Here is a 122,500-nt window from a genome sequence, read left to right as displayed (position 1 = left end):
TCCCAGGTGCTGTGGGCACACCTGCCCCCTGGCTCTGCGAGGCCCCGGGCCGGGCCTGCCTCCTCCTTCCCACCCGGCCCGCGCGTGGGCCGCGTGTGCTCGCCCGTGTGACCGCACGACCCGCAGCCCCAGGCCCGCAGACACCGCCGGCTGGCGTGTGCTATCGCGGGAGATCGAGGCCCGAGGGGACCAGAGCCCAGAGCCGGGCACTGAGGCTGGCTCTGCGGCCCCTCCCGGCTGCTGCCTCCGGCTCTGGGGAAGTTGGTGGGCACCACAGGGCCGGAAGTGGGGGGCTTCTAAGGGTCCCCACCCTGGAGCTGACACCTTTCTGCCCTGGGGACAGGGCCTGGGGTGCAGCTCCAGCGCGTATGTCAGTTTGCACGCCGGTCGCTGGCTGCCAGGGAAGGGGCTCAGGACCACGGCCAGCACCCTGCTCGGCCTCTCAGGCCTGGAACTTTCTCTGAGCCCCACCCTCTGAGGCTCCACTGCCTGTCCGAGAGGCCACCTCCCTGGGCAGGGAGAGGGTGCCGAGGGCGCGCTGGGCTCCCAAGGCCCTCAGGTCAGCTGTCCCCCCAGCCCCCCCGCCCAGGCCCACGACGCCCCTGGCCTCCGACCCTCCCTGGGGCCTGGCTGCCTGCCGGCCTCTCGGCTGCTCCCAGCCCATTGGGGACCTCAGGCCTGGCCACCCTGATGGGCGTAGCTGTGACAACCAAGCTCCCGCCAGTGTGGAGGGGGGACCGGAGCCCCTGCTGGGAGCTCCCCTTCTCCTCCTCCTTTCCTAGGTCAAGGTGGTCGCCCATCGGGGGCTGCAGACCCACACGCCCAGCACACGCACCATGACATGCCGACCGGCCCGGGGCCTTGTGCGCGCCGGGCACGTCTGCTCCCACTGTCCTCGGGGGAACCCCTGCGGGCAGTGCTGCCCGCCCACCAGGCCCAGCCAGGACGCCTCCTCCAAGCAGGCCCCCGAGTACCCCAGGGAGCACAGAGCCTCGCCACCTCGGCCACCCCAAACCGCCTGCACTCTGTGCCTCCGTCCCCGACAGAGCTCAGACCCACAGTGGGGGCCCCATTACCCCATAATTTACCCACGGACACCCCGAGGTCCACGACTGGGAGGCCAGCGGGATGGGGACTGTAGGGGGCACGGTGACCCAGCAAACGTTTCTAGGGCACCGAGCTGGCCCTCGGCCCGCACACGGGTGGCCCAGCAAGTGGCGTGCGCCTGCACATGGCTGGCTCCCGCTCCAACTCCCGCGGCCACCTGCGTCCACCTGTCCTCGCTGGGCCTGGCGGCCACACCCCAGCAGCCCGCCCACCGGCCGCCGCCCCCTCTCCTCCTGGCTCACTCGCCTCTCCGACAGCCCTGCCCCGCAGGTCCACGCAGAGGGCACAGGGGACAGCGGCGGTCAGGGCCTCGGGAGGCCCTGGCCTCGGGGGAGCTGCGCTGGGGACGGCGAGCAGGGCACGCGGTGCCACCCAGGCCTCTACGTGCTGGGCCTCTGCCCTGTGCTCTCAGCTGAGCTGCCACCGCCTCCCGGGTGACTGAGCACCTCGCACTGAGCCTCCAGGTCCCCACAGCCCAGGACCCCCTTGGCTGTTCGGGTGTCAGTTCTGCCCCACGAACTCCCACTCCGTTCCCCAAACGCTTGCACCTCCTGCTCTGGTTTCCTTCCAACAGCAGGTGTGACCGTCCCCGCCTGTCGCTGCTCCAGCACCACCCACCGCTCCCAGCTACCCACTCAGACAAGCCCTGGCCACACGGAGGCTGAGCCCTAAGCCCAGATCCTGGTCACAGGCTGAGCCCTGATCCTGGTCACAGGCTGAGCCCTGATCCTGGTCACACTCTGAGCTCTGAACCTGGTCACACTCTGAACCCTGACCCTGGTCACAGGCTGAGCCCTGATCCTGGTCACACGCTGAGCCCTGACCCTGGTCACACGCTGAGCCCTGACCCTGGTCACACCCTGAGCCCTGACCCTGGTCACACGCTGAGCCCTGACCCTGGTCACACGCTGAGCCCTGACCCTGGTCATACCCTGAGCTCTGACCCTGGTCACAGGCTGAGCCCTGACCCTGGTCACACCCTGAGCCCTGACCCTGGTCACAGGCTGAGCTCTGAACCTGGTTACAGGCTGAGCCCTGACCCTGGTCACAGGCTGAGCCCTGACACTGGTCACACCCTGAGCTCTGACCCTGGTCAGAGGCTGAGCCCTGACCCTGGTCACACTCTGAGCTCTGACCCTGGTCACACTCTGAGCTCTGACCCTGGTCACACTCTGAGCTCTGAACCTGGTCACACTCTGAGCTCTGAACCTGGTCACACTCTGAGCTCTGACCCTGGTCACACTCTGAGCTCTGAACCTGGTCACACTCTGAGCTCTGACCCTGGTCACAGGCTGAGCCCTGACCCTGGTCACACTGCGCTGTGAGCCTGTGGGGACCGGTAACACGGTGTCAGGCACAGAAGCACCACCAGCACCAGCTGTGCTCAGGCTGTTATTACCTCGTTCACCCCCCACCGCGGCTGGAGGAGGTGCACCGGCCCCCTCACCGCTGTGACTCAGCGCAGCTGGCAGCGACCCAGCCGGGACCTGACGCCCGGGCTCCTCCGTCCTGTCTCCGTCCCTCCAGGCCCCGCCAGAGATCTCGGCCCTCGCTGGCTCCCGGGCGCGCACAGCACCCGCTCCCCGTCAGCTCCGGGCCTGGCCTGGGACTGCAGACCCCAGCCCACCACATGCCGGGTGCCTGCAGCCTCTGCCGCTCAGACCCGACTCCCACCCCAACCCGTGCGGAGGCTGCAGGCACCCACCCCTCCGCGCACCCGGCCCAGCTCCCCTCTGCCAGCAGCCCACCTGCTGTGGGCTACCCTGCCCTCACTCCTACTGGGGTCCCTCCAGGACCCCAATCCCACCCCAGCCTCTCTCATCTCCCAGCCACCCAGCTTCCCGCTGCCGGGGTGCAGGTCCAGCTCCTCTGGACCCCAGCCAGCCCCCCATCCTGCCTCCGACCCCACCCCGTCTCCCACTTGCTTCTCGCCTTTCTCATCCTCCTGCTCACCCCTCAGGGCCCCACTTCCAACCGCCTCCTCCTCCCATCTCTCAAACTGCCCCCAAGAGGGTCGGCTGATCTGGGAGCACAGCCCCCCCACCCCCCCAGGGCTGCCCCAGGCCCCTGTGAGCAGGTCAGTCTCCTCCTCAGAGCTCGCACCCCCGGCAGCAGGACTGGGGTCTGGCCCAGCCGCAGGTACTCAGAGGGGTCCGCACAGGGCGGCGGGTGCACGACAGCATCTCCCCTGGCTCCTGGTCCCTCCCCAGCGTCTCTGGGTCACCTCTCACTGAGCGCCCCCCCTGGCTCCTGGTCCCTCCCCGGCACCTTTGGGTCACCTCTCACTGAGCGGGAGCTGGAGCACTAGAGGGAGGCGGCGAGACAGGCCCCCCTGGTCCTTCCGGCATGCTGGCTCCCAGCTCACCCCATGCCCTCGAGGCTCACAGACCCAGGCGGGGCCAGGAGCCCATCTGACAGAGGAGGACACGGGCTGAGCCGGCAGCTCGCGCTCAGTGCCACGGCCAGTGGGTGGCTCTGTGGCTGCTGGGGCTCCTGCGCCCTCGGGGACGGGGTGCCTGGCCCATCGGCTGTCCCCCCTAGTGTACGCCAACATGGGGGTGAGGCTGACACCCCCCCCAGGGGACTCCCGCAGCAGGCCCTGCACCCGCTGGCCCTCTCCTGCACGGTGGGGCCTGGGGAACCCGCAGGCACCAGGCACGGGTTGGCTTTTCCTAGAAAGGCCCCCTGGGCGCCAAGCCCCCTCACCGCACACAACCACCCACGCCCGTGCGCCACCCTCACGGAGCCCGTGCTCCACGCCAGGCCGCCGAGCTCAGCGCCCGCTTGGGAAGGGCCCCGCTTCAGGGGCTCCCACCGGCCGCCACCCTCAGTGGCTAGACCACCTCCCTCTACAGGGGGAAACTGAGGCTGAGAGGAACTGAGGCCCGGCCAGGGTCTCCGTGCGCAAGGGGACAGCCTGTGCTTCAAGATTCGACCAACAGTGTCCTCTAGGCCGGCGCTGGGCTGGAGGAGGGGACACAGGGCCGCATCCCACTGCAGAGGCCCCCTGCCCTGGGCCTTCCTCACCCCGGGGACGGGGCTGGGCCCTGCCCTGCTCGCTCTGGCCCCTTAGGGGACTCAGGAAGCCCGGCCCCATTGGTTGCTCCCCGTGCAGCGCAGCCTGCTGCTGGCATTGATGACCATGTATCCAGAAAGCCACCTCCTCCAGGAAGCCCCCCAGGATGGCTCTTACTGCTGCCTCCACTGCCCTGCCCCCAGAAGAACCAGAAAGACCAGCGGGGACAGCCTCTTAGGAGCGGCCTGGTGGGGCGGGCACCCCTGGATCAGGGCCAAGACCACAGACCTCCATCCATCAGACTCGCCGAGACCCTGGGCGAGGAGCCCTTCCCAGACCTCGGTGTCCCTGCCTGCCCACAGGGGATCGTGGCAGTGACCTCTAAGGTCCCGCCCAGCGCTGACCCCGTGGAGGGCCCTTCCCCTTCCCCACCGTGTCCCACAGGGGAGGGGTGGGTGGACATTCCCAGAGAGGCCAGAGCCGCCTTTCCCATGGAACCGGGGTCCACGCGGGGAGAGCTGCTCCACCCGGCGATGAGGGCCCAGTACCCAGGAAAGCCTCCCCGCCTTCGCACCCCCCCAGTCTGTTCATATCTGCCGCCGGCACCAGGCCTGGGCCAGGGGCTCAGTGAGCGAGGCCCCGAGCTGGGCTGGGCCTTCCTGGGACCATGAGCGCAGCTTGGGCCGCCCAGGGCCCTGCAGCCCGTGGCTGGACTCCGCACCCAGGGCCCCAGCCAGCAAGCTGGCCCCAGCTGCCGTCACCATAGAAACTGGCAGCCCCCACAAGAATCTCAGAACAAGAAAGAGGCCCCTGGGAAGAGGGGCCTTCCCGGGAGGCTGTGGGCCGGGCCAGCGCAGCACCCAGGCTCCAGGACCCCCACCCGCACGGCCGCCTCCACAGACCGGGGTCCCGCGGGGGTGCGCGGGGAAGGGCTCAGCAAAGGCGCAGGCCCCCAGCTCCCCGGCAAGGTGGGAACCCGCCACCTGCTGGTGGGGACCCCAAGGGAAGGGGTCTGCACAGCCCCGCCCGGCCCGGCCCGGCCCGGCCCTCCCCGCGCCCGGACAGCCTGGCATCCAGCCTGGCTCCTTCGGGGACTGACCCCCGCCACCCCCAGGTGCCAGGACCCACGGGGAGGGGGGACTCACCCCGCAGTCACTCCTGGGACCCCAGCCCCGCTGCGCCCGCCGGCAGTGCCCGACTCCACACCCAGCCTGCTCCGCCCCCACGCACCCTCCCCGGGGGCGGCCCGGCCCCCGCAGCCAGGCCCCGGGTGGGCGGGGGGGGGCTGCCGGGCGCCCCGACCCCTCCCCGCCGCCGCCGGCCCCGCCCCCGCGCTCCCGGCCCGCGCCCCGCCCGCCCGGGGTCTCACCGAGTCGGCGCTCAGCTGCGCTAAGATGGCGAAGGTGGAGAGCCGGTCACACAGGCAGCGCGTCCGGAGGGCGTCGAGGGGCACCGTGCGGCAGCCGCGCCAGGACCAGGGCCCGAGCTGCGGGGGGGCGGGGGAGGATCTGGGGGAGACAGGGCAGCGTGAGCGGCGCCGCGCCCCGAGCCCCCCGCCCCCGCCCGGCCCGCCGCGCACCTGCCCCTGTGCCCCCTGCGCCCCCGGCCAGGCGCCCGCCCCGCCGGCCCCGGGAGCCCCGCGCCCCATGGCCGCCGCCGCCGCCTCGGAGCCACGGGAGAGCGACTCTCGGGAGCGCGGGCCGAGCCGACAGCGCCCCGCCCGCCGCGCCGCCCCAGCGCCGGAGCCGAGGGGGCGGCCAGCGAGGCGGGGGCGGGTGCGGGGCGCCCGAGGGCTGGGTGGGCGCCGGGCCCTGGCGTGGGGAGGGGCCACTCCTGCCGCCCCTGCCCGGGCGCTCGCTCTCGTGACCTTGGGACCGTCCCCTCCCCCCTCCCCCCTCCTCCAGCCCCCTCCCCCTCCCCCCCTCCAGGCCTGGGCGCCCCTGGTGCCTCTTGTAGGCGGCCCAGGGCACAGTCTTCCCTCCCAGAGGGGAGTGGACAGCACGCGCCCGGGTCTGGCCAGACCCCCCCCACCCCCCCTGTCGCAGGCCCGGATGGCTGTCTCCACGGACACACTCAGGCTCTTAGGGTCTCAGTGCGCCCTGACCTGCGGGCACACCCTCCCTGTTGAGCCAACCCCCAAGTTCCAGGCCGTTCACACAGGCAGGGGCTTGCGAGTGTCCAGGCCTCGGCTGGGCCTGGCCTGCGGAGGTGCCCACGGAGGCCACCCCAGGGCTCCGTGCCTGCGGCCGTGGCGGGCTCCAGGCTGCCCAGAGAGACATGACTGAAACGCAGCCATCAGGACCCGGCGCGGGGAGGGGCTGGTGCTCAGCCACTGTCTGCCCAGTGCCCCCGGCGGAGCCTGGCCCGCCCCTCGGCCCTGCCCTCCCTGCCGGCACAGTGACACCTGCTACCACCTGGTTGGCAAGCCTCCTGCCTCCGGCTGTCACCTCAGGAACTTGCCTACCCCTCCCTCCCAGCTTCCGTTCCCCCATCTCTAAAGCGGGGAGCAGACAGATCCCCGAAGCTCGGGCCAGCAGGGCTGGCTGTGCGGGGTGCATCTTCACAGATGCTGGGATGTGAGCGCCAGGGGCGGAGGGATAGGGGGGTCAGGCCAGACACCCTCCCCTCTGCTTGCTCCCTACATTCTCCCCCCAGGGGAGGCCCTGCCCCATTTCACAGAGAAAGAAAACTGAGGCCTGAGGGGGCCAGACCCGCCCAAGGTGACAGCAGAGCAGAGCTGCCTCCAGGCCCAGGAGCTGCCAGGGCTCTGTGACCCGGCAGCATCCCCCCCCCCCACCTGTCCGCTCATCTCTGAGGTGCAGGGAGGGGCGCCCCTCTCATGGGCGCTGTTCTTTGGGTCCATAGGGCAGGGTGTGGGGGCTGGAAGCTCTCCGTTCCAGGGGCCTCTGTCACAGAATGCAGAGCGGGCCTGCCCTCCTCCTCTGGCCCCGGCCCCCCTGCCTCAGCCTCCCAGCCCCGGCCACCTGCACCCCTGCTGGCCCCGGAGGCACCCCGTGTGCGGCCACAGCCCGGCAGAGCCTGAGTGGCCAGCTGCCAGCCTGCCACCTGCGGGGCCCAGCACAGAGGGAGCCACGGCAGAGCCTAGGAAGGCCCCAGCAGATCCCATCCCCCTCCCACCCCCTTCCCCCCGTCCCTCCCCCTTCTCCCCTCCCTCCTCTCTCCTTCAGGGAAAGCATAGAGCCAGAAAGGAGACCTGGGCGATGGCAGGACAGAAAGGGCTGTGGGGTCCCGGGGAGCCTCCCAGTGACCCCCAGGACCAGCCGGTCCCCGCACCCTTGGCCGAGGCTGGTCAGAGCCTCACCGGCCTCTCCACCCCCAGGACCACAAGGGCAGAAGCACTGAGCCCTGGCTGACCCCTGACCCCTGAACCCACGCCGCCCTCTCCCTGTCTGACGGGTGGTGACACCCAGGAGGCCCAGGAGACAGCAGAGCACAGCGTTCCGGAGGGAGTCCTCCCGTGCCTGTTCCCGTCTGGGGACCGCACCGCCCTCTCCCGCCGCCCAGCCTACCAGCCGCACTGCCCTGTGACTCTCTTACGGGCAGTCCTCTGTGGCCAGCCAGTCCCGGGTTCAAATCCCGCTCTGCTCCCCGCGCCACCCAGCCCCTGACTCGGCCTCTGCCCTCCTCCAGGTGGGGGAGGAAGCACATCCCCGCCTCTGCTGCCTGAGGGCCGCTGGAGGGTGGGAGGGGACGCACCCCGAGGCCTGGGGTGCGGGGAGCAGGCTGGCGGGGACCAGCAGCCTGGCAGGTTCCCAGCCGGTGTTGGCGGGGCTGCAGGGCGCCAGGCAGACAGCTGCCCGCCACCTCCTGGGGGAACGCCAGTCGATGAGCTTCTCAGCCTCCGGGGCCATGGAGTGAGGGGCGGCGGCCACTCTGCTGAGGGTCCTGCAGCCCCGGCCACGGAGCCCACGGAGCCCACGGAGCCGGTGGGGACGCACCAGGCCTGGCCGGGAGGGAGCAGTGCTGGCCCCTCAGGACGCTGCGGGACGCGGGGCCTGAAGCACGGCTTGCTCGGCTCCCGACACGGGGACGCTGTCCGCACCCCTCCCACCTCGACTGTCCGGCCCCCTGTGCCTCACATCATTACTCTCCAAATAAAGACCCTGAGGCCCAGAGAGGTGGCCCTCCTGCCCAAGGTCACACAGCAGGACCTCGGGAGGGCCAGCTCCCAGCTTCCTCTGACCGCCCACCCCCCCAGGCCCAGCCCACAGGTGTGAGAGGGACCCCCGAGGCCCCCTCCCAGGCCGGACAAGCACTCAGTCAGCGGCCGTTTCCTGGGGGCCACTGCCCTGAGGGCCCCGCTTGCGGCCGAGGCACACCCTGACCAGGGGACTCCCAGTCCTCCAACGAGACCTGCAGGGCCGTCTCCTCCCATAGCCCCGGGAAGTCCTTCCCCATGTCTGACCACACTCCTTCCCGCTGCAGGGACAGCTGAGACAGGCAGAGTCCCTCCACCTGCCCACGGCGACCACTCCCCACGGGGGAGACTGTTGCCACCTCTTGTCTGAGCGTCACAAACTTGGACTATCTGGGTCACGGAGCCAGCCCCCTCCCCCAGCTCAGGCCCGAGGAATCTGGGTCAGCGACACCTGCGCCTCCCTCGCTGGTCCAGACAGAGCTGGGGCAGCGGCACCTCCAGGACCAGAAGGGCAGGGCCCTGCCTCCCCCATCAGACCAGCTGACCTGCTGGGCCTGGCTGGCTCCATCCGCGGCCATAGGCATGGCCAGCTCCTGGCTCCTGCAGCGAGGCCTGTCCCTGACCCTCAGCCTCCTCCTCTGCAGAGTCCCCCACCCCTGCCTGGTCCCCGTGCCCCCTGCCTGGCCCTCCCTCAGTGAGGCTCTGCTCCGGTCTGCAGGTCCTCCCTGGGCGGGCAGGATGGGCCCTGGCACAGTCGAGGGACATCAGGACAGTAACCCAGAGGCCCAACAAGAGCCCCTGCCCTCCCCCCCCCCCCCCCACCCGGAGCCAGGCCTTCCCTGCACTCAGATGCCTCCCGCCAGCCCAGGAAGCAGCTGCTATAATGGGGCGAGGCTGTCAGGGTCCCCTGGGGTTTGATGGGCTAATTCACACTGGAGTGTGAGTGACTCATAGGTGTCCGCCCACACGGTAGAAGCTGGAGTGGGCACAGCATGCCGCAGGGGAGAACAGGGAGTGGGCAGCTGTCTCCACAGGTGCAGGCGGGGGCTGCTGGGAGCCTCCATCGCCTCGGCCCGGCCTGCATGATCTTCAGGGGTCGCCTCCACCGCGGTCCCTACGCCAACGTCTGGGCCTGTGCCCACCAACCCCTCCACTGCGCTCCCTACGCCAACCTCCACGCCTGTGTCCACCAATCCCTCTACTCCTCGGTGAGACCCTGCCCCAGGCCCATGCCCCCCAATCCCTCCACTCCTCGGTGAGACCCATGCCCCCCAATCCCTCCACTCCTCGGTGAGACCCTGCCTCAGGCCCGCACCCCCCAATCCCTCCACTCCTCGGTGAGACCCTGCCCCAGGCCCGCGCCCCTTGCAGTCAGCAGTGTCTGGGCCTGGCTCAGCGTCCCTGCCCCAGGCCTATGCCCCCTGTAGTCAGCAGTGTCTGGGCCTGGCTCAGCGTCCCTGCCCCAGGCCCATGCCCCCTGCAGTCAGCAGTGTCTGGGCCTGGCTCAGCGTCCCTGCATCCGCCACCAGGGCCCCCAGGGCTTCTCATGTCTCGCAATCCGAGATGCCATTCTCCTCGCTCCTGGCCCCTGGCGCCGCCACTCTGAGTCAGGGCTGCCAGCCTCAGGCCCGCCCCCTGCTGGGCTGGAAACCGGGCCCTCCCCAGGGCCCCGCTCCTCTCCGCCTCAGCCACCGGCTGGGCAGGGCCACAGAGGCCCCGGAAGCCTGCCAGGGAGATGGGCTGCTGGAGAGGGAGGGGCCCTGGGCTGCCTAGCCCACGGGGAGGAATGGGCCTGGGAGGGCGGGAGTCCTGCCGACACCCCTCCACCTTCCGACTCCCCAGCCCAAGGCTCAGACCAGGGACCCTACCTGTGCCCTTTGCCCTCGTCAGCAGTGCCATGGGGCCATTGGGTTCTCACGAGGAGGGCCCTGAAGTTCCCGAGAGCTGAGCCCACCACCAGCATCACCTTAACTGTCATTGCACCTCCACCCTCACAGCTGCCACTGAACTGACCACCAACATCAAATCAGCATCATCACCACCAACACAGTCACCGTCATCGCCATCACCACCATCACCACCGTCACCATCACCGTCATCACCATCACCATCACCGTCATCACCACCAACACAGTCACCGTCATCGCCATCACCACACCATCACCACCATCACCATCACTGTCATCACCATCACCGTCATCACCACCATCACCACACCATCACCACCATTACCATCACCGTCATCACCACCATCACCGTCACCACCATCGCCACCATCACCGTCATCACCATCACCGTCATCACCACCATCACCACCACCATCACCACACCGTCACCACCATCACCATCATCGCCGCCACCGCTGCCACCGCCATCACCACACCATCACCACCATCACCGTCACCGTCATCACCATCACCGTCACCACCACCATCACCACACCATCACCACCATCACCATCATCGCCACCACCGCTGCCACCGCCATCACCACACCATCACCACCATCACCGTCACCGTCATCACCATCACCGTCATCACCACCATCACCACCATCACCATCACCGTCATCACCATCACCGTCATCACCACCATCACCACACCATCACCACCATTACCATCACCGTCATCACCATCATCGTCACCACCATCGCCACCATCACCGTCATCACCATCACCGTCATCACCACCATCACCACACCATCACCATCATCACCATCACCGTCATCACCATCACCGTCATCACCACCATCACCACCCCATCACCACCATTACCATCACCGTCATCACCACCATCACCGTCACCACCATCGCCACCATCACCGTCATCACCATCACCGTCATCACCACCATCACCACACCGTCACCACCATCACCATCATCGCCGCCACCACCGTCATCGCCATCACCATCACCGTCATCACCATCGCCGCCACCACCGTCATCGCCGCCACCACGTTATCCGAGCACCACAGCATCACTACCATCATCGTAAGGGTGATACACGCATCCTGCGACCGTCAGCACCATCAGCACCGCCACCACCATCACCAACATCAACACCCCGTCTATAGCACCGTCCTTAATGCCGCCATCACCAACACCGTCCGTATCATCATCATTGCCACTGCCACCGCATCACCGCCATCACTGCCACGAACACCACGCCAATGCCGCCATCACAGCAACGCCACCAGCACTGCCACCATCACCAACTATCACATCATCAACAGCAACCCTGCCATTGCACCCACATCATCACCACCATCGCTGCCAACATCACCACTGCCAATGCTATCCTCTCGCCACCCCCCCCCATCAGCACAATCACCCCACCGCCGTCACCGCCCTCCCGGTCCCTGTGCTCCCCGGCACCACCTCCCCTATCGCAGCGTCCCCGGGACGCCATCACCTCCTCAGAACCAGCACGGTGGCTGTGCTAGCCCATCACAACATCCAGCGCGCACTGACCGGGTCCCGCCACGCAGGGCTCACCACCAGCCCCGGCAGCCACGATGGATGGAGGCCAGGCCGCCACCTCCGCCTTGTCCGGCACAGCCCTGGCCACCCGCCCACCCGCCAGGCATTTCCCGTTCGCTCGGCGCCCAAATGCCCAGCCGCCTCAGGTGACCTCCAGGTCATTGTGCCACCCCTCCGCCCGGGTGCCTCGGCACCAAGGCCAAGAAAGGGGACTGGACCCCACCAGTCAGTGCTCCCTGCCAACTGGGGAGGCTCTCCTGTGTCTATGCCACCTCCCCCCTACCCCCTAGTCAGTGCCCGCAGAGCTCAGACACCTCCTCTCTCTCCTCCTGGCACCACGGGCAAGGGCGCAACCGCTGGGGCAGGAAGCAGAGACACAGGGGTCTGAGCGGAGAAGTGCACGGGGGTGGGGGCAGGAGAATGGGCAGGAGGCCCCCCAACAGGTGAGGCCTCCCGAGACGACGAGGGCAGAGGGCCCGGCGGGCAGAGGGCACAGGCCTGGCAGAGCCCAGTGGCCCGTGGCCCAGCCGGGACCTGTCTGTCCCTCCAAGCCCCTCCTCGCAGAAGGCAGGCCCCCAGCAGGCATCTGCCGCCCGGCTGCCCCCCAGGACAAAATGGGGGCACAGACGGGCAGAGGCTCCGGTGGGGGGTGGCCTTGCCCAGGGCAGCACCCCCCTCCCTCCTGGCCTCCTCAGGTGGGGAGCAGAGTGCACCCCATGCTCACTGGGGGCCTCTGTGAGGGCTGCCGGCCCGGCCCTGCCCACCAGGAACAGGCTGGCGTGGGAGAACTCGGCTGGGAACGGGCCACCGACAGCAACTCGGGGGGCTGCCAAGTCTCCCTTCCGCTCGCTCCTGCTTGGCCGGCCCCTCGCTGCTCTCTCCACGGAAACCGAGGATGGGGCACGGCTCTTAAAGGGACCGGGACGTGCCCTGGGGCAGGGGCCCCCTCTGGGAGGCAGTGCTGGGGGCCCGCGGCTGGGAGAGAGCACAGACCACCCATCCTCCAGACAGCCACCCATCTCCTCACTGACCCATCCCCCATCCTCCATCCCCCACCCTCCACCTATACTCCACCCTCCACCCATCCCCCATCCTCCACCCATCCCCCATCCTCCACTCACCCATTCCCCATCCTCCATCCATCCTCCACACAGCCACCCATCTCCTCACTGACCTATCCCCCATCCTCCATCCTCCATTCCCATCCTCCACCCATCCCCCATCCTCCATCCCCCATCCTCCACCCGCACTCCATCCTCCATCCTCCATCCCCCACCCTCCACCTATACTCCACCCTCCACCCATCCCCCATCCCCCATCCTCCACCCATTCCCCATCCTCCACCCATCCCCCATCCTCCACCCATTCCCCATCCTCCATCCATCCTCCACACAGCCACCCATCTCCTCACTGACCCATGCCCCATCCTCCACCCATCCTCCATCCTCCATCCTCTATCCTGTCTGCAGGACTCTCCTTCCCGTGCCAACATGCCTGCTCCCAGACCTCACTGCTGCCGCCATGTGACGTGGGGTGCTGGGAGGGGCCCTGAGCCCCGTCAGCCAGGGTAAGGGGGGCACTGGGTCTCCTCACTCAGAGGAGGGGCTGATTACATGGCAGGACTCCTGACGGAAGGGTCTCTAGGGGCCTGTCAGGGCCTGGAGTTTACAAAGTATGCGATGACACCCCGCGTCGGTGCTGAGCCCATGCATGTGCACGTGTGCGTGTGAGCATGTGAACATGAGTACATGTGTGTGCATGTGTAATGAGAACAAGACGTGTAGGGTCTGCAGTGTGGGTGGGACCCTCTGACTCATTCTGTCCAAGATGAGTGTGCTGCACACGCGGCTGTCCCGGCGGTCGGAGGAGGGGACAGCCCACCAGTAGTGACGCATGCGTAACAATGTGAGAGCACTCGAGTCATCGCCAATGAGACATGGGGTCAGGGCTGAGTGTGACCCGGGTCAGGGCTGAGTGTGACCCGGGTCAGGGCTGAGTGTGACCAGGCTCAGGGCTGAGTGAGACCAGGGTCAGGGCTGAGTGTGACCCGGGTCAGGGCAGAGTGTGACCAGGGTCAAGGCTGAGTGAGACCAGGATCAGGGCTGAGTGCGACCTGGGTCAGGGCTGAGTGTGACCCGGGTCAGGGTCAGGGAGACTGAGTTCAGCTCTCTCTGTGCTCAGGGCTCGGGTACCATGGGCGAGTCATGGCTTTCGAGGTCACTGTTTCCCTGGATGGTCACTGGTGCTCTCACTCCCCGACACGCGTGCCCCTGCAGACATGGGAGGGAGGCCCCTTCTCTCCGGCACATGCAATTCCAGGGCTCCTCCAGCGAGAGCTGACTGGGGATCCGACTGGGCCTGCCCGGGCCACAGCGGGTCACCCAGGAAGCCCTTGGCTCCTCCGGCGTTTCATGGGGAGGAGCCGTCCAGCACAGAGCAGGGGGAGCCCTCCCCGGCCCCCACCCACCAGCCTCCCTCCCCTGTGGGCCCAGCTCTGGATCGGATGACTCAGCTAGGCCCCAGGCCTCTGAGAGCCTCACAGGGAGGCCCAGGCGAGGCCCAGGCAGCGCACGGGGCTGTGTACCTCTGCTCACACATCAGCTCGCGAAGGGCTTCCTTCCGTGGGCCGCCCCGAAGGCGCCCAGCCCTCGGCCACCGGGTCCACTGCCCCTCCCGCGGTGCGTGGCATGACCTGAGCCTCACACAGACCCGCTGCGCGCTCCTGCTGCCGCCCGCCTCACGGGGGAGAGGCTGAGGACCAGGGCTCCTGCAGCCGTGATGGCTGAAGGGCAGCCGGGCAGCCAGGTGGGTGGCTACGGGCAGCCCGACAACTCCCAGAGCCGGGCACAGCCCCTGCAGAGTCCACGGCCTCCCCCCCCCGCCCCCCCCCCCCCCCGCCTGCGCCCTGGGTTTTGCTCAGGCTCTGCCTCGGCCCCTGTCCTCCTCTGTCAGCCGCTCTGGGAGCCTGCCCTGACCCCCAGGACACACGCCCACTCGCTGCCCAGAGCACGAGGGGGGACATGGTGCCTGTACCCCAGGCCCGGGGCCCAGCAGGGCACACTCCCCCCAGGCCTGGGAGGGCGCACAGGGAGGCCTGAGGGCTGGTGCCAGGGCGGAGACGGGCTGACCTGACGACTCCCAGCTCCCACTGAGCACCCCTCCCCAGTGCACGCCCAACCCCTGGGGGCAGGCCCAGTCCCACCAGGCCCACCTGGGCCTTCGGATCCAGCGCCAAACCCCTCCTGTCCTACCCTCCCAGTCCTGACCCTCCACCCCTCTGGCCGTTGCTCCTCGCGGGGGGCCTTTGCACAAATGTCCCTGTGGCTAAATGAGGTCCCCACCTCCCCGTGCCTCGCTATGTCTTGCCCCCCCCCACCACCCCGCTGTGGGGTGCCCATGCCGAGCCCTGAGACCCATGTCACAGCCCAGCCGAGCCAGCCCGTTCCCGCCGGGCATGGAGCGGGCACCTGGCCTGTTCTCATGCACCGCAGTCCATGGCACGGGCGGCATCGGCAGGTGCAGGACGAGGACCTGGCCCGTGATCCCGGAGCCCCCACCGCTGCTTCCCATCTGATCACCCCACTCTCCAACCCCCCTCCCTCGAGCCGCCCCGGGCCTGCGTCCTGCTGGCGGTGGCCAGGCCTGTCACTGGCCCGGCTGGACTTCCCTGGAAGGGCGGGGGCGGCCGGGTGGGCGCCATGCTGCCTCAGGGCCAGACCGGGCGGAGGGAGACGTGGCCAGACCAGAAACTGCACCCCTGGCCGCGCTGGGTCAGCTCCCCAAACCCGCCCTGGGCTGAGGCCACCACCCACAGGCACTTACACGTCCGTCTCGTCCCACAGGATGCAGGTCTGGTTGGTGGTGCCCTGGAGGGAGGGGGAGGAGTCAGGGCCACCTGCCAACCCCTCTCGAGCCCCACCCAGGTCACAGGTCACGGCCCCGGTCACGGGTCACGGCCCAGGGTCACGGCGGGATCCGCCCACAGCTGGGCCAGGTGCTCTGCCTACAAGTTCCTCCAGGAAACAGGTGCGTGAGGGGGAGGACGCTGAGGCCAGCGGAGGGAAGAGCCTCCCGCCCCCCTGCCTCCCGCCCCCATGTGGCCGTGGGCAGCTCCTGCCCTTGGGCAGCCCGGCCAGAGCTACCTCTGGGTGCTCCCATGGCTGGTCAGCTGCGGGCACAATGGGCAGCAGAGAGCCCCCAGGGAGCCCTGAGGGTGAGCGAGCGAGGGTCAGGCGGGCACAGGGAGGCCTCGGAACACCCCATCCTGCAGGCCACCGCGTGCCACAGGCGGGGGGCTCTCAGCATTCCTGGGGGGCAGCTGCTCTAAATGCCGATGGGAATGACCTAGCCCTCACCCAACCCTGCAGCTCCCACTTGACAAGGGAGGGAGCCGTGGCACAGAGAGGTGGAGCAACTCGCCCAAGGCCACACTGCAGGAGAGAGCAGGGCTGGTCCTCCCACTACGCTGGCCTGGGGTTCGAGGCCTGGCGCTGCCCTGTCCTGGTTGGGTGACCCTTGGGCTCCGGGGCATCTCGGCCTGGCCTGACAGAGAACCAACCCCAAGGGACAGGGCATGGCGGGCCTGCGGCCGGACCACATGGTCTCGGGATGGGATGGCTGTGTCTCCCCCACAGGAGCCACCAGGTGGACGGGGACCAGCCACCGTGGCTGGGGCTCAGGTGTCAGAGGCGGTTAGATTCCGGCTCCCACGCCACCCTGCTGTGTGGCCCTGAGCAGGTCGCAGCCGCTCTCTGAGCCTCAGTTTCCCCACTCGCCACTCGGGGGTGAAAGCAGCTCCCACAAGGCTGAGAGGAGGCCCCCCGCTCCCCCCTCCACACACAGGGCCCGAAGGGAGGAGCCGCGCCCGCAGACGCGCACCCGCGGGGGCACTCACGTTGTACATGTGGGCAAACTCGATCTCCAAGGGGGTGAGCAGGGAGCGCGGGGGCGGCTTCACCGTCACCGAAATGACCTTGGAGTTCAGGACGGTCGTGTTCCTGGGAGTCAGGGCCGCGTCAGGGGGTCCCGGAGCCCCCTTTCCCGGGTGCCCGCTGGCGCCCGTGCCCCTGCCCCCCCGCCTCCTCCAGGCTGGCCCCCCACGCCCGCCTCCCAGGGGCCCACCTCTGAAGGGCCAGGAAGCTGCCCAGGTTCCGGTACAGCACGGTGCCCACCACAAACACGGACGAGTCGTCGGCCTCTGGAAGACAGGGTGCCGGTCACCCTCCTGCCTCCTCCCCAGCCTGGACCCCGGGAGGCCGGGCTCCGGGGGCCTGCTGCATCCACTGCAGACGCAGCGCTGCCGTCGGAGAGCTGGGGGGCCCGCCCAGGTCCCCCGAGTGGCCCCCGAGAGCTGGGACAGGCAGGGCCATGCTCTTTGCTGGGCCCCGGGCCGCCTGCCGCGTGACTTCGGGGAGCCCAGTCCCTGCTGCGACCCGGAGGCGCCTTCGTCCATCCCGCGAGGGGGCCCGGGAGGCCGTGGGGCGGGGTGGGGGGCAGGAACGCTCCCGGAGGCAGCGGAGGCCATGCGCGCACCGGGATGGAAGGGGGCAGCGAGCCGGCTCCAGAGCCCCTTCCCGGGGCCGGACCTCAGACACCGGCCCGAGTCCCCCGGGGGTCCCTTCCCGGGGCCGCACCTGCCAGCCCCGTGGAGAAGACGCTCTTGGACACCGTGACCCGGTCCTCGGGCACCTTGGCCCAGGCGCCCGCGGCCCGCCAGCCCTTCATGGGGAAGCTGAGGTCCGTGGCGCCGCTGGCCGGGAGCTTGTGGATGCTGAGGACTGTGGCGGCACCGACAGGAGACAGACAGACGGACAGACAGACAGAGGAGTCACGTGACGAGGAGCCTCGGCCCTGAGGAGCTGGGAAGCGGGCCTGGGGGTTCAGGGCCACCAGGTGGGGTGCTCATGGCTCGGAGGGAGCCTGGGGCCCGGGGCCCTTCCTGGCCTCTCCCCGAAGCCCTGTTCCCCCCGCGGACGGCTCCCGCCCGCGTGCACGGTCCCTCCACGGCTTCCGGGCTGGCCGGGTCCCACGGGCCCGGGGGGTCCACGTCGCTGCCCCCGATGCTGGAGCCCAGCCCCCCCTCCACTGTGGCTCCAAAAATGGGACAGGGACAAACCTGTCCCCCTAACCCCCGCCTCGCGAGGACAGTAAGGAGACGACGGGGCCTGGGTGGGGTGACGCAGAAGGAAAGTGCGGGGTGTGGGGTGCAGGAGGGGTGTGCAGAGAGAGTCGGGGAGGCTTTGACAAACGGCCCCGGCGATGCATGTGGGATGTGGTCATCGTAGGCCTCAGGTGGGGTCCCAGCCATTACGGCTCCGCATACCCGTGAGGTGAGCCAGCCCCCTGAGCAGACGCCCCGGGCGTGGAGGGCAGAGAGGGGCGGCCGCACAGTCCTGCCCTCCCATCCCCAAGGCTGGCCCTGGGCCACCAGTAAGCGTGGGCCCGGCCCTGGGGGCTGTGGACGGGGGTCGTGGCGTGTCCCAAGACGCAAGGTCTCCAGGACATTGTCTGTGTCTGAGACGCCCCTGCCAGCATCGTGTCAGGTCTGTGCACAGAACTGACCTGAGACGCTGCCTGGAGGGGTCTGGCCCTGCCCATGTACACAGGGGAGGAAACTGAGGCAGGAAGGCCGGGCCCAGAGCTCCGAGCAGAGGCTGGGGGCTCAGCGGGGGCGGGGGCTTACCCAGGTTGTCTGTCACCTGGTACGCGTCCCGCAGGTCCTTCATGCGGAAGCCGATGACGTCCACGAAGTCCTCCACCAGCCGGAACAGCTCCCTGGCGTTGGGGCCCATCTGGGGGTGGGGGGGGGCAGCCTCAGAGGCGGGAGCAGCCCCACGAGAGCGCCAACCACCAGAGCTACAGGGGTGTCGTCGAGGGCCCCACACTCCGGCCGGGGGCACCTTGTTCCTCCACCTCCTCCCCCTCCTCCACCTGCCCCTCAGCTTTGGGGTCCTGCTGGCCACTCCCCAGCCCGCAGGCTCCGGGCCTGACTTGGGAAGCGGGGTCGGGACCTTCGAGTACCCGTCGCGCTTCATAGATGAGGACACTGGGCCCGGGGGGCTGCTGTGCCAGGGGGCCAGGCTGGGAGGACAGCGGGTCCCTGGGCTCCTGCCGTCGCCCCTGGGTGCTGCCCGGGGGCAGGCCAGCCTGGGAGGGAGGGAGGGACCACCCTTTCCCGATGAAAAAGAACCGCCGCGTCCCGGTCACCCCAACGAGCACCACGTGACCAACACATCCCCACCCCCGTCCTCACGGAGCCCCCAAGGTGAGCTACTGTCCTCTGGCTGACGGGGAAACTGAGCTCAGAAGGCTAAGCGACCTCCTCCAAGCCACACGACGGGCGAGGCCGACCGGGGTGAGAACCCAGCATTGGGCCAGCTCAGCCCGGGAGGTCCCCGCTGCCTGGCCGACCTGCTGCTCTGACCGCGCCCTCACCAGCTGCGCCTCCTCCCACTTGTCCCGGTTCTCCTCCGCCAGCAGGTTGCTGATGATCTGGACGAAGTTCTGGACGAGGAGGAAGAACAGAGGACAGGCAGCAGGGTCAGGGCTCAGAGTGTGACCAGGGTCAGGGCTCAGGGTGTGACCAGGGTCAGGGCTCAGTGTGACCAGGGTCAGAGCTCAGAGTGTGACCAGGGTCAGGGCTCAGGGTGTGACCAGGGTCAGGGCTCAGGGTGTGACCAGGGTCAGAGCTCAGGGTGTGACCAGGGTCAGGGCTCAGGGTGTGACCAGGGTCAGGGCTCAGGGTGTGACCAGGGTCAGGGCTGAGTGTGACCAGGGTCATGGCTCAGGGTGTGAGCAGGGTCAGGGCTCAGGGTGTGAGCAGGGTCAGGGCTCAGGGTGTGAGCAGGGTCAGGGCCCAGTGTGTGAGCAGGGTCAGGGCCCAGTGTGTGAGCAGGGTCAGGGCTCAGGGTGTGAGCAGGGTCAGGGCTCAGGGTGTGACCAGGGTCAGAGTTCAGCGTGTGAGCAGGGTCAGGGCTCAGCGTGTGACCAGGGTCAGGGCTCAGCGTGTGACCAGGGTCGGGCTCAGGGTGACCATTTGCAGCCCCCTCCCTGCCCGGGGGCCCTGGGGCACCTGCACGTCGCCGGGCGTGGGGCTGTAGTAGGCCCTGCGGAAGATCTCGGTCATGTTCCTCAGGACGTCGATGGTGGAGAGCAGGTCCCCGCTGTAGCTGGCGCCGTCCTGGGAGATCTCCACCAGCGTCTGGATGACCTCAGACACGCCCTCCCCGGGCAGCCCTCGCTGTGCCTTCGCCAGGTGCTCCCGGGTCTGGATGAGATGGAGAGGGTTGGGCGCCACGATTCTGCAGGACACGGTGGGGCCGGTGCCCAGGACCTCCCAGGCCCAGGGCCCCCTCTGCGGCCCCTGCCAGTGGCCACAGCGGACGTGTGTCCATAGGGTGCCACCGGGGACAGAGGGTTACGCCTAGAACTCGGGCAGAGGAGTGCCGGGCCGGCGGCAGGCCCTACCATCATCTGGATGTTCCGGTAGTCGATGGAGACGCAGCGGGTGTAGGTGGGGGGCTCCCAGTAGGCGACGCCCTCCTCGTCCAGCTCACAGCGTCGCAGGATGAGGCCTGGGGAGGCGGTGGGTCAGCGCTGCTCCCGCCTCTCGGCTGGAGGCCCAGCTCCGGGCAGGCTCCCGCCCGCAGCTCCCGGGCCCCAGCCCCTCTGGCCCGACCCTCGGTCCCGAGGCAGGGCCTGTCGGAGAGCAGAGCCGGCACAGGAGGGCCCCTCACTTTCTCTCATCCCCAACGCTCCTGAGCGGCTGCTGCCGGGACCAGTGGGAGACAAGCCTCCAGGCCCCACCTGCACGGGGAGAGCCCGCAGCTCGGCCCACCGCCCAGCTCCACACGGGGCGGCACTGGGAGGGGGGTGTTCGGTGTCAGGTAGCGACAGCCTGACACACAGGTGCACCTGTGACCCAGCGCCTGCTGCCGGGAATCGGCCAGGGAGGCGGGCACAGCCCTGCCACGCACGGGGCCTCGGGGCGACAGGGACACGGGTGCTGCAGACAGCCCCTGGCCAGGCTTCAGGGCCACCTCCCCGCCCACACACAGCCCGTGAGGACAGGAGCCCGCACCCCATCTCGGTCGCCCTCACCCGTGGCGTTCCGGGGGCACCGGACTGCGGCCGCCTCTCCCGCCGGGGTCTCCTTCCAGATCACGGTGCCAAAGTTGTCCTCGTCACAGATCTCGTGGGGCTCTGCCAGGGGGGAGGGGACAGGCAGGGCGCTCAGTGCTGGTGCAGGTCAGCAGTCAGACCCCCCCCCAGGACATCCACCCTCACAAGGGGAGTCCCCCGGCCCCATGGCTCAGAGGCTGAGATCTGCCTATGCACCAGGAGGCCATGGTTCGATTCCCGGTCAGGGCACAGGCCCGGGTTGCAGGCTCGATCCCCAGTAGGGGGCGTGCAGGAGGCAGCCCATCCCTGATTCTCTCTCATCATGGATGTTTCTCTCCCTCTCCCTCTCCCTTCCTCTCTGACAACAACAATATATTTAAGAAAACAAACAAGGGGAGAGGGTCCCGGCCAGTTCAGCCCCACGCCCACCCGGCCACTGGGGCGCCGCCCGGAGCCCGGCTGTGGGTGGCGAGGGGACACGCACCGGGGCACCGCTGGGCGCTGCATTGCCGGTGCTCGTCCTGCGGGCCCTGGCAGGCGGCTCCCCCGAAGAAGGGCCCGGAACAGACACGCTCCCGCCGCTGGGAGCCGCCCCCGCAGGTGACGCTGCAGCCGCCCCACGAGGCCCAGGCCTGCCACCTCCCGTCCACTGTGGGGCGGCCGGTGTGGAGCGACGCGCCGCAGGTCCAGGAGTCACGGCGGCCAGAGGCACAGGGCCGGAGAGACAGGGACGCAGGGAGGGCCGGACAACACAGACAGGACACGGGAGGGCCGGACACGCAGAGCCGCGGGGACCCAGGCGGTGGAGCCGGAAGCCATGCGGAGGAAAAACATTGAGACCCGGGAGGAGAAACCAGAGCTCAGCTCAGTACAGAAAGACAGGTGCCTCTCCTGCACTGCCCCACCCCCTCCCGCTTCCCGGCCCCGGACCACATGCCAGGCCCGGTCACCCCATGGCCTCAGCCTCCTCCCTGCCCGCCCCCCGCGCCCAGGGGCGCTGACCTGGGCACTGCTGCAGGAAGCAGTCTCTGCTCTCCACCCAGTGGCCCTGGCACTCGGCGCCCCCGTAGGAAGGCCCGTTGCACTCGCGCGTGCGCTGCTGCCGGCCCTGCGCGCAGCTGGCGGAGCAGGCGCTCCAGCTTGACCACTCGTTCCAGTTTCCGTCCACTGCCCGGCCCGGGGGAGGGAGGGACCGGAGCCGTGTGAACACCCGGGGCCGCGCCCAGCCCAGGACGTGGTGTGGACGCCCAGGGCCCCCCCCCCCCACCTTGCAGCCTGGGACATGGGCCTGAGACCCCTAAGGCCACCCTGATGCCAGGGGCACATGGATGAGGGTGCCCCAGAGTCTCCAACCTCCAGCCTGGCCCCTGGGGCTGGCCCTTCCCGCCCTCCTCGGTGCCCCCCGCGCCCTCCCTCTCACCTACCAGGGCACAGGGCGATGTTGCAGAACTTGGTTTGCTTCTCGGGGCCCTCGCAGGGGTTGCCTCCGAACTGGGGGGGCCTGCAGGTGCGCGTGCGGTCCCGGAAGCCCCGGCCGCAGGTGCTGGAGCACAGGCTCCAGGGGGACCACTCGTCCCAGGCGCCGTGCACTGCGTGCGGAGAAGCCGGGGCGCCGCTGACCCTGCGGCCACCGGGCACGGCTGCCCAACCCCTGACCTGATGACCACCTCCCTCCCGTGTCCGCCCAACCACCGCCTCAGATGCCCCGCCCCTGACGCCCCGCCCCCGGCGCAGATGCCCCGCCCCTGGCGCAGATGCCCCGCCCCGGCCCCGCCCCTCTCGGGCTGCCGCACCGGGTCCCCGGCCCCGCGCCGCCCACCTGGACACACGGCCGAGTTGTTGCACAGCCGCTGCTCGCGCAGGGGCCCGCTGCACTGCGTGCTGTAGGAGGAGGACACGCAGAAGCGCGTGCGGGTCTGCCAGCCCTCGCCACACGTGCTGGAGCACACGCTCCACGGGGACCACTCCTCGGCCGCGGGGTCACCTGCGGGCAGACCCACAGCCTCGCGCTGCCTCGGAGCCCGAGCGCGGCCAGACCCGCAGGGGGGCCCCGACCCCTGGGGAGGGGCGGCGGGGCGGACCTCAGGACCTGCGTCCCCCCGAACTCGCGGGCTGGGCTGGTGCCCCTAAGCCAGCCGCCAGCAGAGGGCAGCCTGGCGCCGGGAGGCTCGGGTAGTCAGGGCGACTAAGGCTGTTGGTGCGGGCGGCGGCAGTGAGTCGGTATCTGTGCTAAGACCCTCCCCGTGAAACCAGCCCCCCGCTCCACGCGTGTTCGTCCTCACGCCTCGCCCCCCGCAGCTCACCCGTGTGCGGGGCCGAGAACCCGAACTGCTGCAGCTCGTCCCCCAGCTCGTCGCGCCGCCGGGCGTCCGTGGAGCGCAGCGACTGGCTCCGGGAGCTGCTGCGCGCGGCCGCTGCGGGGCGGGCTCCGGTGAGCGCCGGTGGCCCTCGGGACCCTGGCCGCCCCGCCCCCTCCCCCGGACTTTTGGGAAACCTGGGACCAGGGCCCCGGGCCCTATTCTCCCTGCTCCATGCCCCGCCCTCTTCCCCCAGGGCCCTGCTCAGCACCCCACCACCCCGCACCCCAGGAATCTCTCCAGGCTTCTGCGATGGGACCCTCTTCCCCAGCAAAACCCAACCCTTAGGATGGAGTCTCGTTATAACCTGATTTAATTTTATGGGAACAGCTAAAACATGGATGAGGTCATTAGAGAGTCTTATTGGAGACGCATGTTCCGGAGGTGGATGGAGCTGGGCAGGGGGGCAGGGGGCAGGTGGGGCTGGGTGGCGGAGGGAGGCAGCGCCCCCAAATCCCCAACCCACAGGGGAGAAGAAAGCCCACCCAGCCCCATCTACTGCCAGCCCTTCCTTCTCGCGGCTCCACACCCGCGGCTCCGCCCTCGCCCAGGCCCCGCCCCCACCGACCGGACCCCGCCCAGGCCCCGCCCCCATCGGCCGGACCCCGCCCAGGTCCCCGCCCACCCGGGCCCGGCCCGCCCCCCGCACTCACCTCCGCAGGCCTTGCGGTTGCACAGCCGGCCCTCCTCCAGGACCCCCTCGCAGCTGCTGCCCCCGAGGCCAGGCGAAGGCAGGCAGGTGCGCGTCCGCGTCTGCAGGCCGCCCCCGCAGTCCCGCGTGCACTCGCCCCACAGGGACCACAGCTTCCAGCCGCCTGGTGGGAACCAGAGCGCAGGGGTCCCGAGTTCAGAGGGTGACCCCGGGAGTCTCCCAGGCAGGGATGGGGCACAGCGGCCGCAGGGTGGGGCCCGCACGTGGGAGGCCTGGGTGTGGAGGGTCAGCTAGAAGTGCGGGATGTGGGGGGGGGGGCAGGGGTGTCGGGGAAGGGTGGGCCGGAGACTAAGGGCCTAAGGACCAAGTGCATGCCAACTGGCATAGCTCAGTGGTTGAGCGTCGACCTACGACCAGGAGGTCCCGGTTTGAGTCCCCGTCAGGGCACAGGCCCAGGTTGCAGGCTCCATCCCCAGTAGGGGGCGTGCAGGAGGCAGCCGATCCATGACCCTCTCACACGGGTGTTCACAGAACAGGTGTGGAGCCTGGAGAGTGCGGGCGGCAGGTGCGCCAGTGAAGCAGGGGCTCAGTGGGCAGGTGGGACTGGGTCGGGCTTTCTTCTCTCTCTCCCGCTCCCGCCCTCTCTGAAGTCAATAAAATACATTTAAAAAAAGACCAGGTCCAGGTGGCCCCCCCCCCAGCCCGCCATGGGCCATCCTGCCCTGCCCATGCCCTCATCTGAGGATAGCGGGCGCTGCTTCCCGGACTGACGCAGGAGGGTAGGAAAGGGCTGCGCAAGGACGGGCACGGGCGTTGTCACTGGGGTCAGAGACGGCCCCAGAGAGTCAATCTGATTTGCAGCAAATTTCGTGTCCAAGTGACTGGCCAGCGCAGATTGGGTCAGTGGAGGGCCCCTCCGCCTGGCTCCCGAGCCTGTTCCCGGAGCCGGCCAGCAGGGGGAGCCAGGCGCAAGGGAACGAGGCCGGCTGGGCAGGCACCTCCCAGTGTGGGCGGAGGGGCCTCATTCTCCACGCCGGGTGCACAGTGGGCAAGGGGAGCCGTCCACCCCAAGCCTATGGGGAACCTCTCTCCCTCTTCTCATAGGCCCACCCTCCCACCACGGCCCCACCTTCCCCCGGGCCCACAGAGGCAGGGCACCTCTGCGAGGGCACGCAGCCTCCTGCCTGTCCCCTGCGCCCAGCCGGGAGGGACACCGCAGGTGGGGGGCGGATGCACTCAGACCATGACAGGCAGGAGAGGCTGGGACCTTAGCGGCTGCCCCTGGTGGGTGGGCACGGCCCCTGCCCTATCCCTCGCTCACACTCAGTCACAGGAGGCTCCCAGGTGTGGTGAGGCCCAGGCTTGCCCGGGCCTGGGGGTGGGGAATGGAGGCGCCTGGCTCTGAGCCCCTTCCTGGGCCTGGGTGTGAGCCCTCCTCCGCCATCGTGTTCCCGCAGCAAGGCCTCCCTGCTCCTGTTGCAGCCCCGTGGAGGGCCCGTGCCCCCCGCTAGGAGGAGCCTGAGCAGGATCGTGCCCACTGTGGGCCCGCCCCGCACCCTCCACGGGAGGCTGCTCCCGGGGCCAGCTGTCCCGGGGCGTCCTGGGCAGGGCCCCTCCGCCTCCCGGGGGCCCTGCTCTGTGCCAGGCTCTTCACCCCGTTCACAGCAGCGGGAACTAGGGCTCAAGGGGGTGGTCCGGATGCCTGGGAGGCCTGTCCGGAGCTGGCACTGACGGGCAATCAGCAGCACCAGCCTGGAGTCTCCTGCAGAAATGCCACCGGGGCTCACACCGCAGGTAAGGATGAAATCGCCAGGCCCGCTCGCCTCCGCCTGTCCGTGTGCCCGGGCAGGGCGCCGACGGCCGAGGCTGCTCCCGCTCCTCGTGCCCCGACTCGGGGGGCTACGCCCAGTGCCACGGCCGTGTGCCAGACGCGGACGGGAGGGAGCCCCAGGTACCCAACGAGCCAAGGAGAATAGCAGGCCTGGAACCCACAGTCGGACCCTGCATGCTCCGTGGTGTCCCCCAGACTACGGCTGCCCACCACGACCAGCCACAGGCCTGTCGGGCCTCTAGGCCTCGGCAGTGGTCCCTGCCCTGGCCACCCTGTCCTGTGACCCCGAGACACAGGGGCAGGGAAGGCTGGAGTCCTGGGAGACAGGCCTGGCGGCGGTTCAGGCTGGGCACGTCTCCCCGGTCACCCCCGCCTCCCCGGCCCAGCCCCCACACGGAAGCCTGCGTGACGTGGAACCAGCCGTGGGTGGGAGAGAGAGTGTCCAAGCCAGGCTAATCAGAGGATGCCACTCGGTTCCCATGGCAACTGCTGCAGAGCTCGTCTTTCAGGATAGACTCAGGTTAGGCCTCAGCTGCCAAAACACCCACTACTTCAGGGCTGGTTACCTTGGTGACCCAGGTGGCAAGGATGTGGTGGGGGAAGAGGGGAGGGGGTGGCCATGGGCTCAGAGGACAGACCGCCCCCCAGGCCTGCCCCTGGCCCGGGTCACATGCTGGACTCGGACGCTGGTCGCAGGCTGAGTCCCCTTGACCCCACACTGAGCTTGGAGCCTCATCCTGCACTGTCTCTGACCCTGGCCATGAGCTTCCTCGTCCCTAGCACAGGCTGAGCCCCAATCCCGGCACAGGCTGAGCCCCGATCCCATCACAGGCTGAGCCCCGATCCCGGCACAGGCCAAGCCCCGATCCCATCACAGGCCGAGCCCCGATCCCAGCACAGGCCGAGCCCCGATCCCAGCACAGGCCGAGCCCCGATCCCAGCACAGGCTGAGCCCCGATCCCATCACAGGCTGAGCCCCGATCCCAGCACAGGCTGAGCCCCGATCCCGGCACAGGCTGAGCCCGGCCTTGGCCACACTCCTGCCTCTAACGGACACTCAGGAAATGAAGCTGCTATTTCTGTTGGCGTTTTATTTTTAATGTGTGTCCCCACACAGAGCTGACACTTGATAAATGTGCGTCCAGGACAGGGGTGAGCACTGCAAGGCTGGGCGGCTAAGGTGCTCCCGGCCGGAGCTCCCCCGACCGCCGGCGGAGGAGGGGCAAGGCTGGGGCCGCCCTCCAGGCCGGGAGAGAGGCCGCCTTCTTCCCCAGCTCAATGCGCCTCTGTCCGGAAGCCTCATTTCCATCTCATTACGGGATGAATGGAACCAATTAATGGCCTCCGAGCAGCCTGGCCACCCAGGAGGGAAGGCGCAGGGAGAGGGGGCTCCGGCCTCTTCCCACCCTGGCACCCCAGCCCAGAGCTGTGACCTCCCCGTCCCTACACCCCACGTTGGCGGGAGTGGGGCGCTGGGGGGCCCTCCCTCTGCTGGGCCTTCCGGGTGCGTGGGGAGTCCCCCTTTGGAGAAGGGGGACTGTGCACTTCCCGTCTCCTCCAGCAGAGGGCGCCCCAGTCCAGCAGGTGGCGCAGCACCTGCCCACTCACCCCGCCCACCTGGCCGGGTTCCCCGAGGACCCCGCCCCCCCCACCAGTGGAGGGCCTGTCCCTGGGCACCAGGTTCCTCCTCTGAGCCCCTGCGGGGACCTGCCCATGGGGACCTCAGGGGCTGGAACAGCTCCCTGAAATCCCTCCCCAACCCGTCCCCAGTCCACAGCCCCCGCCCCCACAGACATTGCCTTGCATTCTCCCTGTGGCCCCCAACGGGCCCAGGGACACCTGCCCCCCCTCCCCCCCGCCGCCCCCCAACACACATCTGCACTCAGCCTCTCCACACCCTGCCGACCTGGGGGCCTGGCTCGGACGCCCTTCCTGAGGGAAGCGTGGGGCTCCCCTCTCGGCCGCGTGGCCAGCGCCCGCCCAGCTGCGCAGGTGCTGGGACCTCAGGGTGAGGCTGAGGGCCATGCCCCACTGCGCCCCCCTCCAGGTGCGGCGCCCCCTGCAGGTGAGGCGCCGAGAGCCCCTCCCAGCACCTGGGAGAGGCGTCCTCTCCTTTCGCCTCGCAGACCAGGGAGCGCGCGGGAGTGGGGGGGCGCCCATCTCAGAAACAGAGACCCTGGCCGGTGTGGCTCAGTGGACAGAGCGTCCGTCTGTGGTCTGAAGGGTCCCAGGTCCGGCTCCGGTCAAGGGCACAGGCCTCGGCTGCAGGCTCAAACCGTAACCCTGTGGGGGCGCGTTCAGGAGGCAGCCAGGGGCGTGCCTCTCTCACATCCTCTCTCTCTCTCTCTCTCTCTCTCTCTCTCCCCTCCCCACCCCCCTGCACTCTTTCTAAAAATCAGTGGGAAATTATCCTCAGGTGAGGATTAACAGTAACAACAAAAAGAATATTTCTCAGGAAAAAAGGAGCTACTAATGCATCCAAAAAAGAGAGAGGGAGACTGGGGCCTGCGAGCCCCCCCCCCCCCCCCCCGCCCCAGGCCTGTCTGCGGGCCCCTCCTCCAGCCGCTCGTCCTGGGAGTGGTCCTGTTGGAGGTGGAAGGCCCAGGCCCACCGGCTCCGCCCTCGGGCCTGGGTGACCGGCAACCCCCTGTCCCACCCCCCGCGGGCCTCCCTCCTCCCGTCTTTCTGGGACACGGCAGCCTCACGTGGAGCTCCCCTGTGGGGGATGGCACACGCGTGTGCTCCGTGGTCACGGCCCACCCTCCCTCCCGCACGTCTGGGGTGGCCTCGTCACCAGCGGATACTGACACCTGTTTCCCCCAGTTTTCTAACTCGGTCCGTGTGAGCGCAGCGCCCTGGCCAAGGTGGTCAGGCCTGAGCCCAGCAGGGAGCCCTCAGGCCTCCCCACACCCCCTCGGGCTCTCCTGTGCCCCTCAACGCGCTCAGTGCCATCTGGTCCCCTCCCCACTCTCTGCCCGACCTCTCCACACCCCGCAGGTCCCGGGAGGGCTCCCACGCTCTTCCCGAGGGAAGCGTGGCCTCTGGGGCTGGGACGAGACCAAAGTCCTGGGGGGGGGGGGTCACGGCAGAGGCCACCCACCACGTGGGGACAGGCTGGAGTCGGCGCGGGACTCGGCCCCTCCCGCGGGCTGGGTGTCCTGGGTGGGTCTTGGTGTCAGCCCAGCATCTCAGTCCCAGTCCTCCAACCCACCTGTCCAGGCGTCACACACACTCAGCCCCCAGCTCAGCCCCTCCCCACCACTGGGACGCACACAGGGCCAGGGACACGCACACAGGGACAGGGACAGGCGCACAGGGACAGGGACACACACAGGGACACGCACAGGGACAAGAACACATGCACAGGGACATGCATAGGGACACACACAGGGACAGGGACACATGCACAGGGACAGGGACACACACACAGGGACAGGGACACACACACAGGGACACGCACAGGGACAAGAACACATGCACAGGGACAGGGACACGCGCACAGGGACAGGGACACATGCACAGGGACATGCATAGGGACACACACAGGGACAGGGACGCGCACACAGGGACAGGGACACGCACACAGGGACAGGGACAGGGACACACAGGCCCACACTCCCAGCCCCCAAGACGCTGCGTTTTCATTATCTCCCATGTCGCTTCTGCAATAAAATTCTTTAATTAAAACATGAATATTTAAAACGACCCTTGAGAGAAATGGCCCCGTCACACCGCGGCAGAACACAGAGACGGGAGGGACGAGACGGAGGGACGGGGGACACACGGACTGACCCTGGTGTGAGTGCGCCTCAGGGGGGCGGCCGGGCAGAGGGGACAGGCCGAGCGAGGCGGGCGCGTGCCGTGGCCAGGTGGCGCCTGGACAGGCACGGCGGGGGGAGCGGGAAAATGGGCCACGGCTGGCCTGGGCCGCCTGCTCCCTCCGCGGTGCTGCGCACGGCCTTCTGGGGGAGGAGATGAAGGTCGCGCCTCCCCCGCCTCCCTCCCCCCCATTAGGGGGCGAGGCTCCCTGGCAGAGGGCATTCCGGACGGATCTGGGGTCTAGCGCCTGCCCGGCGCCGCTGTGTGTCTTCTGAATGACGCTGGACCTCTCTGGTCCATGTGCCACCCCATCCCCATACACACACGTACACACTGGGCACACGGATGCAGGGACACACATGTACCCACACACGCCTGCCCCTTCCCCCTCCGGGCACCACCGCCAGCCATTCCCTCTTGGAATCCCCACGGGGGCCCCTCCTGCTCACCCCCCTCCCACACCCCGGGCCCCCGTCTCTGCCGCAGGCCTCTGGGTCCCCTGCCCAGGACTAAGAGGAGACACCGAGGGTCCGGCGCCGACTCGCTCCCGTCAGAAACGCGTGTGCACCGGTGCCCACGCCTCACGCGACCAGGGAAGCAGCGCTGGCTCTCTCCAGTCACGGAGAGGGGCTGCGGGAGAGGGCGCTGCTGAGCTGCTGGGCTGAGGGGCTTGGGGGACCCAGGCCAGCCGTGTGCAGGCCAGGCTGGGGCGTCGTCCCAACCTGGTCCTGGCAGAACCCCCAGGCCCAGAGCCCCTGCTCGCAGGATACCGCCTGGACGACCCAGGGGCCTCTCCCACTCGGGTCCACTCTGACCTCCGGGTCTTCCTCCCCACCCGGTGTCTCCCACCTCGGTGATGTCGGGAGTGGTCTGGCCACCTCCTTCCTCCGCACCCACACCCTGTGCATCAGCAAGTCCATCGGCGCCCCCACCACCGCCAGGCCCGCCCCCCCCCAAGTCCAGAAGCTGCTGTGCCCCCAGCAAGCCAGCGTCAGGCCCCTCTGGGTGCCTGCAGTGCCTCCCCCCCCCCCCCCAGACTCCCTGCTCTGGGCCTGGACACCCTGTGCGCCTACAGCCTGGGCAGTGGCCGAGCCAGTCACTCCTGCTCGAAGCCTCCAGTAACCCCTTTGTTCTCGAGAGAACAAGTGAACCCCAGCCAGGGCTTTCCCCACTGCACCCCAGCTCCTGCCTCAGGGCACAGAGTGGGTGCCCAGCGAGGGGCGGAGCTCTGGCCCCCCAGCACACAGGCTTTGTCCCGGTCCTCATGCCTGCCCGCCTCCACCTTCTCATCCGACTCCGCGCGGCTCTGAGCAGCGCCAGGCACTTCCCCGCACGGCGCTGCCCACCAGCCCCCGGGCCCAGCACCTGCGTATTGGGTGCCCAGGGGGCCTGGCCCTGTCTTCCTGGGACAGTGCACCCCGCAGAGCAGTCCCCACTTTGCAGGTGAAGAAACCAAGGCTCGGGCAGGTGGCCGCAGGGGAGTGGCCCAGCACACTGACCACCCCCCCCCCCGAACTAGCCACCCTCCGCGCCTCTGCTCCTCAGCAGCTGTCCCAGCCAAGGCCACAGTCACCCCGCCTTGCCCAGCCCCAGGTCAGCCCTCCCGGCCGTCCACCCCACCGCCCGGAGCTGCATGAAGCCACCGACGTGTCCCCCCAATGGATGGGGCATTTTCTGCTGGGTTCCTGGACACCCCCCCCGGGGGCTCTGCCTGCCTCTCCCCTTCTCCCCACTCCTCCCCAGCCACCTTCACAGCTCAGGGAGGCCTCTAGTCGGGATCTGGGGTCCGGGGGCTTAAGCAGAGGGGGCCCAGCATAACGGGGGCCTTTGCACCGCACACACTTGTTTATTATTATAATTGACTAGAGGTTGGGTGCACGACATTCATGCACTGGGGGGGGGGGGGGAGAGTCCCTCAGCCCGGCCTGTGCCCTTTTGCTGTCCGGGAGCCTTGAGGGGACATCCTTAGCGCTGCCACAGAGGCCGGCTGCTGCGCTCGCCAGCTGTGAGCCCTGCTTGTGGCTGAGCCGTGCTCCTCCTGTGGGAGCGCACTGACCACCAGGGGGCAGCTCCTGTGTCGAGCGTCTGCCCCCCGGTGGTTAGTGTGTGTCATAGCAACTGGTGGTTCAGCCCTTCAGTCGATTTGCATATTAGCCTTTTATCATAGAGGATTTCAGAAAGGATGGAGCCTGAAACCCAGGCCTGTGCCCTGACCGGGAATGGAACCGTGACCTCCTGGTTCATAGGTTGATGTTCAACCACCGAGCCAGGCTGGCCGGGCCCCACCGGTCATTTGATGTCGTTAAAGACGTTATTCTGAGAAGCAGTGCAGCAGCCTCAGGGGCTCAGGAGGGGCTAGAGCACTGGACAATGCCCCCCGCCAGCGTGGACCACCAGCCGGCCTGGCCCCTGGACGCCCGGCACCCGTGTTCAGCTGCCTGCTTGGCATCTCGGACCCGATAGCCTGAGACAAACTGTGCCCTCCCGCCCTCCCCCTCCCAGCCGCTGCCCCAGCCTTGAAGATACTCCCAGGAAATCCGGGGTGTCCTGAAGAGGGGCTCCACCTCCTGCCCCGCCACCTGTCAGCCCCACCAGCTTCCCAGCACCACCGGCACCTCTTCCACCGGCTCTCACCCCCCAGGACCCGCGGCCGCCCTCTGCAGGGCTGACCAGCCCGGGCCCAGCCTCTGCCTGCCCTGGGCCTGCAGGGCCGCTCCGGGCTCTCCAGCACCTTGGACCTGCCCCTGGTCCCAGAGACCCTGATGTCGGCAGGACCTTTCCCGTGCCTGACCCGGAGCCTGGGGCACCTCTCCGGGTCTCAGGAACTGACCGCGTGGATGTGATTCACACAGCACGCTCCTCCCCAAGCCTCACCTCCCGACCGACCGCACTCCACGCAGCCGCGTCCCCAGAGGTCCCGCAGACCCGGCCGCCAGCCTGCAGCCTGCGGCCACCAGACGGTCTGCCTTCGAAAAGGAAGGGCCCTCCTGGCCAGAAAGGGAAACACCGGCCCCACCGTCTTCCCTCCTTCCCTCGCTCACTCCTGAGCTCAGCCGCCGCCTCCCCGAGCTGCCCGGCCCCCTCACTCACCTGGGGCGCCATCCTGGCCCCGGTCCTGGGTCAGGCTGGTCAGGCAGTTCTCAGGGCCTCCGGCCGCCCTGTCCCTCACGCAGACGTCGCCGTGGCGCCCCGCGGGGCCGGAGGCCGGGTCCCCGGAGCCCCCGCCCAGGCAGGCGCAGGGGGTCTGCATGATGCCGCAGGGGTGCGAGCTGCGGCTGCCGGCCAGGCAGGCGTCCAGCCAGCGGCACAGCATCTGGCAGGCGGCCCGGCTGGGGCTGCGGTTGCCCACCACCAGGTACTCCACGGAGAAGTCGTCGTCGGGGGGCCCGGGGGCCCCGTCGCGCCGCATCTGCAGGAACTGCTTGCCCGCCTGCAGGAAGGCCAGGGGCGCCGAGGCGTCGCACAGCCGCAGCACCTCGTCGAAGCTCTCCACGCCCAGGTAGGTGCGCGTGGACTCCAGGAAGGAGTCGAACTGGTAGGTGCGCACGCGGCCGGGGCCACGGCAGGGCGCGGGCGCCTTGGCCACCTTCACGTAGAGCGTGTAGCGCCGCGGGTCGGGGTTGCGCAGGGTCCAGGAGCAGCGCGAGGCGTTGGCGGGGAACACGGCGGCCGCCGAGAAGTAGCCGAAGAACTTGCCCTGCACCAGCGTGGCGCACGGCTCGGCCCCGGGCCCCGCGGCGGCCCCCATGGCGGCCCACGCCTGGTGCCCCAGCAGCAGCAGCAGCAGCGGGCAGAGGACCCAGCGCGGGCTCGGGGCGGCCTGGCCCCTCATCCTAGCTCGCGGGGCCGCCGGGGTTCCGCGGGCTGGGCAGGCAGGCGCGGGACAGGCCTGGACATGCCAGGGTCTGGCAGCGAGCGGACCGGGCTGGGGGCTGGGGCTGGGGCTGGGGCTGGGGCTGGGGCCGGGGGCAGGGGCCGGAGGATGGGCCTGTGGGTGACCCAGGGGGCTGCGGTGGCGCCTCACGTCCAGAGCCCTGTGCCCACCGTGGCCGCCGGCAGCACCTGGAAGAGAAGGAGCAGGATGAGGGTTGGTGGGGCCCCCCTGGGGAGACGGGGGTCGAGGGTACGGAGGGGCCAGTGCCCCCCACAGCTTTGCGCAGCTGACACAGGCCTGGCGCTGCTGCCAGGCACCTGCCCTGTCCACCTGTCCCTGGCCACCACCAGTGTGTCCACCTGCAGGCCCAGGGGCCCCGCCCGGGGATGGAGACCTCCTCCTCCGCCCAGACCCCGACAGGGCGCACTGGGGGGGCTGGGAGCACAGAGTCCCCTAGGGCCACCTGTGTCCAGCTGGCCTGCAGCGACCCTCACCTCCCCTCCTTAAAATATAGTTTAAAAAATATAGTTTAATTGATTTCAGAGAGGAAGGGAGAGGGAGAGAGAAACATCCATGATGAAAGAACCACTGATCAGCTGCCTCCTGCGTGCCCCACACTGGGGATGGAGCCCGCGACCCGGGCCTGTGCCCTGACCTCCTGGTTCCTAGGTTGGCGCTCAATCCCTGAGCCAGCCGGCGGGCCTCACCCCCCTTTGAGAGGCCGGTGCTGTGAGCCACTTTCATGGGGACGCTGAGGTCAGAGGGTGACTCACCCAAGGTCACAGCGAAGGCGCAGGAGAACCCGCACCTGGACCCGGACTGACCCCAACCTTGTGCCACTGGCATGGCGCCTGCTCCTGCTCCTGCTCCTCCCCAGAGACAGGAAGGCCGGTCGGGGCGCGTGCGAGGGAGGAGTCGGCACTGCCCAGCCCGACCTGCCTCCACGGGGACCCTGGCAGGTTGCTTCTGCCTCTGAGCCTCAGTTTCCCCACCGTCCCCAAAGCCCAGGCTGGGTCCTGGGTCCCATGCAGCAGGAGAGCTGGCAAGAGAGGGAAGGAGGGAGGGAGGGAGGGAGGGAGGGAGGCAGCGCCCCCCAGAGTCCGCCTGGCCTGCTGGTGCCGGCGCCTCCGCCAGCTGAGCACACAGGCCGGCAGCCTGCCCACGGGCCTGGCCCTGCCTCCCGTCCGGCCCAGCTGGCCGGAGACACAAGGTCAGTCCCTGCTCTGCAGTCCCCACCTGGCGTCCTTCCTGCGTGGGCCTCGGGGACGGAGCAGGGAGCTGGCACAGGCCGGATGCCGGCTGCCCCTCCCAGCCTCAGTTTCCCCATCTGTCAAGTGGGGGTGAAGCCTCCCTCTCAGTAGGGGGGTCAGCGCTGGACCTGGGGGTTACCTAGCGACAGGCCGGGACTCCAGCAGGGCGGAGGCGGGCCCGGGTCAGGGGGCAGTGTGGCCGGCCTGGCCCTGGGCGGCTCCTTAGGGGCAGAGGTTCAGGTCCCCAGAAGGGGCCTTGCCCACGTCTCCCCCTGGCGAGCCCGGGAGCCCTGGTCCCTCCGTCTCCGGGCCACTCAGGGACAGCCTCTGACGCTGTCGCAGCAGAGCGGCCAGCCCGGCTGCAGTGCCCACCGCTAGTCCAGGGTGGGCCCCCAGACCCTCCCCACCACCCCAGAGGGGCCCAGGGACCCCGCCCAGCCCAGTGGCACCAGCGCAGCCCTCAGCGCCCGGCCGGCCCTGCTGGTCACAGCTCACCCCACTCCTGGAGGCCCCCCCCAACCCGCGTCCCCCACAGCAAGCACCAGGCAGCAGTGAAGGTCGGAAGCAGGGCCGCCCGGTAGAAAGGCCGCCCGCCTGGCAGCAGGGAGGCGGCTGGGGGCCGGCGAGGGAGGCTGTGGAGCTGGGGTGATGGAAGTGGTGGGGGGGGGCCAGGGGCTGTGGGACAGACACGGAGGGACGTCTCCGGCCGGGACCCTGAGGAGGAGGGAGGTGTCAGTGGGGGGAAGGGGCACGCCCCGGCTCAAGGCTCTGGAGTGAACCTTCAACAGACACCCAGGCACAAGACAGCCTAAAGGGCCCACTCATGGGGTTCTCACACAGGGTTCCTCAGAGCCCTGGGATCCCACGGGGGTCCAGGAGGAAGCCAGGGCGGGAGGGGAGTGCAGGGCTGAGGTCACTTCCCGGCGCCCTGGCCTCGTCTAGGACGTCTCTGACTTGAGTGGTTTTGCGACCTGACTGCCGGCCAGCGTCTGGCCCGGCCGCGGGTCCAAGCACCGAGCCCCGAGCACCTGGCCTGGCGCGGCCTCTCTGCTGGTCACAGGGCAGCGCTGGGCAGGGGGCCCGGCTGCCAGTGCGGCGGCTCCTGCACCTGCTGGCGCTCACTACCCTCCACTTGCCCCTGACCCACCTCCCTGCCCCCATCACGCCCACAGCCCTCTCCAGCGGCTCAGGCGCCTCCGTCCACAGCCTCCACCGGCCTGGCCCGTACCCTCCAGCGAGGCCCTGCTCAGCGGCTCAGCCCCCTCCCAACCTTCTCGCCTCCAGGGCAGGCCCAGGTGGGCAGAGAGATGGTGCCATGGAGTCTAGCCTGGCCTAGGCGATCCATCTGAGAGGGGGCAGGGCTGGCACCCTGAGTGGCGACCTGGAGGAGCAGTGCCTGGGACAAGTGGGGTGGGAGCAGGGAGAGCGGGGGGAGGGGGGGGTGTCAGGCCAGGAGGTCAGTGAGGGAGGTGGCCATGAGGAGCGGGCTTCCGGCCTGGACAAGTGGACAAGTGGACGGTGTGCGCCCTCACGGAGGCAGGGAGCAGGCGTGTGTGCACAGGTGCGAGCACATATATGGGACGCATGTGCCTCTGGGTATGCACATACATGTGTAGGCACATGTATCTCTGTGTGCATGCGCGGAGCACCCTTGCCCAAGGTCACAGGGCAGGGGAGAGCCGAGCTCAATGTGGGCGGGGATGTGTGGGGCGGTGGGATGGAGGCCAGGGCTGGGCAGGCCGCGGCCAGGGGCTGTCCGGGGAGCCAGGGGCCAGGCTGAGCCCGAGGACCCCATCGGGAGGCCGGACAAGTGGAAGGCTGGCTGCACACCAGGAGCCCGGTGCTGGCTCCCTGGGCCGCTCCCAGCCCTCCCAGCGCCCCAGCGCCCGGCCCCCCTGGACCAGAACCCCCGAGCCTGCTGGCCCAGGGGAGGGGCTGGAGGAGGCTGGCGGGTGCTGACCCAGCCCTGGGCCCCGTGTCGCCGGTCACTCCTCCCTGTAGTTCCCACGGGAGGCTGTCTCCTCCCCCAAACCACAGGCCCCTTGTCCGGCGACCGGTTCCCCATTCCCAGCCGGGGTCGCTGCAGCCTCACCAGCCACTGCACCGCGGGGCTCCCCGGGCAGTGACCCACGAGCCCTCCAGCTCCCTGGGAACCCGCCTCGCCATCGCCTTCTCGGGCCAAGCTGCCCGCGCTGCCCCCGGCTCTCTGCCCGGCCCTGCCGCACGGCCCCTGAGAGCCTGCAGGGCGGCTCGGGTGAAGGGTGGGCAGCACCGAGCAGGGAGCTGGGGCGGGGGGGGGGCAGGGGGGGGCAGAGACACCGAGAGGACGACAGAGAAGAGGGGAGGGCAAGGGCAGTGGAGTGGGGACCAGGAGCTGGCACTGGTATCAAGGGGAAAGGGTGACAGTGGCCCCCGCTGACTGAGTGCCCACCACGCACCAGGTCGGAGATCTTTCGGGACCGCCCCTCCCCCTCCCCCCCACTCGCGTCAATCTCAGGGCCTCACCATGAGGTAGGAGTTCTGAGCCCACATCAAGGCCCTCGGGGTCACCACCAGCCACGGGGGGCCGCGCCCACCTCCCACCCGACCCCGCGTATCCCCACGTGTGCAAAGGGCTGCCCCCGCCGCCTCACAGTCAGAAGCCCTGGTGCCTCGGTTTCCCTGCCGACGACAAGGACGGGGGCTGGGCGCTCCCCTCCAGCTCCAGTCTCACCCCATCCGCCCTGTTCGACCCTCCTCCCCGGCCCGGCCTCCGCGTCCCCTCCCCAGCCACCCTGGCTGCCAATGGCACCCAGACGCCAGCCACAAAAGGCGCTCTGTTGTCCTGCCCGCCCTCCAAACAGTGCCCGCCTGTGTGTCCTGGGAAGAGGCTGCCCTGGGGGAGGGGCAGGCGCCCCGAGGCCCGAGGACAGCTCAGGGGCTATGGTGGGCGGGGCTGGGAGAGCACACAGGGGGGCCGCCAGCCCCCCCTGCCCTAGATGCTCCGCGGGTCGTGTCGGGTCAGGTTGGGGCAGGTCAGGCAGCCTGGTCACCTGGGAGGCGGAGGCAGGCCCAGGACATCCCACCTGAGTGGCCTGGGGCCTGGGGCCCATGAGGCGGGACAGGAGAGCCTGCAGGCCTCCCTTTGTGAATGCAGAGCCGGTGGGCCTGGCCACCTACCCCCCGCATGGCCACTACCTGCCCCACCCCAGCCCGAGCCAACCAGGCCCCAGCGACCTGTGGGGCGTCCCCCAGAGCTGGGAGGGGTGCCCGGGCGGGCCCCCGAGAACCACACTTGCCCACCGCACCTGCCAGCCCAGCCCATGGGAGTCCTCCTTCGCCTGCTGGGGTGGCCCCACAGACCCTGCCCCGCTCCCCACCCCAGAGGGCCAGGGGGCACCCCCCCATTCCATAAGGAGGCAGACAGCCCAGGTAACCTTGGGGGGACAGGTTGTCTCCCTTCGCCCCCCACCACTGCCCAGGCCGCCTGGCCCTGTGGTCGGCGGTCAGCGCTCTGACGGCCTCATCACACCTGCTCTCCCCCAGGACGCTGTCACCCGGCCAGCTGCAGGCCGTGAGGACACTCCAGACACTCGAGCCCTTGAGCCTGTGACACATCTTGTCCCTCTTGGGCTGCCGCTGCCCCCCATCCTCCTACAGGCCCCCGGCAAGGTGGCTGCCTGAGGAAGCATCCCTGAGCCTGCAGACCTCCCCTCCCTGTGCCCACTCGCTCCCAAGCATGCACACGCATGCCCACACGTACACACATGCACTTGCACCCATGCCCATATGTGCACACACCTGCACCTGCACCCATGCCCATACGTGCACACACCTGCACCTGCACCCATGCCCATACGTGCACACACCTGCACCTGCACACAGACATGTACTCCTGGAGGGAGTCCCATGTGAGGATGGTGACAGGTCCCATAGGCTGGGGCCCCCCACGGGGCGGAGGTGGGGGCCCTCGTGAGGAGGGGAGGCTCCTGGAACCCTGGGTCTGACACACGTCACTGTCCTCTCCTCTCACGGTGCCTGGCTTGGCCCCCGAGTGAGGCGCCTGTGCCCCGGGACGGAGGTGCGGGGATGGTGCCCACCCAGCTGTTGGCCTATGAGCCACGCCCCCATCCACACTGCACACCACGCTGGGATCTGAGGCCCCAGCAGGAGGGCCCATCCAAGGTCACCTGCCCAAGGTCACAGCTTCAAGGTGGGAAGAGCAGTCGGGCTGGGCTGCCCCGGGCGGAAGCGCTGAGTGGGGGGCGAGGGGGGGGGCTTCCTGGGCAGGCCTGGCTGGTGGAGCCGGCAGGTCCTCACATCCTCACGCTGGCCTGGTCCCCTGCCCCGGGGGCCCCCGGCAGCAGCAGGACTGACGGGCCAAGGGGCAGACAGCACACGGGGGCCGTGCCCAGGGGAGCAGGCCCCACGCTGGGCCTCCCTCAGCACCCAGGGGTGCTGCTGGGCTGTCTGGGGTGGGGTGGGGGGACCGCTGAGGCGAGGGGTCAGCACAGCGCAGCCCTCAGCTCTGGGCCGGGTGTCGCCGGGAAGATCACCTCGACCCGGAGCAGGACCGCGGGCCCCAGAAGGGACGGACGGGGAAGCGCGAGGGGCCCGGTCCAGCTTCGGTCCCGGTGTCTCCTGGGGAGAGGGGTCCCTGTCCCTGCCCCCTGCACGGTGGGAGGCCTGGGCGTCAGAGTTCCGGAAGCCCTGGCCTCTCAGGCCTCCCTTCCCCTAACGGTCACGGGCAGTGGCGGGGGAGCAGCTCTCCCCCCGGCCCAGCAGCCTCAGGGTCCCCGCGGTGTGGACGCCCGCAGGGTCCAGGGTCCAGGCAGCGGCCCTCGGCTGTGACTTCCTTTCTTGGCTGCGTGTGCTGTCTGCTCATGTGCCACCCGCTCCGGGGGGAGGTGTCAGGCTGGTGGCCATCCGCTGGGGAATGAGGTGTGCACACCGTGCAGGGGTGGGTGGGGCCGCACCACGACCGGTGCGCTCTTCCTGCCTCGACCCTGCTGCCTCCCAGCGCCATCTCCTTGGCACGTCCATCATCAAATCACCAGCCCTGCTGAAGGCTCCCGTGGCCTCGGCCCCCAGGACACAGCCCAAGGCCCACAGGGCGCTCAGGCCTGGCCCTACTTCCTCTGCCCCACCCTCGCCGTCCTGCCAGTCACCCTCCTCTCTGGTCCTCGCACCTGCACGCTCACCTGCCACAGGCCCTTTGCACGGCTCCTCCCTCCATGGAGACCCTTCTGAGCCTTCACCACCACTGGCCCACCCTCCGGGGAAGCCTCCTGGGGAGCCCCACCTCTGGACTCCCGCAGACAGCTGCCCCCACCCCTCTGCCCCTCACAGGGCCTCTGTCCCCATATTCCTACCAGCCCTGGGGCGGGAGACTGTGCCCTCAGCCTTGTACTAGGAGCACCCCTGGTGCCAGTGTGCATAGGTGGGCACCCACATGTTTAGTATGTGTGTGCCTGCGGTCTGTGCACACAGGTCCCGGGTCCCCGTGTTCACCCAGAAAACAGGCTCTGCCCCAGGGCACGGCAGAGGCAGGGTGGCTGGGCAGGGTGTCCCGAGCGCCTGTGAGAGGTTAACGGAGCCCTCCAGGCTGGGGGTTGGAGACCCACTCCCACTGCTTCCCGACAGAGGCCTGCCATAGGGAACACGGTCCCACTGCATGCTGCCATCCAGGGGACACACGAGACTTGCCCCGCACCACGCACACATGTGGCCGTTTCATGCCTGCACACATGCCCGCAGGACACGCACGTGCATGAGCGGCACTCATGGACACACGCACCCAATGGACACACACGCTCGCTCACGCCTGTGCACGGTGCACGGGGCCAGGCGGGTGTGGGGAGAGGGGAGTGACAGCCGGAAGCGCACGACCTCGGCGGGCTGGCAGAGGGACCGGCGAGCCACCCGGGGCTGCCCGGGATGGGGCGGGCGCTGCCGGCCGCGGAGGAGACGGAAGGGGCGGGCAGGGCGGCGGTGGGTGCGCGCGCCCTCTCCCGGGCGTCGGAGGCAGCGCGCCGCCCTCTGCCGGCCGCCACCGCAGCCCCGAGCCGGCCGCCCCGGCCCCAGCGGGAGGCGTCCCCAGGGGGCAGGCTCGGCCTCAGGACCCGCTCGGGGAGGCGGGGCCCGGCCACGCTGGCCGGCCAGGGGCCAGAGAGCCACGAGAGGCTGCCCGGGCCGCCTCCCACCCGGCCCTGCTCCCCTGTCCTCCGCGCCGATCAGCCTGGGACCGGGCCGGCCCGGACGCCGCAGACCCAGCACATTGCGGGCCCAGCACGTTGGGTCCCGGGACCAGGCCTGGGCCAGAAGGGCTCCGAGAGCACAGCCTGTGTCCCCATTTCACAGCCGCGACCGCCGAGGCCCGCGAGGGACCGGAGCCTGCAGACAAGGGAAGGGACTGGGAGGGCCCGGCGGCAACTTGGCTGCGCCCCTCCCCGGCCGGTCTGGGCAGTGCCGCAGGCCGCCCAGGGCCTCGCGCCGCCTTTCCGCCCCCGCGCAGGAACGAAGGGGACCCGCCGCGGTCCCCAGGACCGGAGGCGGCGAACTCCCCACCAGCCCCACCCCGCGCCGCCCGCGGAGCCCGCGCCGCCTTGGCGCATTCCCACCGGCCGCGCCGCTGGGCCCCCGCCGTCCGGGTTCCAGGGCTCCGGGGCCGGCACCCGCCCCCCAGATCCAGGAGCAACAAGTCTGACAGCAGCGCCCCGGAGCTGCGGGCGAGCGGCGAGGGAGGGCGCCGAGCGCTCCGGGATTCCCGAACGCGCGCCATGAACGCCTCCGGGGACCCAGCGCGGGCGCGGCGCGGAGGACGGCTCCCACCAGCTCCTGAGGCTCCCCAGGCTCGCGCCCAGGAGCCCCCGCCCCTCTCTCGCCTGCTTGACCTTGCTCGGGTCCTCAGAGCCGGACCGCGGCACTCGGGCGTCCGGGCGGAGTTTCGCTGCCGCCGGGGATGGGGGGGGGGGGAGCGGCCCCTCCTTCCACCTGCCTCGCCGCCCCCTCGGCTGCGGGACCACAGAGACAGGGGAGGGCGTCAGGGTTCCAGAAGACATAGCCTCGGCCACCTCCTCGGACCCACACCCCTCGGAGGTGCTCGAAGGGACCCCAGGCTCGCGGTCGCCCCCTAGCCTCTCCCGCGGAGCCGCTGCCCGTCCCCCTCTCAGGCTCTGGCTCCGAGGGGGCGAGTGTTGGTGACCGTGGGGGAGGGCGCGAGGGTCTCCCTGAGTCCCGAGCGGGGGGAGCGGGGACCTCCCCGCAGACTCCCCACCACGCATGCCCAGCGGCTCCTCCGGGCGCGGGGTGCGAGCCCCTAGCCCACCTACACGCCTTGCAACTCGCCCCGAGTTGCCGCTAAGGAACCCGCGGGAACGTGAGGCGGTGGGGAGTGCGCCCCGGGAAAGGGCGCGGGAGCCGGTGCGTTAGGCTGGGCGTCCCAGCCTGGTCCCTGCGCTCCGGGAAGCGCGGGAGCCCAAAGTCAAAGTGAAGAAGGGTGGGTGCCCGGCGCCCGGTCTGGGTGCCGGCGGGGCACTCTCTCTGCGCCGCCCGGGAAGTGACCCGGCAGGAGCCGCAGCCTCCGAGGAAAGATGTGCGGCGCTGCCGCCCCTCCCAGGCCGCTCCAGACCGCTCTGCCCTGCGGGGGGTCGGGGCCGGGGCGGGGGGGGGGGGGGAGGGCGCCCGGCCGGACTCAGCCCCAGCTTCCCGGGAGGCGGCTCCGAGCGGTGAGCGCCTGGCCGCAGAGGGCGGGCGGCTCTGCCCGCGGAGGATGGGGACCCACCGGCGCCCCGTTCGCCCGGAGAGGGCGCAGGGCCGATCCAAAGTTCGAAGCGGCTTATCCGCACGGCCTGTCCGGCCTCATGGAAAAGAAGACGCCAGGGAACAGCCAGGGCGCTGGGGATGGGGGCGCTGTTTGGGGGGTGTCACCACCAGCGCCGGGGCTGCGGCGAGGGCTGCGAGAGACCCGGGCTGCCTGTGCGCGCCCCCAGGCTCCGCGCGGGGGAAAGGCATCTTGAGCCCCCGAATGTCCGTAGGGGCTCTGGGTGTGATTAGGGGAAGGGGGACACACTGGGTGTCTCTCCCCGTCCTGCCCGGGTCTATGTGGGGCTGTGGGGGTCACATGGGGGGGCCCTCGGAGACCCGCGCTGCTGGCGTCTGTCTGTGGGGGCACAGGAGCCTCCCCAGCCGGCCCTGGTGGCAGAGGGGGCGCCTCCCAGCCCGGCCTCCCAGCCCGGCCAGGCTTGTGCGTGCGGCTGGGGGCGACGAGCAGCTCCGGGGCCGCTCCCACGCCCAGGGCGCCCCCTCCTCAGCCTGCCCGGCGCGGGCGCTCGGAGACCTGCCAGATTCCGCCGCTGCCGCCGGAGGAGGCTGGGGGCCGGGGGTGGGAGGCGGGGGTGCCAACTCCGAGCTCTCCACACAAACCTCGCAGCTTAGAAGCCCCAAACGGCGAAGTTAGGAAGTCCGGGCGCCCGCCCCTCCCCCGGACCCCCACCCGCGCTGCGCCCCTCCGCGCCGCGCCCCCAGCCCCCAGCCCGAGCCTCCCTTACCTTCCCCGGCAGCGGCGGCCCCGCTGGCGAAGACTTGATCCGGAGACTCGCAAATCCTCAGGAGCGCCCCTTGTCGCCAGCGGCCGAGCCGGGCGCCCAAACGGAGGGGGTGCTCCTGCCGCCGCCGCCCCCGGCCGGCTCCGGGCCTAGCCGGACGCTCCCCGGAGCGCCCCCGAGCGCGCGCGCAGGCCCCCTCCCCTCCCCCCGCCTGCCGGAGCCCCTCGGACGCCGGGGAGGTCTGGATGCCCGGACTGCGGGCGATGCGGGGCGCGCGGGCCCGGGCCCGGCCAGGACGCGCACGGCCGCCTGGGCTCCCCGCTCTCCGGTTCCGCGTTCGCTCCGCCGGGGCCGCCGCCAACGCCGCGCCCGCTGCTGCCGCCTGCGCCCGCCGCTCCCTCTCCGGTCGCCGCTGCCGCGCCGCGCCGCTCCGCTCCTCTCGCCTGCCCCGCTCTTCTCGCCTTTTTTCCCCTTCCTGGGGGGCGGGGGGAACGGAGCCGGGGGCGGGGCGGCGCGGGCAGGAGGAGGAGGAGGCCGAGGACCGCGAGAAGGAGGAGGAGAGAGGCCAGCCGCTCCCCCACCGGCTGCGCGCTCCCCAATCTCTCGCTCCCTGAAACTGGATCCCTAATCGGGAGCCGGGGACCGCATTACGGATTACATCAGGGCTTCCAGAGCTTCCAGATCACACGTTAGAGGGGAGGGGGCGGGGGGCGGGGGGAGGGGAGCGGGATAACGGGGTGGGGGGCCGGTAAAATGCACACACGCGGGCGCCTAGGAGAGCCTGCCCGGGCAGCAGGGAAGCCAGGAGTTGGGGCTCTGCTCTCTGCCTCTTCCGGGAGCCAAGGCTGGCTGGGTGATGGATGGATGGATGGATGGATGGATGGACTGACTGAGGGATGGGCGGGTGGATGGACCAACAGCAGATGAATGGAGGGAAGTTACAGGGGGTTGTGCTTAAGCAACACAGGTGCACCGGAGGGGGGAGGTTGGAGGAGGGTGAGGCAAGTGGGTGTGGAGGGAGGACGCTGCAGGAGGAAGGGTCAGCGATGGACAGAGGCCTGGAGAGATGGGTGGGGTGCTGGACGGGGCGGGGGGGGGATGGACAGCATGGGTGGGTGCAGAGATGGATGGATGGCATATGAGTGTGCGGTTGGAAGGATGGAGCATGGACAGGTGGATGAGTGGGGTGAAGGTGGGTGGGTGATGGGCAGGCGAGTCAGAGGCCCAGGCCGCAGAGCCTACCCCGAGCGGGTCAGGGTCGGTGGGGCTGGGAAAGGCCACGTGTGCTGCCCGGTGGGGTCTGGCCAGTCTCGCCCCCGGTGTGGGAGGGGCTCCTGAGAGAAGCTGAGGGAAGAGTTTGACCGAAGAGCCACAAGGAGGTGGGCTTGACAGGGAGGCGTCACCTACCACTCGCCCCGTGTGGCCGGCCCAGCCGGCCCCTCCCCATTCCCACCCTCCAGCTTGGTGACAGTGGGGACACCCAGTCCCATGTTTGGAGTTGACTTTCATCAGCTGAGGGGATGGCCCCGTTTGCTGCCGCACCCCACCCTGAGGCACCCACAGCCCCTCTTCTCCTGGGGACCCCTCTGGGGCAAACCCTGGGACTTGGAGGGATGGATTCAGGGAAGTTACTTCAGGGCCTTCTCTGACAGGATGCGTCCCGCCCAGCCCCACGCTTCCATCATAACATGTGGTCCACGCTGGGTGTCAGATCCTCGTGTGCTGCCTGCATCTCCACTGCTGGACACACGTCCCCTCTGCGCCCACCAAGCCCCTGCTGCCCTGGCCCCACCTCTGGCCCAGCGTCGCTCCCTCAGGGCCTCCTCGCGGCCACTGCAAACAGTAGTTCACAATCCCCGTGCCCTTCCTCCACCCGGACGCCGTACCCATCCTCACCCCTCTCCCCACGACCATCCCCATGACCCCCAAGCAGGGCCTCCACCACCATCACGTCACACCCCACCCGCCACTGTCAGCACCCCCACCCAGCCCCCTCGGGGGTGGGCAGGGGGCGGGCAACTCTAGTCACCCCAGCGCCCAGGCCCATGGCTCATCTCAGCGCGTGGAGCTCTGTCCAAACCAGTCCCTCCCACAGGCCAGCGTGTGCTGTGCCTCTAGGGGTGCCCCAGGGGCTGGTCAGAAGGGACATGGAGGCCCAGACTGTGAGGCAGTCGGGGGACAGGCGAGGGCCCCTTCCCAGCCCACCCCCTGGGCAGCCTTCCTTCTCCCCTCCCCCCAGGAAAAGGGCTGTTTCCTCCAAGTCTGGGGGGCGCCTCTGAGGCCCACAGGGGTGCCCCTCCGCCTTCTTGGGCCCCATCCTCACTGCAGCTGCCCTAGAGGCCTGGTGTCCTCGCTGCACTAGCCGCCCGTTGCCACCAGGGGGCCTCTGACATTAGGCCGCCAGCAGCTGCGAGGGTGGGGGCAGCTCTGAGTCAGGATTCCTCTCCGCTCTGGGGGAGGCAGCAGCCAGCCCTGGCTCCTCTGCCCGCGGGCAAGGCTAGGGCTCCCCGAACAGGCCGCCGGGGCCCGGTGGTGTCCCCCGCACAGGGAGCTTCCCCACAGGGCCACGCCTTCCTCCTCCCTGATCGGGGCCACCTGGCTTCGCTCCCCGACTTGCCTCTTTAAAGAAAATTGTCCCCTCTCCCCAGTTCCTGGTCCAGAACCCTCTCCAGGAGGACCCCTGCCCCCAGGCCCCTCCGGAGGGCCCCTGATCAGATGGAGGGATTCTGTCGGTGACCCCATGCCCAGCTCCCGGCGGCATGCCCAGACCATGAGGGTCACCCGCACCTGCTCAGCCGCGGTGCCCCTACAGGGACAGGAGGGTCTCCGCGGAGAGGGTTCGGGGTTTCTCTCAGCCCAGACCTGCCAGGAACCTCGAATCCTGAACCAAGGGCCATTTCCCCTGAGATTTCCTACCAATTCACATCCACCACCAACCCCCGCCTGCCCCCGACACTGATCCATCTCCCACACACGGGGGCCCGGCCACGGCTGCAGGACACCCAGGGCCACTCGCCACGGGCACGGAGGCTGATGGGCCCCCGCTGGACATCAGCTCCTAGGACCTCCTCACTCAGCCCAGAGGAGCGGGACCCTGGTCACCTTGAAGGCCTGTGCATGGCCATAAGCCAATCTCTGACCACAGTCATCAACTCAGCTGTGACCTCTAAGTGACTTTGAACCCATTAATCACTGATCCTGGGCACACTCTGAGCCCTGACCCTCACACTCTGAGCCCTGATTCCTGGTCACACTCTGAGCCCTGACCCTGGTCACACTCTGAGCCCTGACCCTGGCCACACTCAGCCCTGACCCAGGTCACACTCTGAGCCCTGACCCTGGTCACACTCTGAGCCCTGACCCTGGTCACACTCAGCCCTGACCCTGGGCACACTCTGAGCCCTGACCCTGGTCACACTCTGAGCCCTGATCCTGGCCACACTCAGCCCTGACCCAGGTCACACTCTGAGCCCTGACCCTGGGCACACTCAGCCCTGACCCTGGTCACACTCTGAGCCCTGACCCTGGGCACACTGAGCCCTGATCCTGGCCACACTCTGAGCCCTGACCCTGGGCACACGCAGAGCCCTGACCCCATGGCAGTTTTATGAATCCAGCTCTTAGTCCCAAGGCTGTGTGGACTCCATGGCCGCCTAAGGGAAGGGAAACAGAGGAACCCAGGGTGGGGGAGCCCCAGGTGAAGCAGCAGGAAGCGGACCTCTCAATTCCATTTCCAACCGTTTTCCTTGGGACTGTCTCCTCAGGGGAGGAGGGAGGGAGGGGGGGCTATTTGAGATCCTGTAGGGAGCCGGCTGGTCCTGACTCCCGGGCCCTGGCCCCGACGTGGAGTGAGGGTCCTCCGCATCCGCGACCCCTCCCGGGCCTCCAGCCTGGGGCTGGGGCAGAGGGACAGCAGGGTCCTTGCCACCACTCAGGGAACTCTGCAGCCGGAGGCAGCGGGGGCAGCTGACTCACCAGCAGGAAAACTAGCTGTGATGGGGCCTGCCGCACTCAGCCTCCAGGCAGGACACACAGCGCCCAGCGGAGCGAGGTCCTCCCTGTGCTGGCTCTGCCCTCGGCACCCCTCCGTCCCTCGGCCCTCAGTCCCCAGCCGGTGGAAATGGACACAGGGGGGAGAGGAGGGCTGTGTGGGGAAGAGGACCCCCTCCGGTGCCCACGGGCTCGGAGGGACAGACAGGAAGCCCTCCCTCCCACCTCCCTGTTGGCAAGCATGGTCCTTCCTGCGTCCCGGGCACGTCACCGGCACCCTCAGCCCAGCCTCTTACCTTCCCTGGTCTTGGGGCGATGCCTCACCTCACGATTGCGGGGGGTCACTTGGGGGACACCGGACAGGCTGCGGGAGGAAGAGGGGACTCAGGGCCAAGTGCTTTGTAGAGTTGAGGCCCCTGGAAAGTCTGGGAGGCAGGGAGACACGCCTCTCACAGGCCCCGCCCGGCCCCACGGACCAGGGCCTGCGGAGACCCATGCACGTGCCTGCGTGCTGCCTGCATGCGTGGGTGCGTGGGTGCGGCGGGCCTTCGCCCGGGCTCCCTCCTGGCCCGGCGGGTGCACAGGCCGGAGTTATGTAACCCAGCGGCCTGCCCACGCGGGAGCGGAGGTTGGGGCAGTTTCAGACTATTCCGTCTGCTCTTCTCACAACTCCGGGGTGAGAACCAGGCGTCAGCGGCGGGTTTCCTGACACCCCTGGGGGCCGGGCGAGGGAATGGAGGTCGGGGAGAGGCGCGGCGGCTCCGGGCGGGGGAACCTCTGGGCCTTCCAGACCCTGCGGACTCAGCTGGACGCGGTCTCCTTGGGGCAGCTACCCGAGGCCCACGTGCGGTGCCGGCGGGAGGGAGCTGGGCACACAGCTCAGAGGGAGGTGACTCGCCCGAGGCCACGGCAGGGCAGGGCGAACCCAAAGCCTCTCCCCTGACCAGGGTGGCTGGAGTCCCGGGCTGGCCTCCACGGGGCGGGCGTCTTCGAGATCCACAGGGCAGAGGGAGGGGCCCTGATGTGGGTAGACAGCCTGCCCGGGGCCAGGAGCTGCAGTGGACACGTCCACGTACCTTTTCCAGTGCCCACAACATCCAGCGGAGCCACTCTGGCCACCGACTGAGCCTGACCCTGGTCACATACTGATCCCCATCCCTGCTCACTGACTGAGCCCTGACCCTGCTCACTGACTGAGCCCACATCCCTGGTCACTGACTGAGCCCTGACCCTGCTCACTGACTGAGCCCACATCCCTGGTCACTGACTGAGCCCTGACCCTGCTCACTGACTGAGCCCACATCCCTGGTCACTGACTGAGCCCTGACCCTGGTCACACGTCTGAGCCCACATCCCTGGTCACTGACTGAGCCCTGACCCTGGTCACACGACTGAGCCCACATCCCTGGTCACTGACTGAGCCCTGACCCTGGTCACACGACTGAGCCCACATCCCTGGTCACTGACTGAGCCCTGACCCTGCTCACTGACTGAGCCCACATCCCTGGTCACTGACTGAGCCATGACCCTGGTCACTGACTGAGCCCCATCCCTGGTCACTGACTGAGCCCTGACCCTGGCCACATACTGATCCCCGTCCCTGGTCACTGACTGAGCCCTGACCCTGGTCACTGACTGAGCCGTGACCCTGGTCACTGACTGAGCCCCATCCCTGGTCACTGACTGAGCCCTGACCCTGGTCACATACTGATCCCCATCCCTGGTCACTTACTGAGCCCTGACCCTGGTCACATACTGATCCCCGTCCCTGGTCACTGACTGAGCCCTGACCCTGGTCACATACTGATCCCCGTCCCTGGTCACTGACTGAGCCCTGACCCTGGTCACTGACTGAGCCCTGACCCTGGTCACTGACTGAGCCCTGACCCTCGTCACACCCTCATCAGACCCTGAGGATGGACATCCGTTGACCAGATCCCGTTAGCCCCTCTATGGGGCCTGGCACCCTGCTCACACCAGGCCAGTCCCCCACCCCCACTGCCCTGGTTCCCGAGGCAGAGGCTGCCCCAGCGTCCCCGCCAGGCCCTCCCTCTGGGCTTAGCAGGATGCCGGCGGCCCTGGGCGCTCTCAGTGGCGGGAGATTAAGCATTTAATAAACAGCTGGGGAAAATCAATACGGACTATCAGAGGAATCAGGCAGCGGCAGAGCAGAGCCTGGAGGCGGCCGTCGGCCCACTGCTTCCGCCATGCTCCCAGGCGGATCCGTGGGACCCTGGCCTCTCAGGTGCTCCTTCCCTCACCCAGTGCCCTGCCAGGCCGCCCCGATGGCAGGTGTCCCAGTCCCAGCCCTCCTGTGCTCGGCATGGCCAGCCCACAGGGCACGGGGGCCCGCAGGGACCCCGGACGCTGCCTGGTCTCCCGTGGGCCCGCCACACCCAGGTCCTCTCTCTCTGTCCCCAGCTCGCACTGGGCCGGGGGCCGGATCTGGGCATGGCCCAGCCTGGGGAGGGGTGGCCAGACAGACACAGACATGCAGAGGGCAGTGGCTACACCACCTCCACCCCGGTTTCTCAGAGGGAGGTCTCCGGCCCTGGGGCCCACAGGCAGGTGACATTCTGGGGGTGGCCCAGGCACCCTCACTGCCTGAGGTCTGAGACCCCCCTTGGGGAGAGTGGGGCGGGCCCTGCCGTCCCTGCGTCTGGTGGCCGTCACTTCCCATCAGCCTGTCCTGCGCGCCCCTGGGCCCCTCAGCGTGCTGAAGCTGCGATGCCCCCACAGGGGGTGCCCCTACAGGAGCTGTGGCACCTGCAGGATGGGTTCCAGTGAGGGGGCTCAAGGCCAGACCCTGGAAGCCCCCTACCCTGCCCCGAGCTCGCTGGGTGAGGTGGGCCGCGGTGACCTTTGTTCCTGTACCAGCCGGACAGGAGGGCACCAGAGTGGGCCTGGGCCTGGGGCACACACACCGAACCTGCCCCAGAGGGGACAGAGCGGGCGACGGCCCCCGGGCAGCGTGCGAGGGCCCTCGAACCCATCCCTCTGTGGACGAGCCCCACACTCGGCCACTGCCTGCCCCACCTGCAGGAGGCGTCCTCTGCCCGAGGAGGGGCAGGAGCACGGGCCGGACGACCCAGCCCCGAGGTGCCACCTGCCTCACCTCCTGCCTCCTGCCCGAGCGGGTGCGTCCTGTTCTGGGAAGCCCTGTCTGCTGCCCTCGGTCTGGGACACCCGCTCCCTTTGGACCGTGTCACCTTCAGGCAGGACTCCTGTCTTTCCCGGAAGGAAGGGCAGGTGGGGACTGTGGGGGTCACCTCTCTCCCTGAAGCCCAAGTGCCATTGGTGGATGGAGAACCCAGGGCCACAAGGGCGCCCAAGAGAGAGGGAGGGAGGGAAGGAGGGAGGGAGGAGTGATGGGAACAGATGCTGACATTCAAGACAATGAAGGGACGCGCGCGCCTCTATAAAGACATGTTGACATTTTGTGCAACAGAGACGTGGCGAGACCGCTGAGTCGAGGGCTGACGCTCCCGCGCCTTTTCCTTCCTCCTCTGACCCCCACCGCCCTGTCCCTTCACCGCCTGCCTGCTCTGAACCCCAGGTATGGCAGGGCAGCCCAGCACAGGCTGGGGTCTCCCCAAGGAGCAGAGGGAATCTGCATGTCATTTGCATATTATTTGCATTCCAGTCACAGGTGGCATCAATCTTCCAGCTCCCGCGGTTGCTTCCTGGAACTGCAGCCTCCCCAGACCTGGCAAAGGTATGGTTGCTGGGACGCGAGCAGGGGACGCTGGGAACGGACGTTACACAGCGATACTGATGCACAGCATTTGCTCAGCGCTCTGCAATTTACATAACAAAGCCAAATATTTAAAATTATTTACTCTCCAAATGACATTGAAAAGCAGGAGGTCAGGGAGCCCGATTTCCTCCTTAAAGGCGGGGAAAGGGTGGCTTGACGATACCAAGTCACCCGGCACGGATCTGGGTCCTGCAAACCCTCGCCGGCTTTTCTCAGCTGCCTGCCTGGGAGGTGTGGGTCTTCAGCACCAGCCTCTGCCCAGAGCCCAAGGGGGGAAGGTGGTGGTAGAGGTGGTGATGGTGATGGTGGTGGTGGTGGTGACGGTGGTGGTGATGGTGGTGATGGTGATAGTGATGGTGGTGGTGGTGACGGTGGTGGTGGTGATGGTGGTGGTGGTGACGGTGGTGGTGGTGGTGACGGTGGTGGTGACGGTGGTGGTGATGGTGGTGGTGATGGTAATAGTGATGGTGGTAATGGTGATAGTGATGGTGGTGGTAATAGTGATGGTTGTGGTGACGGTGGTGATGATGGTGATGGTGGCGGTGGTAATGGTGATGGTGGTGGTGGTGATGGTGATGATGGTGATGATGGTGATGGTGGTGGTGATGGTGGTGGCAATGATAGTGATGAGGATGGGGTGGGGGTGGTGTTGCTAATGGTGATGGTGGTGGCAATGATAGTGATGAGGATGGGGTGGGGGTGGTGTTGCTAATGGTGAAGTTGGTGACAGTGGTCCTGTTGGTCTGGTGATGACAGAAGTGATACTGATGGTGACTAAGAGAATAGATCTGCCTGGTCTGGATGACTCATGGCTTCAGGAACAAGATCTGGTGGCTTTCCCTCGATGCTTCCCGGCCAGGGGCTGGCTGCCGGGCACGTCCTTCCGCGGTGTCACTCCCGCTCCAGCCGGGAGCTCGGGGAGGCGGGACGGTGCTCCCTCTCAGCACTGCCCTGTCCTGCTCTCCAGGAAGCCCCTTCCGCTCGGCTGTCTGTGCCCCGTTCATCCTATTTCAGCCTCTAGCTCAGGGCTGGGCCCAGGGCTGCCTGACTCAGTGCTGACTGAGACGCCTGAGTGAGTCCACATGGGGAGAGACAGGAAGATATGAGGTACAGCTCCTTAGACCCCACGAACCCACCCCTGCAGTCCTCTTCCTTACCCCCCACTTCGTCCCGGGCACGGCTGTACCTGCTCCTGCCTTTCCGCCCGTGTGCCAGCGCCAGGTTCACTGCTGGGCCGGGGGTCCCACAGGGTCTCGGCTGGCGGGGCCCCATGGGGTGTCCTATGGCCTCTCCAGAGAGGACACTCTCAGGTCCCAGGGTGCAGGCCCCCGAACTTCTCCCACACAGCGGCTGGCGGGGTGGCGAGAGGCCGGGGTGCCTGGTGGCCAGAATACAGCTCAGATGGAGACGCGCTGGTGAATGGCGGAACCTGCCTGCCAAATGGAATTAGGCACCTTGAAATTTAAAACACACATTTACTCTAACCGTCGGGGTGTTTGGGGGAAGATGAAAGGAAGGGGTGATGAAATACTACAAATTAGATAATTAAGGCGGCTGAGAGGAGAGCGTGCCGAAGCAGGAACAGGAGGGTGAGCGGATTCCCGGGCCAATTCAGAGGGAAAAAGAGTCACATGCAAAGAGGGAAAAATAAACAGACAGCAACCCAGCCCAGCCAGTGCAGGTCTCATTAGCGTTCGTCCCGGGATGTGGCGGAGGGGCGGCCTGGGCATGGGGTGGGGCCCAGGGCAGGGCTGGCCAGTCACAGGCGAGGACCGCATGGCCCCTGGTGCAGGCCCCAGAGCGACTTTGTAGCTGAGACCCGCTTTTTCTTTCTTTCTTTTTTTTTTAAAAAATATGTTTTCATTGATTTCAGAGAGGAAGGGAGAGGGAGAGAGGAGAGAAACATCAATGTTGAGAGAGAATCATTGATTGGCTGCCTCCTGCACGCCCCCAGCGAGGATCGAGCTCACAATCTGGGCATGTGCCCTTGACCAGAACCGAATCTGGGACCCTTCAGTCCACAGGCTGACGCTCTACCCACTGAGCCACACCAGCCAGGGCCTGAGACCCGCTTTTAGAGGCTGTCTATGGCGGCAGGCACCGTGTGCGCTGAAGGAGCCTGGGACGGAGGGCTGGCTGCTTCCCGGAGGCCTCGCAGGGCCACGCCGTGTGATGTGACGGCGATGAAGGCGAGTGGGGCGGGTGGGGACGCGGGGCTGGGCCTGAGGAGGACACGTGGCCTAAGAAGATGGTGACTGTGGTGCTGGTGGCGGTCGGGGCTGGGGTGATGCTGACGGCAGGTGGGTGGTGGGTGGTGGGTGGTGGTGCTGGGTGATGCAGGTGGGTGGTGGGTGGTGGGTGATGCTGGTGGCAGGTGGGTGGTGGGTGAGGGGTGGTGGGTGATGCAGGTGGGTGGTGGGTGGTGGGTGGTGGTGCTGGGTGATGCAGGTGGGTGGTGGGTGGTGGGTGATGCTGGTGGCAGGTGGGTGGTGGGTGAGGGGTGGTGGGTGATGCAGGTGGGTGGTGGGTGGTGGGTGGTGGTGCTGGGTGATGCAGGTGGGTGGTGGGTGGTGGGTGATGCTGGTGGCAGGTGGGTGGTGGGTGAGGGGTGGTGGGTGATGCAGGTGGGTGGTGGGTGGTGGGTGGTGGTGCTGGGTGATGCAGGTGGGTGGTGGGTGGTGGGTGATGCTGGTGGCAGGTGGGTGGTGGGTGAGGGGTGGTGGGTGATGCAGGTGGGTGGTGGGTGGTGGGTGGTGGTGCTGGGTGATGCAGGTGGGTGGTGGGTGGTGGGTGATGCTGGTGGCAGGTGGGTGGTGGGTGAGGGGTGGTGGGTGATGCAGGTGGGTGGTGGGTGGTGGGTGGTGGTGCTGGGTGATGCAGGTGGGTGGTGGGTGGTGGGTGATGCTGGTGGCAGGTGGGTGGTGGGTGAGGGGTGGTGGGTGATGCAGGTGGGTGGTGGGTGGTGGGTGGTGGTGCTGGGTGATGCAGGTGGGTGGTGGGTGGTGGGTGATGCTGGTGGCAGGTGGGTGGTGGGTGAGGGGTGGTGGGTGATGCAGGTGGGTGGTGGGTGGTGGGTGGTGGTGCTGGGTGATGCAGGTGGGTGGTGGGTGGTGGGTGATGCTGGTGGCAGGTGGGTGGTGGGTGAGGGGTGGTGGGTGATGCAGGTGGGTGGTGGGTGGTGGGTGGTGGTGCTGGGTGATGCAGGTGGGTGGTGGGTGGTGGGTGATGCTGGTGGCAGGTGGGTGGTGGGTGAGGGGTGGTGGGTGATGCAGGTGAGTGGTGGGTGGTGGGAGTCCCAGGCAAGTCTTCTGCAGGGGGTGAGGGTGGGGGTGGGGGGTGGGCAGGCTCAGCCCTCAGCTCTGGCCCCGAAGGTCAGTGCCGTTGGCCAATCCCTTTACTCCTGTCCGTGCCCCTCCAGGCCACCTTTACACAGTCAGGCCCCAGGCCCCAGGCCCAGGCCCAGGCCCAGGGTGGGGGCCATGGTGGGCGGGGCGTCGCTGGAGGACTGATGGCCGGAGGGTGGGCGGCAGGAGTGTGGCGTGAAGAGAAGCCGGTGCTGGGGGTGGGGGGACCCGGCGAGACACGAAGAGGCTCCCCTGTGGGCTCAGCCCACCCCGAGGCCAGGGCCCAGAGCCCAGCTTCCTGGGTGGGTGTGGGGAGGAGGGGCCTGGGCACCCATGGCGGCCGTGAGGGTGTGACAGGCTCAGCCCACGCCCACGCCCTCCCTGAGTCTCAGCAGCTCGCCCTCCCGCGGTGCCCAGAGCAGGGCAGGCGGAGATGTGGGTCACTAACGGGGCCGCGGCTGGGGGGCTCCCCCCCCCGACCTCCTTAGTGTCCGCGGCCCTGGCACCTGAGGCCCCAGATTTAGACGCGTGAAGAACAGCTCCCCAGGCCTGGGAAGGTGGAGGCGACTTCCCAACACCCCAGGAGAGAGGACGGCACTGCTCCCAGCGCCCCCCTCCCGGCTCAGGAGGGGTCAGGGCCCAGCTCACCCGGAGCTGCTGGGCTTCCCCACCCGCTGCCTCAGGAGGCCGTGCAGCCGGCACTGCACCCACCTGGCAGGGTGGGATATGGGGGGCTGCTCGCGGGCCCTGCCGGCGCCAGGAAGAGGCTTCCTGACTCCCAGAGCCGATCGGGCCCCCCGCCTCTGGGGGTCAGCACACCAGGTCCCAGGACGCCTACGTGCCAACCTCCGGAAGCCACATTTCAGGAACTGAGGGGGCAGGCAGGGCACCCCGCGGTCTGGCCGGGCCCTGGCTCACCATGTCCCCGGTGCTCCAGTCACGGCTAAGTCAAGGAGAGCAGGTGCCTTGGCGTGTGCCTGTGTGTGCAACCTATGTTCGGCACGTGCCTGCGTATAACCCGTGCATACATGCATGCTCGTGTGTGTGCTGCTGGTGTGTACCCGTGCACACACATGCATGCTCCTATACATGCGTGTCTCACGTGCACACACTAAGAATAGGGTTTCCTGTGTGTATGTGTGTACACACAGACATATACATTCCTGTGCACACCACATATGTGCATGCACATGCATCTGCATGTATGCACATGTGTCATGGACATCTGTATAAGCAAACACACCTGCTGTGCACACTGCATGTGAGTGTAAACACACAAGTGTGTGCAGGCCTCCTGGGTGTAAGCGCTCATGCACATGTCTGTCACGTGTGCAGCTGGAGGGGGAGGAGTGGCCGGTCCCTTGCTGGTGCCTTGAACAAACCTCAGGATGGTGTCAGGTCTTGCTGTGCTTTTCACACTCTGGAAGGTGCGAGGCGCCACCTGCGAATTTCCAGCTGGGCCATCTGGAGGCTGGCTGTGTCCTGGGGCATGGCAGCCAGGGTCCCCGTCCCACGCCCGCCATGTCCAAGGGACACCGTGCCCAGCCCCCCACGCCCCTCCCTGTGCACCCCAGGCTCTGTCCTCCTCAGGACGGGCTGTCCCTGCCCTATCACGCTCGCCTCCCCCCCAGCATCTTTGGGAACCTCAGCACCTGTGACCGCGGAGCCGCTGCACCTGGGAGGGAGCAGACTGACTTGCTGGCAAGTGTGGGCGCTGTGTTCCAGGCTCCCGCTCGGCTCCCCTGGGACCCCCCTGCTCTGCCCCGTCCTTGCCTGGCAACGTCCTGGGGCGGCTCCCCTCGGAGCCGGGCAGCCCTGCACCCTCAGCCCTCGCCTGCCCCGCGCGGTCCTTCCTCATCTGGCTGGTCCCTCTGGTCCCAGGCGGCTGCTGAGCTGGAAGCGGCCACGTGGCAGCAGAGAGGCCACCGCCTGACCCGCCGCCCACGCTGCCCTCCTCGCCTGGCCCCAGATGCTCAGCCCTGGGCGCCTTCTCACCCCCTGGCCACCAGGAGCCAAAGTGTCACTTAATCGATTAGAAGCCCTTCTCACAGGAGGAGGTCCGCACAGGCCGCTGCCCCTGAGGAGCTGGCAGGCTGGTGCCGAGGCCGGCCTCCCAGCCCCGCCACGGGACCTGCCTGCTGGGACCCGGGAGGTTCCTGCCCTGGTTCCACGCCCACCTGGCTCGCGGTGCCCTCTGAGGGTGCAGAGCCGGTGCAGGCCTGACGCGAGGGCCAGGCCGAGGTGGAGGAGGAAGGCCAAGGCACCGGCGCCTGGGCTCAGACCCCACCACTGGCCCCCGACGCCCCGGCCGCACGGGGCAAGTGCCGGCACCCAAGGGCGTGGTGTGTGAGGTCCCCGCCGAGGTGAGCGCACAGTAGGTGCTCCATAAACACCAGGCTCCATCGCTTGTTTGCTTTGGAGGCTGCCAGTCTAATGGGGGGGGGTGCCTCTGCCCTCAGAGAGCCAGATGGGGGACAGGGAACAGCAGGGGCGGAGGCGGAAAGGTGGGAGCCTGGGAAGCAACAGGGGGGGCGCGGTGCTGGGGGCCCGGCATTACCGTCTGCCACGTCATCATGACAAGGACCCCCGTGCCTCTGAGGGCACCGCTGCCCGCACCCAACGCGCCCACAGGAATGCGCCTAAAGCCCGCCACCCCAGTCTGAGGCCCTCATCGCAGACAATTAACACCGGTTCACACGTGTGGCCCTAAGGGTTTTAGTGCGTTTAACCACCTCCACAACCAAGAGCAGCTCCTCACCCCTGAGGCCCCCCCAGGCTCCCTGTCCTGGTCACATCTTCCCCACCCCTGGCCCCCACCCCTGACCCTGGTCCAGCCTGTGTCCAAGACGGTGGTTTTGTGTTCTGGGGATATCATGTCAGTGGCGTCACACAGCCTGCCTTCCGCCTTTTGAAATTGATTCTAGAGGAAGAGATGCGGGGGGGTGGGCGGGGGGGAAAACATGGACTGGTTATTTCTGCAATCACTGGTTGCTTCATGTATGTGCCCTCAGCGGTAGAGCGAACTATGGAGGTCATGGTTCGATTCCTGGTCAGGGCACAGGTCCGGGTTGTGGGCTCGATCCCCAGCAGAGGACGTGCAGGAGGCAGCCGATCCATGACTCTCTTCTCATCACTGATGTTTCTCTCTCTCTCCCCCTTCCTCTCTGAAATCAATAAAAATATATTTTTAAAAAACCAAAACGAACAAAACCCCTGTAATCTTGGTGATCTGGATGATGCTCTAACCCACTGAGCGGCCCGCGAGGCCGGCTTCTCCCCTCGGCACGGCGCCGGCAGGTCCGCGCGGGGCTGCGTGTGCCGGGCGGCTCCTGCCCTGCTGGGTCCCCGTCCGCGGCCCGGGTGGACCCCGTCGAACCCTCGGCCACGGAAGGACACGGCTACATTCTGACGTGGAGGAGGCGGCCCTGAACGTGTACAGGGTTCTGTGAACACGTTTTGTCTCTGGGGAGGGGGCAGGCGTGGCCGCCCAGCACTGGCTCCTCAGGACCCTCCCGCACGCAGGTGGCTCGAAGGTGAGGCGGCTGCCCAGGACCAACCTCAGCCTCCCGCGCCCGGGCCTGAGCTCCAGGCAGAAACGGACCAGCGACTGATGAGAGGTGCTGGGAGGCGAGTTCTTGGGGGACAGGACTGGGGAGCTGCACAGGTCCTGCCCTCTGCACCTGCCCCGCAGCCCGCACAGCACCAGGCGGCCTGCGCACGGAGGGATCCGACCTGGGTGCCTCATGGGGACATTTAACAGCGGCTTCCCAGGCGGGTCTGAGCACGGGGCCTGCCCGGGGTGTCAGGGCTGCAGGAGATGGCACACCTGTGGGTGCAGGCTGAGCCCTGAGCCTGGTCACACCCTGAGCCCTGACCCTGGTCACACCCTGAGCCCTCACCCTGGTCACACCCTGAGCCCTGACCCTGGTCACACTCTGAGCCCTCACCCTGGTCACACCCTGAGCCCTGACCCTGGTCACACTCTGAGCCCTCACCCTGGTCACACCCTGAGCCCTGACCCTGGTCACACCCTGAGCCCTGAGCCTGGCCACCCTGAGCCCTGACCTCACGCACAGCCCTCTGCACAGGGTTGGCTGTGGGGAGGCCTGGGGAGGCGACGCAGGGGCGGTGGGGACCCTGCTCCTGTCTCCCGCGGAGAGCAGAGCCCACACTGAAACACTCGCAGTGACTCACACGGCTCCTCCTCACTTTATTTTTATCCCCATCAAGCCCTGTAAATACAGTGACGATCACCAAACAGTCAGTACGCCCGGTGCCTCCCCCGGCGCTGGCCACGGTCACCGGGAGAGGCTGTGAGCAGCACACCCACATGGCCAGGGGCCCAGGCCAGAGGGGCAGCGCCACTTGGGGGGGAGGGCAGATCCCCGCCCAGACCCCACGCCCACATGGGGACAGACCCAGACCCCTCCCCCTTTCTTCTCGGTGAGGGTGCAAATTACAGTGTGTTTCCTTCACTGGCGCCTCTGGACTAGTTCTCCGGCTGAGAAATGCTGGGAGCCGGGCGGAGGCTGCGTGTGGTCTCCCCACCCCCGAGCCCGGGTCCAGATCACCTGTGGGTGGGTGGGTGGGTGGGTGACAGGAGACGATGGCTCCCTGGCGGCCAGTGGTGTGGGGTGGGGCGATGCCTTCGTGCTTCTTTCACTGCGGAGGAACCGAGGCCCTCAGGGTCACACAGCGAGGAGGAGGAAGAGCCGGCGCCGACCTGGACAGATGCCCCTTCTCCGGGAAGGCTTTCCAACATCCGGGAATAACGTCCTGCGCCCCCAGGCCCAGCGCGTCGCCGACGTGGGAAGGCAAGGCTGTTGAATGAACAAGTGATGGTGAACAGGAGGAGGTCAGAGGTGGCCCGGAGGGGGAGGGGGACACGGTGCCCGGCAGCAGGTCCGGGTGGCCGTGTGGGACGGACAGACGCCGCTCCTTGGGGGTGGAGGACGAGCCGTCTGCCATTTCCCAGGACGGTGGCAGACGCCTTCACTGGGATGCGAGAGCGAGGACGGCACCACGCGCTCCCGTCCTCTGTAGGGCCTGGTCTTGAGTGGCTGGGGGCCAGACCCCAGGGTGTGCGCAGCCTGTGCCAGCCCCTTCCAGCACGCACCCCCTCCTGACACGCCCCTGCGCGGCGATGAGCCCGGGGCCACCCTCCCGCACAGCCCTTACCAGGCGTGGCAGGGCGGCCTGTGGGCTCCTCCACGAAGCTCTGGAGAGCAGCCCCGAACACGGCCTCGCTGGTCAACATCACCCAGCAACACGGGCCAGGCTACCTGGGGGACCTGTGAAAAGTCAGCCCGACTCAGTCCTCACCGCTCCTGCGGCCACACTGTGTGCCAGGCACCCCACTGACCCCGGGGGGGGGGGGGCAAACACACAGGCTGCCCCCGGGAGCCCGTGGCCAGTGGGCAGCACCCACACCTGCAGGGGCGATGCCGGGATGTGCCCAGCGCCCTACTCCCGGGGCGGGAGGAAGCAGGGCCGCGTTTGCCGGCCTGTGAGTCCGCGGGGCACGGGTCTAGGGCGCCTGAGGCTGCCGGCTCAGCCCTGGGGACACGGATCCCTCGTCTGCCCGGCCGAGGAGCGGGTCTGCCATGGGAGCTCAGCAGGCCCCGCCGAGGGGAGGGCGGCCAGCGGGGGCAGGAGGCCGCCATGACCTGGGTGACCTGGGCGGGGAGGACGGAATGACCGGCAAGGACAGCGGTTCTCAACCTGTGGGTCGCGACCCCTTTGGCGGTCGAAGGACCCTGTCACAGGGGTCACCTAAGACCATCCTGCATATCAGATATTTACATGACGATTCATGACAGCAGCAACATGACAGCTATGAAGTAGCAACGAAAATAATTTTATGGTTGGTTCACAACATGAGGAACTGTATTTAAAGGGCCAGAAGGTTGAGAACCACTGGGCAAGGAGGACCTGGGCAGGCGGCGCCTCTCCTGCCCCACGTGTGGCTCTCGGCTCACCTGGGGGCTCGGAATTGAGCACACGGGGTGCGAGCCCGAGGGCACACAGGCCCCGGCTCTCCCTCCGCGGCCACCAGGAGGGCGTGGGGCGCAGGCGGGTGGCCCTGGGCTGGAGGCCCCCCAGGCAGAGCGGGGAGGGTCCGCCTCTGAAGGTCCTCGGAGGCCTGGCTCATGCCAACTTCACCTTCAATGTCACCTCCTCCCTGATGGGGAGACTGAAGCGGCTAGGGGCGGAGGGCTCCGAGGCCCAGGCAGCGGCCTTCCCAGGCGACTTCCGGCTGCAGGCGCGGGGCACCCTGGGACTTGTAGTCCCTGGTGCACTATGCCTCGGCGCGTCCGCAGCTCGGACGGCCATTGGCTGACGCCGGAACGGGAGGGGCGCGGCCTCTCGGCGTGGGGCCTCACGGGAGGGGCCGTCGTGTGGGGTTTGGGTGCCGGCCCCGCCCCCCGCGCCGCTCTTCCCGCCCGGAACGCCCGGTGCGCGCCCGCGTGCTGCCCCGGCCCAGGTGAGGCGGCGCGCGGCGGGGTGGGCGCGCGGTCCCAGGCCGGGGCGGAGGGGCAGGCGGCAGGGCGGGGCCCCAGTCGAAGGCGCGTGCGTCGGGCTGCCCCCGGCAACGGGGTTCGAGTGCTCGGGGTGTCGGGGCGCTGGGCGCGCGCTTTCTCCGAGGCCGCGGCGCCCACCCCCGCCCCGGCCCCCAGCGCGGAGCCAGCCTGGCAGGGAAGCCGGGCCCTGTGCGCTCCCCTCCGCGCCGCCCGGCCCTTCCTTCGTTGGGCTCACCCGGTGCTTCCAGGTGCTGGGCGGGGCCCGGGGCCTGGCGCCGCGGAGCTCCAGGCGACTCCCACCCGTGCCTCCGCCCGGGGCCCTACAGGGCCTCCCACGTCACCCGTGCCGCTGCCCCGGGACTCGGCGCCGTCCAGTGTGGTGGCCACTGGCCTCGCGGGGCGCGGCTGCAGCCATCCCAGCCCCCCTGCGCCTGCCCTCCTGTCGGGGCGGAAGTGGACCGTCGGGGACTCGGAGAAGGAACGCGCGGAGCATCGCTGCTGCCCCGCTAACCCTGGTTGTCTGTTCTGGTTAAAGAAAGGACACGCTTGCCTGGCCGGGAGTTGTGCGCCCGGACCTGGGAGTCCGCCTCGGAGCCCGCGTCCATCCTCATTCAAGAACTGCCTGCTGTCGGGGAAAGCTTACCCACTGGCCGCCCTCCCGCCCCTGCCCCTGGCCTGCTCCCCACGCCTGTCATTCCTGCCCCCTGTCATCTTCTCCGTCCACCCCTTAGGGTGCAGAGCAGGTGTCTGTGCACGGCCTGCTGCGCCGGCAGGACTGGACTCAATGCCGTCGGCCTCTGCTCCGTTGGCTGCAGCAGCGACAGGCAGCCGGCCCTGGTTGTCCCTTACACTTCCTCACCGGCCGCTCCCATGCAGCCTCTCCCCGCTGTGTCCTGCCGCAGGGCGTCTCCTGTCCACTCCGGTGTTTCATGTCCTGTCCTTGCCGCCCGGTGCTCGTGTTCTGCTTTATCTTCAGTCCCCGGGAAGCAGGATTGGGGGTGGTTCTGCACCCCAAGCGTGGACAAAGTATTAGGGTGAAGGATACGGGTGAAGTTTGTTGGTATTGGAGTGTTTTCGGCCTTTTAAAGAAATAAATTTTTATTGATTTCAGAGAGAAAGAGAGAGGGAGAGACAGATGTCAATGATGAGAGAGAATCCTTGGTCGGCTGGCTGCCTCCTGCACGCCCCACACCAGGAGTCGGACCGTGACCTTCTGCTTCATAGGCTGACGCTCAACCAGAGCGATGCCGGCTGGGCTGTTGCAGCCCGTTTTAACTGCTTTCATGTGGGCAGCCTCGCAGTTGTAAGTCGTTGGTAGGAATCTGGCGCAGCAAATGCCTGCCAAGGCCAGTGTAGGTCAGGAGCCAAGTCGTGATTGCAAAGGGCTGTGGGAGATTGGCAAACCCCAGGAGGCTTCCCGGAGGAAGTGCAGCCCTGGTCGGACCACCAACTCTCCCTCTGTTGGCCTGGACGCCCTGTGTCCAGGCAACTCACCTGTGCGCTTGCTGCTCTGCAGGCCCTGTGGGTGCCTGGGCACAGGAATGCGTGGGTTTGGGCTGGGCAGGTGTCCCCAAGTCCTTCCCTGCCTCCTGCAGGTGAAGGCGGGGGTCTGGCTCCTGCCACATCTTCCCCGATTTGCTTCATGGCCCCAGCAGAGCAGAAGTCCTGTTTCCTGCACACCCCATGTGTTTGGTTTTTTTTTTAAAAAATATTTTTAGGGATTTCAGAGAGGAAGGGGGAGGGAGATAGAAACATCAATGATGAGAGAGAGTCACTGATCGGCTGGCTGCCTCCTGCACGTCCCCACACAGGATGGAGCCCACAACCGGGGCGTGTGCCCTGACCGGAAATCAAACTTTGACCGCCTGGTTCATAGGTTGACGTTCAACCACTGAGCCCCGCTAGCTGGCACGTGCCATGTGTTTCCTCACCAGCCTGAGGGTCCATGCCAGGCCCTCTGCTGGGAGTGACCTTGGACTCCCTTCCTGTCCCCTGCCCCCGGGGTGGGCTCACCCACATTAATGCCCACGACCCGCCCATCCTCCAGCTCTGCTCTCTCTCTCCCGTGGGTCTTCCTCACCACCTCCGTTCACGGGCCCAGCAGACGCCCAGGCAGCGCTGGGGGAACCAGACGACTCCGAGAGGGCTGCCCTCGGAGCGTCAGCGAGGCCGTCACCGCTGACGGCGCACGAAGCCGACGTTCAAGAACATAATGAATTACAGCCGACAGCCTCCCAGGGAAACCGCAGGGTAGCAGACACACAGCCAGCCCAGCCCTGCAGCCCCCACAGGCCTGCACACAGGAGGGAACATAAGCCAGCCCAAGCCCTGGCCGCCCGGCCAGGTGCCCAACACCAGCCAGAGCAGCCAGTGCCAGCCACCTGGGAGGCAATCCACATGCCGGGGGTGGGGTGGGTGGGTGGCCTTGCTTTGTGCCTCTGATTTCCCCGGAGAGAAGGGTGGCCCATCCCTGACTGCGTTAGCGCCCTGGCATGGGACAGTGAGCCCCCCGCCCCCCAGGCAGCATTGCAGCATCTTAGCCGTGGGGTTCTGACCGATGTCCCTCATCAGCTCGTCCCTGATCCCCGACCTGCCTGATCCTGCAGCCATGAGGGAGGGGGAGAGGGGTGATGTCATCTCCATTGCAGACATGGCCACTGTGGCTCAGGGCCTTTTGGGGACTTTGCTCGCGGGGTACGGGAGGCTGAGCGACCCTTCGGCTCCCATGTGCTCTGTCCAGGTGGAAGGGCGTGGCCTGTTCTTGAGGTGGGCAGCAGGAGGCGGGAGAACTGACCTGGTGTCTGCCAGGCCTTGCTAGGTCCGTGTCGGCGGTCAGGGCTCAGTAGTTTAACAGTCACGGACCCATGGGGACCTGGCAGGATTTGACCCAGCGCTCCGGCCCGGCACCCCCTTGCTCCCGGGAGACCCGCTGGGAGGAGCTTGCAGAGGGCAGGTGCCTGGGAGCCAGGACGTCGGTCACGCGTGTAAAGACGATTCCCGGCCTCCCCTCCGGGCCGACGCCTCCCGGGATCCCTGGCTGAGGGCGAGGGTCCGGCTCGGAGTGTTTCCCATGGGAGGGCGGCCTGTCCCTGGCGAGGCGGGTGGCGGGGGGTGGAAAGCTCACCCCGGCTGTGGCGGGCTCTCCCTGACCCTGACCCTGACCCTGACCCGTGGGGCCGTGTCCGGTCACCGAGTCAAGCAGTTGGGTTTGGGGCCGGGTGCCATGCTCAGGCATTCGTCTGTCCACATCTGTCTGTCCTGTCTGCCAAGCCAGACCCTGGGTGTGGTCTGGGGTGCGGGCTGAGCCTACACTGACTGGGAAGCTGGACACGGGGGCGCGGGTGGTGGGAAGCAGGCGGGTGTCATCTGGGGCAGAAGGGCGTCAGGTTTCCTCGGGGCACCGGCGCTGGCAGAGGCGCACCCCTTCCTGGCCCGCCCCTTTGGCTGCCCTCCACCTCCACGGGGTCCATACCCTCCAGCCAAGTCTTGGGCAGGGACGGCTTTTTAAAACCCCAGCCCAGATCCATCTCCCACGTCCACCAGCCAGCGGCCTCTTCCCGGGCGTGGCTGCCCGGAGCCCGGTGGCCGGGAGCAGCGCCAATGAGCTGGCTCATCCCTCGGGCCTCCTGCCGCCAGTGCCCAGCATGAACCCGAGGGCGGGGAGGAGGTCTCCTGCCGCCTGGTCTGCCGTCCGGAAGGCCTTCAGTTGCCGGGTGGACGCTCCGTCCCCGTCGCTCACCCTTCCCGCTGCTCTCCTTGCCCAGGGGCAGCTCTGTGCTCACGCCCCGCTGTGCCCAGGTCGCCGCCTCCCTCCCTGGGCTGACCTGCGGGGCCTGTGTCCCGGCTGCCCGAGCCGTCCTGGGCGCCAGCTCTCTGCCCCGACCTAGCTCCCTGCCTGCCCGTCCTGCTGGCATGAGTCCTGCAGGTGTCGGCGCCGGGAGGGCCACAGCCTCACGTGGCAGGCCCCTCGCGGTGTTGTCATTGGCTGAGTCGGGCTCCCGTGTCCTCCGCCTGGGCCACCTGTGTCTGTCCCTGTGGCCTGGGGCAGGAAGAGCACAGCGGGGCTCGAGTTTGCGGTTGGAAAGGACTGTTGCTCAGCCAGCAGCACCGTTTGCTGGGCCTTCGAGGGGCTAGGGCCACCTCCACACCCACGTGCCCGTGGCGGGGGGTACTGCCCGCACGGTGGGTGGGCCCCCAGCAGGTGCTCCAAGCGGAAGGGAGGCCGTGGCTGGGCGAGGCTGGTGACTGGCCCTGGACTCCACTGTGGGAGGAGGGGCTCCGGGGCCTGTAGCTCACTCTTCAGGCTCCAGGCTGGAGAGCTGGCTGGGCAGGCGTTGCGCAGGCGGGGACATGTGGGGACCCTGGGGGTGTCGCCACACGGCTACTGACCAGAGCAGGGAAGGGGGTCCTTTCCTCTCAGAGCCCCACAGGCGCACGAAGGACGGGGAGCAAGGTCATTCCCTCCCGCAAGTAGCAAACCTGGAAACAACCTGCACTTCCGCTGACAGGACCACAGCCTCGACCCTCACACCCACACCCTCCCTGTTCTCTCGCCCAAGAAGAAGAGCGCGCTCTTCCGATCGAGAAGGTGACTGTGTTGCCCCAAGGCCGCCAAGCCCAGGGCAGGGCTGGGAGCAGAGCCCCAAGGCCACCATTCCAGATCCATCACCACACACAGCCCACCACGTGCTGGTCAGTTCACACAGCCCACCATGTGCGGGTCAGCTCGCACAGCCCACCACGTGCGGGTCAGCCACGTGCAGCCCACCATGTGCGGGTCAGCCACGTGCAGCCCACTACGTGCGGGTCAGCTCGCACAGCCCACCACGTGCGGGTCAGCCACGTGCAGCCCACCACGTGCAGGTCAGCCACGTGCAGCCCACCACGTGCAGGTCAGCCACGTGCAGCCCACTACGTGCGGGTCAGTTCACACAGCCCACCACGTGCAGGTCAGCCACGTGCAGCGCACTGTGTGTGGGTCAGCCACACAGCCCACCATGTGCGGGTCAGCCACGTGCAGCCCACTACGTGCGGGTCAGCTCGCACAGCCCACCACGTGCGGGTCAGCCACGTGCAGCCCACCACGTGCAGGTCAGCCACGTGCAGCCCACCACGTGCAGGTCAGCCACGTGCAGCCCACTACGTGCGGGTCAGTTCACACAGCCCACCACGTGCGGGTCAGCCACGTGCAGCGCACTGTGTGCGGGTCAGCCACACAGCCCACCATGTGCGGGTCAGCCACGTGCAGCCCACCACATGCAGGTCAGCCACACAGCCCACCACGTGCGGGTCAGCCACACAGCCCACCACGTGCGGGTCAGCCACGTGCAGCCCACCGCGTGCGGGTCAGCCACGTGCAGCCCACCGCGTGCGGGTCAGCCACACAGCCCACCACGTGCGGGTCAGCCACACAGCCTACCACGTGCGGGTCAGCCACGTGCAGCCCACCACGTGCGGGTCAGCCACGTGCAGCCCACCGCGTGCGGGGTCAGCCACACAGCCCACCACGTGCGGGTCAGCCACGTGCAGCCCACCGCGTGCGGGTCAGCCGCATGCAAAGTGCACTTTATTTCCTTTCCTCTCCCAAGTCACGCCACAACACGTCTCTACAGCCTGGTTTTTACTTCTCCGACTAAAACCAGAATGACCTAGAGATCTTTCTCGATCTTGGGCGAGAGAACAGGGTGGGTGTGGGTGGCGGGTCGAGGCCGCAGTCCTGTCGGCGGAAGTGCAGGTTGTCTCCAGGTTTGCCACTTGTGGGGGGGGGATGACCTTGTTCCTGTCCTTTGTGCGCGGTAAGTGCCCCCGCGGTGCTGCTGGGTCACGGAGACGCTCTCCTGGTTATGACGCACCTGCCACGCTGCCCCCGAGGGGCGAGCCAGTCACACGCCGGGGAGGTGCGGGCACGCCGGCCCCCTCCTGCCGGGCGTGGTCCAGCTTCCCACCGGGACACGCGCCTCTCCTTCGCTGAGTGAATTTGATACCTTTTCTAAAAAATACATTTTATTGATTTCAGAGGAAGAGAGACAAACATCAGTGATGAGAGAGAAGCACGGATCGCTGCCTCCTGCTTGCCCCCCACTGGGGATCGAGCTGTGATCTGGTTCATAGGTCGACACTCGGCCACTGAGTCACGCCGCCGGGCGAGGCCTGCCATCTGGGCCCGCGTCTGTGGGGACGGCTCCGCGGCCTTTGCTTCCCGACGCGGTGCCTTCAGGAGACCCTCAGCTGGTGTCTGAGCTTCTCCCACGCGCGTTTGGCGGGAGGGTTGGCGCGATTGGTGGGAGGGTCGCAGAGCTGCGGCCGTGGCCTGGTGCCTGGCGCCGGGCGGCCTTGATGGTGGCTTGTTCGTCGCCGATGACGTTGGCTTAAGGTGGCGGCTGCCAAGTCTCCTGCAGTGACTGTTTCCGTGTGTCATTGACGAGCCCCTGGGGACGGAGCTGGAGGCTGTGACTGGCCTGTTACTCAGCAGCGCCCACTCCCCTGGCACCGCGGCTCCGCCTGCGTCAGCTGCTGTGTGAGGGTCGCAGCTCCGTCCTCCTCCCCGAGGCCAGTCTGCTGGGGGGGGGGCCGCCCCCACACCCACATTACTCACCGGTGACGCTGGGACTGCGGTGCTCGTGTGTGTGTGTGGGGGGGGGCGGGGGGGACTCTTCCCTCCCTGCCCTGGGGGTGATCCTGCTCCCATTGCCCAGTCAGACGGGGCGGCCTCTCCCGTGTCCCCTGTGCGTGCCCGTCCTCTTTCACGGGACAGAATGTTCTAGGCTCCCCTCTGGTTCCCTGACCCCATCCTGGGAGCAGCCGTGGCTCGGAGGCGTGAGGCAGGCTCCTGTGTCACCGGATCTGAGTGCTGGGTGCTCCCTGCTGTGGGCGTCGCAGTGTCTGAGGGGACCCAGGGTGAGGCAGTGCAGCCACCCCCACGCAGCTGGTGATGGGTGTGCCTGCCGTCACGGGTGGTCACTGCCCCATCTGTGCGCCACGTAACTGAGGCACACGTATGCCCCCCCCCTCCACTGAGGGTGCTTCGGGGAGCGGGAGGGGGAGGGGGAGGGGCGGGGGCGGGAAAGGGTGCTGGCTTGCGGGGAGGGGTGGGGACGACTGTATGGAGTGAGGAGCATGTGGTCCCTTCTCCGTGGCTCCGGGTCCAGGGGAGGACCAGTGCGAGGCGGACCTGAGACCGGGGTGCCTGGTGTGGGGGAGGGCGGCAGGGAGGAGGGCGGCGGCCAGGGGCAGGGTCCTGTCTGCTGACTTGGGGGACGTCGGTGTCCCTTTCTGAGCCTCCTCCTAAAAGTCGGGCTTTGAGCTGGGTGAGGGAATTCCCCCCCCGACCCCCCCGCCCCGTGGCAGGAGCGTCGTCATCTTGGGGTCACTTCTTCTAAAATCCGAAAACAGATTTCCCCGAGGGCCGGTCCGGCGAGCAGTGGTTCGCACGAGGGGGCTGTTCTGTCTCTGTCCCGTGGGCGGCCGGGCCGCAGGGGCCGCCAGCCTGGGTCTGTCACGGGGGCTGAGGCCGACGCCCTCATGGGGCCACCCCTGACTCAGGAGTCCAGGCCTCGCCTGTCGCCCGTGGCCTGGAGGGGACGCGAGTGAACACAGCGCCCAGCGGGCTGTGGGCGTGGGACGAGCAGCCGGTCACCGTCCTGGTCCCTGAAGGACAGGAGGGCTGACCCCAGGCCCTGTCCCGTCCGGCCCTGGCCCAGGAGCCAGCTCCTCGGGGCGCAGCCTGGAGCCCTGTCCGGGCCCCTCGAGGCTGGGGCTCTGTGCGGGGAGGCGGTGCGCTGGCCCAGGGCCCCTCGCGCCCCTGCCGCCCCGTGCTCAGGGTCTGGCAGCCCAGGGACGGCGGCTCCCTCCGGGCTGTGGGGACGGTGCCAGGGGAAGAGCCGGCGCCAGCCGGGGGCACGAGGCTGGAGGAGGCGGGCAGCCCGGGGCGGCCACGGAAGCCGCGCAGTAGGAGGTTTCCTGGGAGCGACATTTGCCTGTGACTGTGTCCGGAGCGTGGGCGGTCAGGGCGGCTCCTGGCACCCGGACTGGCCTGGCTCTGCGAGGCTCCCGCCGCCTTTGCTCGCGGCCCCTCCCCCCGCCCGGCCGCTGCAGCTGCCCTCGCCTGCCAGTGGGGAAGCTGGCTGAGGGGCCAGGGCATGCCCTGGCTGCGGTGGGCGAGGGGGGCAGCTGGAAGCAGAGGGCGAGGCCCAGGCACAGGGCGTGGGGGGCTGGGGCTGGTTGGCCCGTGGCCCCTGGTGGTCTCCCAGGCGGTTCCTCTTCCCTCCGGCCCCCTCTGGCCGCGGCAGCTTGGGGCCCTGTGTGCTGAGCAGACACGGGCCGCCCACACGGTGCAGGCAGCACAGTGAGGTTGCAAGTCGGGGTGGTGGGCTGGGGTCCCCCTGAGCTCCCCCCTCAGGGCCCGAGGCTGCTCATTGCCTGCCTTTGCCCCGCTGTGGCCAGTTGCATTGTGGGCCCGTGGCTGGGCAGGTCCCGTGTTGCCCACTGGCCTCCGTCACGCCCTCCAGCTGGCCCTGCCTCTCCTTGGCCCCTGCTGTCCCTCCCGTCAGACCCACGGGGTGCCTCCTTCCTGCCCCTGCTCAGATCCTGCGACCCCTCCGGGAGCTGCCGGAGCCCCCCACCCAGTCTGGGCCCCCGCTGCACCCCAGGACCCTCCAGCTCATGTCCGAGGCCTGTGGAACGGCCCGACCCTGTGGCCCTGCGCCTGCCTGGGGTCCGCCTCCAGGGCGCCCTCCAGAGCCGAGGGTGGCGCTGCGTCCCCCCCCCCAGGGTCTTGTCTGCTGGGGAGACGTCCGCAGGGCCACCTGCTTCCAGACTGGCCTTCCCAGGTGATGGTTTCGCTCATTGATCACAAAGGAGCTTGAGCAGTTTAAAGCCACGCACACGCTGTGGAGAGGGGTGGGTTCTGCCTGGTTAGTCCTTCTTCGCCTCCCCAACCTGGAGTCCGCACTCCTGGTCCCGCCCCGCCGCCTCCGGGAGCCGCCCCAGCTCCGCAGTCCCAGCACCACTGCTGGTTATGCCCGCACGTGTGCCGCGCCAGCACCGCCAGGGGTGAGCCTGAGGGGGTGCGGTGAAGGATTAGTAAAGACGGACAAGAGATGCGCTGGGTCTGGGTGGGACGCTGCCCCCTCGGATGGAGAGACAGCGCCAGCGCCCACACGCCGTGTCCTTATTTTATAGCAGATGCCACGAGGCAAAGCGAGGGCGCGGTCAAGATGGTTACAACATTCTCGGGGATTTCGAGCCTACTCATCCGCATGCACCTGAACTCTATCAAGCCCACACCACTCAGCCACGTGGGGCCACGTGTTCGGACCAGAAGGGCAAGCTCACAACCATAGCCTTTGGCTGTCATTGTGCTGGGACTTGCACGTGGCTTTGCCACGAGAGGATCGTGCCCTCTCATCAGTCCCAGGCTTGAACCTGTCCACACACCTCACCTGAACACACACACACCCCTCACCCCCACACACACCTCACCCGCACACACACCTCACCCACACACACACCTCACCCACACACACACACACACACACACACACACACACACACCTCACCCACACACACACCTTACCCACACACACACACCCCTCACCCACACACACACCTCACCTGCACACACACACACCCCTCACCCACACACACACCTCACCTGCACACACACACACCCCTCACCCACACACACACCTCACCCGCACACACACAAACACACACCTCATCCCCACACACACCTCATCCGCACACACACCTCACCTGCACACACACACACCCCTCACCCACACACACACCTCACCCGCACACACACACACCTTACCTGCAAACACACACCTCACACACCTCACCCACACACACACCTCACCTGCACACACACACACACCTCACCCGCACACACACCTCACCTGAACACACACACACCTCACACACCTCATCCCCACACACACCTCACCTGCACACACACACACACCTCACCCGCACACACACCTCACCTGAACACACACACACCTCACACACCTCATCCCCACACACACCTCACCTGCACATACACCTCACCTGCATACACACACACCTCACCTGCACACACACACACACACACACACACCTCACCTGCACACACACACACACACACACACACACCTCACCTGCACACACACACACCTCACCCACACACACACACCTCACCTGAACACACACACACCTCACACACCTCATCCCCACACACACCTCACCTGCACACACACCTCACCTGCATACACACACACCTCACCTGCACACACACACACACACACACCTCACCTGCACACACACACACACACACACACACACCTCACCTGCACACACACCTCACCTGCATACACACACACCTCACCTGCACACACACACACACACACACACCTCACCTGCACACACACACACACACACACACACACCTCACCTGCACACACACACCTCACCTGCACACACACACACACCTCACCCACACACACACACCTCACCTGCACACACACCCACACACACACACCTCACCTGCACACACACCTCACCCGCACACACACCTCACCTGCATACACACACACCTCACCTGCACACACACACACACACACACACACACACACCTCACCCACACACACACCTCACCTGCACACACACACCCCTCACCTGCACACACACACCCCTCACCCACACACACACACCTCACACACCTCACCCACACACACACACCTCACCTGCACACACACCTCACCTGCACACACACACACACACACACACACCTCACCTGCACACACACACACACACACACACACACCTCACCTGCACACACACACACCTCACACACCTCACCCACACACACACCTCACCCACACACACACCTCACCCACACACACACCTCACCCACACACACACCTCACCCGCACACACACACACACACACACACCTCACACACCTCATCCCCACACACACCTCACCCACACACACACACACACACACACACCTCACCTGCACACACACCTCACCTGCACACAAACACTCACACACCTCACACACCTCATCCCCACCCACACCTCACCCACACACACACACACACACACACACCTCACCTGCACACACACACACACACACACACACCTCACCTGCACACACACACACACACACACACCTCACCTGCACACACACACACCTCACCCACACACACACCTTACCTGCACACACACAAACACACACACACCCCTCACCCACACACACCTCACCCGCACACACACCTCACCTGCATACACACAAACACACACACACCCCTCACCCACACACACCTGCACACACAAACACACCTCACCCGCACACACACCTTCCCTGCACACACAAACACACACACACACCTCACATGCACACACGGGTGCGTGCCCACGCCCACCGGCACCCCAGCAGTGTCAGGTGGCGTCCCTCGCTCACAGCCCCGCACACTCGGGACTCAGTGTGGAACTAATCACAGGTCGGTCCCTCCACGGCGCCCACTAGCGTGTGTCCCTGGAGTTCGTCATGTCGTCTGCTTTTCAGCAACGTAACCCTGACCCTCCTCCCGCGTCATAGCTCTCCTACCTCCACTCCCTCACTCCTTGGGAGGCCTCTCTGGAACCTTCTGTCGCCCTGCCCTGCCCGCAGCCCCCTGGCTGGCGCTCCGCCCGCCCTTCAGTGCCTCCTGCTCAGCAGCCTCGGCTCCGGCTCCGCTTCCCTGGCTGGGCCCCAGCTGAGGGCCGTCCCTGTGCGAGCTGCTTGCTCGGCGGGTCCCCGGCCGGGGTCCTCGCGTCTCGCCAGGCCGTGCCGCCCCGGCCGCCGCTCCCTGGTCCTGTGAGGCTCGGTGACCAGGGCTGGTCTGCACCGCGAGCCCGGGCTGGCATGTGGGAGCGCCTGGCTGTTTCCTGCTGTCTCCTTCCTGGGACATGTCCCGTCTCCCCTTTGCCCGAGGCAGTAGGTGCCATGGGGACCGGCGCCTGTGGAGGGTCCCAGCTGTCTCGGGAGCCAGGCGGGCGGCTTGCTCAGGGGAGAGCAGGGAGTGGGGCCGGGGTGGGGCGCGTGGTCTGAGAGGTCCCGTGGGGGCTGTTCCAGTGTCTCCACCAGCCCTTGGGCCGGAGGGGAGCTGAGTTGCGGGCACGGGCCGGCCGGGGTGGGGACGCAGCGGCGTGGGCTGGGTGGCAGGCAGTGGGCACCCTGGAACTAACCCCCCCAACCCCCCCCCCCCCCGCCTGTGTTTCCTCCAGCCCCGCGGGAGGCGGCCCTGCCCTCCGGGAAGATGTCCTACGGATCCATCACTGGCAGCAGCGGGCTGGGGAGCCGGGGCCCTTTCGGGGGACCCTCACGACAAGGCTATCAGCCCCTCGGTAACGACAGCGGGGCCGCGGGGGGGTGGGGAGGGGGCAGCGGGGGGCAGGCCTCCGCCGGGTTCTGTCCCGCTGCCTGGGACCGGGTGCCTGGCTGGGGCAGGGCTGCGGGTGTGGGGCCGAGCCCGCCCTTGCTTCCCGTCTGGCTGCGTCTGTCCCTCCACGGCGCCCACTCAGGCCCCTGCCCTCAGACCCGCTTCACCAAACCGTGTGGTTTGCTTTGTTCTGTGGCTGTTTTTGCTCTGTGTGTGGCTCCCAGTGCGTGCGTGCGTGCGTGTGTGTGTGTGTGCGTGTGTGTGTGTGTACGTGTGTGTGTGTGTGTGTATGAGGTCGGGGGCGGGGTGAGGTGTGTGTGTCCTGCTCTGTGCTTGTGGTGATATGAGCGCCCGGCGGCTGCCACGCATGAGGGCGGTCACAGAGGCCGCAGGGTCTCCCAGGCGCTGCTGAGGCCGTGGGCGCGGGGGCCGAGGGCGGGCAGACCTCACCTCGTCGCCACTGAGGCACAGGTTGCTCCGCTTGCGACGGGGGAACACGCGTGTGCAGGTTCCTTGGGAACCTGGGCTCTCGTTTCTCTCGCGTGTGCCCAGCGGTGGGGTTGCTGGGTGGAGGGTCCCCGAGGCCTGGCCTTCCCGGGGGCCACCTGCTTCTCTCCCTGCGCTTGCGCTGCACGGGCAGGGGGCTCCGGCTCCGTCTCCGGCCCCCCCACCCCAGGGGCTGGCAGGGAAGGGGGCCTGGGCCTCCAGCTCCAGAACCGCTCACGCTCCGTGGTCCCGTGGGCACGCGGTAAACGTGGCCCCCCAACCCCCCAACCCCGTCTCCTCGCAGCCACCCAGCTGGACCCGAGGGACCTGCAGGGGCTGTTCCAGGAGGCGGCGGCCAGTGTCTCCCGCATCAGCGCCAGCGGTGAGTGCCCGCCCGGGCCCCAGCCTGCCATTCGGGGCTGAGGGGACACGGGGGGGGGGGGGGGTGCTGTGCCCATGGCCCCTCCCAACTGGACCGCCCTGCAGCCCAGGGAGGGTCTCGGGATGGAGCAGAGGCGGTGCCCTGCAGGCCTGTGTGACCCGGACGAGTCCCCGGGAAGCAGCGCCTCAGAGCCGCCCTCAGGCCGGCCTCCTGGTCACCTGGGCTGGGGGTTGGGGTGAGAGTCACATCCCCTTGCGGGTCAGGAGCCTGCAGACCTGGGACACGTGCGTGAGGGGTGTTTGCCTCTGACCGGGAGCGCCGCAGGCAGAGGAGGAAAGCGGGGAGCGGGAGGAGCCCCTCCCAGACTCAGGGCGGGGCCCCTGCCAGAGGCTTGACCGAGCGAGCGAGCTGGGCTCGTGCTGGGCCAGCCGGGAGGCCCGGCCCAGCCTGGTGTCCTGGCAGGTGCTCGGTCACACGGACGGTCTCCCAGGCCCGGCTCCATGTCCCTGGCCTCCGGCTGCCTCTTTGGGGGTGAGGCATTCCTGGTGGGGGGACCTCTGTCCTTACCCCGCTCCCCTTCTCTGCAGCGACCTCCTTGGAGCAGAGCCTCCGGTCCCTGGGGACACCGAGGGACACCCAGGAGCTGCGGGACAGCCTGTGAGTGCGCCTTGCCCACTGGCAGCCACAGCCACATGCACGCCCCCCACCTGAGGGTGCACGTGACCCCACACGGACACCCCGCACACAGGCGTGCTCTCGCGTGGCCAGCCGTGTGCCCACGTGCACAGTTTGTGCCCCACCCCCTGCCGCCACGTGTCTCCCACAGACCCGAGCTCCAGGGGCCCGCACGCTGAGCGCGCCTGGGGGTGCGGCCGCGGGCCAGGCTCCGTTCGCTCAGCAGCTGCAGGGAGCGGGGACTGCCTGCCGACCCGGGGGCCTGCTGAGGCAGGAGGGCGGGGCTCCGGAATCAGCCCTGATCACCTGGCTGCCCGGGTCCGACTCACCGACCTGGCGCTCCTTCTCAGGGCGCCTCTGGGGCCCAGACTCGCCCACCGGCCCGGCTCTGAGGGCCCTTCCAGCTGACCCAGCCCAGCCCCGCCTTTAACTCAGGGAGCCTTTAACTCGGGAAACCGAGGCCAGGAGGCGGAGCTTGCCTGGGGCCCCAGAGCCTGCGAAGAGTTGCAGAGCCCCCCCCCCTAACCCCCTCCCTCACAGCAAACACCCTCTTCCTCTCCGAGCCTCGCTCCCGTGCTCTGGGACTTGGTGTTGGGGACCGGGGCTGCCGTACCTGAGGGGCGGCCACCTTGTCAGCCGTGTGCTGCATGTGGGGTCCTGCAGGGAGCAGGGCCACCGGCTGTAGCTTGCGGGTCAGGAGTGTCCTCGTATTTGCCGGGGCCCTGCCCTCGCCGTGTGTGTCCGCAGGAGGCCTGAGGCTGGCTCTGCCTCGGGTGTTACTCAGTCCGAGGGGCAGGGTCCGCTGCAAGCAGGCGAGGGCTGGCCTCCCTGGTCCTTCCAGGCCACAGACTCGGACGCTGTGTGGCTCGGCCGGGAGGGGCCTGGCCCTGCGTCCCGTCTCCTGGTGGGGGCACCTCAGACCTGCAGGGCCAGCCCCGCCCCATTCCTCTGAGGCTCCCGCCCCGGGCCTTTCCCCAGGGAGGGCTGGAGACTGGGCCCCCTTGGGGAGGGGTGGGGGTGGGGGTGCAGGCGCTGACCCAGTGGGCCCGAGGGTCGTCCTGGTGAGGCTCCCCGACCTGCAGTGACCGTGTCCTCCTCTCCTTTCCCTCTGCTCTCTGCTCTCTCCTCCCACCTGCCTGTCCCCGCGGGCCTGCTGGCGCTCTCCGCCCTCCCCTGACCCTCGGCCATTCCTCCTGTTGCCTCCTCGTTTTGGGCCTCTTCTTCCTGCTGGTCTCCCTCTGTCCCCTCCCCTCTCCATGTCTCCTGCCCTCCTTCTGCTCCTCCCTGTCTCCCTCTGTCTCCCTGCGGGGTCCCGCGCCCACCTCCACCCCTGCCCGCCTCAGGCACCTGGCGCAGCAGGAGACCAACCGCACCATCGCCACCAGCACCAGTGTGGTGAAGCGGCTGGCGGAGCTGCTGCGGGGCTGCTCCCGGGTATGTCCGGAGGCCGCGAGGGGACCGGCCGGCGGCCAGCGGGTGGAGGTGTCCTGGGGTGGGAGCGAGGGAGGGCCAGGCGGGTGGGGCAGGTCTGCGTGCCCGGCGCTCAGGCCTGGGGCACATAGTGCCAATGCCAAGAGCTCAGCTGCACTTGGAAACAGGCTGGGTATTAGGGTGTCCACGGTGAGGGGTGGTGAGTGTCCCTGGTGATCTGGCTGTGCCTGGAGCCGAGCAGGGTGTGAGGTGATGGGGTCAGGCTCTCTCTCTCTCTCTCTCTCTCTCTCTCTCTCTCTCTCTCTCTCTCTCTGCAGCAGGAGCGGCTTCAGCTGGACCGCCTGAAAACTCAGCTCTCGGACGCCATTCAGCGCTACGGAGCGGTGCAGACGGTGAGGGCCCTGGTGGCGCTGGTGCTGGCCGGGTGGGGGCCTCGCTCCCTCGGGCACCCATGCGGGCCGTCTCTCCTGGGTTGGGCTGGTGCGGCCCCCGCCCCCACAGCAAAGGAAGGGCCATCCTTGCGGGGTGACCGCAGGCCGCGTGCAGGGAAGGATGGGGCCCTCTGGTGCCGCCCGGGAGATGTCCGCCTGACGGCCTCCCAGGAGGTGGGGAGCCAGGTATTGCCCCTTGTGATGGTGGGGAACTAGGCCAAGGAGCCCGGTGCCTGGGCGCAGCTGTCCCGCGGGTCCTCGTCCTCGGCAGGGCGGCCACGTGCCCAGTTTTCCTGCAACCCTGGAGGGCTGCACTCCCGGGGGCGGCCGTGCTCTGCTGTCAGGCGTCACTGGTGCTGCCTGTCTGTCCGACCGTCTCTCCTCTCCCTCTGCCTTTTCTGTTCTTCCCTTGTCCCCCCCCCCCCCCCGCCCGCGCTGCTTCCAACAGACAATTGCGGAGAAGTCCCGAGCTCTGCTTCCCACGGCGCAGACGGGCGGCCGGCAGCAGGTGGGTGCCGGGGACTTGCCGTGGCCGTGACGGAGGGGACCACACAGGGTGTGGCTGGTGCCAGGGAAGAGCAGGAGGGGCTGAGGGCAGGGCCTTGGTCCCAGGGGTCGGCCTGGACAAATGACCTTTTAAAAAGTTGGCGTTTGACAACCGGCCAGTGTGGCTCAGTGGTTGTTCGTCGGCCTATGAACAGGAGGTCACAGTACGAGGCCTGACCAGGGCACGTGCCCGGGTTGTGGGCTTGATCCCCAGTGTGGGGCGAGCAGGAGGCAGCCGGTCCATGATTCTCTCTCATCACGGATGTTTCTTTCTCTCCCTCTGCCTTCCTCTCTCTGAAATCAATAAAAACACCTAAAACAAAGTTGGTATTGGACCTTGGGTCTGTGGCTGGGCCTGGTCCGGGGCAGTTGCTGGCAGTTCCACTCGCGGACTTGTATCAGCCCAACCCTCCCATGCGTAGAAGCTGAAGGACAACCTGGAGAAGAGTGTGACGAGGCCTAGATGAGCGAGGGTGGGGGCGAGGGCGCGGGAAAGGAGCAGCGGTTGAAGGGGTGATGGTTGAGAATGTTCCAGAAGTGTCCAAACGCTTCAGCTCTACGATGAGTAGGATAAATGTGCCCTGTCACAGCGTCATAAAGTTTTGAACAAGAAAGGCAAAAATAAAACCGTAAAAGCCGATGAAAGCCTCAGAAAGAAGTCACGTTATTTGAAGAGGAGCAGTAAGACTTACATCTGGTTCTCGAGGAGCAGTGGGAAGACCCTCCGAGCCTGAGGGAAGGTGCTCGATCCGCCTTTCCCGCCGATGAAGCCCCAGCCACAGGAAGACGGCTGGTGACCTTGACTTTGTTCAAGCCAACACACCCTTAGGAGAGTGAAGAGGCAACCCGTAGCGTAGGCAGAGGTGTGTGCCCGACTCGTACCTGAAAAGGACTGCAGCCGCCTATGCAGATAAAAGGCTAACGTGCCAGGTGTCCCCTGGGGAGTTCGACCAGGAGACCGGGAGTTCAGTCGCTCGCTGTGGCACGTGCTGACCACCAGGGGGCGGTGCGGAACGAAGGAAGACCCTGGCCGGCAGCCAGAAGGAAGGCCTTCATCGGCCCTGATCCCCAGCAGGCCGAGGGACCCCACCCGTGCACGAATTCCGTGCACCGGGCCTCTGGTACTATACGAAGGCCTCACAAATCAAGAACAAGGCAGACGGCTCCATTCAAGAACCAAAACGGGCAAAGCCTTAGGCTGGCACGTGGCAGGGGCACGTGCTCTCAGCCTGTGTCGTGGACCCCCATACCTCCTCGCACCCCCAAAATAACACATGGGCAGTACCTCGTGGACGAAGCTGGGCGCTTGGAGTCTCACGCTGTGTGGATGGGGGTGGAAGTGGTTGCCGGGGAGCACTGGGACGCCTGTGCACCTCACGCGTGTCTTCCCGTGACCGCAGCTCCTCCCCAGTGCTCCCCCACGGAAGCCGTGTCACGCTCGGCAACATGACACCCAGTTACGTTTCAGTAAAATTCTTTTTAAAGAAGAGAATAGTCAGTGGTGCTTCTGAGAAGTGAGGAAAGATGAGATGCTTTTCAGGAATCACGTGAGCTGGCACAGCGAGGTGACCACCCTGCCCCACGCTGGTCCGCCCCCGTGGGGCCCTGTCCCGGCTGGTGGTCCAGGCAGGAGCACTGGAGGGGTGACCTTCCCAGAGCCCCGAGGCCTGTGCTCCTCCCTGACCCTGGGGGGGTGGCCTCTGGCCACCTGGAAGGACCCTCAGGGTTTCTCACGGGAAAGGACCCTCCAGCGTCCCGCGGGCTGTGCTCCTGCGTCAAAAGGGGACCCGCACCCTTGGCCCTGGAGGGAGGAGAAAGCCGCCTTTGTTGACGCCTGGAGCTGGAAACGCATCACAGGGGCCCTCCGCCCGCCCTGGGCAGCGCAGCAGCTCCCGATCCGCTGGAGCTGAGACCCACATTGGGCCTTTGTGAGGAGAATAAGGGTGCTTTCTGGTCCCTTCAGGAAAGGGAAGGGCTGCGGGGTCTCGCTAAGCCCTCCCCCCTGGCCGTCTCCTGTCCTGAGCCCTCCCCCGTGGCCGTCTCCTGTCCTGAGCCCTCCCCCCTGGCCGTCTCCTGTCCTGAGCCCTCCCCCGTGGCCGTCTCCTGTCCTGAGCCCTCCCCCCTGGCCGTCTCCTGTCCTGAGCCCTCCCCCCTGGCCGTCTCCTGTCCTGAGCCCTCCCCCCTGGCCGTCTCCTGTCCTGAGCCCTCCCCCCTGGCCGTCTCCTGTCCTGAGCCCTCCCCCCCAGCCGTCTCCTGTCCTGAGCCCTCCCCCCTGGCCGTCTCCTGTCCTGAGCCCTCCCCCCTGGCCGTCTCCTGTCCTGAGCCCTCCCCCCTGGCCGTCTCCTGTCCTGAGCCCTCCCCCCGGCCGTCTCCTGCCCTGAGCCCTCCCCCCGGCCGTCTCCTGCCCTGAGCCGTCTCCCGGGCCTGTTTCTTGTCCTGAGCTGCGGGGAGGGCAGCGGTACCTGTGGATGGGCCAGTACGCGGGTCCCCAGCCCACACGTCTGCACAGTAGCTGGCGACCTTGCCCCGGGCGAGGGCCCCTGTCTCTGCAGGTGAGGATGGGGGCCCTGCCCGGTCCTCCCGGGGGGGCCAGCCGCAGGGAGGGAGGCCTGGGCAGGCCTGTGGGGCAGCCCCTCCCGGAGGGCAGTGGTCAGTGCTGCTTTGGCCAGGAGGCTTGTCAGCAGACGCTTTAGAGCTTTCACTTCATCCCATCTGCCCTGAGTTTATTGTCTAAAGGCCTCGGGGAGGAGGGTTAGCGGGCCCCACCGCCCCACCCGCCCACCAGCCGGCCCCCTGTGCCTGAGAGTGGTGCCGCCACCTGCGGCCGCGGAGCAGAGCCGTGAGGGAGAAGGCTGCCTTCACACCTGCCCTCCTGGCCCCGGGCCCTGGGCCGTTCCCCTCCCCCCGCCCCCCTGCAGGCTATGTCACTTCGGTGCTGCAGCTCTTGTGTGGACTTCCTGGTTTCTGTGCCCAGCAAGCACGTCTGGGCGCTGGGCTCTCGCCGTCCATGGCGCTGGCCCCAGGCCCGGCCAGGCAGCCTTCCGGTCCTGAATGTGCGGGAAGAACTTGAGACTGGACCATGCTCCTGGGCGGGGCTGGGGGTGGGGACCAGCATGGCCGTAGCTGCTGCCCACGGGACCCTGCTCATGACCTGCAGGCCCCCCACTGAGTGGTCCTCTGACCCCCTGGAGTCCTCGCCAGGAGGCAGGGCCATGGGCAGCTCTGGGAGAACTCTGCGTGGCCCTGGCTGAGGCCGGGGTGGGACTGCCATGTGCCCCCTGCAGCCAGGCTTGGGGTGGCCAGAGGCGCGGGCACGGCTGCAGGCGGGGCCCGTGTCTGCTGTTTCTGCCCCCTGCCCCCCACTCACAGCAGCCCCATGCCCAGTGGCTCTGCGGGGATGAACCCCCAGCACAGGGTGGAGGCCCAGGCCCACTGCCCCACCAGGGTGGGGGTGGGGTGGGAGCACAGGCTCCCAGAGGCCCCTGGTGGGTGAGCCAAGGCTTGGCTTCACGGAGGAGCCGCTGCTGCTGGAGGGGCCTGGGCCTGGTAACAGTCTGTCCTCATCACAGAGTCCCCGGGCCCCTCCGGCCGCGCTGGGTGAGCAGGAGGAGAGCTTCAACGGGGGCGACAGCGAGCGACAGGGCCTGGCACAGATGCTGCTTCCGGAGCTCACGGAGCAGGACCTGGAGGCCATGCGGCTGCGCGAGGAGGCCGTCCTGCGGCTCGAGGTGAGGACGGGTGGTGTTCCTGTGCGCCTGTGTGTGTGTGTGTGTGTGTGTGTGGTGTGCGCCGTGTGGTGTGCGCCTGTGTGTGTGTGTGTGTGTGTGTGTGTGGTGTGCGCCTGTGTGTGTGGTGGGGTGTGCGCCGTGTGGTGTGCGCCTGTGTGTGTGTGTGGTGTGCGCCTGTGTGTGTGTGTGGTGTGCGCCTGTGTGTGTGTGTGGTGTGCGCCTGTGTGTGTGGTGGGGTGTGCGCATGTGTGGTGTGCGTGTGCGCTCAGCCTTGGATCCCCTGTGCTGGAGACTCAGCGTGTCTGGCGACACACCCTGTGGCCAGTGGACTGAGGCCGCTCCCCCCTGAGCCGCGCGGACGCCCGTCCTGGCCCCCGGGTTGCGGGTGGACAGATGGGGTCCAGGGAGCCCATAGGACTCGCTCTGTGTCTGGCCTGCCGCCCTGGGTTCCCGGTCGGCAGCCGTGGCAGAGCCGGGGCCTGCCCTGGGGGTCGGCTCAGTCCCTGTGGCCGCGCCCCGGGCTCACACATGCCAGAGGCGCTCAAGCCATTACCAGCTTCCTGATGGCGAGGCCACCTGATGGGCTCCTGCCATCACCCCGACTGCGCACGATGGCAGCCCTGGCATTTGCCCGGAATTGCCTGGCCCCTCCCGGGTGGGTGGGTCAGGAGGGCCTGCCCAGCTGGGTTGAGGCCTGTGCCTGCCTGGGTCTGGGGGGCCCTGCAGTCGGGGGGTGGCTGGGGCACCGCCTGTCCCTGGTGCTCTCTCCCTGCCCCTCATCCGAGGCCGGGGGCACCCCCCACACTGGCCTCAGGCGGGCCAGGCCCCGAGGGTCGGGGTGTCGGTGCCGCTGGGGGTGCCCGCCACTAGCGGCGTCGCCAGAGCCCTGCCAGGAGGGGTGGGGAGACAGGGAGGCCCGCAGTGAGGGGCTGCAGCTCATTGGTTTGCGCAGAGGCACCAGCTGCGGGAGTGGAGGACGCAGGGTCGCTGTGGCACGAGGCGGTGTCTGGGCCCCCAATTAAGTCGTGTCCAGGGGCTGCCTACTCCCCCCCAACCCCGTGGGCCGGCGTGCGACCAGGTTGTGCAGCTCTGTCCCCAGGCCTGTCTGCTCTGCTCGGTGCCCCGTCCATTCACCACAGCCGTGCCAGAGGCCAGGCCTTTCCTGCCCGGCCCTCCCTGCCCAGGGTCTGGCCTGAAGGCGGAGCTCCCACTGCCTGTCCTGTGGCCACGCCCCTCCGTCCCACACCCTCTGCTTACGGCTGAGCAGGCGGCTGGCCGGAGCGGGGCCTGGGGTCCCTGCGCCAGACTGACGGTTAAGCTGATGATCTCGTGGTATCTCTGTCCACCAGAGTGGGAGCCCCTGGAGGCAGGGTTTGCCCTGTCACTGCTGTGTTCCCAGGCTAGAGGCCAAGGACCCTGTTTGGGCTCAGAGACTGCTTCTTGAACAAAGGGTGGGTGGGGGTGATGTGGGTGGGGGTGATGGAGAGTGATGGGAGTGGGTAGATGGGTGGGGGTCAGTGGATGATGAAGGATGATGGGTGGGTGGAGGATAGGTGGGTGGAAGGGTGGTGGGGTGGGTGATGGTGGGGGTGGGGTGGGTGATGGTAGGGGTGGGGGTGGGGTGGGGGTGGGATGGGTGAGGGTGGGGTGGGATGGGAGATGGGGGGTGGGGTGGGGTGGGTGATGGTAGGGGTGGGGGTGGGGTGGGGGTGGGATGGGTGAGGGTGGGGGTGGGTGATGGGGTGGGTGATGGGGGGTGGGGTGGACGATGGTGGGGGTGGGGTGGGGTGGGTGATGGTGGGGGTGGGGTGGGTTGGGTGAGTTTGGATGAGACTCCTCGCAAGGCTGTGGGGAGAGGCTCTGCTGACCTGGCTCACACGCACCTTCTCATCAGCCCCCCCAGAGCCGCGTGGGAGTGAGACCCGCGTTCCAGCGTCACTGACTGGGAGGAGCCCTGTCACGTGGCCCGGCGGCAGGTGTGGGCCTCACGGGGCCTCGCGCCCGGCCTGACCGGAGCGGGCTGTCCCCGGCTCTGACGCCTGCCCCTGCACTGGCCTCCTTCCCGGAGGAGAAGGACGGGGAGGTCACTGCAGTCACCAGGTGGGGCAGTGCCTCCGCTGGGCTGGCTCCTCCTGTCTGCGGGCAGGGCCGGGCCCGCCTCCGGGAAGGAGAGGTCAGAGGAGAGGGCGCATGCCCACCATTGCCAACGCGGCGGCTGGCCAGGCGCTGGTCTGGCCCGCAGACCTGGAGCCCGTCACGGCCCACTCCCGGCTGGGTCTGCCAGCCCCGCTCACCTGCTCACCTGTGAGCACTGGGCTCCCTGCTCCCCTTGGAGCAGGTGCCAGCTCAGAGCCCCAGGTGCTCGGTTGCCATGGCTACCTGGCAGCTTAGGAGGGAGGAGGCCGGGTGAGGAGGGGCCGGGAAGCAGCTCCAGGCTGAGCAGGGCCGGCCCAGCCCTCCCATAGTTGGTGCTGGGAGCCCAGTGCAGGGTAGTTGCTCTGGCTGAAATCTGGCTGATATTGAGCTATAAACACCGAATAAATCAACCCAGAGTTTGCTGTTCCATTAACCGGAACCGATGTCTTTGTAGGTGGAGGGTTGCCAAGACCCTCCTTGTAAGAGGAGACTGTGACGGGAAGGTGCAGTGGTGTTTGCGGAGCGCGTGCCCAAGGTTTCTTGTGCCCGTGCAGCTCTCGGAGCCAGTGGCTGGAGAGCGAGGAGGCTCTGTGAGCCGCCGGGAGCCCACGTTTCCGTAGCAGTCAGGAAAGTGGGGGCACAACTTAAACATTTACTAGAGAAGGTGTTTCTCAGTCTCGCCCCCATTCTCGCTGTCCTGCGCGTTCTGGTGCCCACGCCTGGCACACGGCCCCGTCCCTGGCACCTTGTGCACCACGGTTAGGGCTGCTCGACGCCCCTAGAGGACTCTGTCTGGGCAGCTCCAGGGGTGTCTCGGCTGCCGAGCAGCCAGCCTCAAGCCCACACCCAGCACTGAGGACAGGACTGCGGGAGTGGGGTTCCCGCCCTGGCTCCCAGGATCCAGACCTCTGTGGTGTCCTCCAGGCGGCCTGGGCACCGGGCCCCACCTGCCCCGGGCGTCCTCCGTCGGAGCTGAGGCTGCCCAGGGTCGGGTGCCCTGTAGTGACTGGCGGGTCACTTGTCCCGCCAGCGCCTGTGCCCAGACGCGCCCACTGCGCTCCTCCTCGGGCACCTCCCCCCGGCCAGCCTCACAGGAGAGGTCTGTCCACGGAGGCCGCGTGTGCCCTGGCCCAGGTTGAGCTGGCGTGTGGTTGGTCAGTGCACCTCGGGCGGGCGGGTGGGCAGGAACCTGGACTGTGGAGGTGGGTCAGTCTGTCTGTGGCCTGGCCGGCCTGCAGCCCTTGTCGTGACCTGAGGGTGGCGCCTCAGCGGGGCCTCCCCCACCCGAGGGGCACCAGGAAAGGCCCAGGCTCGGGCACCCGCACCTACCGGGCTGCACAGACCCCGGAGCCACACCCACAGGCCCTGTGCTCGCCACCACCTTCCCTGCTGGCGCCGATCCCACAGAGCTAAGCCAGGAATCCAGTGACGGTCAGTGGTGTGTGGGGGTTTGAGCCGTGCTGAGCACGCGCTTCCCAGAACTCCAGGGAGGACTCAGTCTTCAGGGCGAGGTCACCCTGTGGTGATCGATCCATCGATCCTTCTCAGAATGAGCTAATGAGCGGAGGTCGAGGGGAGGGTGGGGCTTACAGAGGGAAATCTGTGGGCTTGGCTCACCAGCATCCTGGCTGCTCTGCTGGGCGAATGGAGTTAGGTTGGAGTAGGTGTCATGGGAGATGCCAGAGGCAGCGTGATGTGTGGGGCAGCGGATGCCCAGGTCCTCAGGGTCCAAGTTTCTGCTCCTCACCCTGCACACCAGCTTCATCGTAGTGGGGCTACCATCCATCCACCCACCCCCACCCCCACCCCCATCCACCCACCCACCCAACCATACACCCACCCATCCACCCACCCACCCACCCATCCACCCACCCATCCATCTACCCACCATCCATCCACCCATCAACCCATCCACCCACCCATCCACCCACCCACCCATCCATCTACCCATCATCCATCCACCCACCACCCATCCACCCACCACCCATCCATCCACCCACCCACCCATCCACCCACCATCCACCCACCATCCACCCACCCACCCAACCATCCACCCACCCATCCATCTACCCACCATCCATCCATCCACCCATCCACCCACCATCCACCCACCCACCCAACCATACACCCACTATACACCCACCATCCACCCACCCACCCAACCACCCAACCATCCACCCACCCATCCATCTACCCATCATCCATCCACCCATCCACCCATCCACCCATCCACCCATCCACCCACCCATCCACCCACCCACCCAACCATACACCCACCATCCACCCACCCATCCACCCACCCACCCAATCATCCACCCACCCATCCATCTACCCACCATCCATCCACCCACCACCCATCCATCCACCCATCCACCCACCCACTATCCATCCATCTATCCATCCACCCACCCACAATCCATTATCCACCCATCCATCCACCCACCATCCATCCATCCATCCATCTACCATCCACCCATCCACCCACCACCCATCCATCCACCCATCCACCCACCCATTCACCCATCCACCCACCCATCCATCCACCCACCCATCCATCTATCCATCCACCCACCCATAATCCATTATCCACCCATCCATCCACCCACCCATCCATCTATCCATCCACCCACCCATAATCCATTATCCACCCATCTATCCACCCACCCATCCATCTATCCATCCACCCACCATCCATCCATCCATCCACCCACCATCCATCCATCCATCCATCCATCTGTCCATCCATCAACGCACCACCCACCCACCTTCAGGATTCACTGGGCAGCGCCTGTGTGTGGCCTATGCAGTGCCGACACACAGAGCGGAGCCCGTTGCAGGGTGGGGAGTGAAGTGCCTACCAGACTGAGAGCAGACAGCTCATCCCTCTGGTGAGGGCTGCGGGGCAGAGCTGGGGACCCCGTCCTGCCCAAGACAGCCCTCCGGGGGCCAGTGCTGTGCTCTGGACAATGCGGAGTCATGGCCGGCGGCACTCAGAGTTTGGGGTTGGCCTCGGGGACAGCGTTCAGATCCCAGCCCTGCCTCTGACTTGGGGGCTGACCCGGGCACCAGGCGGGCTTGTCGGCTGCGGCTCTCGCTCAGCACTCGGATGCCAGGCCTGGGCCTCGGCCTGCAGCCCGGACAGCTCATGGCACCGTCTTGTCTCCACAGAGTGACCTGCTGGATGTGACCCAGATCCTCAAGGACTTGGCGGCCATGGTGTCGGAGCAAGGAGAGGCCATCGGTGGGTGCCCTGCCCCTCCCCGCCCGCCACTGCTCAGGGCGGGCTCTGGGGTCTGAGCATCTCCTCCCCTAGGAAGCCGGGGGCGGGGCTCACACAGGAGGGCCCACCCATTCTGCTCCGGAAGGTCCTGGCCTCCGTGCCCCCGGGGTTCCTCCCCCCCAGGGCTGCATGAGGGAGGACAGGAGCCGAGTGCTGGGGCGGGTGGGGGGGCACCTGAGGTCCTGATTGTGCTGCTGGTGGGTCCTGTGGCCTCTTCTCCAGGAGCGGTGCCTGTGGGGGCAGCACCGCGGGAGGGGCTGTGTCCTGCTGTTTCCAGTTCCCTCCTGTGAGGGCCTCTGGCCCCCACACTGAGTGGTCCCCCGACACTGGTGCTCAGGGGGGTTCCCTGCTGCTCCCATGGGCCCAAGTGCCCAGAGCCAACACGGTCAGCACCCGGCCAGGCCCAGGCCCCCCTGCACCCGCTCCTTGGCTGAGCGAGGCCCCCCTGGGAGCACACGCCGTGCCTGAGCCCTGCCTCCAGCAGGCTCCCCTCTTCGGCCCGCAGCTCTGTTCATGTCCGAGACTCAGGGGAGCCCTGCCACCTCCTGGTGCCGTGTGCGCCCCGGGAGGAGTAAGTGGTGAGGGCGTCACCTGCCCTGGGCCTGTCCCCCCTCAGGGCGCCCTCTGCCTCCAACCCGCCTGTCACCATCCTCCCGACAGACACTTGTTCCTCGGGCCTCAGCCTGGAGTGGCCTGGCAGTGCTGTCACTGGTTTGTTGAGTGACAGGGAGCCAGAGGGATGGGACAGGACATCCCCCTGAGGCCGACGGGCTGGTGGCAGAGATGACCGCAGAGGCCCAGGCCTGCAGCTCTTCCCTCGGGGTCCGCACTGGCCTGGGCTTGGGCAGGTCACCCTGCAGGCTAAGCAGCCATGGGCAGTGCAGGGGCAGCCACAGTGCCTGGGCCTGAGGCTCTGAGTGGTAGCTCTCTGGTCTCCCCTGTGCCCCATGCACCCCTTGCTCTGTGCATGTTTGGGAGGGTGGTGCTGAAGGGGGTTCCCCTTGGCCCCCCACAGGCCTGGCCAAGTCTGAGTGCCTGCACAGGGCCAGGGCTGAGTGACGGGCTGGCCCTGCAGAGCCACCCTGGCCGGCCGGGACGGTCGGGAGGAGAGGAAGGCGATGGCCGGGGCTGATGAAGCGCCCGTCCTGTGGGGGCTGCACCCCACCTGGCAGCCCCTGGGGCTCAGGGAGGGAGCTGCCCTGCAGGGTTGTGGTGAATGGTCCAGGGTAGCTGCGGCTGAGGCTCCCCCACCTGTCGCCCTCGCCACCCCTCCCTCCCCCCCACCCCCGTCCCGGGTGGCCCGGATGCTCATTGGTCAGCGCCCCAAGGGCCAGCGCCCGGAGGTGCTCACAGACTGGCCTTAGCCCTCCCCGTGGCCCCACAGCCCTGCCCCTTCCGTGGCTGAGGCCCCCCCAGTGGGAGCCGCCCAGGGGGCAGAATCTACCAGCCCGGCCTCCACCCTGTCCTGAGGGGCTGTCCTGCCCGAGGGGCCCCTCCAGGCCTCTGTCCTGGTGGTTTGGGCCGGGCAGTGCTATGCCAGGCCAGTGCCCGGCGCCCAGCTGCAGCCACTGGACCTCAGGGACCAGGAAGGGGAGGTGCCGCCACTCGGTTCCCGCCCCTCAGTCTCCAGGAATAACTGCTCCTGTTGTCTGATTTGCAGATAGTATTGAAGCCAGCCTGGAGGCGGCGTCCTCGCACACTGAGGCCGCCAGCCAGCTCCTGGCTGAAGCCAGCCGGCACCACGTAAGTCAGAGGGACAGCCCACGGCCTCGGCCCCTGTCCCATCCCAGACGGCTCAGGCCTGACCTTCCCGGAGAGGGCCACGCCCACGGGGCATTTCTGAGCCCAGGACTGGCATGAGGGCGGGGAGAGGGGTGGGTGGCGGGTCTGCGCCTCTAGGGTGGTCACCCTGCCTCCTGTGATGTCACCCGTGGAGGGTGAAGGGCCCTGTCGGCTGGGGGCTGGGGGGCTGGGGGATGGATGGATGGATGGATGGGTGGATGAGGGGGGGTGGATGGGTGGATGAGGGGGTGGATGGATGGATGGATAGGTGGATGGGTGGATGAGGGGGGGTGGATGGGTGGATGAGGGGGTGGATGAGGGGGTGGATGGGTGGATGAGGGGGTGGCCCCTCCTTTGAGCCTGCTGGGTGGCGCCGTGACGGGGAGGGGGGCGTGGGTGCCACACCTGCTGTCCATGCTGCCCGGGCGCTGACTCCAGCCCAGGTGAGAGCCTGCGCTCACAGTGCCCAGCACCCACCCTGTGCGCCTTCACACTCGTGCTCACCGGGTGCTGGGCGGGCGCCGCTGGGCTGGGGGGCGGTGTGTGGTTTGGGGTTGCTGAGGCACCCCGGTTTTATGTATTTATTATTATTAATATATTTCTGTTGGTTTCAGAGAGGAAGGGAGAGGGAGAGATAGAAACATCAATGATGAGAGAGTCATGGATCAGCTGCCTCCTGCACTCCCCACACTGGGGATCGAGCCCACAACCCGGGCATGTGCCCTGACCAGGAATCAAACTGTGACCTCCTGGTTCCTAGGTCGATGCTCACCCACTGAGCCCCACCACCGCCAGGCATCATTCCTGTTTTATAGACCAGGGTTGGGATTGACCCCGCCTGTGGGCCTGGCCAGGGTGTCTGGTTCGAGGGCAGGGAGGTGGGAACTGGCCTGAGAGGCTGACAGGACCCTCTGCAGCTGGACTGGCCCCCCGGGCACAGTGCTCCGCCCGCACCCTCCCTCCCGCCCCAGCTTTGCCTGGTGACCCCCCCTCCCCCGGCTGCTCCAGCGAGAGGTGAGGAGGGGACACCACCGTGGCGGGTGGCGGGGGGACTGGCGGGGGGACTGGCGTGTGCGTGGGAAGGTCCCTTTCAAGGCAGAAACAATGTGGTGTTAAAGTGGTGGGGAATGTGGGCTCATTTTCAGCAGCTGTATGCAAATTGCATGCAAATGAGACTATTTTCCTTCAAGTTCAGAGGAACAGTGTTCTGAGTCCCGTGGGCCCAGCCTCTTGCCCTCATTTGGAGCAGGAGCCCCTGGGAAGCTGGCTGGGCGGGGCGGCCACCGCTGTGCTTCACAGAGGAGCTGGCCCTGTGTCCCGCCTGGGACCTGGCCCCAACTCTCAGCGACTCAGGGCGGCCCTGAGCATGTGGCTTAGCTCTGATGGCTTTCCCCACACCCCTGCGCGGTCCGCAGGCTCAGAGGAGAGCGCCACCCCCAACGGCACGATGGAGCTGGGTCACAGCCAGTGGGGGCACCGCGGGGATGGACACCCTGGTGCCCAGTGCCGGCTGCTCCTGCTCCCGCTCCCCTCCCCTCCCCCCCTCCCCCCCCCCTGCTGCCCACGAGTTATTAATCCGTCTCCGTGTCTGTTTACCTCTTGACAGCAGAAAAGAGAAACAATAGAATTAAACCAAACGCACGGCCCAGACATCAAACTCTAAAGTGCGTGCTCTGCAGATAGAGGGTGCGGGGGGGGGGGGGGCGGGGGGAGCGGTGGAGGAGGCCCGTGGGATGGAGCTGCTCCTCTAATGAGCCACAGCCTGGCTGCTGGGCGGGGCCTTCTCGGGCCTAAACGAGGCTGCAGCAGGCAGGGTGGAGGCAGCGCCGCGGGGATGGGCAGGTGCGCGCCTTGAGCTGTGGAGGGAGGCGTGAGCAGGAGACCCCCTCAGCCTCCTTGTCCTTCCATGTCTGTATGTTTGTTTATCTTGTTGATTTCAGGGAGGAAGGGAGAGGGAGACAGGAACATCAATGATGAGAGAGAATCGTTGATCAGCTGCCTCCTGCATGGCCCTCATGAGGGATCGAGGAGCCCGCACCAGGCCTGTGCCCTTGCCTGGGAATTGAACTGTGACCTCCTCCTTGTCCTTTATTTTTTTTTTAAAAAATATATACTTTATTGATTTTTTACAGAGAGGAAGGGAGAGGGATAGAGAGTTAGAAACATCGATGAGAGAGAAACATCGATCAGCCGCCTCCTGCACGCTCCCCACTGGGGATGTGCCCGCAACCAAGGTACATGCCCTTGACCGGAATCGAACCTGGGACCCTTGAGTCCGCAGGCCGATGCTCTATCCACTGAGCAAAACCAGTCAAGGCCTCCTTGTCCTTTCCTGATGGTGGTTCTGGGGGCCCTGGCTTCTCTTTTGGAGCCCTGGCCGCAGGGAATGGCCAGCTCCCAGGAAGGTCCCTGTAACGGGCCGGCATTTGAGAACAGAGGCCTGACCCCAGGCCAGGGTGGGACGTCTGGTCTCATTCCAGGCCACTTGGGCTTGACCTGTCACTCACCTTCTGTGTGACCCTGGGCTACAGCATGCCCATTCTTGACATGGGCTCCAGGCCTGAGCGTCAGCACCACAGACAGCGCCACAGCTGCTGCTCTGCAGGCGGGGCAGGCACCCAGCATCCTTCAGGGTCCCCTGTGCCCTCTTCCGCCGGACACAGACCCCAGGCCTGGAGCCGTGCCACCTGGCCATCTGTGAGGGCCCGGGAGGGACAGTCGCTGGGGATGGTCTCTGTGCGGGTCCCCTGTGCAGGTGGCGGAGGCGGAGACCCTGCCGCCTCACACCCGTGCGAGTTCCTGGCCAGGACAACTCTGTCGTCTCCACCTGGGAGGGCGGGGGGGGGGGGTGCGGGGGGGGTGTCAGCTGCCACAGGGCCACCAGGAGGGCTCATTAGGAACTGGGGCCTCCGCCTGGGGGGGCCTCGCCATGGGCTCCAGGGCCGGCGTGTTGGCACGGGAGATGCACCCATAGAGCCTGGTTCTCCTCGGAGGATTCAGTCCCCGCTTCCCATCGTCCGAGGGGCAGTCCGTGCAGCCCCTCCCGCCGCTGCTGGCGGCTCTGCCGCAGTTGGCTCCCCCACGCGTGGTCGGGTCCCTGCCCCTCGCTGCACGACTCTTTGCTGTCACCCCAGCTGCGCTAGTGACGCCATCTGGGAGGCGGACTGTCACCCTACTCTTTGGGGGCGCCTGGCCCCTCCCTCCCTCTGCCCCCTCCCACGTGTATTTGGGAGCCGCCCTGGGAGCCTGTTTGTTGCAGTTGCCTGGATTCGGGGTCAGTTTGCTGAGGGCTGACACCTCTCAATCTGGGTCCTTTCGTCCGTGAACACAGTATCTCCCGGCTTACGTCTGTGGCGACGTGCTAAATACACTTAAACAGCCCGGCCGGCGCGGCTCAGTGGCTGAGCGTCGACCTATGACCCAGGAGGTCACGGTCCTATTCCTGGTCAGGGCCCAGGCCCGGGTTGTGGGCTGGATCCCCAGTGTGGGGTGTGCAGGAGGCAGCCGACCCATGATTCTCTCCCCCCTGCCCTTCTCTCTGAAATCAACACACATATCTTTTTAAAAATTCTTTAAAAAAATAAATGCACTTGGACAACAACTTGCTCCAGCAATAGCTTCCCAGTTATTGCTCCAGCAATAGCTTCCCAGTTATTGCTCCAGCAATAGCTTCCCAGTTATTGCTCCAGCAATAGCCCCCCAGTCTTTTTAAAGGCTCCCTCCTCAGTGTAGACGTTTGTCTATAAACGGCCGCTGGGCCCACAACCGCAGCGGCCGGCGGTGGGACAGGTGTGACCGCTGCAAAGGGAGCGCTCGGGCCGCGCGTGGAGTGTCTTGTCTGCCCCTCGCCTAGGCCTCCTCTCAGCTTCCCTCTGATGAGACCCTGTTGCCCACAGCAGCGCTGTTCTCCCCTCGGCTCCGCCTGCCGCAGACAATCCCCCCGTCCTGGCCACGGAGGGTGCCCTCCCCTCGGGTGGCCCACCCTGCCGGTGCCAGCACACGTGGGCCTCTGGCAGGGCCTGGGGGACAGGCCTCGAGGTGGCAGGGACCCCACGGCCCGTCCCAGAGGCGGCGGAGAGCTCTCTGCGCCCGTGCCCATGCCCGTCCTCAGGAGGAGTGAGTGCGGGTCAGGCAGAGCTCTGCAGCTTCCCCGCAGCGGAACGTGCCGATGCGATAACGCCCGCATGTGTCACCCGCTCGGAACACGGGTGTTTTTGATGCGAGCACTTAGAAACAATCCATTCCACACCCATCTACCCAAACGCGCTGATTTTGAATAATTCTTTGAAACGGAGTCTAAATATATACAAAGAGACGTCTCTGAAATGTCACGGATTCTGAAGACGTTTGCATGAGAAGCAGCTTCTGAGGACACGGTAGGGGCGGAGGTTCCGCAGGGACGAGGGTCCCCGTGGGTCAGAGGGACGACACCCAGTGCCCACGTGCCCACCCAGCCCCTCCGGGAGCCCTGGGGAGTCACTGCCTTCTCTGAACTGTGGGGACCTCAGGGAGCAGGGCCTGGGTGCCCGCAGGGCCCGGCAGACGGTGGGAGGGGTGCTCCCTGTCCCCCCCCTCCCTCCTCCCTGCCCCTCCTCCCTGAGCCTCCCCAGGGAGCCCTGCCACAGGACACAGCCCAGGGCCCCTTGGTCTCTGCTTCACCCTGGTGAGAAGGTGCGTTCCACTGGCGGGGCCTGCGCACTGCTGGTCCTGGTGGCCGGGGCCCAGGAGGCAGCTGTGTCTGTGAGGTGACAGGGAGTGCCCCCCTCCGCACGCCCCAGGCTGTCCCTGAGGGAAGGGAGGTCCTGGGAGAACGGCCTTGTCCCGGAGGAAAGCACCTCAGGGCTCAGGGCCGAGCTTCTCCCAGGCCTGGGTCACCCCCTGCCCGCCCGCCCGCCCTCCCGCCCACTGGCTGTCCCCGGAGGACACCCTGCACGCTGGTCTCAGTGGAAGGGCACCAGGCGGAGGGGCACCTGCGTGGGGGCCCTTGGACTGACAGCCCAGTGTCCGTCCTTCCTCACCGCGGACACGGAGCCCATGAGGCCTGAGGGCGGTGTGTGCCCGGCCCTTCCCTGGACCCCGCTGTTGGTCATCCTGTTTCCGTCGAGCCTCGCCAAGTTCGGGGCGGCACTCGGCCGAACGTCGCCCCATCTTCAAGAGCCTAGTGGGAGGGGCAGGAGCAGAGTGGGCGATGGGCGGGCTTTGCACCGAGGGAAGCGGGGGGCTGTGGGAGCCCAGTGCAGGGGGAGCATCAGGGAGGGCATCCTGGAGGTGGTGCCACTGGATTTGGTTTTGGAGAATGAGGGAGAGTTCTCTAAGTGAAAGTGCCCAGGCTGAGGGAGGAGCTCCTGCAGGGGCCCCACAGAGCTGGGAGGCTAGGCAGCCTCCTGGGGCCTCCTGGGGCCTCGTGGGACCTCCTGGGGCCTCCTGGGGCAGCAGGAAGCAGTGGGTCTGGGGCTCAGAAGGTGGAGCTCTTTCCCAGCCGGTGGATCAGCTTGACAGCGACTGCACGGGAGGCTCCGACCGGCACGATGACACTAATTGGGCCCCAATCGGGAGAGTAATTTGGGTTAATTGGCTCCCCACCAGCCTCCTGCGTGAGGGGCTGTCATTTCAGACAATCAGTCACAGCAGATGCTGGGGCACCCAGGGTATGGGAGCGAGGGGCAGGCGGAGCGCCCTTCTTGGGGGTGGGGTAGGGCTGACGACCCTCCGCCCCACTAGCCTCGGCCCGCTCTGCCCCCCTCCCCACAGACGGGGCGGCCAGGATGGGGGCATCGGTGGCCTCACGGATCCGGGGCCGGGAGTCCGGGATCAGGCGACCACAGTGTTGGCCCCCGCGGCTCCTGGTCCAGGCCCTGACCTTGGTCCCCACGTCCGCTCTCCCTGTGTCCCTGTGCCCATGCGTCCCCCTCTCCTAAGGACGCCAGGCAGATGGGGTCCGGGCCCACCTTAGGGACCTGCTATGGCGGGATCCCCTCTGTGAAGGCCCCTCAACAAGGAAGTCCCATCCGGGGCCCTGCGGGCCGGGACTCCCCGGGAACCTGGGAGACACAGCCAACCCTGACGCCTGTCTCTCGGGTCAGCGTTGTGCCGTCCCCGCAGCTCTCTGTCCCCACCCGCCAGCCCAGGGGTGAGGGCTTGATGTGGACATGGGTGCGTCCATCCATCTGTCCGTCCATCCACCCCTCCATCCATCTGTCCATCTTTATATGCGCCCATCCTTACACCCGTCCATCCATCCATCCACCCGTCCATCCTTTTATCAGCCCATCCGTCCATCCATCCGTCCATCCTTACATCCGTCCGTCCTTATATCCGTCCATCCATCCATCCACCCGTCCATCCTTATATCCGCCCATCCGTCCATCCATCCGTCCATGCTTACATTCGTCCGTCTTTATATCTGTCCATCTGTCCATCCATCCACCTGTCCATCCATCAGTCCATCCTTACATCCATCCATCCTTACATCCGTCCGTCCATCCATCCATCCACCCCCCCATCCTCCCATCCTTAACATCCATCCATCCATCCGTCCGTCCATTTATCCGTCCAGTGGCCCCGCCTGGGTCCCGGGCTTCCTGCCTTCAGAAATGAGCTCCAGAAAGTGAGGGGTGAGCTCTCAGCACCTCTATGGCTGATGGCCGTCCTGGCGCCCCCTGCAGGCGCAGAGCTGTTCACAGGAAAGCACCCGTGCTCTCAGGGAGTCTCCCCACGCTTTCCCAGAAAGTCCCCAATGTGGTCCGTGCGTTTCCATCGGCCCTGGTGCAGGCTGTGTCCAGGGGCGGCCACCTGCTCCCCAGCTTGGGAAAGGGCTCCCACTCATTGGGCTCCTGGTGGGGTGAGGTGTGGCCTCTGCCTCCTGATGCTGGGGCTGCCCTGAGCCCTGAGATGAGGTGGGGGGGGGGGGCAGGTGCTCCTTCCCCTGCCCGGGAGCCCCCTCTGGTGGGGGTGGGGGTGGGTGCAGATGCCGGGCCTGGAGTGGGAGGCTGTGGGAAGGGCACTGCCTGGTGACAGGAGGGAGCTGGCAGGGCTGGGGCTCTGAGCACCCCATCAAAGGCCTGTCACCGCCTCCACCGTATGTCTCAGCCGAGCATCTGGCAGCCCAGGCCCTGCCTGTCATCGCTCGCCCTCCTCTTCCCCTTGAAGTCACTGCAGAAGCCCAGTGGGTTTGCTGGGCGGGGGGTGGGCTGGAGAGGCCAGCTGGGTGGAAGCTGATCAGAGCTTGGGGAGTCCCGCCTCCGTCCCCCACATCCCCTCTGGGTGACCTGCCCGGGTCTCATAGGGTCACCCTCACTCCAGCCGGCCCTGCGGCTCCCGGCTCCCCCCCGTTCAGCCTGGGGTGGGGGTGGCGGATGGACAGGAGGCCAGGAGCGACAGGCCTGAGTGGGTCACACACCCAAGCAGGAGCCTGCCCTGCCCGCGCGAGGCCGACCCCGCCCCAGGGAGGCTGAGCTGGTCAGGCAGGGCCGCGTGGGCAGGGCCCTGACAGATGGCGAGCGCGGGCCAGTGTGGGTCCCGTCAGCTGGGCTCTGCCGGGCCACGCCGATGGGGAGCGGGGCAGCGGCCGGGGTCACGGTCAGGCCTCGGAGCCGGACGGTGTGCAGCCCGATCCCGTGACCCGGTTGCTGTGTTTCTGTGGGTGCAGCAGGCTACTCGGGGCTCGGTTTGCCTCCGTCTTTGTTTAGGGAACGGGGTGTGCAGGAGGGTGGACACCTCAGGGCACCCTGTCTGTAGCGGGGAGGGGATGAGAGCAAGCCCTACTGCTGGGTTCCAGTCCTCTCTCACTAGCTGGTGGCCTTAGGCCGGTCGGTCTCTCTCTCTCTCTCTCTCTCTCTCTCTCTCTCCTTATATATATTTTTATTGATTTCATAGAGGAAGGGAGAGGGAGAGAGAAAAAGATCAAGGATGAGAGAGAATCATGGACCGGCTGCCTCCTGCACGCCCCACACTGGGGATGGCGCCCTCAACCCAGGCCTGTGCCCCACGGGAATCGAACCGTGACCTCCTGGTTCATAGGGTGACGCTCAGCCCCTGAGCCTTGCAGACTGGGCTTGGGCCAGTCTCTTCATTGCTCTGAGCTCTCACCTGCAGACAGGTGTCCCCAGGACCTGCCCCCCAGGGCGGGGGGAGGGTGCTGTGAGCAAATCCAACAGCCCGGTGCCCAGCAGCTGTCAAGGGTTGGGGAAGGCTGCCCCCTGCTGACGGGGCCACGGTGGACTGGCCCCAGGGACAGAATCCAGGCCCACAGGCTGCACATGGATGGCGGGTGCTGTCCTGGGTCCTGAAGGCCTCGGGCCCAGAGCGGCCCTGAGCCTCTCCCTGCCAGGAGGGCTGTGGACTCCTGACTGCCGCCCCTCCCCGCTGTGAGCTCCTGGGCGGAGCTGATCCCCTCTGGTCGCCCGCCTCCGCCCCCCATCCTGGCCCCCTGTGCCCCCTCCTGCGCACACTGGCCTGTCTGTTCAGCAGTGTGTCTCAGATCTACCCGCACCGGCTGGGGCAGGTCACATGACCTCTGAGCATGTCCTGCCCTCAGGCCCAGGGCCGTTGAGGTGACGGCTGATCTTTGGGCTGGTGTGTGGGTCCCTCCCGAGGGGAAGGACCCGAGGCAACTGGTGCAGCTGGTCATCCAACCAGTGCCCCACATCTGAGAACCACCCGAGAGCAGGACCTGGTCCTCACCCCAAAGCTCACTGTGGACCCCATGCCCCAAACTCAAGTTCAGCCCCGCCTACTCCAGGAGCACCAGCCCCCGCACCACTGTCACCTGCCCTGACAGAAGCATCCAAGGCCTGAGAGGGGTGTGAGCGGCTGGAGCCGCCCGCCTGGCTGCCCGGAGCGGGGCGCTCCGCCCGGCCCGGCTCCAGCCCCGCCCACAGCCACTCTTGATGAGTTTGGGTGCCGCTCAGGGCAGACCCCTCCCGAGGGACAGCTTCTGCCTCGGCTCTGCCCCAGGTGGGCCCGGCCCTCTGCACGCCACCGTCCCCAGCAGGCATGAGCCATGTGCTCCCCCCCCACCCCAGATGGGAGGCTGGGGGCCAAGACACAGCAACCTCTTTCTCTCTCCCAGCTCCAGAGACACAAGATGAAGTGCTACTTTCTGTCGGCTGGAGTCACTGCTGTGCTGGTCGTCATCCTCGTCATCGCCACCTCTGTCCCCAAGTGATGCCACCTGTGGTAGGTGCCCCAGCCCCAACCGTCATCCCTCCATCACCCACACACCCGTCTTTCCATCCATCATCCAGCCACCGCCCATCTAGCCCTCTATCACCCATCCTTCCATCTGTTACCCATCTATCCACCCATCCACTGTCCATCATCCATCCATCATCCATCCATCCATCATCCACACATTTATCATCCATCATACATTTATCATCCATCCATCCATCCATCCACCCATCCACTATCCATCATCCATCCATCATCCATCCATCCATCCATCCACCCATCCACTATCCATCATCCATCTATCCATCCATCATCCATCCATCCATCCATCATCCATCCATCCATCCATCTATCATCCATCCATCCATCCATCATCCATCCATCCATCCATCCATCCACCCATCCACTATCCATCATCTATCCATCCATCCATCCATCCACCCATCCACTATCCATCATCCATCTATCCATCCATCATCCATCCATCCATCCATCCATCCATCATCCATCCATCCATCCATCCATCATCCATCCATCATCCATCCATCATCCATCCACCCATCCACTATCCATCATCCATCCATCATCCATCCATCCATCCATCCATCCATCATCCATCCATCCTTCCATCCATCTGTCCATCCATCCATCATTCATACATTTATCATCCATCCACCCATCCAGCATCCATTCATCCATCCACCCATCATTCATACATCCATCCATTTATCATTTATCATCCATCCATTTATCATCCATCATTTATCCATCTTTCCATCCATCATCCACCCAACTGTCCGTCATCCATCTATCCATTTATCCATCACCCACCCACCCATCCGTCCATCCATCCATCTTCCTCTGTCAGGCCCAGGTGTCTCCACAGGGAACATGGCAGACGGGGCCACTTCCTGGACTCACAGCCAACCTGTAGCTCCCGTTACGCACTCACTGACTTCCCCAAGGTCACGACTGGCCATTCACTTGGGCAGTCAGTGAGCAGAGGATGGGGGTTGTGTGGTGGGCATGTGCTGTAAGTCCTGGGGAGGGAGGAGGCCCCTGGTGGGGAGCCCAGTCAGGGAGCCTCATGGAGACCCGTCAGGCTGGGGAGTGGGGCGTTCCCAGACCTCAGCGCCCTGGGCAGGAGCTGGGGGGGACTCGATTGGGACAACAGGTGCTGCGCCTTGAGTGACAGCGCGGAGCCACCGCTGCGTGTCGGGCAGGTGTCTGAGTTATTCGTTGCTGGGCAATAATTAGCTTAAGACGTAGCTCCACAAGCAACACCAGGCACTTACGACCTCATGGTTTCCATGAGCGAGGGATTCAGAAGTGGCTACCTGGGGGCTGTCCTGAGGCCGGGCTGGGACGCCCGGAGAGCAAGGAGCCGGCTCCCGTCTGTGCTGGGCTCCGGTGCCGGGGAGGCGGGGGAGGGCTCCTGTGACTGTCAGCCTGCTGCATGCATGCTCCCTGAACCGCTCCTCCCGCCTCCACCTCCAGGGTGGGCGGGTCCCAGCCTGGCTGAGCCACTGAGCGGGATGCAGGGGTCTTGGTTCCCTGGGATGCTGGGCAGTGTGGCCGCCGGGGCCCTCACGTGCTGACCAGGGACAGAGGGGCTGGCAGGGGGGCGGGACAGAGGGCAGGGGCCTGGGAAGGTGGGCTTGGGCGCTGCAGACAGGTCTCCTGCTGGACAGACGAGGGGGAGAGGCCCTCCCCTTGCTCCTGCGACCTGGGGTGGGCATAGCTCCAGCTGCAGGCCCAGCTGTGGGAGGGGTTCCCCAATTCCTCCAGCCCCAAGCCCCCAGCACCATCTTCCCGGGGCTCAGTGGGACCTCGGGCCACCTCCCGCCACGGGACTCGGTTTCCCGCGGTGACATGGGCGATGCCTGCCTCCCTCCCTCACTGCTGAGTTGCCTGAGGACAAAGGCAGACGGAGGCTAAATATAAGCAGCACTTTGAGGAGGGAGAGGCTGTCGTTCAACATGGGGCTCTGATTTCTGCCGAGACAGGCGCCCGAGGGGGCTCAGGCTCTTGCCTGGGAAGAGCTGGGTGAAAAGCGGGTGCACGTGCCGTGTCTGCCGGGGTGAGGCCGCCCCAGGCTGCCTCGGCTCAGCCCTTCCCGCTGACGGTTCACCCGCAGACGCTCGGGGGGGTGGGGAGGGCCCGGCGGGGGAGGGGCTGGGGGGGCGTCCAGTCGGCCGGCGGAGAGGGCCTTGCACCCACTCTCACGGCCAGCCCGGCCGCAGGTGAGCGGGCGCTGCTCCGAGGCCCCGCTTCTGGGAGGCTGTGGGCTCCCTGTGGGGCTGGTGGGTGGGAAGAGCCAGGCCGGCGGCCGCGCTGGCCTCTCGCCCCTGCGGTCACTGCCAGGTCACCTTTCTCGGTGGGGGCTGACCGAGCCCGTTGTTTGCAGGTGGAGGCTGTCACCAGGCCTGCGTGCAGGAGAGCGTTGCACCGCCGTCCCCACCGGGCGCTGCCCCACCGCCGCCCGCCCCCCTGCACCTCCCAATAAACCGCCTCCGCTCAGCCACGTGCGTGTCTCCAGCTGGGGCCCCGGGGGCCTCCTTCTGGCTCCGGGCACATGAGATGGAGCCTGGCTGTGTGTGTGTGTGTATGTGTGTGTGTGTGTGTGTGAGTGTGAGTGTGTGTGAGGGAGGTGGCGGGTGTGTGTGTGTGTGTGTGTGTAAGGGGGTGAGTGTGAGTGTGTGTGTGTGTGTGTGTAAGGGGGTGAGTGTGAGTGTGTGTGAGCTCAGAGCTCTCTGGGTGAGTGTGTGTGTGTGTGTGTGTAAGGGGGTGAGTGTGAGTGTGTGTGTGTGTGTGTAAGGGGGTGAGTGTGAGTGTGTGTGAGCTCAGAGCTCTCTGGGTGAGTGTGTGTGTGTGTGTGTGTGTGTGAGTGTGTGTGAGGGAGGTGGTGTGTGTGTGTGTGTGTGTGTGTGTGTGTGAGGGAGGTGGCGGGTGTGTGTGTGTGTGTGTGTGTAAGGGGGTGAGTGTGAGTGTGTGTGTGTGAGCTCAGAGCTCTCTGGGTGAGTGTGTGTGTGTGTGTAAGGGGGTGAGTGTGAGTGTGTGTGTGTGTGAGTGTGTGTGAGGGAGGTGGCAGGTGTGTGTGAGTGTGTGTAAGGGGGTGAGTGTGAGTGTGTGTGTGAGCTCAGAGCTCTCTGGGTGAGTGTGTGTGAGTGTGTAAGGGGGTGAGTGTGAGTGTGTGTGTGAGCTCAGAGCTCTCTGGGTGAGTGTGTGTGAGTGTGTAAGGGGGTGAGTGTGAGTGTGTGTGTGTGTGTGTGTGAGGGAGGTGGCAGGTGTGTGTGAGTGTGTGTAAGGGGGTGAGTGTGAGTGTGTGTGTGTGTGTGTGAGTGTGAGTGTGTGTGTGAGCTCAGAGCTCTCGGGTGCGTGTGCTGGCTGAGGTGGGACGGGTGGGAATGTGTGCTGGGGGTGGTGACCTGCCATGGGGCCCGGCCCCCCCCCCCCCCCGTGGAGACCCCGCAGCCCAGGCTCTGGAAGCCTCGCGGGGCTGGAGGCTGCTCCTGAGACCCCACCTGCTCTGCCTCCTGACGCCAGCGGGGCCGGGCGGGATACAGGGGTCCTGGCTGGGGCAGGAGAGAGGGGCCGTGGGGGAGACGCCCTCCCAGGAGGGGCAGGGAGCCCTCCGGCTGTGGGGCGGGGGCGGCCGGCAGACAGGGAGGGGCCGCCAGCCCAGCACTGGGCGGCACTGTCCCCAGGCCCCGTAGAGCTCGGGTCCTGCAGGTGAGCCGATGGCCCCTCCCTCCGCGGCCCAGGTCCCAGTCCTGGGGGGGAGGGTCTAAAAGGTTTGGGTCCAGGCTGCTTTGGCCCACCTGCTTCGGGGTTTAAGATTCTGTGCAGCTCTTTCTTCCCTGGGGACAGGGAGGTGTGGGCACAGTGGGGTGTGGGGCGCAGCCTGGACAGTGGGGCTGGCAGACCGACCGGGGCAGAGCGCAGCCGCCTCCTCATCTTGGCTGCAGTGACCGGTGGCTGCCTGGGCCCCAGGGGCGTCTGCGGGAGGTGCCGGGAGCAAATTGGATTTTACACGCCGGCCTCAGGTGTGGGGGCAGCCGGGGGACAGGCCTGCGGCTGGGCTGTGCGTCTGAACCCGCAGCCCGGCACCTGGCAGCTGCTGGCCAGGCCGGGAGGGGCTGGGAGGGGGGCTGTGGGAGGCAGGGGGGCCCTGGACGTGGGACGGGGGGCTAGTCTCTGCCTCAGCCGGGAAGCCTGAGACCTGGAGGCACCGGGTTGGGGCCCTGGAAATTGAGGTCCCCGTGCTGGGCCGTGGCCCCTTGTGACAGATGAGGACACTGAGCCGGAGAACGGGCTGGCCTGCAGGAGGACACGGGCTGGGTTCTGCCTCGCCTGCCTCTGAGCTGCATGACCTTGGAGAATCCGGGGGGCTGGCAGCCCTCCTGTGGGCCCCGCAGGGCCCCGAGCACCCCCTGCTGGCCCAGCGACACGGCACCGGCCCTGGTGGGGCAGCTATTTGGGGTGAGAAGTTCAGCCGGTGGCGAGGGCAGCTCGGGGCCAGCACGGGCCAGGAGGCAGGCGCCCAGGACAGTGCTGATGTCAGCGGCAGCTGCCGGCGCCCGGCTGGACGCGGAGCTTCCCGCTCAAGGAGTCCAGGTGACCTTCAGCTCCTCCGTGTGGAGCCGTGTGAGGCTGAGAGCCACGTGCTGTCCCTGCTGAGCCAGCCCCCGCCAGAGGCCTGCCCGGCGGTGCCCATCGGCTACGGGCACAGGACGGGACAGGGATTGGTGTGAGCAGCTGTGACCATGGTATCGCCTCCCAGAGCCAGCAGGGCTGGGGAAGGACCCTCCTGTCCCTCCTCCTGGGACACAGGGAAACCCGGTTCCCCAGTCACATGGCCCCGGGAGGAGCAGGAATGGGAAGCGTCTCCTGGTGTCCAGGCCGGACAGCGTTCTCGGAACCAGAGTTGGGTTGGGATTGTTGAACGTCCCTTTCCGGGAGGCTGGGGAGGGGCGAGGACCCGGCCTCGGCACATGGCACGTGGCTCAGAGGCGTTTGCTCAGTGGGAGTTGCACCTCAAGCACCCATGTCCCTTCCTTCCATTTCTCCTCAGTCATGTCTCTTCCTGGCCGTCCGCTCAGCCTCAGTGCCCTGGAGGAAGCATCCATTCCTCATGCACTTGTCCATCCACCCATCCATCCATCCCTCCTCCATCCATCCATCCCTCCTCCATCCATCCATCCATCCATCCCTCCTCCATCCATCCATCCCTCCATCCATCCATCCATCCATCCATCCATCCATCCATCCTTCATCCATCCATCCCTCCTCCATCCATCCATCCATCCATCCCTCCTTCATCCATCCATCCCTCCTCCATCCATCCATCCATCCACCCATCCATCCATCCCTCCTCCATCCATCCATCCCTCCTCCATCCATCCATCCATCCATCCCTCCTTCATCCATCCATCCCTCCATCCATCCATCCATCCATCCCTCCTTCATCCATCCATCCCTCCTCCATCCATCCATCCATCCATCCCTCCTTCATCCATCTATCCCTCCTCCATCCATCCATCCATCCATCCATCCCTCCTTCATCCATCCATCCCTCCATCCATCCATCCATCCATCCCTCCTTCATCCATCCATCCCTCCTCCATCCATCCCTCCTCCATCCATCTCTCCTCCATCCCTCATCCATCCATCCATCCATCCATCCCTCCTCCATCCATCCATCCATCCCTCCTCCATCCATCCATCCATCCATCCATCCCTCCTCCATCCATCCATCCATCCATCCATCCCTCCTTCATCCATCCATCCCTCCTCCATCCATCCATCCATCCATCCCTCCTTCATCCATCCATCCCTCCTCCATCCATCCCTCCTCCATCCATCCATCCATCTCTCCTCCATCCCTCATCCATCCATCCATCCATCCATCCATCCCTCCTCCATCCATCCATCCATCCCTCCTCCATCCATCCATCCATCCATCCATCTCTCCTCCATCCATCCATCCATCCATCCATCTCTCCTCCATCAATCTCTCCTCCATCCATCCATCCATCCATCCCTCCTTCATCCATCCATCCCTCCTCCATCCATCCCTCCTCCATCCATCCATCCATCTCTCCTCCATCCCTCATCCATCCATCCATCCATCCATTCATCCCTCCTCCATCCATCCATCCATCTCTCCTCCATCCCTCATCCATCCATCCATCCATCCATCCATCCCTCCTCCATCCATCCATCCATCTCTCCTCCATCCCTCATCCATCCATCCATCCATCCATCCATTCATCCCTCCTCCATCCATCCATCCATCCCTCATCCATCCATCTATCTCTCCTCCATCCATCCATCCATCCATCCATCCCTCCTCCATCCATCCCTCCATTCATCCATCCCTCCTCCATCCCTCCATCCCTCCCTCCCTCATGCATCCACTCATTCATCTATCCCCTGTTTACTCATCCACTCAACCATCCATCTGCTTGGTCATTTGCCTATCCATTCACTCTCCTGATGGCTGTGTGCTCTCAGCGCCCCCTCACCTGGGCTTGGTTCAGGAAATAAACGAGGACCCCGCTCTCTGGCGCCCCTTGGTGGGGAGCCACATGCACCCAGGAGCCACAGTGGCGTGGGAGCTCACAGGAACACAGGTGGCACCGGGCAGGCAGCCAGGTGCCCGGCCGGCCCGGCATGGCTTCCCGAGGAGGCGGCCGGGAGCTGCAGGCCGGGCAGGGCGTGCCCTCCTTCCGGCCCCGAGTCCCAGAGCCAGCTTTCGGCCCGAGGTTTTCCGTTCTCTCTCGAACCCAGTCCCCGCTCCCTTCCCTTCACGAGTTTCCATTTAAATACCCAAATTGTTTACTCGCTGAAATCAATCGACAAGGGACCCTCTTGTATTTGCAATTCATTGCCATGACACACTGTGTCCCAATCACAGCTCCGATGGGTGCCTTTCCCGTTTATTTTTCTCCTAACGCTCTCCTCCGCGGCAATTCCGAGACTAATGGGCCCCGGGTCCCCTCATCAGGAGAGAAGGATGGCGAGTCGCTACAGTTCGCGGTGGGCGCTCTGATCGGTGGGCTGACAGGCCTGTCCCTCCCCTGCCCCACGCCCTGGATCCCCACCCCGGAGGGCCTGGGCCTCTGCGGGACACACCGCTCTCCACTCCAGGCCTCAGTTTCCCCGTCTGTGAAGCGGGCCCGAGGGTCTCAGGGCCCCGGCAGCTGTGCCTGTGTGTGTTCAGGGCGGCGTGTGTGTCTTTCTGGGCCACCTGTCCCCTGCCCTCTGTCTTCAGTGTCCTGCCCAGGCAGCCGCCTGCTCTGAGCCACAGCTGCCCGCGAGGCGCTCCCTCTGCTGGTCACCATCCCACCTTCACCTCCGGGGACTGGCATTCGGGGGCCTGGGGGCCACCTCCGTGCGGGGCTGGCCAGCTGGGCGTGCCGGGAGGGTGGCCCCACCCCCTTTCCAGATGGGGCACCGAGGGACCAGCCAGGGTGGCTGGGCGGGGCCTGGCCCTGCCCCCGCACCCGGAGAGCGCCTGGCGTGGCTTCCCGGGCGGCCGGGCCTGTGGAGCAGGGAGCCTTCCAGAACCCTCCCCCAGCCCCCACCTGCCCCAGCGTGTCCCAGGCGGCCTGGCGGTGACCCTGCAGGTGCGGCCACCGGAGCCAGAGAGGCCGAGACTCACTCCCTGTGTGGGAGGGTGTCTCTGTGTGCACGTGTGCACATATGTGCATGTGTGTCCGTGCGTGTCCGTGCGTGTGTGATGGGGGCCGTTCTCAGAGCCTGAGGAATAGTGTCCTGGGTCCACCCTGTCCGCTCTGAGCCCAGGCACAGGGCAGCTCACGTCCCGTCTGGGTCCCAGTTTCTAATGCGGGACACGGGGCAGGCACCTGCCCACGATGGGGCCCTGGTCACCTCTGTCCCCCCCGCTCCCCCCACCGGCCGTCCTGGAGACAAGTGGCTTCCCGCGCCTGGGGGCGGGGGGCGGTATTCGCCTCCCAGGAATCGAGCAGCCGCGTAATACGCCCGCGGAAGCGCAGCCGGTCCCCCGCCCCCCCTTTGCTGAAGAATTCTCCCACGCGGGACTCTGCTATTTCGGGACATGGATCCGCGTGGAGGCCGAGTGCTATTTCCATGACGGGCCGCGTCTGTGAAGAGAATCAGTGACGGGGGCCGGAAAGGGGCGGGGAGGGGGGGAGCCCGTGCTGAGCCGGGCACTGCGAGGCCACCCACGGGCTTCCAGAAACTTCCAGGTGGGGGTGGCGGGAGGGCGGTTGTGGCCGCTGCCTGGAGCCTCCCAGCAGCCGCCACAGGTGAGCTCAGGGCACACAGAGCCACTGGGCTGGGAGTGCTGACCCCGGGGGCTGGAGCGGGCAGGAGCCCAGCGGGCACGGGGCAGGGGGAGGTGGGCCCTCATCCAATCCCTTGGGTGACCCCCCAAGGTGCCAGCCGCGGGAGACGGTGCCCATCGCGCGCAGACCCCGCCGAGAACGTCGGTCTGGCTCTGCTGGGCCGGAGGCAGCTGCTCAGGTCAGCTCAGCGCAGGTGGCCTGGCCCGGCCTGGCCCCGGTCCCGACGCTGCGTCCAGACCCAGCTCCGCCTGGGAAAGGCGGGCGCCCCCGGCTGCTGACCTGCGAGACGGCGCCGTCCCCCGGGCTCCCAGGAGGCGCCATGTGCGCATCGGGTGGGGCCGGCACGCACAGCTGTGGGTCAGCGCCTGCCCGCCGGGGCCCGGGTGGGAGGCGTCCTGGGGCAGGCGCTGCCCACAGGCCCTCGGGCACCCGCCGGGCTGAGGAGCCTCTGAAGCCCTGCCCAGTGGGGATCGAGACAGGGGAGCCAGGACCCAGGGGACCGAGTGACCGGACGTCCTCCTTGAGACCACGCCGTGTGCCCGCGAGCTGCCGCTGGCGCGCCCTCTGCTCTGCCCCGCTGGGCGGGCCGAGGCCTCCGAGTGGGGCTGAGGCGCTGAGGTGCAGGGAGCGGGCTCCATCGGCCACAGGCGCATCGATCCTCGGGGCACAGGCCGGCTACGCATCGGGCAGCGGATCGGCTTGTTAATAAAATCTAGGGGCTCGAGCGGCCTGGCTGGTATCGCTCGAGGGGGAGGGGGCGGGCATCGCGTCCACCCAGCACCTGGGCCCGTGTGTTCCAGGGCCTCCCTCCAGTGACCCTCACACCCAGGAGTCTGATGACCAGGGTCAGGGCATGAGTGTGCCCAGGGCTGGGCTCAGAGCTCAGGTGACGCAATGAGGTGCCCTTGCCCTAACAGACAAAGTCTCAGCTCCTTGGCCTGTGCTCCATCCCTTAGCCAATATTTGACCAGGAAAACCGCCGGCTGCACGGACGTCCTGGGCCCGCCGGGCCCCCTGAGCCCGGAGCTGTGGGCCCCCCTGCCCCCCCCACCCCCACCCCCCGCCCCGCCGTCCCCGCTGAGGGCCTCTGGCCCAGGGCGGCCCCAGAGCATCCCTCCGGCTCTCCCCCCGCAGCTCGCAGGGAGCGTTACGGGCGCAGTCGTTATGTCTCATTAATAGGAGCGAGGTGAGTGGCGCTTCATGTTCCGTGTCAAACTCCCGTGTCAAGCGGCCGCACCCCCAGCATCAGCACCTGTCGCTGCGGTGACGCCGCCCGAGACCTGGCGGGAGCGCGCTGGTTCCGGCAGGCGGCGGCGTCCTCCCCGGGCCCAGGTCAGCGGGCAGCCGCCCCTCCCACATCCGGCAGCCGGAGAGTCTCAGGATGAGAACTGAGACTTTAAGGAAAATGGGTTGAGGTTTGAGGTTGGACGCAAAACCATCAGATTTGTTTTTCTTGTTCCTGCTGTGACCGATCACCCTGGAGACGGGCACGGGTGCGGACGAAGGCTCTCCGTGTCGTTTCTCCGTTGGAGGCAGGAATCCAAACGGGCGTCAGGGGCTGGCCTCCGGGTGCCACGGCCCCAGCGAGAGGGCCCGCGCTCCCGCCTGCTCCAGGCGCCACGGTCCCGGGCCTTTTCCATCGTCACCTCTCCTCCGGGCTCCGACCTCCGGCCCCTCCCGTAAGGGACCCTGTGGTTCCACGTGGGTGCACGCGGACGAGTGGGCCAGGGTGATCGCCCACCCACGGTCTGGACGGACGGCCGCCGAGAGCTGTCACTGGGACCAGGGCGGCGGCGGAGGGACAGGCCCGGCCACCGTCGGGGGCCAGCAGTGCACCGTGGCCCAACAGCACGTGGGGGGCCTCTGCGAGAGGAAGGCCGGGGCCGCTTTCTCCCTGCGTGGGGGGCAGGCACCTGGCTCCCATCAGGGCGGGGTCCGGCCGGTCCCTGGGCCTGTGGCCAATCCCACTCCTTCCCGGGCTCCCGCAGCCCCAGGGCCCAGGACGGACACCAGGAGCTCGCCTCCGCAGCAGGCCTGGGCGGCGCTGGCCTCCCCCTGCTCCCTGTGGGCCCCCGACTGCCGTCCTCCAGCCGCTCCTTCTGCACGCGGCCTTGCACGCTCACTGTTCGTTGGTGTGCGAGTCCCTCGTCCCCCCTTCCCATGGACAAGCGCCTGCTCCTGCTTCAAGATGTGGCTCAGGCACCTCCGCCTCCAGGAAGGCTTCCCTGACTGCAGGACCCGCAGCCCTTCACTCTGCCTGCGCCCCCGGCTGCTGCCCTGGCCCCGCCCCGCCCCCCCCAGCTCGGGCCTTTCCCAGGGGCTCCCCCCCCCCCCCGCCCCCGCGTGTGCTGCTGGCACAGGGCACCCTGCCCGTCCTGTTTCCTCCCATGTGATTGGCGCGCCCCATCACTCTCCTGTCTTCGCGGAGCAGCTCGGGGTTTATGGCGTCTGGGAGGAGCAGAGAGAGGAGCCGGCGCATCGCACAGATCAGTGGTCCTGACAGTTTTATTAGATACGGGCGGTTCGGTCAGGGTGGAGAACGAGGCTCGGGGGGAGGTCAGGGCGAGGGCTGGAGTGGGGGGGGGGTCTGGCCTCTTCCAGAATCGCTCCCGGGGGCTCCCTCAGGCTGGGGGAGCTGTGGGTTCAAGTCCAGGTCTCCACTGAGCAGCAGATGACCCGGAACCCTGGCCCGCCCCTCGCTCCCTCCCTGAGCCCCGGGAGTGTGGGGAGCCGCGGGAATTACAGCCTCTCCCGGGGGGGAGCCAGTGGGAGCCCGTGGGAGCCCGACACCATGGAGAAAGCACGGTGCTGCGTCCTGGTGACCGGGGGCCTGGCGGAGGAGGCCCCAGAGCCGGCTGCGTCCAGAGGGGGAGCTCTGCCAGGAGGGTCCGGGTGCTGCCGGTGGCCCTGCCACGGGGTGACCACGGCAAGCCCGGGGTGCAGGACTGTGAGCCCAACGACGCCCCCGCTGCCCCCTGCCCCCCGCTGCCTGGGGAAGTCAAGGCTGAGACCTGAGTCCACGGTGTGGCACAGGAGCAGCCCAGCGCGGGCGCTGCCTGAGGGTGCAGGAGCGCGAGCACGGAGAGTCCCGGGCCGGACGCCTGCCCCCGGGGGCCTGCCCAAGGGCAGCACCCACACTTCCCGCTGAGCCCCGTCCCGAACCGGGAGGCAGAGGAGTGGCCACAGTTGGGCCCAGAGAGGCTAGGACACTTGTCTGGGGCCACACAGCTCGTGAGCATCAGTCTGTGCAGAGGCGGGGCCCACGCCCACTCACCGGCAGCGAACGTCCCTCCCCCCCCCCGGTGTCCCCCAAGGGCCCCCGATGGCTGCCTGCGCCGGGGGACCCCAGACAGCGAAGCCACCTCACGGGAAGCGGCCCGCCTGCGCTCTCCCGCCCTCAGGCTCTTCCCTAAATAGACCGTGAACGGGCAAGTTGATGGGCACATGGAGCCGTGCATTATCACTGCCACGTTCCTGAGCTGACAAAGTGACTGAATCTATAAAAGCACCGCAAACAAGCCTCCACTTACCGTCCCCCCGAGCGGCCCTCCGCCATCGCCTCCTCCCCACGGCCCTGGCGGGGCCAGGCCTCGCCTCGTCCGAGGGGACCGCTCTGTCCCATCACGGAGCAGCGGCCGGACGGCCCGGGGAGGTGGGCCGACCCCGCTGTGGCGGAGGCCCCGCTGGTGCGCACGAGCCGGCTCTCCAGTCCCGGAGATGGCTCGGCTCCCACATCTCCCATCCCTGACTCCACATGAGTCTTGCTGACCCCTCCCTTCCCCAGATACTCCTCACCTCTGTGTCTTCGCTCAAAATGCTCCCGTTGCCCTCGGATCAACTGGTGAACTCCTACACATCCTTTGAAACCCAGCGCAGATGCCCCCTCCTCTGTGAGACGCCCATCAGTGCCCTGACAAGTGCCCACCGTTAGCCGGACCTTACCTTTTCCCTCTCTCAAAGCCAAAGCACAGCTCGGACTGCAGGCCAGCAAAGCTCAGAGCTGGGAGGCGGCACAGAGGGACTGGGAAGGGCGGGAGGGGGAGAGGTGGAGGCAGGGACTGCAGCCGGGGTAGGAGAGGCTGCCCGGCTTCAGGGGGTGGGCTGGAGTGTCCAGGCTGGGCCGGGGTCCTGCCACAGTCGGCCAGGATGGGACCCCGAGGCCCAGCGCCCTGCTGACGGCTCTGTCCCCACCGAGCCGGTCCTGTCCTCTCTCCAAGCGCCTGTGCCTGGAGGCTCACGGGACCTTGGTGATCTCAGAGGCCTGGCCGGGCGGCCGCGCCCTGCTCTCCCTCTCTGGGTGGCCGGCAAGAGTGAGCGTGGGGTTCTAGGTGCGGGGCGCTGCCCCTGCTGCCCTGGGTGCTCAGGCCCCGTCCGGGCCGCTCAGACGCCGCCTGCCTTGTACCTCTGCTCCCTGCCCGCGACGTGAAGACGTGAGCCATGCCATCGGGGCCTTCGGCTCAGCATCCGTGCGTCTGGGCACGAGCGTTCTTTGCCCTCTGAGTGGGGAAACGTTCTCGTTACCAGTGGCCTGTTCACAGCAGGGGCGTCTAGCGAGGAGGCCAGGTGGGCCCCGGCTGGCACCCAGCGCATCTGGGATGGGGCCTGTGTGCGGGGTTAGCCGCGGGTCAGGAGGCGGCCGGCATATGCTGCCCTGGGCCAGCCTGAGGCTGTGCTGACGGCAGCATCGCGCCCCCTCCCCACCACGTGCTGGTCGCCTCCAGGCCAGGTGCAGGCAGGCCAGTGGGAAGGGGCACTGGGCACAGGAGGGGGAGGACAGGCCTGCCTGTGTGTGTCCATGGGCATACGTTTGCACACGTGTGAGTGAACGTGTGTGCACACATGGGTGCGTGTACACATGTGAATACATGTGTGAGGGAGCCTGGGTGTGTGAGCATGTGGTCCCTGTGCCCAGCACCCACTGGCTGGGACAGCACCCGCCACCGTCCTGGGGTCTCCAGGCACGTCCAGCTTCCTTTGCTGCAGGGCCACACAGGACTGTCAGCTCAGGCAGGAGCCTGCTGTGTTTGGTCACACGTGTGACGAACTCACCCCTATGCCGGGCAGGGCCAGACCACGTGATTGTGAGGGCCTGATCCAACCCCAGACTGGCCGTTCCCCACCTCTGGTTTAGAGTATGTGACGATGATGGTGGTGGTGGTGGTGATGGTGGTGCTGATGGTGATGGTGGTGCTGATGGTGGTGGTGGTGCTGATGGTGGTGATGGTGGTGATGGTGATGGTGGTGGTGGTGCTGATGGTGGTGGTGGTGGTGATGGTGATGGTGGTGGTGGTGCTGATGGTGGTGGTGGTGGTGATGGGGGTGGTGGTGGTGATGGTGGTGGCGATGGTGGTGGTGATGGTGGTGGTGATGGTGGTGGTGATGGTGGTGATGATGGTGGTGGTGGTGATGGTGGTGGTGGTGATGATGATGGTGGTGCTGATGGTGGTGGTGGTGGTGATGGTGATGGTGGTGCTGATGGTGGTGGTGGTGCTGATGGTGGTGGTGGTGGTGATGGTGATGGTGGTGGTGGTGATGGTGATGGCGATGGTGGTGGTGATGGTGGTGGTGGTGGTGATGGTGGTGGTGATGGTGATGGTGGTGCTGATGGTGGTGGTGGTGGTGATGGTGGTGATGGTGGTGATGATGGTGATGATGGTAGTGATGATGATGGTGATGAGGGGGAAGATGAAAGCTAACTTTTCTTGCCCTTAAATAAATGGTGGCTCTATCCTTCTCCATACATCACGTCAGTTACTCCTCACAAGTAGACACATGCCCGTTCCTGCCAATGTCATCGACGGAGAGACCGGGTCCCGTGGGGACAGGGGTGCACACGGCCCCCGGGCTGTTAGTGCTGGACTTGGTTTGAACTCGGGAGCCTGACCGTGGGCGCCTGCTGCTCCCACAGCGGATGAGACACAGCTGCTCTGCGTCTGCCAGGCCGCCTCGCTCTCCCGCAGCTGCCGGCGCCGCCCTGCTGTCCGCGGCGGCCGGATTCATCTCTGTCAAGGTTGCACTTTCCCCCAGAGTTTGAATTAACCTCGACATTAATTTGCTGATGGGGCTCCGCAGTACGAGCACCTGCGATGCCTAACACATTTCCAGGCAAATTACTGTGATGGCTAAATGGGAGATTTAAAGGTTAGCTGTGCCCCTGCAATCTATGAACTGTTTTATGAAAAAGTCATAACTGAAATAATTGAAGTGTCAGAAATAAAAAAAAGGATAGAAACCCAATCAACAGTTCTCTTATCACTTACCCATCAGCCTGATTTTATTCGGTTTTTTGGCAGCCCACCACATCTTGGCCATCGCCTGGGCGGAGGGAGAAGGAGGAGGGAGAGAATCACAGAGCCAGGAGCCTCACGGCGGGACCCCGCGCTCCGTGCTGAGCCGCTCGCTTCGCTCAGCTCCTGAGCGCCCTGTCCCCGTGGGGACTCGGGCCTCCCAGGGTGGCCCCGGAACTGGGCGTGGCTGAGAGGATCAGGGCATTCTATTGGTTGGCGAATGAGGGGACCCCCAAGGTGCCTACCCACCCTGAGCTTCGAGGAGTCTCAGAACTCAGGTCTGGCCAGAGAAGCACAGCGACGTCCCCGTGGCCGCACGGCACAGGCAGAGCCGGCGTCCGGACGCAGGGCGGTCGGCCCTGGCTCGTTCTGGACTGAGTTCGGGGGAGAGAAGCTGGGGAGAACGGGGGCGGGCGGGGTCGATACGGTGGCGATGGGGAGATGGAGTCCCATCCTGACTCCGGGTTGGGGTGTGCGCATGTCTGTCTGGGAGCTTCCAGGAGTTGGCTCTGCACCTTGCGGGGATGAATAAGGCATCGAAGGAACATTAAGTGGCGTCAGTGCCAGAAACGATGTCTGGCCGGGAGCCCAGACGCCATCAACAGCCGGGCCTGGCCTGCGGGCCGGCAGCGAGGGAGGACCGGGCCTGGGCTGAGCCGGTCTGGCCCGAGGCCCCCTCCGCTCTGGCTGATGCGGACCGTCCCCCGGAATCCCCGGCGTTTCCCGCCAGGGCCTGCGCGGCGCCACGAGCGAGGGTCTGGGGGGACGGGGACGGTGGGGCAGGCATGTTCTCGGCAGCTTTGCCCGGGGTGGGGGGGCTTCTTTTAAAAAAATGTATTTTTATTGATTTCAGAGAGGAAGGGAGAGGGGGAGAGAGAGAAACATCAAAGATGAGAGGGAATCATGGACCGGCTGCCTCCTGCACAACCCTTACTGGGGATTGAGCCCACAACCCAGGCATGTGCCCTTGACCGGAATTGAACTCTGACCTCCTGGTTCATAGGTCGACGCTCAGCCCTGAGCCCCACCGGCCGGGTGCGGGGCCCTCTAACCACAGGCCCGGGTCGCGGAGGACCTGGGTGCCCTGCGGCTGTTCACGGGCAGGTCTGGTTGGCGCCTGAGACTCTGCGTTTCCAGCCGCCTCCACGGGGTGCTGCCTGCGGCCGGGGACCCCACAGCCTGGCGAGCGGGCGGGGCCAGCAGGGAGGTCTGTCCCGGCGCTGCCATTGGAGGCGGGAGAGTGTGGGCAGTGTCTAAAGCAGCCGTGGGCAAACTACGGCCCGCGGGCGGATCCCGCCCGTTTGAAATGAATAAAACTATTGAAAAAAAAGACCGTACCCTTTTATGTAATGATGTTTCCTTTGAATTTATATTAGTTCACACAAACACTCCATCCATGCTTTTGTTCCGGCCTCCGGTCCAGTTTAAGAACCCATTGTGGCCCTGAGTCAACAAGTTTGCCCACCCCTGGGCTAAAGCCTCTGGCGCTGGGTTCTGAGGTGACAGGGGAGACCTCAGGAGGGAGGGAGCCTCTGAAGCGAAGCCCGTCACCCAGCCAGGCCTCCAGGGACCTTCGGCTCCTTCAGAAGCGGAATCGCACACCAGCCAGGCAGGGCCCTGAGCACTGGGAGGTGGGCCCCGGGCGAGCCCCGCAGGCTGCCTGGAGGAGGTGACTTCTGAGCAGAATCCTGGGAAACTGACGGTGGTTAGATGGGTGGAATGTGTGCACGTGGAGGCAGCCAGGGGAGCGGGCGGGCAGCAGCCAGGGGAGCGGGCGGGCAGCAGCGAGCAGGGCTGTGGGAGCTGGATTTCAACCCCGACGGTCCGGTGGCGAAGGCCTGTGGCCCGCAGCCCCACCTCACACGGCAGGAAAGGGAGGCTCTGAGGGGTGCAGGGTTCGCTCGGATGGGGCGGGGTGGGGGGATCTGACCCCGTGGCTGGGCCAGGCTCCTCAGCCCAGGGTCTGCCCGAGAGAATGACCTGGGACGGAAACCAGCTCAGCATTAAAAAGACGCAGCGGCGACCGCCTGCTGTCCTCAGCCGGAGACGGCTCTGAGCGCCGTTAATCACTCTGCGTTAGTATTCCGGCGCTTCGCGGCTCGGGAAGCGGGTCAGTTCCAGGTTGCCACGCCGCCCCGGCCGTTTCATAAATGCTGGAGCCGCAGGAGACCGCTGGCAGCTGAGCCGCAGCCGCCGCAGGGGCGAAGGAAGCGCAGGGAGGGGGGCGTGAGGGGAGCCGGGTGTCACGGCACGACCGTGGGAAGTGGGCGGGGCCTGGGAGGGTCCCGTCTGCAGCCGGAGCCCCGGGCGCTCCTGGACAAGGAGTTCCGGTTCTCAGGGCGGTCTGGGATGTCCTTCTTTCTTTTCCTTTTTCTCTAAAAATGTTTTCATTGGTTTCAGAGAGGAAGGGAGAGGGAGAGAGGAGAGAAACAGCAATGAATAGAGAATCGTGGATCGCCTGCCTCCTGCACGCCCCCCACTGGGGACGGAGCCCGCAACCTGGGCACGTGCCCCGACTGGGAATCAAACCCTGACCTCCTGGTTCCCAGGTCAATGCCCAACCCCTGAGCCAGGCTGGCCGGGCTGGGATTTATTTTTTAATCTCACCGAGGATATTTTTTCCCATTGGTTTCTAGAGAGAGTGAAGGGGGGGGGGGAGAGAGACACGTTGATGTGAAAGGGACACGTGGACTGGCTGCCTCCTGCGCGCACCGACTGTGGCTGGGACAGAGCCGGCAGCCAGGCACCTGCCCTTGGCCGGGAACTGAGATCAGCCCAGGCCACGTCGGGGAGGCGGCGTCCTTGGTGAGAAGGGCACGTCCATGCCGGGCAGGCTGCCTGTCCCGGCTGCTGGGTGACCTTGGGCGCGTCCCTCGGCCTCTCTGGGCCTGTTTATAGAGGGACGAGGCCTCCTGGTTGAGGAGCAGACGGGCCCCTCTTGCCGGCACCAGGCACAGAGCAGGCTCCCGGCTGGTGCCCGAGTCCCGGAGTCTGGGGCGGGCTCGCTGCTCTCTGCTCGCTGCTCGCGAGCACTGCCCACCCGGCCGGCCAGGGACCCTCTTTGTTCCGAGGAACCCCCTTCCCTCAATAAGGAAAAGCCCAAAGCAGACAAATGAGTGAGCGCCCGGCCCTGCCCGGCAGCGGGTCCCGCGGACGCAGAGGCGGCAGCACCTGGCCCCAGCCCCGCCCAGCGCCCCGGGCCTCCCTCTGCCCTCTGCCCGGGACTGCCAGGCTCGGCTTCCGGAACCGTGAACGCTGGGGACTCTGCCCCGGGGGGGGGGTGTGGGTCCCCATCTCCGAGTCATCTGTGCACCCCTCTTTCCAGGGGGCGACCTTTCTGCCTAAGAACCATTTAATCGGAGCCGCCCACCCCATCTCTCGCCCTCCCGGGCCCTCCAGCCCAGTCCGACCCCGTGCTCAATCCCTCAGTGCCAGGAATTAGTTGGTAAATAGCCCGGGAAACTGCAAGGTCTGTCTCTGCCGGGACTCTGTTCCCCACGGAAATCCCGCTGGGGATCCGCATCCGGGGGCGCTCCCTGGCGACGGCAGTTCTTTTACAAGCGACTGGTCCCCGTCACGCCGCGTGGGGCCCGCGTGGGGCGTGCTGTTAGGAGAATGTGGCTGTTGCTTAGATGTCAAGGCTCCCTGCTAATTGCGGGCGCGGGGGGTGGGGGGGCTGTCAGCTCAGAGCGCGCTGGACTCCGCCGTCTGGTTCAAGGTGACAGCGTCCTCGCTCCTGGCGCTCTGCCCCCACCACCCGCTGCCGGCCCGGCACTGACCCTGCAGCCAGGAGCCCCGGTGGGCGGGGCTCGGAGCCAGAGGGCTGGCTGGGCTGGGTGACTGTGCCCGCAGGTCTGCACGTGGGGGCTCGGCATGCCATGTGGGGTGTCTCCATCGCGGGCCTCCGAGGGGGGCGGAGCGGAGGGCTACCCACCCTTGTCCTGAGCAGGTCCGAGCTGGCCCCCGGCTCCATCCTCCCCACGCGTCACCGGAGGGATCCGACTAGGACGGCCCTGCCGGACGCCAGCCACCAGCCACACGCCTCCTTCCATGGAAATCAGTTCCTGTAAAATGAAATTAAAACGGAGCTGATGACACGAGAGGGCTGCCTCCTGGCTCCGTGGTTCCCACGCGGCTGCTGGGCCGGCAGCTGCTCTGTCGTTTCCTGTCACACGGCCGAGGCCGTGGGCACCCCTGTCGGGCGGTGGCTGAGCCAGCCGGCATTTCCCTTCACCTTCCGGAGGCCGGAGCCCAGGGCGGAGGGTGGGCAGGGCCGGCTCCCCCCGAGGCCGCTCTCCTGGCGTCACCTGGCCTTTCCTCGGGGGTCTGTGTCCTAACCTCTTCCAAGGACCCCCGACAGGGGCCAGGGCACCCTGGTGACTCCTTTCACCCAACCACCTCTTCCAAGGCCCTCTCTGCAGACGCAGCCGCGGTTCGAGGCCTTGGGGGTGAGGACTTTGACACAAGATCTTTGTTGAACACAATTCAGCCCGCAGGTCACACTGCTCCGTCCACAGAGGGTGGCCTGGCCCCTCTCTGTCCCTCGGGGTCCCCTCTGGCCGGTGTGACCCCGAGTCCCGGCCTGGCTGGCCTCCCTCCCACGCACAGCCTCCCAAGGCTCAGCCCCCCCCACACCCGTCATTTAAATGAATTTGCATACACCGGTTCCCATGCGCCTGATTGTCTCAGAATCACAATGTATGCGCCCCCAGGCTCTTACTGAAGAATTCCATGTACACCCAACTGCCTCCTCCCCTCGCCCTGCCCCTCCCACACTGCTCATGTTTCATTCTCCGTCATCACAGCACCGGGCGGGCGGGCTTCTACTTCATTTCTTAATTTTTCACGTAGCAGCTTCCTCCTGGGCGAGCCCTGCGTCCTGCAGCTCCCAGGGCCCCGGGGAGACAGGCCTGTGACTGGGAGGGGAGCTCTCCGCATCCCCGGCGGGCGTGGGTCTGCAGGGGACAGGCCTGTGGGGCCGTGGACAGGGCTGCGAGGGGCAGCAGGCTGCTGGCTCTGCCAGGCTGCCCGCCCATGTGTGCCACCCTCGACGGGACCTGGTGCCACCCTCGATGGGCCCCCAGGCTTGGCGGAGCTTGAGGAAGGGATCACAGGGGGTTCCCCCGCCCCCCGAAGGAAGGGCTGCAGGTGGCACAGGCTGGGGCTGTGTCCAGTGAGGATGTCCAGCTGGGGAGCCGGCCCCTGCGGCCCTCAGCACGGGAACTGCCTCCCGCTGGGCCGGCGGAGGGAGGCCTGGCTGGCGGCTTAGCAGGGGCCCAGCTGGTGGAGGAGGAGAGGGCAGGGCCTGCCCGGACGAGCGGAGGTGCATCGGCCTCAGGTAACGCCGATGGCGGATCGTCAGGGTGATTTGGGGCGTGGGCACTGCCTCCAACTGGACCCTTTCCATCTCGTGCCTCTGGCAGACAGCGGCCGCCATCGCTCAGGGTTGCCTCCCTCCGGGACAGGGCTCCCCCACAGCCGACCCGCCGGCCCGAGGCCAGGAGAAGGCTCACCCCGCCTCTTGCCTTCTCCCGGGAGGCCAGGCAGGGAGGGCTCCCCGTCTGGGCCCCCAGGCCCCTCCCCAAGTGACGTCCAAGACCCCGTGTGGCACCCCCGTCAGTGCCGTGTTTGAGGCCACCATCGCCCCCCGTGGCACCGCCCCACTTACCCGGGTCCCTCACGGTGGTGCCCAGAGCCTGCCTCCTCCCCCTCCCACTCCCAGGCAGCACTGCACCGCCACGCGCTCACCAGCCGCCGCTGACGACGACACCACGTGACCCGAATCCTCACCATCCCCTCGGCTCGTGGCCCGCTGTCCCGCCTGGCCGGGCGCTTCCTGCTCAAGCTGCGCTGCGATGGTGGGTTCACCGCGGGCCACGCCGCCTGGTCCACGCCACAACGTGACCTGTGGTGGGGCCCGGGCCGCGCGGGCTCAGCTGCCCCTCTGGAGGGGCCGGAGACGAAGGACAGCTGTCCACGCGGCTGACCCCCAACAAGTCCCCTGGACCCCGAGGCCGGGGCGCCCTGGCTGCCACACGGCACTGCCGGTGCCGGATCTGTGAACTAGAAATTATGGCCGAACCCGGTCCAGCCCAGCCAGCCCTGGCTCTCAGGCCGGTCCCCTCCCCAGGGGCGGGCGAGGCTCACTCAGGGCGGAGGTCCTGTGGCCACAGCCCAGCCCAAGGTGCACACGTCCGCTTCCTCCGGGCTGAGCCTGGGGGACCTGAGGCACGCAGCGCCAGGCTCTGGGGGGCAGTGCCGGGCTCTGGGGGGCAGCGCCGGGCTCTGGGGGGTGGGTGCCCTAGAGAGGGTGCAGCCCGGGGGCGGGCTCAGGGGTTGAGCGCGACCTCTGAACCAGGAGGTCAGGGTTTGATTCCCGGTCAGGGCACGTGCCCGGTTGCGGGCTCCATCCCTGCCGGGAGCCGGACCATCCTTGCTGTTTCAAGGGACCTGGCATATTTGGCATACGGTTCTTAATATGTTTGCTCACCTTCTTGGCGCTGTGTTTTAACCAAAGTCACCTCTCCGAGAAAGGTTGAATCCCCAGGTAGGGATTTTCCCCTGAAGTTAGGGAGGGAATAAAACCCCTCAACTAAGTGCCAGGCGGGTAATTAATCCCTTTAACTACAAACAATCATGCTTAAACTACATAATCTTTTCTCCCTGGAATGGAGATAAGAAACACCCTAACCTTTGTAATAGAGATTGATAGGATTGAATCAACTGGTATAAATACAGTTGTAACAAGACAGAAACACACAGAACTCAGAACACAGAACTCATAAGACAGCAAGAGACAGAACTCATGAGACAGAATTCAGAAGACAGCACCTAGAGACGGGGGAGCTTCGCTGGAGAGAGCATGGCAAAAGATCCTGGACAGAAACTGGCCTCGGAGCCTAGAGACAGAGCCTAGCGGGAGAACATGGCAAGGGATCCTGAACTGAACCTGACTACAGAGATTGGCAGGAGAACCTGACTGGAACCTGGACACTGAACCTGACTGGAGAGCCTGGACAGAACCTGGCTGGAGATCTGAAGCAGAACCTCTCTGGAGATCCAGACCAGAACTTGGCTGGAGATCCTGGCTGGAGATCCTGGCTAGGCTGCTGATCAACTGAACGCTGTCTCCGTATCATTCCTTCTTCGCCGACTCCGTCCATGCCTTTGGGGACCCCTGGACCCGCTGGGGTTGGACCCCGGCATATGGCGCCCGAACAGGGACCCCTAGGTAAGCCCCACTCTCGGGATGGATAGGACTCCACCGTAGGAAAAGGGTGGATAGTCTTCGCCGACTCCGTCCACACCTTTGGGAACCCCTGGAAAAGGATTCCCCTAGGTAAGCCCCCCCCCATTGAAAACCCCCACACTCGGGACGGATAGGACTCCACCAGGGTGCTACAGACCCCCCTATAGAGGATAAATAGGGTAAGAAGGTGGATAGTACAGAACTTAGATTGAGAAGATGTGCCATACTGAGTCTAAAGAAAAAAGACTCTGTATTGATCTTTAGATTAAGAAGATGTGCCATACTGAGTCTAAAGAAAAAAAGACTCCATATTGATCTTTTAACACATATGCTTGCTAGCAGAGGAGTTAAGGTTACTCCCAGTCAGATGGAACATTTTATACAAGAAATATGTCCATGCTTTTCTGAGGAAGGAAAGGTGCCAGAAAGGTAAATGTAGAGGCATGGGAGAAGGTAGGCCCAAGGAGCCTTATCCTTAACCCCACTGCAGCCTTTCCACCCCGGGAAAGTGCAGGATTGGCAAGCTCTCCCTGGGGTGATAGATCAGGACTCAGGTAATAGCAGAAAGGGCCAATCCTACTCTTAAAATGGATACAAGAGAGCGTTTCAGGATTTTCTTTTTAATGCTTGCTTTTAAAAAATAAAAAAGGGGGAATTTGCCGGGAGCCGGACCATCCTTGCTGTTTCAAGGGACCTGGCATATTTGGCATACGGTTCTTAATATGTTTGCTCACCTTCTTGGCGCTGTGTTTTAACCAAAGTCACCTCTCCGAGAAAGGTTGAATCCCCAGGTAGGGATTTTCCCCTGAAGTTAGGGAGGGAATAAAACCCCTCAACTAAGTGCCAGGCGGGTAATTAATCCCTTTAACTACAAACAATCATGCTTAAACTACATAATCTTTTCTCCCTGGAATGGAGATAAGAAACACCCTAACCTTTGTAATAGAGATTGATAGGATTGAATCAACTGGTATAAATACAGTTGTAACAAGACAGAAACACTCAGAACTCAGAACACAGAACTAAGGACACAGGGCTTGGAAGACAGGACCAAGAGAGACAGAGCCTAGGCACAGAACCTACACAGAACGTTCTCTAGAGACAGAAGAACTTCGCTGGCGAGAGCATGCCAGAGGATCCTGGACAGGGACTGGCCTCGGAGCCTGGAGGCGGAGCCTGGCGAGAGAGCATGGCAGGGATCCTGGACTGAACCTGACTGCGGAGATTGGCAAGAGAACCTGACCAGGACCTGGCCACAGAACCTGGCTGGAGATCCGAAGCAGAACCTCTCTGGAGATCGAGACCATTCCTTCTTCACCGACTCCGTCTACGCCTTTGGGAACCCCTGGACCCGCTGGGGCTGGACCCCGGCACATCCCCAGTGCGGGGCGTGCAGGAGGCAGCCCATCCATGCTTCTCTCTCATCATGGATGCCTCTCTCTCCCTCTCCCCTCCTCTCTGACATCAATAAAAATGTATTAAAAAAATAAAAAAGAGAAAGAAGGCTCACAGAGGGCTGCGCCTGGCCCAGGGTCACGGCCACGGAGGCTTTGCTGAGGCCACCGCCGTCCCCCGCGTGGGTGTGGGAGGGAGGGAGGCCGCCCCCCCACTCCCCGCCTCCGTCCCCGAGCGCTCGGTCCCTCTGACCCTGGTTGAGCTGGAGGTGGCGGCGGCTCCGAGGCGCCGGGGCCCTGACCCCTTTCCTGCCGCCCACGGGTCCGTGCCCTGCGGACCCATCACCCCGAGGGCCGCTCACCTCTGGGGAGTGAAAGTGCTTTTAAGAGGCGATTATCCAGAATTTGTCATTTCTGCCTTCTAAGTGCTCGCCCCTCTCCTGCCCCGACTTAAATGGAATGATTTCCATTCGCCCGTTGGGCAGAGGAGCCGTGCCTTCCCCCCCTCAGACACCTGCACCCTGGCCTTCCGACCGGGGCCCCTGCACCCCGATGCCCAGCTTCTCACTGGAGGAGACAGCGCCCCTTCCTGGTCACCGGGAGGTGGGGCTCCCGTCCCCAAGCCGCCCCGTTAGCTCACTGACGCCCGGCCCACGTGTTCCCAGACAACACGGCTCCCTGTTCGGCACCAGGACACGGAGGGGGGCGGGGGGACAGACGCCCGGCTGGCTCCTCCTGGGCCCTGCCCCCCACCCTCCTGAGCTCGCTCCCAGGTGCGGCGGCAGGCCTCCCTCCGGCTGTGACAAGGCACCGCTGGCCTCCTGTCTGCAGCCCGGCCGCACCTGCAGCCTCACCCTTGTTCCCCGTCGGCTCCAGCCCTGCGGGTGCTCGGCGACACCTCGCCCGCCCTCCGTGCTCCCCACGCACCCGCTGTCCGGTGCTCTGCCCCCAGGTGAGGTGGCGCCCCCTGGGAGGAGCTGTTCTCCAGGAGCCGGTCCTGCTGGGGCACAGCAGACCCTCCCGCTCCGGGTCAGCACGTCCTCTCCGTCCCCTCTCCAGGCCTGCCCTCCCCGCCCCCCGCCCACGTCCCATCTCCTGCGAGTCCTGCCTGCAGCGTCCGCAGAGGGCGGCAGCCCGGCAGCCCGGCCACGTCTGCCGGGGACACGCCCTCCCTCTGTGCGCGGGGCTCCCCCTGCCCCCTGCCTGTGTGACAGTAAACACTGTTTGGGTCCAAGGCAAATGGGCTGTAATTAGCCGCTGCCAGGACTGCGTGGAGGAGCCAGCGGGAGGGAGGCTCCGCTGAGGGCGGGGGTGGGACCTAATGAGCCTGGCAGCCAGGCCCGCGGCTTCCTCTCTGTGACGCCCACAAGCTGAAGACCCAGCTCCATAACTGGTCCAGCTCGGCCTGGCCCGGGCTCTGGGGGGCAGCACCGGGCTCTGGGGGGCAGTGCTGGGATCTGGGGGACAGCGCCGGGCTCTGGGGGGCAGCGCTGGGCTCTGGGGGACAGCGCCGGGCTCTGGGGGGCAGTGCTGGGCTCTGGGGGGCAGCACCGGGCTCTGGAGGCAGTGCTGGGATCTGGGGGGCAGTGCTGGGCTCTGGGGGGCAGCGCCGGGCTCTGGGGGCAGTGCTGGGCTCTCGGGGGACAGCAGAGGGCCGCTCAGTGAGGGGTTCGGGGCTGGAAGGAGATGGCATCTCCATCACTATAGAGGCCCCAGTGTCCCCTTGGCTGCTGCCACAGGAGCCACCAACCCTGGGAGCAACTTCATGGCTGCTGTCTCCACCACCATCACCATGGCTACCACCAGCTCCAACATCACCATGGTTACTGTCTCCACCACCATCACCATGGCTACCACCAGCTCCAGCATCACCATGGTTACTCTCTCTACCACCATCACCATGGTTACTGTCCCCACCACTATCACCATATCACCATGGCTACCATCATCACTTCCACTATCACCATGGTTACACTCTCTAC

At 66.8% G+C, this 122,500-nt stretch overlaps 2 protein-coding genes and 1 long non-coding RNA gene across 8 annotated transcripts in view; 1 reads left to right on the top strand and 2 right to left on the bottom strand.

Moving 5' to 3' along the window:
- ADGRB1 (adhesion G protein-coupled receptor B1) overlaps positions 1-33,408 on the bottom strand; it is a 48,693-nt gene extending 15,285 nt beyond the window's left edge. For 3 of the 5 annotated variants that reach the window (XM_059672425.1, XM_059672427.1, XM_059672426.1), the window contains exons 1-17: positions 32,631-33,408; positions 23,892-24,053; positions 23,185-23,295; positions 22,701-22,865; positions 22,306-22,470; positions 21,884-22,048; positions 21,366-21,530; positions 20,861-20,962; positions 20,228-20,334; positions 19,833-20,027; positions 19,196-19,264; positions 18,444-18,552; positions 17,395-17,538; positions 16,883-16,958; positions 16,656-16,758; positions 15,584-15,627; positions 5,493-5,631 (exon numbers count right to left, since the gene is read on the bottom strand). In XM_059672425.1, coding sequence (XP_059528408.1) covers positions 5,493-5,631; positions 15,584-15,627; positions 16,656-16,758; positions 16,883-16,958; positions 17,395-17,538; positions 18,444-18,552; positions 19,196-19,264; positions 19,833-20,027; positions 20,228-20,334; positions 20,861-20,962; positions 21,366-21,530; positions 21,884-22,048; positions 22,306-22,470; positions 22,701-22,865; positions 23,185-23,295; positions 23,892-24,053; positions 32,631-33,372 — 2,763 coding nt within the window. In that variant the 5' untranslated portion in view covers positions 33,373-33,408. Of the gene's footprint in view, positions 1-5,268; positions 5,335-5,492; positions 5,632-5,702; positions 5,845-15,583; positions 15,628-16,655; positions 16,759-16,882; positions 16,959-17,394; positions 17,539-18,443; positions 18,553-19,195; positions 19,265-19,832; positions 20,028-20,227; positions 20,335-20,860; positions 20,963-21,365; positions 21,531-21,883; positions 22,049-22,305; positions 22,471-22,700; positions 22,866-23,184; positions 23,296-23,891; positions 24,054-32,630 lie in introns of those variants that run through there. The other 2 variants (XM_059672428.1, XM_059672429.1) reach the window with 2 other exon arrangements.
- Positions 33,409-58,485: 25,077 nt separating this feature from the next.
- LOC132219836 (uncharacterized) lies at positions 58,486-60,476 on the bottom strand. The gene is made up of 3 exons (XR_009449624.1): positions 60,259-60,476; positions 59,459-59,571; positions 58,486-59,100 (listed from the first exon to the last, which is right to left on the bottom strand). It is a non-coding gene; the product is annotated as an uncharacterized LOC132219836 (long non-coding RNA).
- Positions 60,477-60,664: 188 nt separating this feature from the next.
- Positions 60,665-99,775, top strand: TSNARE1 (t-SNARE domain containing 1). Of its 2 annotated transcripts, none has more exons than XM_059672478.1 (12): positions 60,665-60,764; positions 73,053-73,172; positions 73,998-74,075; positions 74,663-74,732; positions 76,094-76,184; positions 76,502-76,573; positions 77,061-77,120; positions 80,728-80,886; positions 86,191-86,263; positions 87,963-88,045; positions 97,155-97,261; positions 99,663-99,775. In XM_059672478.1, exons 2-11 carry the CDS (start codon positions 73,085-73,087, stop codon positions 97,248-97,250), a joined length of 870 nt encoding a protein of 289 aa, XP_059528461.1. In that variant the 5' UTR covers positions 60,665-60,764; positions 73,053-73,084; the 3' UTR covers positions 97,251-97,261; positions 99,663-99,775. The 2 variants fall into 2 exon arrangements, with proteins under 2 accessions (XP_059528461.1, XP_059528460.1); XM_059672477.1 differs by having other exon boundaries at positions 76,499-76,573.
- The last annotated feature ends 22,725 nt before the right edge of the window (positions 99,776-122,500 follow it).

This window comes from Myotis daubentonii, chromosome 17 (genome assembly GCF_963259705.1).
Source record: "Myotis daubentonii chromosome 17, mMyoDau2.1, whole genome shotgun sequence".
NCBI classification, from domain to species: domain Eukaryota; kingdom Metazoa; phylum Chordata; class Mammalia; order Chiroptera; family Vespertilionidae; genus Myotis; species Myotis daubentonii.
Note: the sequence above shows the minus strand (reverse complement) of the source record. Positions and strands in the feature narration are given on the sequence as shown.

What these genes read in the sequence shown, in the direction of transcription:
- TSNARE1 (XM_059672477.1), top strand. Translation starts at nt 73,085, where the DNA reads ATGTCCTACGGATCCATCACTGGCAGCAGCGGGCTGGGGAGCCGGGGC. An exon ending in CAGGAGCTGCGGGACAGCCT is followed by an intron (nt 74,733 to 76,093) that starts GTGAGTGCGCCT and finishes TGCCCGCCTCAG; the next exon opens with GCACCTGGCGCAGCAGGAGA. An exon ending in GCTACGGAGCGGTGCAGACG is followed by an intron (nt 76,574 to 77,060) that starts GTGAGGGCCCTG and finishes TGCTTCCAACAG; the next exon opens with ACAATTGCGGAGAAGTCCCG.